The sequence below is a fragment of the Nicotiana tomentosiformis genome, chromosome 12, assembly GCF_000390325.3.
Source record: "Nicotiana tomentosiformis chromosome 12, ASM39032v3, whole genome shotgun sequence".
Taxonomy (NCBI): Eukaryota; Viridiplantae; Streptophyta; class Magnoliopsida; order Solanales; family Solanaceae; genus Nicotiana; species Nicotiana tomentosiformis.
Genome location: NC_090823.1, coordinates 2,015,276 through 2,136,392, shown reverse-complemented (window position 1 = coordinate 2,136,392; position 121,117 = coordinate 2,015,276). Strand labels below are relative to the sequence as shown.

General features: G+C 38.1%; 3 protein-coding genes and 1 long non-coding RNA gene across 9 annotated transcripts; 3 read left to right on the top strand and 1 right to left on the bottom strand.

The window, feature by feature from the left end:
• Positions 1-47,868: 47,868 nt before the first annotated feature.
• On the top strand, positions 47,869-55,275 carry LOC104112060 (ubiquitin-conjugating enzyme E2 10). The gene is made up of 5 exons (XM_033660228.2): positions 47,869-47,980; positions 48,118-48,203; positions 52,828-52,955; positions 54,231-54,335; positions 54,951-55,275. The coding sequence occupies exons 2-5, from the start codon at positions 48,134-48,136 to the stop codon at positions 55,092-55,094; spliced, it is 447 nt and encodes a 148-aa protein (XP_033516119.1). The 5' UTR covers positions 47,869-47,980; positions 48,118-48,133; the 3' UTR covers positions 55,095-55,275.
• A 1,209-nt stretch (positions 55,276-56,484) lies between these two features.
• Positions 56,485-60,563, bottom strand: LOC104112058 (uncharacterized). Its single transcript, XR_011412580.1, has 3 exons — positions 60,423-60,563; positions 57,679-57,789; positions 56,485-56,651 (listed from the first exon to the last, which is right to left on the bottom strand). It is a non-coding gene; the product is annotated as an uncharacterized lncRNA (long non-coding RNA).
• Positions 60,564-63,447: 2,884 nt separating this feature from the next.
• On the top strand, positions 63,448-68,179 carry LOC104112065 (uncharacterized). 4 transcript variants are annotated; one of them, XM_070191771.1, is made up of 4 exons: positions 63,448-63,627; positions 63,728-63,848; positions 64,638-67,411; positions 67,714-68,179. In XM_070191771.1, the coding sequence occupies exons 3-4, from the start codon at positions 64,678-64,680 to the stop codon at positions 67,980-67,982; spliced, it is 3,003 nt and encodes a 1,000-aa protein (XP_070047872.1). In that variant the 5' UTR covers positions 63,448-63,627; positions 63,728-63,848; positions 64,638-64,677; the 3' UTR covers positions 67,983-68,179. The 4 variants fall into 4 exon arrangements, with proteins under 4 accessions (XP_070047872.1, XP_070047870.1, XP_070047871.1 ...); XM_070191769.1 differs by having other exon boundaries at positions 63,728-63,894; XM_070191770.1 differs by having other exon boundaries at positions 63,448-63,848.
• A 3,067-nt stretch (positions 68,180-71,246) lies between these two features.
• LOC138903577 (COP1-interactive protein 1-like) lies at positions 71,247-76,820 on the top strand. 3 transcript variants are annotated; one of them, XM_070191948.1, is made up of 3 exons: positions 71,247-71,476; positions 72,597-72,919; positions 74,111-76,820. In XM_070191948.1, exons 2-3 carry the CDS (start codon positions 72,667-72,669, stop codon positions 76,360-76,362), a joined length of 2,505 nt encoding a protein of 834 aa, XP_070048049.1. In that variant the 5' UTR covers positions 71,247-71,476; positions 72,597-72,666; the 3' UTR covers positions 76,363-76,820. The 3 variants fall into 3 exon arrangements, with proteins under 3 accessions (XP_070048049.1, XP_070048051.1, XP_070048050.1); XM_070191950.1 differs by having other exon boundaries at positions 71,249-71,476; positions 72,597-72,757; XM_070191949.1 differs by lacking the exon at positions 71,247-71,476 and adding an exon at positions 71,640-72,379.
• The last annotated feature ends 44,297 nt before the right edge of the window (positions 76,821-121,117 follow it).

The window sequence follows — 121,117 nt, the reverse complement described above, 5'->3', positions numbered from 1 at the left end:
AAACTAAAAAAAATAAGTTATGCATTTTATCTAAACCATGGAAAAACTAAAAAAATAAATATTCAACACTATTGTCAATACTAGTACAATTGAATGGAATGTCTTTTGTTAATATTGATATTGATTTGACTTTGGTATGGAATTTATTTGAGTTACTAATATTATGGACTATAAAACTTATTGGAGCATTCCAATATTATAAGTCCAAGCTTGAAATAATACGTTAAAGATAAAATTATGAAAAAGTTTAAGAAATATTTATAAACTACACTACATTAAATATTTTTATGTATTCGATATATTTAAAACTTTTCGACATGTAATGTCAGGTTGGTTTTGTTTCGGTTTGACTTTTTAAAATTAAAACCAAACCAAACCAAACCAATTTTGGTCGGGTTTTTCTTCCCAACACCAAACCAAATCAAACCAAATCATACTCGGGGATTTTTCTCGGTTTGACTCGGATTATCGGTTTAGTACGGTTTGTCGGTTATATTTGTACACCCGTACTACGAAGGAAGTTTCAACAACAGCAATAAGACCTTTTAATGACAAGGCACAAGCGAAGAACCACTCTGGAGCGATTAGATAGTCTTTTGCATGATAGCAAAGTTCCTACCAGGCAAGCCACTAGGGGATTGTTAGATAATCTTTGGCTCGATAGTATAAATTCCTAAGGAGAAGTTAAGTTTGATATCGAACTGAAGGTTATCTAGCAATTCATTAGTCGGATCCTCGAATGTGTAAAACTTCCAGTGTTCAAATACTCATTCTTCGCATTCGAACACTAGGGGGAATGATATGAGGATACGGCAACACCGACCGCCGCTTCGATCGGAATACGAAACCCGGAAGCATAGTTGTATCATTGAGACCATGGACTGCGAGGCCAGTCCCGTAAAAATAAGTTGTACAAGTTAGCCACAAGAAATGACAATTTCTTTTTAGCACAACGAGTGCTTATGTACTTTTGAAAATGGAAGGAATTAAGTAAAGTCCTTTTATTTCTATCTTGGTTCTCGTCTGAACGATGAATTGATTTTATCATTTGAAAGTTAAACAAGTACTTCAAATGTTAGTTCTGTAATAAACATGAGACGTCCTCTTCAGAAGCACCGTAAACATAAGAGGGCCCTCTCTTATGAAAACTCTCACGATAAAGGGTTGATTTTGGAAGAATCTGTGCCCGAAATCCAAACGCTTTCGGGAGAAAATACACCCAAAACCTTACATGATCAGACGCAAACAATAAAACTTGCATAAACACTGAAACAAAAAAGGACGTAAAGATCAAACTTGCACAAATGTTTAAACGAAAGTACACATAAAGGAAAACTTATACGATACTTGAGCGAAAAAGTATTTTTATGTACAATGAATGTGCCAAACGATACAAGTACAAAAGTTGGAAAAGGAAATAAAAAATTAAGTTGCTGCATCTCCGGAACCCGGAGGAAGAGAAGCATTCGTGCCCCAAAAAAGTGGGTAGATCCATCGCCGGTTCAATATCTTGGCCTTCATCATTTTGACCGTCAGCATCGTCGCCTTCTGGTTCCTCTTCATTTCCCTAGAATTCAAAACCGGAACTAGAAGAATCGGTAGCATCGGGCATGACCGGAAGACCCCTTTTAGCAGTTGACTCCAACTCACAGGCTTTATCAATTTCGGCATCAAAGTCAATGACACACGCTTTAGCCTCTTCCAAGGTTTTTATCCTCATGTTGTTCATAACATATGTTTTTTCAACGAGGGAAGCTGCTCAACGCTTGAGTTCTTCTTTAAGTTAGTCAACCTCGGCAGAAAGATTTTCTCCAGTAGATCTAACAGACCGGAGGCTGACATCGAGCTCACGGACAGTAGAGCTCAAAAGTCTCTTATGCTCAAAGGTTTTCTTATGCTTATCCTCCAATTGGGCATACTTCACCCCAGCGGTAGCAAGCTCTTCAGTTTGGAGTTCAAGGCCACCTCCAAATTATTTAATCTTTCAGCGGAGGCAGCCTCGTGATTGGATGCAGCAAGAACGACACTATGGACTTCATCCCATTTGTCCCAAGCTTCTTCAAATTGAACCCTCAACATGGCGATGTGTTGGGAAAAGGTCTCTATTTCTTGCTCGCTTTGCTGCAACCGAGCCTCCAACACAACAACCTCAACAACTTTAGCTTCCAGTTCTGATAGGCAAGCATCGGTTTGGTCCCACTCGGCCAAAAGTTGATCCCTCTCAGAGGTAAGTTCCTCCTTATCTCGAATCAACCTTTGGAGGCCCTCGGAAGCAATAAAATTGGCCTACGAAAGGAAAAGTGCAAACTCAAAATACTACTATATCAAATATAGAAGAGATAATAAAGGAAACAAAGAATATACCATTGGGGCATTGTGTATAGCATTATTCAACAAACACTATTCCGAGAGAGCTTGTATATTTTCCCTGTCAGTTTTTGAAGCCAAAGGCTTCAGATGTTAGCAAGTTCCACATCCTGGGACAACAAGTTGCATCTGGTAGAGACTGAGAGAGTAACGCTCTTCCTCCTTTCGGATCTTCTGAGGGGGAGGCATAATTTTGCCTCAAAATTCCATGAACTGGGACTGGGGAAGAGGGACATCTTCTTCTCGGACAATTGCGGCCGATGGAGATGATGTAGAAGTTGTTGGTGGTAAAGGAAGAGTTAGTGAATAAGGATATGAAACTGATGGCGTTAGAGAATAAGAAGTAGTTACGGTAAACCCAGTGCTAGTTGGTGGTTGCTCTTCAACCGAAGATGGCAGTGACTCGGTACTCAGCCTCATGGAACCTGCACAATGACCAGGATCCGAAAGCGGGAGTTGGCTTTTTCCACCATCTCAAACTCCCCCAGAGCACCGATGCATCGTCCTCGGTTGGCATAACTAACTCAACAAATTGAGTAGTCTGTTGAGCTGAGGAAGGTCGTCGTCTTCTATATAGAGAATCCTCCTCCTCGCTAGCTTTCCCGTCATCATCAATCATCACGGTGTCTATGGCCGGCCCGGGCGGGGGGCTTGTCACCGCAACTTTCGGAGACGACTCAGGAGCGGCAATCTTCGCTCTCTTATTTTTTTCCCGGCGTAGAGAAACGTCTTCTCTTTGGTTATTTGTTCTCCGCCCGGGGACTCCGAGAAGAAGCACTCGCACCAGAAGCATGCCTAGAGACACATGTCTTTGTAAAATCCTCCTCCAGCCGCCTCGCTGCATCAGTAGGATTATCCAGAAGATCCTCCTCGGGGACGACAATTGAGCCCTGGGGTAGACCTGAATTCAATAGAAGAGAAGGGTCAAACATCTTCCTTATATGAAAAGGTAAAAACAAGATGATTTTGACTTACCATGATTTTTGGCATTCAACCCGTATTTAAGGGACAATTCTTTCCACGTACGGGTTTCGGGCGTAGTCACGTCCAAATATTTTTGGACCCATTGGTCCAAACCTTCGACCCTAGGTGGAACCCACTGAGTCGCTGAAATAAGTAAAAGAATGAGGGTCAATAACGATGTGGAATGATCTTTAATGGAAGAAAAAACAAATGGTAGACTTACGGGTGCGGTTCCATAATTTCGGAAAGGCTGGAGTCGTGGTGTTACAACCCATGTTTTCGTACGTACAAGTATGTCGTAAGTCAATTGATGTAAGCTCAGAAATGAAATCATATTTGAAATGTTTACAAAGTAAGTTAATCATGTTACCTCAGAAGTTACAAATATTGAAGATCATTAACAACAAGTACAAAGAGGGTTGGAAGGTTCAGAAGCTAAAAGAATTGAAGAAAATAATGTTTCGTCGAAAGTCGACAAGTTGGGAATGTTATAGCATGTACTTATGGGGTGAGACCAGGGTGTTTAACATGATAAGGAGGTTATGTTATGAGTTATGTTATTCGTATGATATTCGTGTTATGTTTTGAAGCCAAGCGAGTGGTGGAACAAAAGTCGATGAAAGTCATCACAAGTTACGTTCATAGGTTTTACTAAAACTTTGGGTCAAATGTAACTACGATTATCTCCCAATATACTTAGATTTATGGGGTGTTTCACCCATCAAACTAAATATCTATGAGTCTATTTTCCAACGCATTAAACCGTTTGTCAATACAATATCGGAGTAGAGAGATATGGGCATTTTTGCGAGACTGCACAGACTGTCACCTACTTGCTTAAACGAGAATTCAAAACTGGGTCAGTTCGGGTCGTTCAAAGAGTCATTTTAAAGGCCTATCCCCTTCATATATTAGGCTGATAATAGGGAAAAATCACCCGACTTAATCTCTGCAAAACTCCTCCCAAAAATTTTCCCCAAACCCCAATTGAATTTCTCACCCTTTCAAGTTCTAATTAGAGCTAAAGCCTAGAGTTTGAAGAACCAAGATAGGATCTGAGTTATCCAACAAATAAGGTAAGTTTACTGCTCTATTTCATCCATTTTTTCTGTTGTAGATGCATAGTAAGTCGTTCTATATTTGTAAGAACTCACGGGACGGTGATCGAAAATCGTGAGTTCGAGTTATTCACTTGTAGCGGACTGTTTTGTGGACTATTTTTTGGTGCTATTGGGCTGCGTGTTTTACTACTATTTTGTAGAGTTTTGGAGGAGGAAGGGTGTGGAGAAATACCACATAAATGCAGGATGTTGGACTGGTCGTTCGTCGGAACATTTTCGGGTTGTTGACACTACTACGGTGGTCGTTTTGTGTATGAAGAGATTGGGGTGTGTTGGGCTGTTTTGTAGTATTGTGTGGTGTACATAAGGTTGGAAAATAATGTATTTATGTTTTTATTGTTGTTTTTGGTGTTGTTGGTGTTATCTTGAATTTGGAGGAAGTAAGGATTATATGGGAGATGCTGTCCGTTTTAATACAAAATAAGTTTGTCGTTCGTTGTGCGATAGTTGTACCTTTCATAACTTAATGATAGTGTTATTATCATTGTTGTAGATTAAGGTGAGAAGAGGCGAGTTAAACTTGGTGATTGAAAAGGTATGTTAAGGTTAAGCCCTTCCTTCATTTTGGCATGATCTCGTAACTACATGTGTTTGATAATGAGACATAAAGAGAAGTTCGTATTCATGAATTTATTCACATTATCCTAGTCTCAGAAGTTATAGTATTCTCCCTTATCAGGACTTTATATTCAGTTAAGTATTGTTTTATTCCAGTCAAGAGAGCATAGGGTATATATAATTTTTATATATATATATATATATATATATATATACATTATCACAGTATTTTCACCACCATCGAGCAATAATCGATGGGCAGGCCCTTATTGGTCAACCTCTGATCATATGGTAAGTTATATACCAAGCCTACTGTGGCCGAGCACCTTTTAGCGAGCCCAGAATGGCCGAGATACAGAGCCTAGTATGGCCGAGCGCCTATGAGCGAGCCTACTACGGCAGGGCAGTTACACATACCGAGCCTTATAGGGCCGGACAACTATTTTACATACTATATGGCGAGAGTTGAGTCAGTATCAGCAGGTAAGCATATCTTCCGATTATTTTTGGCTCCTAGTTACATTCAGTTATTATATCATCAGTTCAGTTTTAGCTTTTAGTTACTCTATTGCCTTACAAACTCAGTACATTATTTTGTACTAACGTCCCTTTGCTAGGGACACTGCATTTCATGCCTGCAGGTCCTGATAGACAGATGGATAGACCTTCCCAGTAGACAGAGCCAAATATCAGCTTGGTTGGTAAGCTCCACTTCCCCAGAGTTACCAGGTCTAGACATTGGAGTCCGTTTTATATATACAAGACTGCCCCTTTGTATGTTGTCCCTTCATATCTGCCAGTGGAAGCCCCTATATCTATATATATGGGGGCATTTCATGAAGAAAAGGCATGAAGACTGAGGGAGTCTTGTATCAAGGATCAAGACTGTGAGAGTCTTAGATCAAAGACGAAAATCAAGACTGTAAGAGTCTTGAGCAGAAGGAGAGGGTCTTCAAATGAAGAAGAGGGTCTCCGAGACGAAGACGAAGATGAAGTGGTACTAAGGCTGGGCATGGGCAGGTCTTAGTGTGTCAAGATCGGCTTGTGATCTTGACTAAGTGGGCTATGAACAACTTGTGTTCATAGCAAAGAAACGGAAACAAGTTAGGAAGGTGATTCTTTCTAAGTGTTTCAAAACGGGGGCTAAGGCTAAGCTTTGGGCAGGTCTTAGTGTGCAAAGATCGACTTGTGATCTTTGCAAAGTGGGAAAACCAGAAAGAAACATGAGGGTTTCTAAGTGATTTCAAAAGTGGGCTAAGGATGGGCATGGGCAGGTCTTAGTGAGCAAAGATCGACTTGTGATCTTTGCAAAGTGGGAAAACAAGAGAGAAACGTGAGGGTTTCTAAGTGTTTTCAAAAGTGGGCTAGGGCTTGGCATGGGCAGGTCTTAGTAGTTATGAACGACTTGTGTTCATAGCAAATTGGGAACCAAGAGCGAAATGTGAGGGTTTCTAAGTGTTTCCGAAAGTGGGCTAAGGCTGGAGCGTTGGCAGGTCTTAGTATGACAATATCTATTTATGATCTTGGCCGGACGAAGTGGGTTGTGAACGTATTGTGTTCATGGCAAAGATGGGTCCTTTGTATATTTTGTGATTAATACAAAGGTTGGATTTTTCCCATAACTGTTGGTGTTCTCTTTATGTTGCTGCTAAATCTTGTGGGAAGCCAAACTTGATGAAAAGTTGGCCAAGTGTTGGAAAAGGCTGAGTAACTTGAGTGTCAGGTTGCTGCCCGCGGTGTCAAGTTGGGCGCGAAAAATTGGCCCAAAATGGCCCCGATGAGAGAGACGATATTTTTAGATGATTCAGAATATGGCCTCATCGGCCTAGGTTGAGGGTTACTCCTCTAGAGCTCACAGTTACAGAGTGGTACGCTCGGGCCGAGTATGGTACCGGGTGTCGGCCATGCCTCTTTAGGTTTGAGGCGTGACAAACTTGGTATCAGAGCAGTTCTATCCTAGAGAGTCTACAAGCCATGTCTACTAGAGTCTTATTTATGGGTATGTTGTGCACCACACTTATAAGCAGAAGGCTACAAGGCATTTAGGAGTCTGTTACCCTTCATTCAGATCCAAATCGTGCTATAGTGCTGAGTCATAAGAGTTCGAGACAAAGCTTATATTTGCTAATGATATAGAGATGCTTTCAATTAGAAAAATTATAGCTAGCTAGAGGGCTAATACAACAGCAGGTAAAAGCATTAGTAGAGAGAGAATTCTTGACTACGTGGCCCTGTTTGAGACCCTATTAGATCGTGCTTACCATATGTGCGAATTTCCCATTTACCCTAAGACGGGAATATCTAACATACCTCGTGAATATCATGTCGTGGGAGTATTAGAAGGTAAAAGTATAAGTTTCAACAGCTAACAGAAGCAAGGTAAAGTAGGGTACGAGATACCTTGTTAATGAAGATTGTCTGAATTTCCACGTCAGGCAGAGAAATAAAAGGATTCTAAGTTACCTTCAACAGAAATAGAGGTATGTACAATTGGCCACATTCATCTCAGTTATGCCCTATGGGAGCTAACATATATATAGTTTAAGAGAAGGATATGATATCAAGATCCAACTTGGGTTAAAGTAACCCAAAATGGTGGATTGAGCCAGGGGAGCTAAAAGTGAAACAATGTTTTGTTGAAGTTTTCAGAATAATGCGATAGACAGAAGTATTAGCAGGTGAATAAGAAGAGAGTAAATGAAATATTATGAGTAAGATGAGATAAATGGGTGATAAATCAAAATATGATATGATTACCGAGTCTATAGTCAAGTGAAGGAAAAGACAAGAGGTGAGAGGCCTTGAGACAATAAAAAAGTATAGGCTAAAAGTCATATCCTCATTTCGAGAAATGAGTTGGTGCGTCCAACGTGATTACCAAAAGAATTTTTTTTAGACCCCCAGAGTAATAGAAATCAGCATGGGCTAGTGAACAAGATAAACTGAATATCAATTAGGGATCGAATGAGGTGATGATAGTCGACATCAAGAGAATTTCAAAGATCGCATTCCAGCAATAATACAATCGACAACAGAAGAATGACCTTTAAAGGTCACTCAGGAAGACGCTTCCCTAAAGCAAGCACTTTGAGCAAAGTTAAGCTTAAGGGACTAAGTGTTCCAGTTACACTAGGTATCTGATACCATCGTGTGTAAGATATTCAATTATCCTTGGTACATAAGGTTTACTGCAAGGTGAGTAAGAGTCAATAAAGACGTGAAAAGACGTCGAAGATGAAGAGGTAAAATATTTATAAGTAAGTCTTCATAGCATTAAATGTTAATACTCCCCTAAATGGGGTAAGATGATGTAATATGGTATTAAGTCGGAGTTAAGCGGTTCAGGTAATTATGGAATAGTAAAGGAAGAACGCAGTAAATGGCGAAAGGAATGATATTGCATTTATTCAGATCCTACAGACATGATACGACTCTAGAACATTATGCAAACACGACTCAGGGGAGAGGCAGTAAGGGTTCCCACACCAGATGTTATTGATAAAAAAGTGTGAATGAACACTTGATACATTAGGACCAGTGCAAAAGTTTAGTTAATACGGAAGACATAACCCAAGAGAGGTTACCCAGAATGTAAATATGAGCATGGACTGACGAGTAGTTAGTAGTTCATTCAGGAAGAGCCTAGTCATGGCTAGACAAGAGGTCTCAGATAAATCAGTAGATCATACAAGATAAACGAAGTGAAACCCAGCATAGGAAATTCGGTCTCGTAGATACGACATCGTAATCCTTGAGAAATATTCTGATAGGAGTTGGGTAGTAAAAGGTACCGTATAAGTGTTATGGAAATAAAAGAGAGAGTTCCACTAAGGAGATAATAAAAAATTGAGTGCAGAAGTAACCCTACGAGCAAAAGGGCACATAGATAAGTAGCTAAGGATAATTATTGGCGCGACAGTACATCAAAAATTTTGTCGGGTATACGATGTAAAAAGCATCCAGCTTTACAAGAGTCAGAGGGTCTTCCCTAAGTGCTACAACGAAAGACTAGCCGAGGAAATAAGGAAGAAGGCTTCAACATAAGCATAGTGACCTAAAGAAGAAATGATCTTGTAACAACAGTCTCACTACAATATTGTATACACTCCATAAGAAAGTGGCACATATCGTGGCTAATGAACGGGAAGTAAAAATCAAAAGTAATATTTGATATCATATGAGTTGCACGAAATTCCAACTGGTGTAGGCACTAAGATAAGTCAAGTATTCATGCAACTAGTGGCAGAACGACCAGGAAAAGTAATTCCGCACTTTTAAAGAAAACTGAGAAGACGCGAAAGGAATTATTCAATTTTAATTACGTTATAACCGCACTTAATATTTCAGAGTATTATCCATGCAGCATATATGTTGACATTCCTACAGCTATAGGAGACTCTGGTATAAAGTTAAAAGAAAGAATTGAGTCCACCTCATAGACAAAGGCTTGAATTGTTAGAAGATTATATTATGGATGTTCCATGGCGTCCACCAAAGGCGAAAGTAATAGTACCCTGAGCAGCAGATCGAAAGATAGCTTAAGCATGCTTAAATGCTGGGAGATAAGAGGAAACTAACGAGTTACATCAGGTAAGTGAATCAGGAGTCTGATTATTAGACCAATATAATTATAGAAATCATGATTCTGAACATTCAAAATCACTCTTCACATTAGAGGTACAGGAAATATAGTACAACAGCCATATTCTATAATGGCTTTATAATAAAGCCAGATAAAAAAAAAGTATCAGCCTCATAAGGAGTAAGTATGAAGCTCTCGCCGGATTGTGTACGCACTAGAGGTGCAAGTTTATAATAGAGCTTCAAGTTGTGGATGTGAATTCTACCTATGTGGAAGGGAGGTTATGAAAGAGACAAAAGATACAATGCGATATTAAAAGCTAAGTAAGGTAAAGGTTAAGAAGGTACGAGATGCTCAAGTGTAGAAGGTTGTGAATAGTCCATATATCAGATAGAGGGCTAGAAGCGACGTGATTCAGTATCCACAAATGATAGTGGTGTTGTCAGTGACATATCTTCTAGCCTATAGTTTCCAAGTACCGAGAGGTCTAGTTAAGAGAGTAAAGAAGAGTTAGAGACGATTTGGTGTCTCGCTTGAAGTTCCAGAATAACATAAGGAAATGTATGGTCCTAGAAAGTTAAAGGAAGGTTATGAGTACTATAAATAGATATGTGTAGGTCGTAAGCTAAAGCGTGGTAAAGCAACAAGGTTTTAGGTGGACAGGAGTAAGGATAAACAGAGGTGATTGAGAAGGTGACGAGAATAGGTAAGGCCTCAGAATTAAGCCGATCAAAACAAGAGAGCTGATGGTTTCCGTAAGTTATAAAAAAACTCAGTATAGCCTGAATGAACTCAGAGGAGTCTAAGACTATGAGCAATTTGAAAAGATGAAACGTTGCCCTGGTAGTAGAATAAGGGTGTAATTGTGATAGATACGAGGATGACATTAAGGCCATTGATTGGTCAATGATTCAAAGAGAAGGGATTTCATGAATTGCATGAGATTAGAATACCCCTCATAAGATAAATCACATTGGGATGCGATGAAATACGGTTATTGAAGTATAGTATCGCCCCTAGGTGGATCGAGCAAATAACTTTAGATGTTCCTTGATGAGACGTGATCCCTAAGGAAAATGTATTACGTAAGAGGTTTCAATTTATCAGTGGTAAATTATAGATCAACATTAAAGTGAATCAACAATAGGCAGATAAAAGTTCCAAAGTATGAGATGATATTAGGCTGTCATTCTTAAGATGAACAGTAATGAGGAAGAACTAAAGGACTTAGATTTATACATATAGTATAAGCAACGAGAGGGTAATCTGGAGTTGGGTAGCAAACCTCGGCGATAATAAATCGAAGTAAGTGTGATGGTGTAGTATAACCTACCTAGATGTAGTAAAGCCATAAGGATATATTTGCAAGGCTACGAAACAAGAGATCGCAACAGTCGTAAGTTTGACAAAGTACCGAGCGAAGAACTTCACTACACCTAGATACACCGGGAGGAACAACTTGTCATAGTTCTATATATGTTCCCAAAGTGAGGCCTAGAGATTGGCTAGAAGCTGGAGGAAAAGGAACAGAAGAGTCGCATAGGCACACATACAAGGGGAAAGTCATACAGGATGCATGACAGAAGGTTGCAATAAGTACGAGATTGGAAGGATTCCGACCACAAGTCATGGTGTGAGAAAGAGGCCTAAAAGGGGGAATGCCCTAGCCTATGGATTTATTCATAGAACAGTTGCTTAGATGGAAAGGCCGGCAATAAAGTATTTATAAGTGCTATAGGTTATGAGACTCATAAGTGCATTAGTCAACATTCGAGGACGAATGCTCCAAAGGGGGGAATGATGTTACAACCCATATTTTCGTACGTACAAGTACATCGTAAGTCAATTGATGTAAGCTCAGAAATGAAATCATATTTGAAAAGTTTACAAAGTAAGTTAATCATATTACCTCAGAAGTTACAAATATTGAAGATCATGAACAACAAGTACAAAGAGGGTTGTAAGGTTCAGAAGCTAAAGGAATTGAAGAAAATAATGTTTCGTCGAAAGTCGACAAGTTGGGAATATTATAGCATGTACTTTTGGGGTGAGACCAGGGTATTTAATATGATAAGAAGGTTATGTTATGAGTTATGTTATTCGTATGATAGTCATGTTATGTTTTCAAGTCAAGCAAGTGGTGGAACAAAAGTCGATGAAAGTCATCACAGGTTACGTTCATAAGTTTTACTAAAACTTTGGGTCAAATGTAACTATGATTATCTCCCAATATACTTAGAGTTATAGGGTGTTTAACCCGTCAAACTAAATATCTATGAGTCTATTTTCCAACGCATTAAACCGTTTATCAATATGATATCGGAGTAGAGAGATATGGGCATTTTTGCGAGACTGCATAGACTGTCACCTACTTGCTTAAACGAGAATTCAAAACTGGGTCAGTTCGGGTCGTTCAAAAATGGGCCAGTTCGGGTCGTTCAAAGAGTCATTTTAAAGGCCTATCCCCTTCATATATTAGGCTGATAATAGGGAAAAATAACCCGACTTAATCTCTGCAAAACTCCTCCCAAATATTTTCCCCAAACCCCAATTGATTTTCTTACCCTTTCAAGTTCTTATTAGAGGTAAAGCCTAGAGTTTGAAGAACCAAGATAGGAGCTGAGTTATCCAAAAAATAAGGTAAGTTTACTGCTCTATTTCATCCATTTATTCTACTGTAGATGCATATTAAATCGTTCTATATTTGTAAGAACCCACGGGACGGTGATCGAAAACCATGAGTTGAGTTATTCACTTGTAGCAGACTGTTTTGTGGACTATTTTGTGGTGCTATTGGGCTGCGTGTTTTACTACTGTTTTGTAGAGTTTTGGAGGAGGAACTGTGTGTAGAAACACCACATAAATTCAGGATGTTGGACTGGTCATTCGTTGGAATATTTTTGGGTTGTTGACACTACTACGGTGGTTGTTTTGTGTATGAAGAGATTGGAGTGTGTTGGGCTGTTTTGTAGTATTGTGTGGTATACATAAGGTTGGAAAATAATGTATTTATGTTGTTATTGTTGTTTTTGGTTTTGTTGTTATCTTGAATTTGAAGGAAGTAAGGATTATATGGGAGATGTTGTCCGTTTTAATATAAAATAAGTTTGTCATTCGTTGTGCGATAGTTGTACCTTTTCTAACTTAATTATAGTATTATTATCATTGTTGTAGATTAAGGTGAGAAGAGGCGAGTTAAACTTGGTGATTGGAAAGGTATGTTAAGGTTAAGCCCTTTCTTCATTTTGGCATGATCTCGTAACTACATGTGTTTGATAATGAGACATAAAGAGAAGTTCATATTCATGAATTTATTCACATTATCCTAGTCTTAGAAGTTACAGTATTCTCCCTTATCGGACTTTATATTCAGTTAAGTATTGTTTTATTCCAGTCAAGAGAGCAGAGGGTATATATATACAGTATTATAGTATTTTCACCACCATCGAGCTATAATTGATGGGCAGTCCCCTATTGGGCAACCTCTGATTAGATGGTAAGTTATATACCGATTCTACTGTGGCCGAGCGCCTATTAGCGAGCCCAGAATGGCCGAGATACAAAGCCTAGTATGGTCGAGCGCCTATGAGCGAGCCTACTACGGCAGGGTAGTTACACATACCAAGCCTTATAGGGCCGGACAACTATTTTACATATTATATGGAGAGAGTTGAGTCAGTATCAGTAGGTAAGAATATCTTTAGATTATTTTTGACTCCTAGTTACATTCAGTTATTATATCATTAATTCAGTTTCAGCTTTCAGTTATTCTATTGCCTTACATACTCAGTACATTATTTTGTACTGATGTCCATTTGCTAGGGACACTGCATTTCATGCATGCAGGTCCTGATAGACAGATGGATAGACCTTCCCAGTAGACAGAGCCAAATATCAGCTTTGTTGGTAAGCTCCACTTCCCTGGAGTTACCAGGTCTAGACCTTGGAGTCCGTTTTATATATACATGTTTGATGGGTAGGTCGAGGCCCTGTCCCGACCATGATACAGTTCAACTATCTCTAGAGGCTTGTAGACAAGTCCTGTATAGTTTGTATATCAGTAGATGTTCATGGCGGCCTCTTCTGCCTGCACATTTATATATATATATATATATATATATATATATATATATATATATATATATATATATATATATATATGAGTTTTTGGGTATGTTTACCCCTCATATGAGAGAGACGATATTTTCAGATGATTCAGAATATGGCCTTATCGGCCTAGGTTGAGGGTTACTCCTCTAGATCTCACAGTTACAGAGTGGTACGCTCGGGCCGAGTATGGTACCAGGTGTCGGCCCCGCCTCTTCAGGTTTGGGGCGTGACACGCGGCCGGGATGATGTCACTGGTAGCGACTGAAATGAACTGTTCCATCCACCCACGATCATTATCATCATCCATGCTGGATAGCAGAGTATGGTGGCTGCGCTTGCTGTAATTTATCATTCCTCTGCAGAAGATGTTAGGGGAATAGAGGTTTATCACTCGATCTTAGGTTAGCTTTTCTCTCATGTCCCGGAACAGGCGCCGAAGACAAGAAATTGTCCTCCACATGGAAGGACTTACTTGTGTTAAACACACCTGGTAGCGGAGGCAGAACTCCACGATGATGGTGTCAAGCTCTCCACTCAAAGAGAACGCTCTCAAAGTGAAGGGATACGTGTAAAAATACGTAAAACCCTTCTTGGGTAAGGTTATCCGCTATGCCAGGTCGGGAGCGATAATGTCCAAATCTTGACAGTGGTAGTCTTCCTTCACAACAGGGATACTAGAAGAACGGATAGAAGAAGGGTATATGCTAACGACCCACGTACGAGGGTGAGCAGAGGATACTTCTCTTCAAAATCTTTGGTAATGACTTGACTCTTTGGGATGATGGTGCTCACCGTAGGAGGAGGAGCGTCATCATCTTTACCTTTGTTCTTTGAAGAACTAGTGTTTCTGGAAGAAAATGCCACTTTTTATAAGAAGGAAGGTTTTTCTCTCAAAGAAGAAAGTTAAAGAAGGGTTAAAGACAAAGCATGAGTTGACTAAAGAAAGTTAGAGAAAGTTTAGAGAATTATGAAGTGTAAATGAAGGAGGTTGATATGTATAAGTAAAGGTATAAGGGGATAAAATCGTGGCCATAATTATCTCGATAACCGGCAAAAGCGATGCTAAATCGTGGGATGACGCGTGTTCGGGTCATTAAATGCGGAGAGACGTGCGTCTAACCAACCGTCAAAAACTTTTCAGAGTGGGTTTGAGAATTTCCCGCCAAAAAAGGCGTTTCTACCAACTTTCCGTTGACACAAAGTTATGCACCGGAAAGCATGTAGGGTAAAAAATATATATTAAATGATCACATGAGAAAGTGACACGTGAAGCCTGAGACAGAAGGTAGTTGAAACGGAGGCAACGATCCCGTCTGCTACCAGAGAGAATGATATTCATAAAGATGAAATAAATGCCTGTCACCACATTCTTTAACGGACCTCATAATTATCAGTAAAAAAGGGCTTGATACTAGGAATATTCTACAGTATTAAGTACGCGGCTTGTTACGAGGAATATAATTTTCACTACCTATCGTTACACATTCTTCAATAGACCTCATAATTGTCATTAAAAGGGGGCTTGATCCTAGGAGCTTGTTCCCTAGGTGTAACTATAAATAGTGAGCTCTATTATCATTATAAAGGATACGCTTTTTTCTGGAAAACATACGATACACTCTATTCAAAGCTCAATATAATTTTATCTTCTTGTTTACTCATATCGTTGATGTTGTCCCCGAAAGCCTGCTATCGGAATTACAATTATGCTATTTTATTTTCATCTCAAGGCTAAGTATTACATTTTTGTCTAATTCATCTATTATTTTACGATCAAATTAATTCTCTTATCTATAAATCACATAAAAATTCAACTGTATAATTTTACGGGTAAACACTCATGTATATTAAAATTGGTACCCTTTGATTGTTCTATCATTTGTAAAAAATCACAAAAAAACATTGATTTTTTAAAAATAAAATATACGGAAAATGTTGAATCCTTTAGTTCTTCAATATGAGCTGCACACTAACGAGATTATTTGACTTTCGCCCAAAACAAAGCTCACTTTTTCCTAAAAAGATAAGTATGTATATATAATGGATTGACGTATTTAAATTAATAATGTAAAGTGAATCTTAATTTCAAATAGGAACTAAAAGTGTTAAAATCCAAATTAAACTTTTATATATATATATATATATATATATATATACACGTTGAATTGTGATAATGTATGAACATTGCTTATGCAAAATCTTGCGCACACTATTACATACATTATTCCACACGCCACAAGATTAAGATTCAATTAACTTATGATTGCAATGCAATATGTGTTGTCTACACAGAAAATATGAGCGTCAAACCTTAAGACGAAGTCTAAAGTAGTTTGATGTTTGGCCATAAGTTTATATTTTTATTGCATTATTTACTTTATATTTTGGGGCTTTAATGCTAAACTATACTATATTCGTACTTAATTGAGTTTATTTTATGTGTAGGTATGTTGAAGACGAAATTGAAAGTAAAGTAGAGATTTTATTAGTATTTTATACACTACAAGAATGGAGTCAAAATTATTTAATTAGTAGATATATTAAGGTTTAACTTTGTGTGGGAAGACAAAAGAGACAAATCAAAAAGAAGACAAAAAGAAAGAACAATGCAAAAAAAATTGAAAACTAAGGAAAAGAAGACGAAAAACGTGAAATGGAAAGTGATGTTAGGAATGTAGAACCGAAGAAAGAACAATGCAAAAATTGAAGCAACTCAAAAGCGAAGCAGCATCCCAGGCGACGCGAGGTTCACTGCTCGAGATAGAGCAGGCGGCGCGAGACTCATAGCGGGAATTTGAGCTCGCGAGGCAAGGCCTGAGGCGAGGTGGAGCACGCTATAGAGGTCGCGAGGAGGATAAATAGTCATTAAACACTATTTTTATGGGAATTTTTGCGACCAGAGGAAAGAACATCACGTGGAACCACTTTTGGAGAAGAAAATCATCGAGTTCTTCATTCCTTTATCTTTTTTTTTTATATAATTTGTTTATGCAAAATATTTGAAAAATTGTTACTGCGAACATGAGTGGCTAAGCACTCTATGTTCTAGGGTTGTGGTTGACATGATTATTAACGTTTATTAATTACATCTCTGTTAATTCAGATTATCATCTTGTGGTTGTTTCTTTGATTCTAGTTTTAACTTGTGAATTGTTGTAGCTACCAATTCACCCTACTATCTATGTTATGTTTGGGAAAGCCGTGTTTAGATTAGAGTAGAATTAGAGAAAGCTTGTTTCTGAACTCGTGGCTGGGGGGAAAGATTTTGCGGTTAGGATAGGAATATACCTAACAATCTTGCTTAATTGAATACCATATTATATTCGTTCATGATAGACTCAATATCATAGGAATATATGGTTGATGTATTGTGGATTGGCGAATAGTATTGTGGGAACATGCTATTCATATAAACGATCTGGTTAATTAGCAACCATAGATAATCTGGATTAACGAGTGTGATTATTTAACTTAATAGGATTGATAAACCAACCACAATCCTGGATTTTCACCTCCTCTGAAGTAAAATCTCGTCATACAAAATTGCATTCTTCATAATTTAGTTGTTATTTGTTTAATTTTCGCAATAGTAGATTAATAGAAAAAATATCACTCTTACATATCTTGGACAATTAATTAATTTTAGTTTACTTAGTTAACGATCAATCTAAGTCTCCGTGGATTCAACATCCGACTTTCGAGTCACTTTATTACTTGACGATCATGTATACTTGCGTGTACTTGGGGAACCAACATAGTTCCTGCTGACACATGAAGCACATTTGAAATTTCTTTCTTTTTGTTACATAATACAAAAACATATATGGAAGTCCAAAGTAGTTCCTGGCTGAAACATGAAGCATTCTTAAATTCTCCCCTATTTAATTTAAAGTATACAATGAATGGAAAAAACTATTTTGTCTTTCATAAAGGTTCTTGAGAGATTAGAGGGTATCTTCAAGTGACGAAATCCCTTTCATCGAAAATTACTCATGGTAGCAAGGTAAATGTTATGTATATATATTATATATTGACTCCCGTTGATTTTATTTGTGAGTTTAATTCTCTATATTTTGACCCCCTTAGTGAAAATTCTCCCCTTAATTGTTCTGGATTGTAAAATCGTCTACATTTTCTTTGTATGTTTGTTAATAATAACACAAATGAGTTGCTGAATATTATATTTTACTTTGAAAAAAATTGGGTGTATAGCATATAAAATTGCAATTTTCTTTTTTTGGAATGAACAACAACAACAAAAAACTCAGTGTAATATCATAAGTGGGGTGTGAAAAGGGTAGTGTGTATGCAAACTTCACCCCTAATTTATGAAAATAGAGAGGTTTGTCACGCCCCGACCTGGGAGCGAGACTGGCACCCGGTGCCTCAACTAACCTAGTGTACCAAATTGCGACTAAGGGACTTTGAACATATAATGTCATAATTTGGCCATGGGGCCACCTTGCAAGACAATTTGCGAAGAAAAATATAAAACATAATGGAAACTAGCGCTGAATAAACATCAATATAAAGTTGGGCCGACAAGGCCGTCATAACTACTACAACTGACAATCCACCAAAATATACATACCAGGCCTACAAGCCCAACATAGTGCACTAACTGACAGGATATGTCTACAAGCCTCTACTGATAGATATATTGTGATCGGAACAGGGCTCCGACCTACCATAATATATATACATACACACAGAAGATGTACACGAAAACCTAGACCCGATAACTCCGAAGGATGTGGAGCTTACCGATCACGCTGAACTCTGGAAACACCTACTGAGGAGGTATACCCGTCTGTCTATCTGAACCTGCATGCATGAAATGCAGCGTCCCCAGAAAAGGGATGTCAGTACAAAATAATGTACCGAGTATATAAGGCAATAACATGACTGAAAGTTGAAACTGAACTGATAATATAATAACTAAAAGTAATTGGGAGTCAAAGATGATCTGGAGATATACTTACCTGTTGATACTGACTCAACTCCTTCAATATAGTAAGTAAAATAATTGTCCGGCCTTATAAGGCTCGGTATATATAACTGTTTTGCCGTAGTAGGCTCGCTCATAGGTGCTCGAGCATACTAGGCTATGTATCTCGACCATGCTGGGCTCGCTCATAGGCGCTCGACCACAGTAGGCTCGGTATATAACTTTCCATCTGATTAGAGGTTGCCCAATAGGGGCCTGCCCATCGATTATAGCTCGAGGATAATGAAAATACTGTAATACTGTATATATAGGCTTGCTGATCTCTTGAATGGAAGAAGACAATACTAAATTGAATATAGAGTCTCGATAAGGAATAATATTATAACTTATGAGACTAGAATAGTGTGAATAAATTCATGAATATGAACTTCTCTTTTGTCTCATTACTAACACATGTAGCTACGAGATCATGCCAAAATGAAGGAAGGCTTAGCCTTAACATACCTTATCACACTCTTTTCAATCACCAAGTTGAACTCGCCTCTTCTCACCTTAATCTACAACAGCGATAATAATACTATCATTAAGTTATGAAACGTATAACTATCGCACAACGAACAACATGCTTATTTTGTATTAAAACGGACAGCATTTCCCCTATAATCCTTACTTCCTCCAAATTCAAGATAATACCAACAACACCAAAAACAACAATAACAACATATATACATTATTTTCCAATCTTATGTACACCACACAATTCTACAAAACAGCCCAACACACCCCAATATCTTCATACACAAAACGACCACCGTAGTAGTGTCAACAACCCCGAAAATATTACGAAGAACGAACATCCCACATCCTGCATTTATGTGGTGTTTCTCTACACCCTTCCTCCTCCAAAACTCCACAAAACAGTAGTAAATCACGCAGCCCAACAGCAACACCAAACAGTCCAAAAAATAACCCATAAAATAGTCCGCTACAAGTGAATAACTCGAACTCACGGCTTCCGATCACCGTCCCGTGAGTTCTTACAAATATAGAACAACTTACCATGCATCTACAACTGTAAAGAATGGATGAAAAAGAGCAGTAAACTTACCTTATTTGTGGGATAACTCAGCTCCTATCTTGGTTCTTCAAACTCTAGGCTTTACCTCTAATTAGAACTTGAAAGGGAGAGAAAATCAATTGGGGTTTGTGGGAAATTTTTGGGAGGATTTTTGCAGAGATTAAGTCTGGTTATTATGACCTATTATCATCCTAATATATGAAGGGGATAGGACTTTAAAAAGGCCTCTTTGATCGACCCGAACTGGCCTAGTTTTGGACGACCCGAACGGGCCCAGTTTTGGATTCTCGTTTAAGCAAGTAGGTGACAGTCTACGTAGTCTCGCAAAAATACCCATATCTCTCTACTCAGATATCGTATTGACAAACGGTTTTAATGAGTTGGAAAGTAGACTTATAGATCTTTAATTTTATGGCTGGAACACCCCATAACTCTAAGTATATTGGGAGAAAATCACAGTTATATTTGACCCAAAGTTTTAGTAAAATTTATGAACGTAACTTGAGATGACTTTCATCGACTTTTGTTCCACCACTCGCTTGACTTCTAAACATAACATACGACTATCATACGAATAACATAACCTCCTTATCATGTAAAATACCCTGGTCTCATCCCAAAAGTACATGCTATAACATTCCAATTTGTCGGCTTTCGACGAAACATTATTTTCTTCAATTCATTTAGCTTCTAAACCTTCCAACCCTCTTTGTACTTGTTGTTCATGATATTCAATATTTGTAACTTATGAGGTAACATGATTAACTTGCTTTATATATTTTCAAAGATGATCTCATTTTTGGGTCCTACATTAGTTTGCTCACGACGCAGTTTTACGTACAAAAAAATATAGGGTGTAACATCATTCCCCCCTTTGGAACATTTGTCCTCGAATGTTTACTTTTAGAGACTTTGGAAAAAATTTGCCAGAGTTTCCTCCGTACAATAGACTATAACCAACTTGCATGTAACCAGAAAACATACTATGCATGCCACACATGGCCAATGTCTATAAATAACAACACTTTGCCTCAAAGAGTCGTAAATCATAAATATTGAAAGTCAGAAAATAAGAGCTTACATGATGACCTACTAGCCTGAATAGAGTTGTGTTATAGCATCCCATCTCGAGCCATATCTTCAGTTTAAAATAGGTTGGGGTATTTATACTTCATTTCTTCCTCCGCTTCCCATGTCATCTCTTCCACATTATTGCTTCTCCATAAAACCTTCACGGAGGCTACCTCCTTATTTTGTAGCTTGCGAATTTGTCGGTCTAAGATGGCAACTGAAATTTCCTTGTATAAAAAGTCCTCCGTAATTTGTACATCATCTGTGGACACCACTCTAGTAGGATCGCCAATGCACTTCCGTAGCATAGATACGTGAAAAACCGGATGGACTGACTCCAATTCTGAGGGCAATTCTGACTCATACGCTACTTGGCCCACTCTCTGAATAATCTTGTAAGGCCCAATATACCGTGGGCTAAGCTTGCCTTTCTTGCCAAACCTCATCACGCCCTTCATAAGGTATACCTTTAAGAATATCCAGTCATTAATCTCAAACTCTAAGTCTCGTCGCCGCATGTTAGAATATGACTTCTGGCGACTCTGAGCTGTCAACAGTCGCTCCCGGATGAGCTTTACTTTCTCTACGGCCTGCTGAACTAGGTCTGGCCTATGTAACCCAGATTCTCCAATATCAAACCCTATAGGAGATATGCACTTACGCCCATACAAAGCCTCGTACGGAGCCATCCGAATACTGGAGTGGTAACTGTTATTATATGCAAACTCGACAAGAGGTAGATGTTCATCCCAACTTCTTTTAAAATCCAACACGCATGCTCGTAACATATCCTCGAGCGTCTGAATTGTGCGCTCAGCTTGTCCATCAGTTTGTGGATGAAATGTTATGCTGGGATTCACCTGAGTCCCTAGACCTCTCTGAAATGACCTCCAAAAATGTGCTGTAAATTGAGCCCCACGGTCAGATATAATAGATACTGGTACTCCGTGTAGCCGCACTATCTCCTTAATATATAACTTTGCATAATCTTCTGCTGTATATGTAGATCTGACAGGTAGAAAATGAGCTGATTTAGTGAGCCTATCGACTATCACCCATATAGAATCGAACTTACGATGAGAACGAGGTAAACCCGTAACAAAGTCCATGTTTATCGCCTCCCATTTTCCATGTCGGGATCTCTATAGTCTGCATTAGCCCTCCGGGCCTCTGATGCTCTATTTTCACATGCTGGCAACTAGGACACTGGGCGACAAACTCAGCAATGTTCTTCTTCATATCGTTCCACCAGTACACATCCTTAATGTCATGATACATCTTCGACGACCCATGATGAATGGAGTACCACGATTAATGTGCCTCTGACATAATCCTGTCTCATAGTCCTGCTACATCTGGAACACACAAACGACCCCTATATCTGAGAACCCCATCTCCCTTGAGCTCTAACAATGGATTCTTCTGCTGTGGAACTAGCTCTCTCAACTCGACCAACTCTGGGTCATCGTACTGCCTTTCCTTGACTTCAGCTATGAGAGATGATTTTGCAGTGTTTTGGAGTACAACTCCACGATCGTCAGAATCTACTAACCGAACCCCCAAACAAGCCAATTGATGAATCTATCTAGTTACTTATCTTTTCTAGGCCTTTACATGTGCTAAGCTACCCATAGATTGGCGACTTAAGGCGTCTGCTACAACATTAGCTTTCCCTGGATGGTAGAGAATATTAACATCATAATCTTTCAATAACTCAAGCCATCGCCTCTGTCGCAAATTCAACTCTTTTTGCTTGAATATATATTGCAGACTTTTATGATCGGTAAATACATCAACATGAACACCATATAAATAATACCGCCATATCTTAAGTGCATGGACAACCGCAGCTAACTCGAGATCGTGGGTTGGATAATTCTTCTCGTGCTTTCTTAATTGCATTGAAGTATAAGCAATTACCTTCCTATGTTGCATCAAGACACATCCTAACCCAACACCTGAGGCATCACAATACATGACATAACCCTCTGGACCCTCTGGAAGTGTTAGAACTGGCGCTGAGGTCAACCTGTTCTTAAGCTCTTGGAAACTCCGCTCGCAAGCCTCCGTCCACTGAAACTTAGTTGATTTCTGCGTCAACTTCGTCAATGGTGCCGAAAGGGAAGAAAAACCCTTTACGAACCTCCGGTAGTATCCTGCTAAGCCTAGAAAGCTACGAACCTCTGTCGGAGTGGTAGGTCTAGGCCAAGATTTCACGGCCTCAATCTTTTGAGTGTCTACCTTTATACCTTCATCGGATACAATATGCCCCAAGAATGCTACAGACTTCAACCAGAACTCACATTTAGAAAACTTAGCATACAACTTACGATCACGAAGGGTTTGGAGTACCGCTCGCAAGTGGTCCACATGCTCATCCTCTAAACTTGAATAGACCAGAATATCATTAATAAATACTATCACGAACAGATCTAAAAATGGCCAGAATAGGCTATTCATCAAGTCCATAAATACGGTGGGTGCATTCGTCAACCCGAAGGACATGACAATGAACTCGAAGTGGCTATATCGGTTCCTGAAGGCTGTCTTCGGAATATATTTCTCCCGAACTCTGACCTGGTGGTATCCCGATCTCAAATCTATCTTTGAAAAGAATCTAGCCCCCTGTAACTGATCAAACAAGTCATCAATCCTTGGAAGTGGATACTTATTCTTAATAGTTACCTTGTTCAACTGCCTATAATCGATACACATCCTCAACGAGCCGTCTTTCTTCCGCACAAAGAGTACCGGTGCTCCCCAAGGTGAGGTACTGGGCCTGATGAAACCTTTCTCCAGCAAATCTTTTAACTGCTCCTTCAACTACTTAATTTGGCAGGTGTCATTCTATACAGAGGGATGGATATTGGTTGAGTTCCTAGAAGCAAATCGATGCTAAAATCAATCTTTCACTTTGGAGGAATACCTGGAAGCTCATCTGGAAACACATCTGCATACTCATTAACTACGGGAATAGACTGAAGTGTAGATATCTCAGCATCTGCATCTCTAAATCGCACAATATGATAAATGCACCCTTTTGCAATCATTTTCGTCGCCTTCAGATAGGAAATAAACCTACCTCTGGGTGCCACTGTATTACCTACTCATTCAAGGACTACCTCACCTGGAAAATGAAATCTAGCTGCCTTTGCTCGACAATCAACTGTAGCATAGCATGCTGACAACCAGTCCATGCCCATGATAGCATCAAAATCCATCATCTCTAACTCAACTAGGTCGGCTGAGGTCTGATGACTACAAATTATCACCGTACAACCTCGGTAAAACCGTCTAGCAATAATCGATTCTCCGACCGGTGTAGATACCGCAAAAGGATCACTTAGTATTTCAGGCACTATACCAAATTTCCCCGCGACAAATGGGGTAATATATGAAAAAGTAGATCCTGGATCTATCAAGGCATAAGCATCGTGAGAGCAAATGGTCAATATACCTGTCACAACGTCTGGTGAAGACTCTTGGTCATGTCGACCCACTAAAGCATAAATATGGTTCTGATTAACACCTGAACTGGAACCTCTACCTCTACCTCGACCTCTACCAGCCGGAGATTGAGACTCGCGCCCAGAAGGATGCACAGACATAGATGATCCTGTCGCTGAACTTGCTGGTTGTGTCATACCCCCAGAATCTCTATTTGGGCAATTTCGCATCATATGCCCCGAACGCCCACATGTATAACAAGCATCAGAACCTGCTTGGCATTGTCCCAAGTGTCCTCTACCACAGATGTCACACCGCGGCAAAAATGACCATGTGTGCCTTGAACCTCGTTGTCATTGCAAAACTGACGCCCGTGAGCTCTCACCTGGTCCTGACTGAGTATAGCGGTCATACTTGTAACCCTATAACTGAGGTGGCGGAGGCCTAGGTGGCCGTCCAAAGTACTGGGGCCTATAACTACCCTGAGACTGCTTCTGAGACCTAGGAAATCGCATCCTCTTACGCTGCCCTTGCTCAGTCCTCTCTGTACCCTACTGTCGACGCCGACCCCTTTCTATATTCTGAGCGAATGCCTGAATCTGGGATATCCATATTATCATGCAATGCAGCGGTGGCATATGCCTCAGTCAACTCTGGGGCTAACCCTGCTATAAACCTGTGGATCCTGTCACGCATAGTAGCAACTATGGATGGTGCATATCTGGCTAATGAGTCAAAACAGAGACTATACTCTCGAACACTCATATTGCCCTGCTTAAGGGCTAGAAACTGATCGACCCGAGCCTGTCGGATCTCCTGCGGTAAGTACTGGTCAAGGAAAGCATCTGAAAAATTCTCCCAACTAGCTGGAGGTGCATCACGTGCCCTAGACCTCTCCCATCCCTCATACCAAAGGATGGCTATATCTCGTAGTCGAAAAGTTGCTAGCTCAACTGCTTCTTTCTCTGTGGCATGCATAACCCGAAAGATCCTGTGAAGCTTATCTATGAAATCCTGTGGGTCCTCCCTCTGATCTGACCCCGTAAACTCTGGGGGACTCAAAGCAATAAACTCTCGGACCCTTGAACTCCAAGACCCCTCAGAAGATCGTGCACTAGCTGATGCCCTAGCTTGTTGCTGGGTAGCTACCAATTGTGTCAACAAATGCACAGCACTCCTCAAGTCCTGATCTGGTAGAAGTGGATGGGGAACTGGATGTGCGGTATCCCTAGGAATCTCCTCATGTGGTGGAGGAGCCGGTAATGGCTGAGTAGGGGTCTCGTCTTGGGCCTCAGACTGGGACCTATCTACTGGGGGTACCCTGCTGGTCCCCTCACCTGTTGTTATATCTCCCCTCTGGCTAGCCGTAGTCTTCCTAGTCACCGTCATCTGTGTATGAAAACACAAACACGTAAGTTTAACTCAAATTTCCTATAACTCAGTTCTACAACACGATTTAGATTTGAAAGAAGGGTAACCAACTCCTAAATGCCCTGTAGCTCCCTGCTTATATAATGTGGTGCACAACACATCTATAAACAAGATCCTACTAGACACGGCTTGTAGACTCCCTAGGATAGAACTGCTCTGAAACCAAGTTTGTCACGCCCCGACCTGGGAGCGAGACTGGCACCCGGTGCCTCAACTAACCTAGTGTACCAAATTGCGACTAAGGGACTCTGAACATATAATGTCATAATTTGGCCATGGGTCCACCTTGCAAGACAATTTGCAAAGCAAAATATAAAACTGAATGGAAACTAGCGCTCACTAAACATCAATATAAAGTTGGGCCGACAAGTCCGTCATAACTACTACAACTGACAAACCACTAAAATATACATACCAGGCCTACAAGCCCAACATAGTGCACTAACTGACAGGATATGTCTACAAGCCTCTACTGATAGATATATTGTGATCGGAACAGGGCTCCGAACTACCATAATATATATACATACACATAGAAGATGTACATGAAAACCTAGACCCGATAACTCTGAAGGATGTGGAGCTTACCGATCACGCTTAACTATGGAAACACCTACTGAGGAGGTATACCCGTCTGTCTATCTGAACCTGCATGCATGAAATGCAGCGTCCCCAGAAAAGGGACGTCAGTACAAAATAATGTACCGAGTATATAAGGCAATAACATGACTGAAAGTTGAAACTGAACTGATAATATAATAACTAAAAGTAATTGGGAGTCAAAGATGATCTGGAGATATACTTACCTTTTGATACTGACTCAACTCCTTCAATATAGTAAGTAAAATAATTGTCCGGCCTTATAAGGCTCGGTATATATAACTGCTTTGCCGTAGTAGGCTCACTCATAGGTGCTCGAGCATACTAGGCTATGTATCTCGACCATGCCGGGCTCGCTCATAGGCGCTCGACCATAGTAGGCTCGGTATATAACTTTCCATCTGATTAGAGGTTGCCCAATAGGGGCCTGCCCATCGATTATAGCTCGATGGTAATGAAAATACTGTAATACTGTATATATAGGCTTGCTGATCTCTTGAATAGAAGAAGACAATACTAAATTGAATATAGAGTCTCGATAAGGAATAATATTATAACTTATGAGACTAGAATAGTGTGAATAAATTCATGAATATGAACTTCTCTTTTTGTCTCATTACTAACACATGTAGCTACGAGATCATGCCAAAATGAAGGAAGGCTTAGCCTTAACATACCTTATCACACTCTTTTCAATCACCAAGTTGAACTCGCCTCTTCTCACCTTAATCTACAACAACGATAATAATACTATCATTAAGTTATGAAACGTATAACTATCGCACAACGAACAACATGCTTATTTTGTATTAAAACAGACAGCATTTCCCCTATAATCCTTACTTCCTCCAAATTCAAGATAACACCAACAACACCAAAAACAACAATAACTATATACATTATTTTCCAATATTATGTACACCACACAATTCTACAAAACAGTCCAACACACCCCAATCTCTTCATACACAAAACGACCACCGTAGTAGTGTCAACAACCCCGAAAATATTACGACGAACGAACAGCCCAACATCCTGAATTTATGTGGTGTTTCTCCACACACTCCCTCCTCCAAAACTCCACAAAACAGTAGTAAATCACGCAGACCAATAGCAACACCAAACAGTCCATAACACAATCCATAAAACAGTCTGCTACAAGTGAATAACTCGAACTCACGGCTTCCGATCACCGTCCCGTGAGTTCTTACAAATATAGAACAACTTACCATGCATATACAACTGTAAAGAATGGATGAAAGAGAGCAGTAAACTTACCTTATTTGTGGGATAACTCAGCTCCTATCTTGGTTCTTCAAACTCTAGGCTTTACCTCCAATTAGAACTTGAAAGGGAGAGAAAATCAATTGGGGTTTGTGGGAAATTTTTGGGAGGATTTTTGCAGAGATTAAGTATGATTATTATGACCTATTATCATCCTAATATATGAAAGAGATAGGCCTTTAAAAAGGCCTCTTTGATCGACCCGAACTGGCCCAGTTTTGGATGACTCGAACTGGCCCAGTTTTGGATTCTCGTTTAAGCAAGTAGGTGACAGTCTGCGCAGTCTCGCAAAAATGCCCATATCTCTCTACTTAGATATCGTATTGACAAACGGTTTAATGGGTTGGAAAGTAGACTCATAGATCTTTAATTTGATAGTTGGAAAACTTCATAAATCTAAGCATATTGGGAGAAAATTGCAATTACATTTGACCCAAAGTTTCAGTAAAATTTATGAACGTAACTTGAGATGACTTTCATCGACTTTTGTTCCACCACTCGCTTGACTTCAAAACATAACATACGACTATCATACGAATAACATAACTCGTAATATAACCTCCTTATCATGTAAAACACTCTGGTCTCATCCCAAAAGTACATGCTATAACATTCCCAATTTGTCGACTTTCGACAAAACATTATTTTCTTCAATTCATTTAGCTTCTAAACCTTCCAACCCTCTTTGTACTTGTTGTTCATGATATTTAATATTTGTAACTTCCGAGGTAACATGATTAACTTGCTTTATATATTTTCAAAGATGATCTCATTTTGGGGTCCTACATTAGTTTGCTCACGACGCAGTTTTACGTACAAAAAAATATATGGTGTAACAGGTTGTATCTGATGACCCAAATTCACAACAATGTTGAAAAGAAATACAACAATGGAGACAATGTAAAAGTAAGAAGTAATAACATCAAGGTAATAAGATAGTTAGAGCAAATAAAATAAAGTGTTATAAATAAAGTTTTATTTAAGGTGAATGCCTATATTTTAGAGAGATTCTAGGGTTTGTTACTTTGTGGTTAAGTCACTTTTCTCTATAAATAGAGAGGGTTCTATTCCATTGTAATTAATCCCAAATCAATAAGAATTCTCTCTCCCTACTTTTCTCTCCAATTTTCTTCTTCTTTTATTGTTTTCTAACATGTGATCGGCACGAGAGTCTAACCAATTGAGTAGAGGATATTTGTTTTAATTTGTAGATATACTATTAATTAGTTGTCTAGCATTTGAGAAATTAAACCCCGTGGTGAGAAGATATAGGAATTTGTGTTAGACTCTAGGGTGAATACATTGATATTCCTATACTAGGAATCTTCTTCGGTCACCAGGCTTTGGGATACGTGCATGGTTCTCAACCCATACATAATATTGAGCATAATGATTATCGATTGTTCCATGAACTTCCTTCAGGAATAAATTCTCGACTTAAGTGTAATGACCCGACCAATCGTTTTGAGCTCTAGCGTGTTGTTCAGCAGTTTGAGGCCCTGAACAGCTTCACTTCAGGTATTGCGACTTGTACGCATGGTCGAAATTTAATTTCGGGAAGTTCGGAGTTGATTTGGAAATAAATTCTTATTTCGGAAGCTTTAAGTTGGAAATAGTGACTAAGGTGTGATTTGTGAGTAAATGACCTCAGAATCGGGATTTGAAGGTTCCAACAGGTTTGTATGATGATTTTAGACTTGGGCATATGTTCGGATCGAGTTTTGGATGACCCGGGAGCGTTTCGGCGCCTATTATGGAAGTTGCTATTTTGGAAGCATTTCATTAATTTGAGTTGAAGTGCATTTCAATATTATCAATGTCCGTTTGGTATTCTGAGTCTGGGAATAGCTCCGTATGGTGATTCTGATATTAGGAGCGCGCCCGGAAGTGGATTTGGAAGTCTGTAGGTCATTTCGGGGTCATTTGGTGAAAGTTAGAAATTTGAAAGTTTTTGGAGAGTTTAACCGGGAGTGGACTTTTGATATCAGGGTTGGATTACGATTCAGGAAGTTGGAATAGGTCTGTAATGCTAATTATGACTTGTGTGCAAAATTTGAGGTCAATCGGACGTGATTTGGTAGGTTTCGGCATCAATTGTAGGAGTTTGAAATTCTAAAGTTCATTGAGTTTGAATTGGAGGGTGATTCGTAGTATCAATATTGTTGGATGTGATTTAAAGTCTCGACAAAGTTCGTAATGTGTTTTGGGACGTGTTAGTATATTGGTTGAGGTCCTGAGGGCCTCGGGTGGATTCCGGATGGTTAACAGATCGAGTTTGGACTTGGAAGAAAAGATGAGGTAGCTGATATCAGGTGTGATCGCACCTGCGCAAAAGGGCCGCATGTGCGAGCCAATGGTTGCAGGTGCGGTTTGGCCGAAGCTGGGCAGTGACCGCAGGTGCGAAGGGTTGTCCGCACCTGCGAGGTCACAGATACGGAGGTACGTCGCAGGTGCGAGAGTGAGAGAAGAGTCTGGGAGCGCAGGTGCGAGGGTATGTCCACACCTGCGAAGGCGCAAATGCGGAAGGAAAGGCGCATGTGCGGAGTCGTGCTAGGCAGAGGGAATGCCCAGGTGCGAGGTTTTGGCCGCACCTATGAGACCGTAGATGCGACGAAGAAGCCGCAAGTGTGAAAGTCGGGCTGGGCAGAATGATTTTAAGCGGGGTTTGGGTTCATTTCACCTATTTTTTATTTTGGTTGGGTGATTTTTGGAGCTTTTGAAGAGGGGATTTCATCATCTATTATGAGGTAAGTAACTCCCACCTATTTTGAATCAAATACATGGTTTTTATGTGGATTCAAGCATGGAAATTTGGTAGAAATTTGGGATTTTGAAGAAAAACCTAAAAATTGGTATTTTTAGATTTTGACCACAAATTTGGGCATGGAATTAGAAATAAATTATATATTTGAGTTCGTGAGGTGATGGGTAATAGTTATCTTCAAAAACTTTCAGAGTCCGGGCACGTGGGCCCGAAGGTGATGTTTATCGACTTTTCGAGCGGAGTTGAAAATTGTAGTAAATTGATTAATTATGAGTATTAGAGCATATTTTGATGGAGCTGCATCTTATTTGACTAGTTTTGAAGCGTTGGGCATCAGTTTGAGTTGTCAGAAAGGCTTTGGAGCCGGTTATGGAATTTTGGACCGAGGTAAGTCTCCTTTCTAATCTTGTAATAGGGAATTAACCCGATAGGTGAACTAAATTATTATGTGCTTCTATTTGTGGGGGCTACGTACGCACGAGATGACGAGAGTTCGTACGTAGCTACTAGATATGCCTATGTTCAGGTAGTTTTAGGCTCAAATCATGCCTTGTTGATATTGTTATTGATTTATGTTTATTATTTGCCTTGAGAAGGAGCGAGATTGAGTTTGCTTATTAAATATTTTTGAAAGGAGTTGAAATTGAGGAAGAATTGGGATCTTAAAAGTTTTTATTGGAATTTCGTATTTTGAAAAGAATGGAAGAATACTATAATAACTTAAGAAATCTCTGTGTAACCGCGTCGCAAGTATGATTCGCGAGCGAAGTAATCCCTTAAATTTATAATTGACCCCGTCGCATGGATGATTCGCGAGTGGGGTAATTAAGAAAAAGGTTATGATTTATTGATAAATTTATATTTGACCGCGTCGCATGGATGATTCGTGAGCGGGGTAATAGATGCATCTATGGTTCGCGTCGTTCGACCCTCGGCAATGCACAATTTATATTTATGTTGGATCGGGTCGAACTCCCTCGATGGTATTCTTGTGTGATAATAGAACTGGAAGTTCCTTTCATAATTGGCATAAATTTATTGTATGTGTGATCATATATTTTAAAGAAAGGAAGTGATTTAAGCTATGTACCAATTGCGATGATGTTCATGAGTTGTTATCGCACAATATTAAAGTAATGGTAGGATGCTTGTCTATGCGCGAAGGCAGTGAATGAATTGAAAGGAGGTTTTTCTCAATGCGTGATTCAGAGGTTCAATGTTTTATTTCCTACAGAGGGAAAGGCAATCGGATTAAGAAGGTTCAGGTGGGATTGATGGAGTAACGAGACTTGGTAATTTCAAGTGTGGTTAAATCTTCATTCGAGATGTGGTGTCGTTGTCCTTGATTAAATGTGTTAAGTTCGCCGGTGTTATGGCCTTCTTCAAATCGCTTTTGGGGCAGAGTATTGTGAATAGTGACGAGGAAGCGGATGTCAGATGTCGTAGTGTGTTGTGGTTCAGAATTGAATCGGTAATCCTAATGTTGATGGCTCAAGGAGGATGATCTTCGGGGAGGTTTAGAGTTGGCGGCGATCCGGTGGTTCGGGTGCTACATAGATGAATTTTGAGGTTAAGGCAATAACTGGGTAGTGGAGGATGAGGAAGGACATGTGAAAGGTGTCTGGCGGTGGTTAAACTTCTAGAAGGCCAAGTGTAAGGAAATAGAAGTCGAGTAGTCACTTAGAATAAAGGGTTTGACCAAAGTGGGAGAGTGGCAGAGTATCATACGGATTCTGTGGTAGGATAGCTACACGCCTTGAGGAACGATTAGAGTGAATTGGGATACATGGTGGATAATGACTAGGTCTACGTGCTTAATTTGGAATATTGGTTGATATACGGAGGAAGGTTGGATATGACAGGAATGAGTTTGCTTGATATGAAGAGGAATGCAATATGACTTCGGGTTGGAATGTACTGTCGCAATCTTTGGGAGGTCAATGGGGAGTGAACGAACTTGTACAGCTGGTAAATAAGCAAGGGCTCAAGATGGGATACTGACTTCGTAGTTATTATACCAGTGCAACAATGTTGGAAGATGTCGGCATGTAATTTCCACCAGTGGGTTATCTCCTGTGAGCAGGTTAGCGGTCGTGTGGTGCTGACGAAGCTTCTACAAAGAATTCTACTTGCTAACCAGTAAGAGGTCGAATCTGTAAAGGTGGCTGGTGATTCAGAGTGTTCATGAAGTGTTAATAGAAGGATTTCGATGAATTTTGCGGGTTGATTGTGCAAGATCATGTCAGTGAGGAAGAAGGAATCTTGGTAGGTTCCATGGGTATGTAATGGTAGCTTCAAGCTAAGTGGGATAGCCCCACCACCTACGATTATATTGTATGGTTATCTACTTGTGAGGTTTCTAGTTGTCAGCATATTGGTAGGTCATTATGACTAAGGAAAGGAAATATCACTGGTAATTTGAGCAGAGGATTTGGGGAATATGTGCTATATTTGGCCTTATCGATTCATGTTCAGGCTTTGGGAAGACTCGGAGTTTATGCTTCATGTTGATGTGATGTACAAGGAAAAAGAATTCAGTCGGTTGCTTCTTTGAGAGGGTGTACACGTGCTAGCAGAGCCTTGGAGTTGATTATATTCGGGACCAAGTCAGAGTGGGTGACTCGCAACAATGGTTATAGTGGGTTCAAAAATTCAAAGTGTGGTACCTAAGGATTTCGAGTCAGTAGTATGGTTAAGTATTTGTACTTTTGAAGTGAATTATGAAAAGTGGCTTGGAGTGTTCTACGTTATCTTCGGTCTGCGGTGTGGCATTGGAGGAATGGGAGAAAATAACTTCGTATTTATAGAGGGATTTGCAGAACGGGTGTACCAGTTGACAATACTATTGTGTGCTTAAGGAGAATATGAAACAGTTCATGGGTATTGAGACAATGTGGTCTCGTGAAATGGGATCACTCAGGATGAGTGCGGATTTAGTTCGTTACATTTGAATGGAGTTATTATTATTATTTCTAAGGCAAGTAGAGAATAAATTGGAAGAAGTGAGGTCAGTTAGTAATGGTTGAATCAACATGATTGTGGCAGTGATCAGTTTCTTTAGCGTGAAGTTTTACAGGTGGTTGTGGTTGTACATGTGAGGCTTGACGGCCGCCGTAATTTGATTTATTCGGAGGTATTCGATTATTATGGCCTGTTATGTATAGATGGATCTCGGGAGGGACATGGTGGTTTAGACCGCTACGTGGGGGTTGTATTTTCTGCGATTATGGGAATTCAGTCACGTGTGGCAAGGGTTCTCTTGAATGAGTTAAATGAAATGTTTCTATATGATGAAATGTGTACCCTATTGGTAGTTTGGGAGTTATGATGAAATTCTTGTACTCTTGCGTACTGGTATGTTAGGTGCAGTGAGCGGCATGGGAATTGGAGGTTGAGGATCAAGGTTTCAGTTGAGGTCGACAAAAAAGCCAAGGGCTCAGATGAGCATGGAAGAATTCAGATGTTTAGAGTAAGGCGGTATTGTTTTTAGCGCCACCTGAGATCAGTGTCCTGTGTAAGAGGCTCTGTGTACTGAGTTACGGATTCTTGATTTGCTTTACAGCATTAGAGTGACCGGCAGTATGGAGGTGCAGATTTTTTACCTGGTGCGAAAAGTCATGGGAGTGCGTCCCACGGGAAGATTTTATAGATGTGACATATAGTCACCTGATTCATTAAAGATTTAAAATCAAGTATGAAGATTGTGGTACTATCGCTAATGTGAGAATTTATGCCTGAAGGGCGCTTGGTTCATTTGATTGTGGACTGTGGAAGTTTGTTTCGGATTGACAGTTGTTGTTGTGTGTAATGGGAAAAAGGGTTATTGTGGATCCTTGAAAGGTTATTAGCCCATTACGGTACGATCTGAATCGGTTTGAGGTCCGTGGATGGATCTAAGTGTGAATGTGGGCTCTATATCAGGCCGGATGTGTTCATTTCAGCATAGTATAGTTTTCGGAGGGGTCTTCGGGCCTTGGATGTTATTTCAGTCATCAGCTATTTCATGTAATACTCTATTGTGCCATGTGGGTTGTGCGACGGTTTGAATATTCGCACTCTTATTGTGATCCCGTAGTTTGTGGTATTATATGAGCAGGATGGCTCTCGAGATGCAGATCATATATCGCACCTTAGTTGTGCTTGAGTTTTATAGCATATGACGCTACCTGTCTCCCCAGGATTTGTATTATGCATTTGGCATGCTTATGGTTGATATTCTGGAATTTCGTGAGTATAAGCGTTACGACTCGATGTGTGTTTTCTTTAGATTATTATGTGTGGATCGGGTGGCATGCCGCCACACGTATATGGTTGGATTGGGTGGCATGCCGCCACGGATATGTTGTTTGGATCAGGTGGCACGCTGCCACGGGTATCATGTGTGGATCGGGTTACACGCCGCAACAATATGATGTTGAGTACAGTTCCCCACATCTATCCGTATGTGTTTTGTTTCTCATTTTCTGGGAAAAGTTCATAACATCTTTTCGGTTATTTAGCACTTGTGATACCGGGGTTTGGGATGATTATGGGTTGTCATGTATTGGAATTGTTAAAAATACTATTATTTACTCTGTAAATTCCATCTTTTATTATTTAAATGAAGGAAATACGATTTCAGAAATATTAAAAATGAGAACCAAATTAAGTATTTATTTTGGCTTGCCTGACAGCGGTGTCCGGCGCCATCACGACTTTAATGGATTTTGGGTCATGACATTAAGGGAAGTATTTTGCCTTATTTTTTTCTTTTAAATTCTTGAAATTCTATAATTTGATTTTAAATACAAGCAAAGACAATATTGTTTTCTTATAACTCTAGTAAAGTTTGTAAGAAATTATAACCACCTGAAGGGGTAAAATTTCTATGTCGTGCCATGATCAAATTCATGTATGATTGTGGCAAAGAAATGGAAACTCATCCCATTGAATTTGTTTCATTCTCATTCCCTCAAGAGAATGTGGTAGCAATATGTAATAAGTCTGAAAGAAGACAAAAATATTACCGTGAAGGTATCAATATAGACGTGGCAATAGACGAAATTATAATCGTCATCGTTGTGGTAATGAAAAAAAATAAGAATTATCAAAATAATCTTTCACTGTGTGAAAGTAATGTTTGTCATCGATTTGATATGAGATTTTGTAAAACACATATAGATGATTATGGTCCATTCAAAATGTGAATGTGACAACATGTGATTTATGAATACATATTCATTCTTGGAAAAATATGAACGTGTTAGTGGTAGTGAATATGCCACACTCACCTCTAGAAGAAGGTTTGAGATGATATAAGAAAATAATGTAATTATTATGGCATGAATGGTCATTGGTCACGTACCTATTGTACGCCAAAATATTTTGGCAATGTGATTATTAAGGGATATTTGTAATCCAAGAAATAAATCTTCCATATAATTTTAATCATGACCATAATGGTCTAACTTTCTTTTTAAAAGAGATATTTACCATACGGATGTTGATGAATATGTAGTAGTACCAAATTAATCGAGAGCTCTGGAATAGCTAATTATTACTATTTTGGAGGAATAAAATTGATTATCAATAAGGTATTGTGTTGTAGTAAGTCTCAAAGAAACTTAATTGAGTTTCTAAAGTATTCGCGGAAGCTATTGGTTAAATTGAGACTATAAATAAAGGAAAGATTTAATATCTTTTACTACTACAACTTGTAACAGGGTAATATGTATGTGAAAAGCTACCCGCTTTATTCTCCAGTTTGTACTATACAAATAAAAGAATATGTCACGATCCAAAATCAAACTAGCTGTGATGACACTTAAACTCACCCGCTAGGTAAGCCAAATAACAATAATCCGATTCAATTAATATTTAACTCACTCTAATACACTCCCCAATGAGTGGTAGTACAAATTACGAGTTTCTAAGATTAGAATTTACAAAGCTGGTAAGAACAAATACATCATCTCTTCAAAATGTACATAAACAGATTTTTATAAATCTAAGGCTACCGTGAACAAAAGGCAGCTACAACCGGAACACATGTGCGTCTTCAAATCCAACTCCCATCGATCACAGCAACATCAACATCCAATATCTGCACGCAAGGTGCAGAAGTATAGTATGAGCACAACCGACCCCATGTACTCAATAAGTAACAAACCTAACCTTAGGTTGAAAGTAGTGACGAGCTGGAACACAGGTCAGGGGTCCAACACCAATAGCCAACAACAGTTCATAACAACATAATGGAAGTAATAAAAGAAATAGCTTAGAGATAAAATGCTCAGCTCGTTCACAGTTCCAAAAGAATAAGCCTGCTTTTGAAGTATATCAATGAAAACCCAACTCTTTTACCGAAATCACCAAAATATGAGTACGTTTTGTAAAACTATATTTTTTCCCAATAACTTTTCAACAATAGATAAGATGTTTCATTTTCAAATGGCATGACGAAAATACAACTCTATACCTACGTGGCAATGAGTATGTAAAGTCATGAATGGCATAATATCGTACAACATGAGGAAAATGCATCTTTATGCCTGTATGTCAAATGTCCATGTCAATGTGATGCATCTCAGTGATAAAACCATATGCATACTCTCAGAGTATCAATTCACTCAGTCCTCCCGGTCACCCAGTCCTCACAACTACTCAATCCTTCCAATCCCTTGGCACTCGCACTCAGTAGGTACCTGCGCTCACTGTGGTGTGTACAAACTCCGGAGGAGCTCCTTCAACCCAAGTGTTATAACAAGCCAATCATGGCATAAATCAGTCAACCATGTTGCGTCGTGCAGCCCGATCCCATAAATAATAAAATATATAAAGCCAATATGGCATGTTGCGGCGTGCATACCGATCCCATAATTATCCTCACAATCAGGCCCTCGACCTCACTCAGTCATCAGTCTCTCGAGCTCACAGTGTTATGAAACTTTCCCCAAAATGATGATATGTTGTATCAATATATAACAACAGAGACTGAGATATGATATGCAATGAATGAATATGATTGAGTATGATATTACAGTTTAAACATATAATTCGACAGTAGAATTGACCTTAGTGGGTCCCAATAATATCAACATTTGCCTAAGCATGATTTCTAACATGAGTCACAACTCAGTTTCTCTAACACATGAAAACTACATGGAAAAATACAAGTTAATTAACTATACAACTCTACGGAATCGACTAAGTCTCAATTTCTACAGTGCATGCCCACACGCCCGTTACCTAGCATGTGTCACCTCCCAAACAATTCACATAACACGTATAATCAGGGTTCATACCCTCAACTCCAAGTTTAGAAGTGTTACTTACCTTGAACAAGCTGAATCCAATACCGAGCAAGCTAAACAATGCACCAGAAATTTCACTATGCGCATATCAACCTCCAAACACCTTCCTATCTCCTCAATTTAAGCCAAACGATCTGTATCTATTCAAACAACGTGCAAATAAATCACAATTTTCTCCAATGCTTACAATTTAACAATTTACAAAAAAATTTAACTCCGCTAGAAAAATTCACAGTGGGTCCCACGTCTCGAAATCCGATGAAACTCACAAAATTCGACAACCCATTCAATTACGAGTTCAACCTACTAATTTCACTCTAATCCGACTCCGAAACGATATTCGAAACTCAAATATTTATTTTATGAAATTATAGAAATTTCCTTCAATTTCTCTTGAAAATTCGATAATCATACGCCAAAATGAAGATTAATCCATGAAATATAATCACAGGTGAGTCAAGAACACTTACCCCAAGTTGTGTGGTGAAACTGCTCTCAAAATCGCCCAATCTGAGCTCCAAAATCCGAAAATGGGTGAAAATATCGAACCCTCGAACTTAATGAGTTCTGCCCAACGTTTCCACATTTGCGGTCACATTGTCGCATCTGCGACCACCGCTTCTGCGGTATAAATCTCTCTTCTGCGAGAACCACTTGACCATCAATGACCGCATCTGCGATGCCTGGGACCGCATCTGCGGTCATGCTTTTGCGCAAGGTGCTCCGCACCTGCGAAGTGCTTCGCTCATGCGTTTTCCAGTGAGCAACTTACCTCCCCACTTCGCTTCTGCGAGGAGCTGCTCGCATCTGCGAAGTCTCTTCTACAATGGCACATGCACCAACACCATAATTCTTCAGCATTTTCCTAAGTCCAAAATTCAATCTGTTAGCCATCCGAAATCCACCAGAGGCCCCGGGGACCTCAACCAAATATACAAACAAGTCCTAAAACAATATACGAACTTAGTCGAAGCCTCAAATCACATCAAACAACAATAAAGCCGAGAATCGCACCCCAATTCAAGCTTTATGAAAACTAACAATTTTAACTTTTACATTCGATGCTGAAACCTATCAAATCAAGTCCGATTGATCTCAAATTTTGCACACAAGTCATAAATGACATAACAGACCTATTCCCATTTCCAGAATCGAATGCCGACCCCGATATCAAAAAGTCAACCCCCTGGTCAAACTTTCAACTTTCAATTTTCTATTTTCTCAATTTCAAGCCTAATTTAACTACGGAATTCCAAATAATTATCCGGACATACTCTTAAGTCCAAAATCACCATACGGAGCTATTGGAACCATCAAAACTCCATTCCGGAGTCGTTTGTACAAAAGTCAAACTACGGTCAACTCTTTTTATTTAAGCTTCCAACATAAAATTCATTCTTCCGAACTAATCCAGAAACACCTGAAAATCAAAACCGACGATTCACACACGTCATAATACATCATATGAAGCTATTCAAGATTTCAAATAGTAGAAAGGAGCGTAAATACTCAAAATGATAAGTTGGGTCGTTACATTCTCCCCCACTTAAACATACGTTCGTCCTCGAACGTGCCAAGAGTTATTTCCAAGCCATTAAATCACTATTCCACCTTACCACGCACATACCCGGGGGTGATCCCATGCCACCCTATTCTATATAGGCATGACAACACATCATAATTGAAGATAATTACTTTAACCTTAGTTCGTAAAACTTAGAACCCAATTTTCCAACATCCAGCATTTTTTACAAGACCCGAATCTCACATCTACACACTGTATAAGTCTGAACAAGTTGTATCAAGCCATAACTATAACCCTAGATATAATCGCATAACATACTACACAACTCACATACTCGCAATATCATTCTCGATCACAATAACTACTTATCAAATCAACAAGTCAGGGAGCTCTCTCGCCCCGACCAGAACCATAATCACTTTCTAAGCCGACTTTTGATATTATCCTCCAAATATATCGTAATTAAATCTGATAGTACCCATTCTAGGTCCAATGAACTTATATTATCAAACACAACTATTCCACATACACGGCACACCAATATACTCATGCCACAAATTGCGCAATCTATGTACCCAAAAATGGAAAATATCTCAAAGAAGAGAATCGTTTCGCAAGTTCAACAAGCACCACCACAACCGTAATGTTATGAGCTCATCATATATATTAGAACTAAGACACACGAATCTAATAACGTTAACCAGCTCTCCTAGAGTTCATATTAACATCACCCACATGGAAAACTCATATGTTATAGTATCAATATCTGGACACACACGGACAACTCATGTGCCAATAATATCAGTATATGGATCTGCACCGACAACTCACGTGCCAATAACATAATTCGCATGGCATGGTCACTGGCCTTCGGTCCAAGCATATCATACATGAGCAATCAAATAAGTACACATTTATATGATAAATGAAATAAGATTCACATGCTCTTGCACTGGTATAAATAATACGCCTTAAAGTAGGCATGTGCAAAGTGTGCTATCACAGCTCAATCGACAAGTTATCGCAGAAATAGTAACTATCTAGTTTATTTAGGGAATTAGCCTCTTTGTAACCTCGAGTATGACTCATATAGTTGTCAACAAAGGTATAAATACAAGAATGTTATAACTTTATACTTAATAGTCAACTCTAGGCATATCATAGCCTAAGCATTCTTTCGAGTATGATTGCTGGCCCCGATGCTCGCACATGGCTCAAACCTTATACATATACGCACGCGTAGCACGTAGCTATCACAAATAATTAATGTAACTAGTGCCTCCACTGAGTTTAAATAAAATATTCACCACAAACAGGTCGCAACCCTCAAACAATATGCTTCTGAGAACTCCTAGTCTCCAACTTCTGAGTCTAGTTTCTAACTCTTCAAACCGTTTATCATTTGGACATTTCTACAATAAGTTATGACCAAATTACCAAAGGCTGGCAGAGGAGTCTGCGGATGCGAAGCATCCGAGGCCGCGTCCGAAAGAATGACTGGCAGTGACGTGCTGCCATAGCATCCAAGGCCGCGTTCGAAACCCAGAAATTTGGGCCTATAAATACCAAGTCGGGGGAGAGAGTATTTTGAGTACTCGGGGTTAGGGTTCTTGAGGTGAATGGACGATTTTAAGCTCAAATCAAGTCCAATCAACCAAGGTAAGTTGTTAATGTTGTTTTGGGTTGATTATTACTCAATATACATGAGTTATAACATCATTATTGCATCCAAATGGTAAATTTCATCATCAAATCCTCAAGAACACTAAAATCACCAAAGTTGTGATTTTTCAAGATTGAGCTACTAGAGGTAATTTCAATGCTTCAAACTCGTTTATTATGAGTAGTTAGAAGTATTTGAAGCATTTGTTACAAGTTTTAATGGTTGAACGATTGGATTATAAAACTCTAGTCCATGACATGAATAGTACTTTTGAGAAAATAAGAGAGAAGATGAATGGTAATCTTGGCGATGAAATTTATGAATATAATGAATCTATGCAATTATTTATTAGCAAAAGATGGAAGTGATCAACTAATTAATCACCTGATTTGTATATTTTTCAAGTGTTGATTATATAAGACGATGAATAGTAACTTGGTGGCAATGGACAATTGATGTAGTATCATTAATGACTTCAAATGGGTATTAAAACATAAGAATGAAGTTGAATGGTCTAGCATGTAAAACTAATTGGCGATTTGAGTTGTTGGAGGCTTGTAGCCAACTTATTAGCCATATATGGATGTTGATCGATATCTTAGGTCATATTTTGATTTAATTAGGATATCTAATTGTAGATATCAACTTGTTGGTGATGTTGAGCATTTTAATCAACATTGGAATGATGGAGGGGGATTGAAAGCTTGTGAATGTAAATAAAGAGAAAGCGATGTAAGTTGATTAAAACTTACTATTCTTGAGGGACTTTCTCTAAAAGCATGTTTCGAGTTAATTAAGTTGTTTGCAAATGTGCTTTCGTGCTTGTGGGGACAAACAGTATGGATGTCTCTGTGTATTAAAATATTATTTTACATATGTAGTGTCATACTGGATTATAAAATTTCATTTTAAATCTTGTTGGCAAAATGACACTCAAGGTAAATGTTATAAGTTTTTATCAAAACTTACGTATTGACAAGAGTATACATATTTGAGTGCTAAAGATAAGTTTTCATGAAAAGTATTTCTTTTGAAAATTGATGAGCAAAATAACACTTGTGGTGCCTTTTAAAGATTGATGTTAAATTGCTAAAGGCTTTAGCATGTAAAACGTTATTTATTTAAATTTTATTCATATGATTTAGATTTTCTGTAAATGCTATGATTTGATAAAAATAGATCCTTCGAGGCTACTATGCTATGGATATATTTTTAAAGTATCAAATATTTTAAGAGTTACTTGTGTTCACCGAGATTGGCTTTGGATATATCGTATTCGTTGTCATGAAACTACACGTGCCGATGTAGGCATAGATGGCCACTTTGTGGTATAGACTATGACAGAATGCTCCCTTGAGAGGGTACTATTTTGTGCTATTATTAGCACGACTGAGTCAATTCGTACGACACTACGATGAGACGACCTGAGCAAGTAGGGTATATGATACTTGCCGCTAGGTACATAACCTAGTTGACCTTCTTATGTTGGTGATGGTACAGTACTCCCGGTGAAAGGTAATGATGATTTTATTATGTTTAGGCCTAAGGAGCCGAAAGTGATTTCGATAACTTAAAGCAAATGGAATGATTTTGCATGATTTTATCCAAAATCTTGGATTGATGTAAATATTTTAAAAGTTTATATTGTGGGTTATATTTCACTTGATTGTTATTTAAAATAACAAGAGTCATGAATTGATAATTTTTTTATCATTTTATATCAAATATTGATGCATTTTTTTAATAAAGTTTGTTCCAAGAACTTAAGTTAGAGAGAGTCTATGACACTTATTGAGTACCGTTGTGGTGTACTCATCCCTTAGGCCCCCCCTCTAGGGCCCTACCTACTTTACATGTTTAAGGATGATGTATGATACGTGGCATGCAGTCAGGCTAGGATGACTCTCTTTCTGAGGTATTATGAATCACCACTTTTATCTCGTGATAGCTATCATGTTCTTTCTTATTTTATTTTGTTAGAATTACTCCAACTGTTGGTTCTATTCTTGGTATAGAGGCTCCATAAATAGTTGTGAAAGGTTGTAATAGCGGAGTTGTACACGACATACATGAAAGTATATTTATTTTACTTAGTCTCATTGTTATTATCACAAAAGACGTCATGTGTGATTTTGAATTTCTAAATATTTTATCATTTAACTTGAAAATATATATGATTTTCAAGGAGCTTCCGTAGTTAAATTGGTTTTCATGCATATGATTTAGGTGCATCACATGGTTTGGTTTGCTCGAGTCGGGTAGTGTGACTGGTGCCGGTCACGTGATTTTGGGTCGTGACATTATGAGAACAAATAATCTATATTAGTTGATAGACGTTATATACGAAAGTATATTACATTCTTCCCTCACAAGTGGTTCAGGGTCATGAACCAAATAATGTCATCTTATTATTATTCATGTGCGTGTATATTTTAATTAACACCATAACACACAAAGGTGGATTTTCAAAGTTGTGGAAGCAAGTTAGTTTTTCTAACATGAGGGGAGACAAGATAAACAATTGAGAAAAAATAATGTGGAATGAATTATCATTTGTACATCAAGATCCTCGAATAAGATAATATGAATTTGAAATTCATAAAAAAGATAATTCATTTGTAATATATTGCAAAGCATGCCAGACGTGTTTACTGACCCAAAAAAAGTAATTATATTCTCACTGCAAATGCTCTTATTAGAATAAGTCATAGAAGGACAAAATCTATGGTATGCTTAAGGCTGTCACGACCCGAAATTCCCACATTCGGGACCGTGATTGCCTAACATTTCACTTGCTAGGCAAGCCAATGTTAGAATATAATTAGCCATTTTAACACATTTTTGAATTAATTAATAACAAAGAAATAAATGCGGAAATAAAGTGAATAATCCATAATAATCGCGATGTCTAAATATCATCCCAGAATTGGAGTCACAAGTGCACGAGCTTCTAGAATAATACAAATAAGGATTTGAATAAAATAAAGTTGTCTGAAAGAAAATACACATCTAAAATAAAGTAGAAGGGGACTTCAGAACTGCAGACGCTGTGCAGTTATATCTCAAGTCTCCTCCGGGTAGCTGAAATCCGAGCAAGTCTATGGTACACCGTTGGGACCAACTCCAAAATCTGCACAAGAAGTGCAAAGTATAGTATTAGTATGAGTACAACCGACCCCATGTACTCTGTAAGTGTCGAGCCTAACTTCGACGAAGTAGTGACGAGGCTAAGGTAGGTCACTTACATTAACTTGTACGCAATAATAGTAATACCAACAATAATAGAAATAAAACACGTAACTCATTTCAACAATTGAAGCCAACCCGGCAGTCATAACCAATTATTAGTTCAATCAATTTCCATTGCGGCGTGCAACCCGCTCCAACAATATAATTCTTCAATAAATTTTCGTTGCGGCGTGCAACCCACTCCAACAATATAAACTTAAAATATAATCCGTTGCGGCGTGCAACCCGATCCCCCAATATATTCCTTTTTATTTCTGTTGCAGCGTGCAACCCGCTCCAACAATATAATTTAACAACTCTTAAATATAATAAAAATACTCTCATAAATACCACATTCAGTAAAATATTATCATGCAACAAGGCACACAATATTTATAAATTATTTAGGAAACAAGTAAAGACAAGTAGCGATTAATTGTGAAAATCAGGGAGAGAATATGCAATTTCATATTTAATATGCTAAATGTCAAGTAGTAATTAAGACACATAAATCAAATAAGTATGTAACAATTATTGCACGAATTCAAGAATTAATATTGACAAGGGATATGAGAGAAACAATTATTATAACAATTAATTCATGTCTTAAAACAATTTATGATTTTTAAATAATTATGCAAATAATTAATTTGACGACGTGTAGACACTCGTCACCTCGCATACACGTCGTCCACATGAATTTCACATAACAAATAATTCAAGAGTTCTATTCTCTTAAGTCAAGGTTAACTACGACACTTACCTTGTTTTATAATTTCAAATGATCACTCGACCACAACATTTCCTTTTGAATTATTCTCCAAACCAATCAAACCTAGCAAATTATTTACCAACAATTCGAATTGAGCTTTAGAAATTATTCACAATTCGAAAGAGACTTAATTTAAGTCATTTTCGGAAAAGTCAACCAAAAGTCAACGTGGGACCCACTTTTCGGGGCCCGTAAAAAAATCACGAAATCCGAACACCCATTCCGATACGAGTTCAACCATATAAAAATTATCGAATTCCGACATCGGATTGCCATTCGAATCCTAAAATTATAGTTTATGAAGTTCAAAATGCAAATTGAATGATGAAAACAATGATATATTCATGTATATTAACCAAATCCGAGTTAGAATCACTTACCCCGATGAATTTCTTGCAAAACCCACGAAACATCGTCACAAATAGAGCTTCCAAAGTCCAAATATAAAATAATACCCTAAACCTCGGTTATATAGTACATAATCTGACCTCTCATTGTGCTGACCGCACATTTTCTTGTGCGGTCGCACATACCGGGTTCTGCGGCCGCGATCCAAATTATGTGGCTGCACTTCAATAGTGGCCACACTATCAGGCTTCAAATGTCCAAATGATTAATGGTATACTTTTCTGGAAACTAGATTCAAAGGGCTATAACTTCCGTTTTTGAATCATTTCCAAATTTCTTATAGATTAAAAGATATAAGCTTCCGAAGTCAGACCATCGAACCTGCAGAACCCCCTGAAGTGCGACCGCGAGAAGAATTGTGCGGTCCGCATTTTTCCTTTGCCTCAGCACTCAAAAATGTGCCCACTTCCAAAAGTTCCAGAACAACATCAGAGTGCCGAAATGCCCAGACTCGCTCAAAACTCACTCTGAAACTCACCGAGCTACTCGGGATCCCGTACAAATATACCAACAAGTCCTCTAACATAATACAGACGTACTCGGGGTTTCAAATTACGTCAAACAATATCGAAATTATAATTCACACCTCGATTCAGATTTATGAGTTTATGAAATTTTCAATTCTATAACTCACGCCAAAACATGTCAACTCAATCCGGAATAATCTCAAATTTTGCAGGTAAGTCCCAAATGACCTAACGGAACTATTCCAACTCTCTGAATCTCTATCCGAGTCTTATATCTATAAAGTCAAATTCACGGTCAAACTTTGGAAATCTTTAGCCTTTAGATTTCTAGTTTCCATTAAATGGCGATAATTTGAGCTAGGGACATGCGAATTCGATTCTGGGCATATGTCCAAGTTTCAAATCACGATAGGGACCTACCAGAACTTTTAAAATACTGATCCGGGTCCATTTGCTCAAAACGTTGACCGAAGTCAACTCAGTTGAGCTTTAAAGCTCTATTTCACATTTTAATCATTTTTTCACATAAAATCTTTTCGAAAAAATTTATGGACTACGCACAAAAGTCGAGGAATACTCAAAGGTTCCTATTTGAAGTTTTAGAATAAAGAAATAATTATTAAATTTAAAGATGACCTATCGGGTCATCATAAAAGCGTATAGACAAATCAGTTTCAAATAATATTCTTGATAAAGAAGAGGAGCAAATAATCAAAATGATTATAATAATGAGGCAAATGATCTAGAAGATCATATGACATAATACTTCATAAAATCTCAGGAGAGGTTCATGTACCTGAAATATAAATGAAGAGATCTCTATGTTATGTCTTTATGAATAAATATTGGAACCGATATAAAATGTTCGTCGACGACATCTATCATAACACTAAGTATAGATGAGGATCTTAAGTCTATCGAATAGAGACACAAAAATATTGGCCAAATGGAAGAGACACAATTCGAATAGAATTGGTTTCATATGAAAGACATGTAGTTTTGGACATGTAGTTCAAACACTTGAAAGTATAAAGTCAACAGAGTGTGCAATCACTTTTATCTATCTTGTATGTTTATCATGACATGATAACTTGATATGCATCTAAAGTCTATTTATATGGCTTATATGACTTAACTTATAGGACAATCCCTGAAGGATTTAAATCGCTTAAAACATATACAATTCTTGGTCCTGATGTACCACATCCTAAGTGCAATTTGTGCACATAGGTATCTTGCCATAAATATAAGCATGATAATACGATAGTAAGAGTCTTTACCCCTATGCAAAGATATTGAAATGATGATTCATACGAAGACAATACATCTTTATCGGGAATGATGATTTCAAGGTGCAACATATTCATTCAAGTAATATGGATGATTTGTTTATCAAATCTATACCAACGATCTTTTGAAGATGGTGCACAAGATTGGAATACAAAGGCTCAAAGATGTCAATTGATTGTCTCATTAGGGAGAGTTAATACACGTTGGACTCTTTTTTCCTTACAAGGTTTTGTCCCACTGAATTTTCCTTGCAAAGTTTTTAACGAGGCAACCGAAAAGCGTATTTCTAAACACGTGTGCTCTTTTTCCTTCACTAGAGTTTTTTTTCATTGGGTTTTATTTTAGTTAAAATTTTAATGAGACACATTATCTGATGAATAGACATTCAAGGGGGAGTGTTATAAATAGAGTTTTATTTAAGGTGAATGTCTATATGTTAGAGAAATTCTATGGTTTGTTACTTTGTGGTTAAGTCACTTTCCCCCTATAAATAGAGGGGTTCTATTCCATTGTAATTAATCCCAAATCAATAAGAATTCTCTCTCCCTACTTTTCTCTACAATTTTCTTCTTCTTCTTCTTTTATAACATAAAGGTAGTAATAAAAGTCTAAAAATAAGCAAAATACGAGAATAAGGATTCAAATAGAAAAAGGAAGAAAAAAATTATCTAAAAAAGACGAGCAAAAAGGGAGTTTCGCTCTCCTTGCATATATCAAAGCCAGGTTTCGATCCTGGGACCTGTGGGTTATGGGCCCACCACGCTTCCGCTGCGCCACTTTGATTTTATTGTTGTACCAGCACAAAATATTATAGAAGTTAAAGAAACGTTGAAGGGATCAAAGTGTCACATTTACAAAATAACGGGGGTCGTAGAATAAAACTACCCAGTAAATTTACGAAACGGTTCACTGCTACAAAAAAAATCTCTTCTTCTGTCTATAAAGACCGTCTCTTATTTCACTGTTTGAACTCTCCCTTTTTTGCAGAAATCGAGTAGGAGGATTTCTGAGGTAAAACAAATTGTCTTATCCTCTTTCAATTCTAGTATTTGTAAATTTGTATCCATATATCTCATAGTACATGTAAACTGTTCGTAAAGCTCGAGCTGATTTAGGGTTTTTTTGTTTTATTTATTTTGTGTAATTAGGGATTTGGTAACGAATATGGCATCCAAGCGAATTCTGAAAGAGCTCAAGGATCTCCAGAAAGATCCTCCTACCTCTTGCAGCGCTGGTACCATCTCCAACTCTTTCTGTTCGTTTATTTTCTTCTGTATATTTTTTTTCTTATGTTTATTTTTTGGTGATTTTTCAAAATTGGCTGGTGCTTTGACGAGTAAGGTTTGCTTGAGAATACTGTTGATGAAAAGTGTGCAAGTTTTTGCACTAACAAGTTAATTTAACTTTCAAAAGAAGAAGCAATAGTGACAAATTGATGTATTAAGTAGCTGGTTAAGTGGCACAAGGGCGGGCTTGGCCTAGTGGGAGGAGAACCCTGAGGTCTTAGGTTCAAAAAAGCACTAAGTGATTTCTTTCTATCTGCCTAAGCCTAGACCGTTGTGGGCAGAGTTAATGGGTACCTGTGTTGGTTGGAAGTAGCAGGTATCCGATGGAATAGCGCGCAGGCTGGCTCGAAAACTGCCGTCAGGAAAAAAGAAGTAACTATGGTTAAAGTGATAATTTTTTTTTTAATCATGTTAAAGAAATGTACATTGGGCCTAACTTAACTCCAACAGCTAGCTCAAGAGGTGAGTATTGCCCGAGCCATATTAAATAAACCACCTATCCCTTAAAGCACCAATTTAGGGCTCGTCACAATGCGTTTGTTCTTGCTGCAAAACACACGTGTGGATTAGAATTTTTTTCTGTCTAGTGATCCTCCTGTGAGGGCTGAGGTTACAAGAATTAATAAAATGAAACTGGCTGATCTTTTTTTGAAGATTATCCTTTTTAGTTTCCAGACTACATGATTCCTTAGTTATGGTGTGGGAAGTGTGAAGAATTCAGGTTGTTCTTTTGGGGCATGATTGGACATTTTTGCTGTTTTTTTCTTTTCTTTTCACCTTTTTCTATTATCCAGGTTTTAGTGAGGGGATACTGAATGATGAAAAAAGGTCAGTGAGTCTGGTTCACTATAAATTTGCTTAGTCTGCAAAAGGTAGGCTGGTAGAACTCAGGTTATCTGGACTTGGACCTTAGATGAACAAATTTTTGATGAAAGGAGCAATCTTGAGCTTGTTAGAGGTCAAAATGAAACGACTTTTAAATCTAGCTGGAAATTTGAAACAACTTGGAATGCTTTTTGTTTTAGATTAATCTTAATTTTTTTGCAGCCTTTTTCGGGAATAGTAGTAGGGATGTGAACGCTTCTTCTGATATTTAGTTTTGCCTATGAAATATCTGGAAAGAAGTATCTCCTCTCCACTGTAGAAAGATGAATAATTAAAGAATCTTTATTTGAAGAAAAAGGTAAGAAATAATATCAAATGCTGTGCTTACTAAAGAGAGCAAAAGCACGAAAGTAATTGTATATATAGTCAGGTTAAACTCATCAGATTCAAGAATAACATCATAAAGCAAAGAAAAGATTGGACCTGCGGTGTTGAGAGAAGAAAAACGATGGTAACTGCTATGTCCATTATTTTTCTTTCATGAAGTTTTTTTGTAGGGATGAGATTTGAGCATACCACTTACTTCCATGTACATGATTTTGCTTGCTGTGATATTTGGAAGGAGCAGACAGTTGAAGGGGCTATCAGAGTTTAGCGTTCAGTTCAAAGATAGAGAAAGAAAGGTGTACAGGGGAGAAGAGTAACAGCTAGGATGTTACTGTTTGATTTTGGATCCTATGGTAATGGGAAAAAGAGTCATTGGGAAGACGGTAGAGTTAAAACTGAAGGGCGTACAAAAAGGAAAGGATGATAACATCTTGGTAACAATTAGAGACTAGAGTTAAATGCTAGGACTTTCCATTTTTCTCTTTGAGCTGGTTATATTTTCATTTAAACTAGGTTTATTGATTCAGCTTGAGGAATTAAGTACCTACCAGTTCTCTTGGCTTCTTTTGTAGCCTGAAACTTTTATTACTGCCACGTTTTTTCATTGTGTTGCGATCACAATGATGTCAAGTAACTTAGTTACCTGGTGCAGAGTCCATTACAACATCATTCAAGGTGTCTCATTCGATGGACAACAAAGAACGTGATGTTTTATTAATTTCTCTTTCAGCTAATTATTCAGCTCATGTGAGTGTGTTGAAAAGACAGTCCTCCTCCCCCCAAGAAAGAAAATGGCAAAATAACCATGAGGGAAAAAGAACATAATGAAACGAGAAGGAAAAAGTTCTCATATTTTCTCGAAGTTTGCTTGAAATGTAGAATCTTCCATTTAGTCTGTCAATATGATTTCCTGTCGCCAGTGACTTTGTGCCTCTTGTATGAGGATAAGATGGCTAGGTTTCTGGTTGCTTTTAAGATAATAGAAAATTTTAACGAGCCTCATTGAAGAAAACATTCTTTAGTCTTCTGAACTATGGAAGGACTCACCAAAATGTTGGAGAGGGCTAAGCAACTACAATGGATACAAGGTTTTCAGGTGGGAAGGAACCCTAGTAGCGCAGTCCTAGTATCTCACCTGCTCTTTGCAGATGATACTGTTATCTTCTACGGCAACGAGAGATCACTAGTTCTGAACCTTAACTCGACGCTGATAATATTTGAGGCACTCTATGGACTGCACATTAACATGATAAAAAGCATTATGTACCTCGTGAATTATGTTCCCAAGTCCTAACATCGAGGAGTTGGCAGACATTCTATGTTGCAATATAGGTACCTTGCCTACCACATATCTAGGACTACCATTGGGGGCCAAGTTCAAATCTAACGAAATTTGGAGTGGTGTGCTGGAAAAGTTTGAGAAAAGGCTTGCAACATGGTAGATGCAATACCTCTCCATGGGCGGCAGATTAACCCCCATCAACAGTGTCCTAGATAGTCTCCCCACTTACCACTTGTCATTGTTCCCAATACCAAGCTCAGTCCTAAAACAGATGGATAAACTTAGGAGAAAATTTTTATGGGAGGGATGCAACACCACACTTAAATTCCCACTCGTAAAATGGTCTAAAATAATTCGGCCAAGATATCAAGGAGGCTTGGGTGTTTTAGATTTATATTTGGATAGCAAAGCAATGTTATTGAAGTGGCTGTGGAGATATGGGCAAGATAGACCTGGACTATGGAAGAACATCATTGATGCTAAGTATGGGCAACATAATCACTGGTGTACAAAGAAAATAAACACTCCTTATGGCATTGGCCTATGGAAGAATATCAGCAAGCACTGGGATGAGTTCTTTCAAAATATAACCTTCAAGGTTGGGAAAGGAGGAGATCATGTTAAATTCTGGAAAGACAAGTGGCATGGAGATAATGCACTGATGGATATATATTCTAATCTATACCAGATTGCACTCAACAAGGAATCTACTGTTGCTCAGAACAAAGAAAATGGTACATGGTGCCCCCTGTTTAGACGAAATCTACAGGACTGGGAGATTAGTTACCCACTAACTATGTTCAACTCTTTAGAAGGCCATATCAGTGATGATCAACAGCCAGACAAACTCAGATGGGAACACTCTAAGGGGGGCAAATACACAGTCCAAGATGGTTACAAACACTTTTGTTCCCAGAATGGTATGATAGATAACTGGTCTTGAAACATATCTGGAGAACTAAGGTGCCTGCAAAGGTGAATGGATAGCTATAAAGGGGCTATGTCTCACTCAAGACAACTTAAGCAAGAGGAACATTACACTTGTTAACAGATGTTACATGTGTCAACAAAATTCAGTAAGTGTCATAATCATCTTTTCCTCCATTGCGCAGTTGCAAGTGAAATCTGGAATCTCTTCTTCTCTATTTTTGGTCTGAAATGGGTTATGCCTCAGACAATAAAGCAAGCATATGAAAGTTGGTGTTTTTGGAGAGTTGACAAAGCCATCAAGAAGATCTGGAGAATGGTTCCAACTTCCAACGGTAATTTTTTGGTGTATCTGGACAGAAAGAAGTCAGAGGTGTTTTGATGGCATCGCAACTCCAACCTACTCCCTCAAGACTATTTGCTTAGTTAATCTATTTAGCTGGATTTATCTTTCCCCTGTAACTAGTGCAGATCACCTTGTGGATTTCCTTAGCTCCCTGTTCTTAGCATAGATTTTTGCACTGGAGCTAGTTATCTACCTTTTTGTACCTTTTGCATCTTCTTGATGCCTATTAATGAATCACCCTTCATCAAAAAAAAGAATCAGGAGGAATTAGGTTGTGGCATTTAGAAGAGACTCTTATGTTTCTAGTTCGTCTGTTTTTTCTTTTGTGGTAGTATTGCAGCTTCTTATTTGTGGAGGTCATGTATTAGCATTCTTGGTTCAGTGATGTTATTTGTGGAGGTTATATCCTGGCGTTCTTAGTTTAATACAAATCCGAGGAGCTTTGCTCCCTTCATTCCTAATGAAACTAAACGCAGGAGGAACAATAAATAAGAAAAGGCTAGATGATTGATTTTCTGGTGATTAGTAAAATGATTAAATGATACATTGTAAGGTTCCAAATTGCACATGATACAAAACTTTGAAAGATCTGCATAAGGTAAAGGTGGATTGTGCATCTGAACCAGCCTACCATGTCTGTGTTTATTCTTGAGATGTGTTTGCTATCTGCATGCGGAAAGTTATCTGATTCTTTCTGCTTTATCTTTTGCTATTTTATTAGCAGTAGCTTTGTGAAACTTGTTAAGGTCTATAATTCTACATGTGGAACATTGTTCTCTGATCATTATGCTGTTTCTTGTATCAGGCCCAGTTGCTGAAGATATGTTTCATTGGCAAGCAACACTTATGGGTCCATCTGACAGTCCTTATGCTGGCGGAGTGTTTCTTGTTACCATTCATTTTCCGCCTGATTATCCATTTAAGCCTCCAAAGGTATCCTATCTATGACATGGGGTTATATTTCATCTTGATGACTTACGTGATAAGTTGCTTGTTTGCTTATCAATGTACTATTCCTAAATCGTGCTGGGATTCTTTTTTCAGGATCAAATGTATTGCCTTTTTTTTTTTTTTTTTTTTTTGCTTGCAATTATTTATCAATGGTTCCAAATGTCTCTGTTCACAACAATATGTTAAGCCAAGTATGTTACAGCTCATTTGCTAGGGAGAGCTGCTTTCTTCCCCTTTATGAATTCAAACTAGTGTGAATAGGCATTCTGTAAAGCTCAATTTTGTTGGTGTTAGTCATGCCTTAAAAGTTAAGTGAATTGACTGTAATATTTATGTAGATTGGTCAATTAAACCTGCATCAAGAAAGCTCAACCATTTTCTGAGTATCTGCATTTTGTTAGCGCGGTAATGATGGTAATTCCTGTGAGTTTGTCTTGTGTGCTTATTTGTTTACTCAAAAGCATCTCAAGTTTGCTCTTCATTCCTGTATTACAAGAAAGAGTACTATTGTTCCCCAAGTGGTTTTCGAGAGTCGTCTTTGCTCGAGCTTTGCTTGTGTGGAATCCACTGAAGCCATGAACTGGGGAGGACGATTACAGCATGTTGTGCAATTGTAAGAAGAATGACTTGGATTTGGACCAAGGAGATTGGTAAGTGTTTGAGGTACAAGAATAAAACTTGGAGATCCTAGGTTTAAATCCTAGCTACACCACTCAGAGTGAGGCACTCTGCTCCAGCCTTAATAGGCTGGTTTACCTGGAACCTGTGTTTGTGTGCTAGTTGCGGTTTGCTTGGTGGATCAGTGGAAGTGTGTGTTCAAGTTGGTCCCGACACCACCTTCATCCAAAAAAAACTAAGCAGGATAGCTTGGATTTCCCTTTAGGTTCATGTTGCATTGAGCCATATCACGAGATCTTGGAATTCTCTACGCTCTTCGGTATTGGTCTACGAATCAAGAACATGCATCTTGTTAATTTCATCAAGAACATTCCCTCGTGAGTACTATGTTGAACTCTCAACTAGAGGGGGATCTGAAAGTCTGTTTTTCTTGTTGGTATCCTAGTTAACAATTTTGCTTTATTCCATACAGAATCCTTTATTGGGCTGAGTTTTTTATGTAATTTTTTAAGAATTGGACTTGGTGTGCTCTTACATTCATTTGCCAAAGTACATAGTTTTTGGCTGTCTCGCTCCTTTCTTTTCTTTACTCTTTTAACCCTGGGATATTTCAGAACTTATAAATGGAACAATGTGCAGGTAGCTTTTAGGACAAAGGTTTTTCACCCAAACATCAACAGCAATGGTAGCATTTGCCTCGACATTTTGAAGGAACAGTGGAGCCCCGCACTCACAATATCCAAGGTTTTGTCTTGATATGGGTTCAAACACATTTGACTTTTCGATTAATTACATCACAAGAATTTCAAGGACTAATACTGTGCACAATTGAATAAAGTGAACTAACAATGTGAATGTATTTTGGATCAGTATAACTTTCACATGCATACATCTATTCATCTAGTTGTCCTCTCATTCAACCAACTGAAAGAAGTGTGCAATAATATTTTCCTTTTGCTGAGAGTGTAAATATTAGAAACTGAGTGAGTACCAGCAGGATTTTCCGTGTTCCCAGTTAGACTCTTATCAGTTGAAGTTGATCTCTAGAAAGCTAAATTTGTGGGTTAGGCCCCATGCCACTAACCTTGCCGCGGACTGAAAACCTGGTATTTAGATAGTTTAAGGTAAAGGGTAGTTACATTAATCAGCGAGTTTCGAACATTGTCCGGTTGGTCCTCAGAGATTTTTTTTGTTATAAAAACAGAAAAGCTAAAAGAGGGAAATTTGTAGGTCAAACCGTGCCTTGTTTATTTCAATTGCATTAACCATAATCGATCTATCAAAGTGCAGATAACATGTCAGGACACCAGATTGTGGCTGGTATACGGTGGTGGCTTATTTTGTATCTGTTCCTTGCAGGTGCTGCTGTCTATCTGTTCTCTGCTAACGGACCCTAATCCTGATGATCCTTTGGTGCCTGAGATTGCTCATATGTACAAGACCGATAAAAGCAAGTATGAAGCCACTGCTCGGAGCTGGACTCAAAAGTATGCCATGGGTTAGTTGCTGAAACACAAGTATTTGGAGGTGCTCCTTTTCCTCTGATCTTTTTGTTTTTTTTATCTATGATGTATTAAGTAATTGTGTTTCTTATGCATAATTAACTCAAGGGGAAAGGTTGAATTGTGACCCTCTGTGAAACACTTAATTTGCCTTATGTGTGTAAGATTAAATGGTTTTGAAATTCTGCTGGATGGGTTCTAAGTGGTAAGCATTTTAACCATTGGTATCTGCTACGTGATCTCTCATATATGTGAAGCAGTCCAAAGCCTTAAAACTTGAGTATTTTTTTGGTTAATCTCCAAAAGAAAAATGCAATTTTTCCAATTGGAAGTAACATGTGATACATGCAGGCAGGCAACAATCTTCTTTTTCTTCTCCACTTCTCTTCCCATTAAAAATAATAACGACTAACTAATGTCGGTAGTTGAGAGAAGTAGAACTGTCTATAAAGCAACAATGTTCTTTAAATTTGTCCACATAATTTTGTGCTTGTTCAATTGCACATCGAGTTTTATCAGATTTGCATGATTTTGTATTATTTACAAACAGCCTATTTGTTAAATTGTTTATTTAAAGTCCACCCCATTGGCCTAATTTTATGTGTTGTTCAACAAAGTATTCTTCCACTTTGTAATTTCAATCGATCAAACTGTTCCAAATCTGTTCTGAATGATCTTAAATTTGAAACAGATCCTCCAGATGCCAACACAAATGATTACCAATTTAATCAAATAATATCATCTTAAATACTTTTTAAGGTCCAACAATAAAGTTTTAAATTTTTTTAAAGCAAATCACCAAATCAATATATGAACTAAATTTTTTAGCACAAATTAATAACACTCAAACAATTTTAATAATAATCAATCATTAACTTTCAATTTTCACCCCCAAATAATTTCAAGCTTCAAATATTGAAGAACTATGGTGATCTTGACGAAAGAAATCTATTTTTGCAATAAAGTCATAAAAGGGACGATATTAAAGACCAGTCTCTTAGTGCGACAACCGGTGCAATTTTGTCAATATTATTCCCTATGTCTTTATTAGAATAGGTCCACAATTAGATTTTTTTTTTTAAATTGTAGAAAATAATTTGTTTCAGTTCTTTTGGTGCAAGAAATCAACAAAGACGTACTTATAATGAGTAGCTAAACCAAGAATACATAAAACGTGTACCAATTTCTGGAAGATCACATATCACATTTTAGTTTCCTCTTAATCTCCACAGTATAAGAATAAGACAATATGCAGAATAATGAGTAGCAAAACCAAGAATATGTAAATATTGTCGGATTCTCAAAATAGATAGCTTCTCAAAAGTTAGAATCCTAAACAAAGATGACTAAATTTCATGTGTCCTAGGTATAATACAAATTACAAGAAAAACCTTGTACAAATCCCATAACCTAGGCACTCTCAATACGAATGATCTTCAATAAATCCATTGTTCTTTTAGAAGTTAATTATATTGAACATCAGCTGCATGAACAAGATATGTCACTGCCAAAGCCAACAACATTAATACACATGCAATCCCCTGGTCAATTGTTGTACCTACAATACAATTACCACAAATCAATTAAAACACTTCCATGCTTACTGTTTTTTTAAATAACCATGATGTCCTGGCCAACACGCACGAGAAAACACAGATTTATGTTTCAAGGCAGCTACACATTCGTTAAGAAAGACATTTAAAAGTCTTCGCAACAACATACCAAGTGTAATCCCACAAGTGAAGTCTGATGAGAGTAAAGTATACGCAAACCTTATCCCTATGTTGTGCAGGTAAAAAGATTGTTATCGAATAGACCCCCGAGTCAAGATAATCATAATCACAATAGTATACAACATCAACATACCCAGTATTATCTCACATCGTGGGGTCTGGGGAGGGTAGTGTGTACGCAGATCTTACCCTTACCTTTGTGAAGGTAGAGAGGTGGTTTTCAATAGACCCTCGGCTCAGGAAAACATAAGCACCACATTAATTAAGAGATAGACAAGAAGCGACAACACCAAAAAGCCATGTAAAAGCAACATAAAAACAACACGATAATAAGATGATCAAAATGAAAGAAAACGACGGGTGGTCAAAGAAACGTACTACCAACAGAATGCGAGAGTGCGTACTAATACCACCGGTATGAACAATCTAGACCACCTACCCTAATCCTCGACCTCCACACCTTCCTATCAAGGGTCATATCCTCGGTTAGCTGAAGCTGCGCCATTTCTTGCCTAATCACCTCTCCCCATTTCTTCTTCGGCCTACCTTTACCTCGCCGTAGGCCCTCCAATGTCAACCTCTCACATCTCCTCACCGGGACATCTATACTCCTCATCCTCACATGTCCAAACCACCTAAGCCTCGCTTCCCGCATCTTGTCTTCAATAGGGGCCACACCCACATTGTCGCGAATAACCTTATTCCTAATCCTATCTAACCTGGTGTGCCCGCACATCCATCTCAACATCCCCATCTTTGTTACGTTCATCTTTTGAACATGGGCGATCTTCACAGGCCAACACCCAGCCTCATACAATGTAACCAGCATGACCACTATTCTGTAGAACTTACCTTTAAGTTTTGGTGGCACCTTCTTGTCACACAAAACACCAGAAGCGAGTCTCCATTTCATCTATCATGCTCCAACATGATGTGTGACATCTTCATCAATCTCCCCATCCCCTGAATAATAAATCCAAGGTACTTAAAACTTTCTCTCGTAGGAATAATCCGACAATATATAGTCACAATAGTATATAAAAGAAATATGATATCGAAGAAGCAGTAACAACCAGAAGATATTGAATAGTCTTTGCCTAAGCTAAAATACCCCTTATTTTTCGCTTAAATGTATCACGTGATTACTCTACTAATTGAAGCGTAAGGAGAAATTTGAAGGAATAAATGCAAGAAATTTTGGAACAAATAAAGTTTGTCGAGGAGAGAGCAACAAGGAAGAGTACGATAAATAAGTATTGGCACTGAAATTTGGAAAATATATGCTACTCCCTCAGTTTATTTTAGTTGTCCACTTTAGATTTTTTACGTCCTTGAGAAACAATGATTGACATGAGTATTTTACCACAATAACCCTACTAATTGATATTTGTTCTCAATAATTGAAACCAATTCTCATACGTAATTATTATAGCCAATATGAAGTTCCAATATTTTTTTTTATAGATATCAATATTTTACAACTCATCCATCTCTTTAGTTTAAAAGCTTGATCTTCATATCTCTTTTCTGAATCTTTAACTTCAATATTCTTTGAATCTTCGATCATTTTAAGTAAGTTCTCTGCTTCGATATTTATGAAAATTTCAAGTGTTTCCTTCAATATGTTTTTCACATCTTCGTCCATTCCTTAAAGAAGATTCTCACAATTTTTTTGACTAACTGGAGAGTTAAAAAAAACTTTTGAAGAAAAGAAAATATTCTAAAGTAGAGAACAAAAGATGACTTTAAGTGGAGTTTTGTATTAACGATGAGGGTTAATGGAAAGTTTTGTGCCAATCCCAATATTAAGCATTGATGAGCTAAAATTGACCATTAATTTTTGAAGAAGTCTTGGTAAATGAATTAAGGATAAAACAAGGGAAAAAATTGTCTCTTAATATACTAAAAGTGACAACTAAAAATAAAAATATATTTTTAGAATACTAGACAACGGCTTAATGGTCAATTTTAGCTAGCCAATGCTTAATATTGGGATTGACAAAGAACTCTTCGTTAACCCTCTTAATTAACACAAAATTCTACTTAATCTTTGTTCTCTTCTTTGGAATATTTTTTTCTTCAAAAGTTTTTTCTTTAACTCTCGGTTAGTCAAAAATATTTGTGAGCATCACATTTAAGAAATGGACAAAGATGTGAAAAACATATTGAAAGAAACACTTGAAATTTCCACAAATATTGAAGTAGAGGACTTACTTAAAATGGTTGAAGATTCAAAGAATATTAAAATTAAAAATTCAAAACAGAGAGATGAAGATCAAGCTTTTAAACTAAAGAGATGGATGCGTTGTAAAGTGCTAATTTCTATAAAAAATTAATGTTAAACATTGATTCTTCATATTGGCTACTATAATTATGTATGGGAATTTGGTTTCAATTATTGAGACTAAGTATCAATTAATAGGGTTAACAACAACAAACCCAACGAATCAATTAACAAGGTTATTGTGGTAAAATACTTATGTCGATCATTGTTTGTTAAGGGGCGTGAAAAGTCCAAAATGAACGATTAAAAGTGAACGGAAGGAGTACTATTGAAATACACTTATCATTTTCATCAAAGGCTCGGTCAAACACGATAAGATCTCTAAACATAAGTGTTTGTTTTGAATAAGCACTTTTGGTCTTTCAAAAGCGTGACCAAACAAGTTATAAATCACCAACAAGGATTGTGGTGAAGTGGTAAGTACTCCTTCATCCTTAACCAGAAGTCTCAGATTCGAGCTCTGTGTATGAAGTCAACTTTGTTAGAGAGCGCTTTATCCCAATGTGGGACTTCCCGGCGTGAATCCGAATTTAGTCGGGTCGCAAACTGAACATCAGGTGGGAAAACAAAAATAAAACATAGATCTGAATATTGGCACGGGAGATCTGGAAAATCAACAAGCCAATTTTCTTTGCTTAATTCATTTTATCATTTCAACCAAACACAATCAGCAGTTCAGCACTATACATAAATAGAACATCCATATCCAACCAAAAGTTGTCTTTAACTCGAATTATATATTAATTGATAGATTGAGTATGCAATCAATGCGTTCAACCGAACTCAGAAAACTAACTCAACTTTTGAAAGGAAGATGATATTACGTTTGAAACCATAATTTCAATTATATGTAATAAGTTCAATAGTAAGAGGTTGAATCCATCAGATAAAATCCTAAATACCTCTCACTAAAAATATCTAAATCATGGTCAAACTAGTTTGAAGGGATCTTTAGAGCAACGGTAAACTTGTATCCGTATAACCTATAAGTCATCAGTTCAAGCCGTAAAAATAGTCACTAATGCTTGCACTAGGTTAGACGTATCTACGTGAACGCGAGATACTTTATACAATATACTTTATACAATATGCTGTCTTTTTTCATGTTCGAACTACTATATATTAATTGGCGGGAACTGAATCCAATATTTTCGACACATACATTAAAAATCACCAATTTTTTTAAAAATATACTCCTTACATCAGTAATAAAAAGTTGAACCTGTCAAATAAAATCCTAGATCCTATATTTAAATCATGAATTACCATTGAAAGCAAAAGAGAAAATAAAATATAAAAAAGAAAAACTAACCGTCGCTGGTCGGAGCCGGTGCCGGTGCCGGAGCAAAACCTTCTTGTCCCTGAACAGCAGGCAAAATGATCGAGAGAACAAATACTAAAACGAAACCAAACATCAATTTATCAGATCCCATACCCATTTTTTTGTTCTCTTTTTAAATTATTAAATCTCTCTTTTCAATTAATTCTTAATTTTTTCTTACTCTCTCTGCGAACAGCCTCAAACGAAAAGATCTCTCGAAAGAGAGCCGTGCGCAGAGAGAGAAAATTAAACAAGACGATTTCCTTTTAAAAAAATCACAATTAATACAAATTTTTATGAAAATAATGTGAATATTTGAAGGATGAAAGGTTGTAATAACGGAGAGTATTTTGTTTATATGGTTTTTATTTACGGCTTTTCGTTGGATTCAGTGAGTGGTAAACCGGGAGAATCGGTAATCGGTATTCTTGTCGACGGGAAAAATGTGGGGTCCACGACACATGTCTCGGAAATGGCATGTGATTATTGTTTCCCACCGTCATCGGCGGTCCATATATTTCCACGTGTCAGGATCTTATTTACCCAATTTTGGGTTGCCAGAGTTTTGGGCTCACGAGGAGTTCGAAATTCAAAAATAGCCAGATTTATACGTGATAATTGAAAAATAGCCATAATTTTAAAAGTAATCGAAATTTAGTCACTTTTTATATAAAGATAAATTTAAACGAAAACACGGTTCAAAATCCGAAAAAAATTCCAGTATAATATACTGGAGTTCAAATTTTTTACATATGAACTTCTATCATAATATATTGGAGTTCCAGCATAATATATTGGTCCAACATAATATAATATACTGAAAGTTCATAAACATGTGCTCCAATCTCTAGTATATTATGCTGGAACTTTTTGTGTGCTGGAATTCCTGCATAATATGCTGGAAGTTCATATACAGGTGCACCAATCTCTAGTATATTATGCCGCAACTTTCAGTGTTGCAGCAAAATAATGGTTATTTTTCAATGACTTTGCAAACGCTGACTATTTTTCAATTACCAGTCCAAAAATCGGCTAGCCCGTGCTGTTTTTACGAGCTCCTTTGCAGGCCAAGTTTAATTAAATGGGATCTTTTCGCAAATAGCCGTTCATATTCATTTTTTACTTTTTCTAGTCATATACAAAGTTTATATACATAATTATACATATATGATGCAGAAATGAAGTATATATTATACTTTTACTGACTATTTTTAGTTTAAGCGGTTGGGTGAGCGGCTATTTGGGTTAATTCTTCTAATTAAATTTGGGTAGGTTTATAGTAAGGTTCTCTTTTATTGGTCACTAAAAGCACAAATCAAGGGACAACCTGGTATATAAAGTATTTTGCGTTCAAGTAGGGTTTGGAAAAATACCGCACCACAAGGGGTGTGACGTGGACATCTATCCTAATACAAGTATTAGCGACTGTTTCCACAGCTTGAATCCGTAATTTACGTGCATTTCCTTTTTATAATACTTCCTCTGTCTCAAAATATGTACTAATACTTTTCCTTTGTTAGGTTGTCCCAAGATTATGATATCTTTCTATAACAATTAACATACATTTACTATTTATCCTTAATAGAAAATTTATAGCTAAATAAAAATTTATATTTTAATTTAGACCACAAATTTTAAAAGTCTTTTTATTATTATTATTATTATTATTATTATTATTATTATTATTTAAACACCTGTTAAAGTGCATCAGCAATAAGTTGTGGCTCTATGCGATATATCTGTTTGCGGATCAAACTTTTTAACAAACTTTTATTTGTGCATTAGTTTTATCTATGCTTTTCTGAAAAAATATGAAAATTTCAACAGAAAATAAAAAGGAATTTTTAAAGTAGGTCTAAAATAAGTCGCTTGTTGTATCGGCGACGTGCTGGAATTTTAAAAAATAATAATTTCTGAAATTCTCTTCTCTATATACTTCTTCCTTTATCTTCTCTTCCCATTCTTGGCCTTGCAGAATGGTCAATTTTAACAAATCCTAAGTCGATCTCACAAATTCACCTCAAATACTAAGGGAATTAAGATATGCATTAAGAAGATTTAAGTTATATACGTTAACAACACAATAATTTTTCTTACATCATCAATATAATATAACATGTTATAACAGAACAAGTGATTGTGCAAATATCTTTTACACTGGTATTCATATAACTTAAACTCTTATAAGTTACTTATAAAAGATTTATTGCGTGGATAATTTTTACTTTATCAATGCAAATTAACCTATTGGGAAAATTAAACACTTATGATTTACGAAGTTGGTACGAAGCTTTAATTACAAAATTAACCTATTCGATCGTCTAACATTTTAAGAATAATGTAAGATAATAGATATCAATTTGAAACAAAAGTAAAACTTTAGAATTTGTAGTCTTGTATAAACACAAGCGACAGATAATCTTACACACCTGCCGAGTTGTGATAATAAATTAACACTGCTAATTATGCAAAATTCCTGCATACACTCAGGGGCAGACCTAGAAGTCGGATTATGAGTTTGGTCGATTCCAGTAGCTTTTGTTCAAATAATGTATTTGTGTTAAAAATATTCATTAAATATGCACAAATATTAAATTTAGAACTCAATTATTAGCACTTGAAATCTTCGTTTTAAAATTCTGAACCCGTAAAGTTGAAATCCTAGCTCCACCCTACGTACACTACTACTAAATACCATGCATGTAAGGTAAAACTCTATTCAACACGTTCTATTTGCTTGATTAAAAGAACTTGTTGATGGTAATTTTTGTCACATTTGAATTTGTTTCCTTTACTTGGAATAAATAATACTATCCTTGTATATAAGTTAATCTAATATCTTATTTTGTTCCATTTGAAAAAAGAAATTATTGAGAAATATTCGAGAAGACTTTTCCAAAAATTGTGGGAAGATATATAATTCAACCCCAAAAGAAACGGAAGTCTTCAATGGCCATGACTAATGTAGAATTCAAAAAGAATCAGCCATTTCCAAAGATTCTTCAGGTTGGTCAAAAACGCTTGCAAAATCCTTAAAACAGATAAATTAAAATATTATTCCAAAAAATTCCTTTTTTTTTTTCCCACTTCTATTACCAACCTCATACTTTTCAACTTTGATCTTTACGTTTTCCAAAGTTTGATCAGTTTCTGAATTAATTACCTAAAAACGATCATCATTTTACAACATGATGGGGTTGGTATTTTTCTAGCCTTATCTTGATTTTTCCAACTTTTGGGTACGTTACATTTTGATGATAATTTTATATATTTTTGTATTTCAACGTTAATTTCAGCAAGTCAATTTGGTTGAAGGTGGTGTCTTGATCTGATCAAAAAAGGATATTTGCTGAATTTTTATTGGGTTTATCCTAAGAAACCTAATAGAAATTCAGCATTTCTCTTGTAGAAAAAAAGGTGCAAACCCCACTTTGTAAAAGCTCAAAGTTTGCAATATTATTTGGTATGTGTTCATTTCATGATCTATATATATAGATTGATATCATGGAGCTTCATATGATGCAAGTTTTTTCCCTTTTTTCCTTTTTTCCTTGCATGGTATTATTTGGTATATGTAACGAAACTGTGAACATTCGCGATTATGCAAGATTATACACAAAATATTCTTTTTTGGCTCTCTTTAGCCCTATGTTACATGCTTTAATGTTCAACTAGATTGATAATTTGATATCATGTTTGATAAACTGATTTTAATCGCCTTGGAAAACTTATATTTTGATCAAAATATTTGACGTTTTAGAAATCCATCGTTACTGTTCCAATTAGTGGAGCATTAATTAAGTAAAACATTTAAGGAGAGATATAATGTAATTTAGATAAATATTCTTATGATCAAGGCTATTAATTTGTCAGGTTCATACAAGAACTTTAAAAGGCATATAATATTGATCGGACTAAGTAACAATTATGGGGAGAAACACAATATTTTTTCTTCTTGTGATCTATAGGTCACGAGTTCGAACCGTGGAAGCAGCCACTAATGTTTGCATTAGGGTAGACTGTCTACATTACACCCCTTGGGATGCGACCCTTCCCCAGACCCTGCGTGAATACGGGATGGTTTGTGCACCGGACTGCCCTTTCTTTCTTGGATGTTCAAATCTTTCATGTTGTGCAACTTAAGATTTCTATTGCATATTTTCATATTCTTCCTTTTAAAATTTGTGTTGTTTTTTTCTATTGTAGGTCCTTATTTTGTTGAAGTTTTTGTAACTCATAAAGATAAATGGATCAATTCAGGCAGATTGGTGAGGTAGTAGGGAGTTTGAAGGCTCTAATGGTGTTGAAACATGATATTCAAATCAATCATAAGCAATGTTGTTTCCTATTAGATATGTATATTCAGGCTTTTGATACCATTTCTGAAGAAATCAAACATAATTTAAGGTTAAATGAGAGGAATACAAAGTGGAAAGCTCTTGAGCAACCAATGAAAGAGTTACATAGGATCTTTAAAGAAGGCGAATCGTATATAAAATATTGTTTGGATGTGAAAGATTGGTGGGGAAAAGCGATAAGTCTTCATATGAACAAAGATTGTGTTGAGTTTCACATACATAACTTGCTTTGTTGTTTTCCTGTTGTTATTGAGGCGATTGAGACGGCTGCAGAAATCTCAGGATTCGACGAGGAGGAAATGCAGAAGAGAAGAGCTGCAGTTATGAAGAAATATGATAGGGAATTGATCGATCCGAGGTTTTTTCAGTGGATGTTTGGGAAGCAGTATTTAGTTACGCGAGAAATATGTAGCCGGTTGGAGAGTTCTTGGAAAGAAGATAGATGGTTGCTTCTTGAAAACATAAGGCAAAAGAAAAATGCAATTGCACCAGATACTTTGTTGAAGCACGAGCAAAGGATCGCAGAATTCTTGCTAAGGAAATTAGATGGTGTTGAACAAAGTAACAAGATATTGTTACCTAGTTCAATCTTAGTTGGATCAAACGATTATCATGTGAAGAGGCGTTTAGGGTCGTGGGGCGGACATGTTAAGGAGATACAATGGTTAGGTGAAAATTTTGCTCTGAGGAACTTTTTTGGAGATGTTGAACCATTGCATAGTGAGATTTCTTTAGTGTTTTCACTTTCACATCCAAACATATTGCAATATCATTGTGGTTTTTATGATGAAGAAAGGAAAGAAGGGTACCTTGTTATGGAGCTGATGAACGATACTCTTGCGACGTATATAAAGGAGCATTCTGGCCAAAGGAAGAGACTGCCATTTTCTACGTCTGCTGCAGTTGATATTATGCTTCAGATTGCTCGAGGGATGGAGTATATGCACGCGAGAAAGATCTATCACGGAGAATTGAACCCGTCTCATGTCCTTCTTAAAGCGAGGAATTCCTCAGCAGAGAGCTATTTTCACGCGAAAATCAAAGGCTTTGGCTTAACTTCGATTAAAAGTACTTACAAGACTGTCAACCACAGCGCGGCTGACTCCATTATATGGTATGCCCCGGAAGTTCTAGCTGAAAATGAAAAGCCGGGAACCAAATGCACATCCAAGTATACGGAGAAAGCTGATGTCTATAGCTTCGGAATGATTTGCTTTCAAATTTTAACGGGCAAAGTTCCATTCGATGAAGGACATTTGCAAGGCGAGAAAGTGGTCCGAAATATCAGAGCAGGGGAAAGGCCTCTCTTTCCATATCCTTCACCTAAATACCTTGTGAACTTAACCAGAAGATGCTGGCATACGAACCCAAATCTTCGCCCACGTTTCTCATCTCTATGCAGGATTTTACATTATATCAAGAAAGTTCTTGTCATAAATCCAGAACATGGCCAGCCTGAAACTGCTCCTCCACTTGTAGACTATTGTGATATCGAGGGTGGCTACTCGAAGAAATTTTCTGAAGAGGAGAGCACGTGTTTGACACCGGTATCACAGATTCCTTTCCAGATGTTTGCTTACCGGCTGATTGAGAAAGAGAAAATTTCTGGAAAGAACTGGGATTCATCAAATGATGGATTTTCAGTCCATAGGCGAGCATCGATTCTGAGTGATGACGGGCATTTGGCTGCGATGGATGATCTCTTTCTTGCACCGAGCGATGGAAGGTCAGTTTGCTCAGAGATAATTGACAGGAAAGATTCAAGATTGTTTGATCAGAGATCAGCTATCTCAGAAATACCACATAGAAAGCTTTACTTATTCGATCAAGCATCAGTTGGCTCTGAGAGTCCAGACAGGAGATTCTCGTCTGTAGCAGCAGACGAGAAGTTTTTCTTTGCTGATAGTCCAGATAGGAAAGTACTATCAACCCCAATAGTTGATAGGTCACCACGTATCGACACACTAGAGAAAAAGATCATCTCATCAATGAGCAAGAACCAAAGACTGAAATTTTCGGACAACCAGGAGAAGGTAATGTCTCCAAAAGCAGGCGATGAAAAACCTACAGCAAATGTTGCAGCTGAACAAAATTTAGTATCTCCTCGGACTACAGAGAAAATAAAATCAGCTGAGCAAAACTTAGTATCTCCTCGGAATTTAGAGAAGAAAATTTCATCTGATGATCAGAAACTAACTAGTCCTGAGAGTCAAGAAAAGAAACATGCATCAGACGATCAGAAACTAACTAGTCCTGAGAGTCAAGAAAAGAAACATGCATCAGACGATCAGAAACTAATCAGTTCCGAGGCTCCTGAGAAGAAACATTCATCTGATGATAGGAAATTACTACATTCCAAGACTCCAGAAAGGATGAAGTCGTCAACTGTCAATGACAAGCCACTTCAAGGTGAGCACGCGCAAAGGAGAAGTGTAAGGACTAGGAAAACAAACGAAAAGTTATCGAAGATTATAGAGAAGAAAGTTCTGGAAACTAATCAAATTTCAATATCATCCGAGAACACCGAGACAACTGCATCCAAGACCAGAAATCAAAAGATAACAGTGAAGAAAGATTCATCGCGCGGCAAACTGCAGGATACAAAGACTAGCTCTCTAACAGGTAATTTTTTCTAACGCCCCCCAAAAAATAATTTGCTCCCTCCGTCCCAACACTCTTTCCTTTTTAGTCAGTCCCAAAAAGAATGTCACCTTTAAACAATTTATCTTTAGAACTCATGTTTTACCCTTAATGAGATGATTTATAGCCGCACAAATGTCAATCTTTCTTTCTTTCTTTCTTAAACTCCGTGCCCAGTCAAACAACACCGATTGGGACAGAGGGAGTAGATGTTTTTTTCTCAGTCGATTAGTTAGTGTTTGAGGATTTCCAAACATGAGTATAATATTGAATGGCTTGTGCAGAGAAACTGAATGATGACTCACCAAGATCTTCACCAGCTAGAGCTAAGAGAATACATTCATCACCGATGTCTTCACCAACACGAACACCAAAGGCATCTTCAAGATCATCACCAGCGATCGCCACAAAGGGATATGCATATCAATCTCCAAGTTCGTCACCATTAAATCCATGTTCTCGATGTGCTAGAGTCAATCGAGAGTGTCAACCTTCAGGTATGAGCCCACATATACAACGGAAAGCTCATCCGTCTCATTCAGAGATCGCGTAGCTCTTCATCTGTCACTTAATGCATATACAGCAGTATTTGCACTGAATAGATTCATACAATGTACTCACTCAAGGCTAAGATTTCTCTAGTCCCAGGTTAGAGCTACAAAACCTCCCCGGATTTTCATGGGGGCCTTTGTAACAAGAGAAATATGCACTATTACTACATATATATACAGTTTTCCACCTTACAAGTTAGTTAAGCGATTTCGTATTTAAATATATTGAAGCAAAATATGAATGAAGTGTGATTCTTATACGCGCCTATTGAACTCTCTGATTCTAAGACGACAAATGTCACATTATCTACTTTCATTCCCTGACTACAAGAGGATGCTACTTTCAAAATTTCATGGTTCTTGTAATCAGGAGCGAAGCCAGAAAATTCAATAAGGGTGTTCAAATTTTGAATACCGTTTGCTAGTGGTTGTAAAGGGTTTTCAAAGTCTATTTCTTTTATCAATAACAAATAATATTTTACCCTATATACAGTATAATTTTTCGGCGAAGGGTGTTCAGTTAACCATAATGGCCACACATAGCTTCACCCCTGCCTGTAATACTCTTCATCAGCTAAAAGTTGCTAAATTTCAGGAACAAAATCTCCGATTTGTATTTGCACTCGAAAGTTGGCATTTCTGGCTCACATGAAATTGGTTTAAAGGCAGTTTACACCAGCATATGGGATAAATGCCAATTTGGAGCTTCCTCTTGTTTGAGTTGGCATTGATTAATACAGATCGGGAATTTAGTACTAGGCGGCATCCCCTCTTAGTTTTAAGTAGGCAAAACCGTTCTGTTTTAGTTCTTTTCCATGAGTAATCCAGGAATTTTCCTATTATTTTTTCAACCGAGAGACTTCGATATAGACGGATCTCTTTATTTCTTCTTCATTGAGACAGGAGATGACCAAGTAAAAAAAATTCATTCACAGACAATGTAGAACTTTTTCATATATCAATATATAAGGGGAAGAGAATCATGACAAGTACAAGTACTACAAGACCTCATCATCAACAAAACTGTTTCCTATAGACCAAGTTTTTACACTAGTCGCGGACCTATGTTTGGAATAGAGGGGTCACCGGACCTTGTTAACTTGGCAAAAATTCTAGATATATGTGTATATACGTTAAAAACGATTATATATTTTACTTGGAACCCTTAGATTAAAATTAAGATAAGGGCACTGGTTGAGCAGTTCGTTCGCCACCTTCAAATTCTTGGTCCAGCTCTGACCGTATATACCTGGGTGTACAAATGATCATTTCACATGTAGAAAAAAAAAAACCACTACATTATGTCAACTGCAATTTCATTGATTGTTCGCTAAGCTCCTCTACACCATGTGACCATATGAGCCTTCTAAAATCTGGACTCTATGTGCATGCGTCCTTTTTAAAAAATGAATTTATAACAGGTGGTGTTTAGGTCAACTTGTATGTATCTCGACTATTTCATGAGTATATGTTACCTTCCACGGGAGCCTTTACCGTTGCTCCGTGTGACTTATAGGTCACGTGTTCGAGCCGTGAAATTAACCTGCCACTGATACTTACATTAGGGTAGACCGCCTACATCACACCCCCTTAGCTAGGGTGCGGCCCTTCTCCAGACCCTACATGAACGCGGGATGTTTCGTGTACCGGATTGCCATATGCTACCTTCCACGAACAAAGACAGTAGCTCTTGTCACCAAAGTTTAGGCTGTTTGGAAAATAATCACCTAGCGTTTTTGTCCCTAGTGAGATTTGAACCTTGATCTACCAAGATATTCGCTCGCTTCATGAATCGCAAGGCCACACCAGTGGGTACGTGGACGAGTACATTTAAAGGAGTCATTGCTGCAACATGATCTATTCCTTGATTTGTTCGTGGCACTAAAAAAAAAAATAGCACGGATTTGAATTGGTAAAACAAAAATTTAGAAAGAAAAAAAGAACTGGTAAAACGAATGGATCAATTGAACAGGTGCATTGTAAAGAGTCTTAATGTGATAAGCCGCCTTATTTAAAAATATTATTTTTACAAGTCACCCTAATTAATTTTATTTATAGCTCGTAGGGCTTTGGTCTAGTGGGTGAGAGTGCAACACGTAATATGTGGGTTATGCTCACGTCACAGATTCGAATCTTATCGCAGAAAAAAGCCTTGTATTTAAGTTGAGAATGGTAAAGAGGCGTGCTCATTATCAACCAAGTTTTGAATCGTGCACCACTGACCTTTTCTTCGTTAGGTTCCTGTAAGGACCGATCAAGCTGTGGCAAGTCAGGGATGCATAATGAATTTTCCAAGGTGTGTGAATTACCTTATATATTCAGCCACATGTGCGGGTGTGCAATGGCGTATGTAGTGTTATAGTACCGGATTCATCTGAACCCAATACTTTCGATACAAAGTATAAATTTAATGTAAAAATTCACTAAAATTGCAATATATAGTGGGTCTGAACCCATAACTTTAAAAATATAATAGGTTCAATACTAAAACCGTAAAGCCTGAACCCATAGAATTAAAATCCTGAAACTGCCTCTGCGAGTGTAAAATGATTTTATGGTCTCAGTCATTCTTCAATATAAAAGTCAATTTCCATTCTTCCTGTTCCCGCAACAGACGTACACTCGGTTGAAGTTGGATTTAGAAACGACGGTGCATATATGATATTTTAAGGACAAAAAATATTGGACTAGACTATTAATCCTTATGTAAATGTCAGGGATAAGCTTTCCGTGTCGGGGTAGGCGTTCGGATTTCGACAGCGATTCTATGAGCTTAAACTTAAAAGTTCTTTGCTAGTGTGCTGGATGAAGAACAAGGCCAGGCTCAAGCGATAAAATAAAGAAGGCAGAATTTGTATAGCCAGCCCTGTTTTCTTTCACTTATTCCATAAATAACTTCCTAAGTCTAATTTAATAACATAAAAAATTTAATAATTAATCTATCATAATCAATTAAAATACATAAATAATATGGGAATTCTGAACTCCTTAGCAATAAAAAAAAAATACATTTCTGACTTAAACTAATTGATCGTTCGATAAAAGGAAACTGAAAAGAAAAAAAAAAACAAATACATTACTGGTGGATATGTAATTCTCCAACAAAACTTTGATTAAAAAGTAAAATAAAAGCAACACCACAATTTAACGTAATTTTCTAGATGATTGATAAATCAAGGGAGACTTTCATTTTTTTTAATTTTTTTTTTACACTTCCAGAATCATATTTTATTGCTTTTATATTTACAAAACAATATGTGAAATTAAAATCACACCATATGTCAAAATAAAATAAATGTTTGTGTTTTGTGATCCCCATTTTGTTCTTCCTCCTCTTTAACCCTTTTAAAGCTCTTTTTTTTTTTTCTTGATTCAGATGAAACATCCTCATCTTTTTGCTCCCAAATTTAGGTAATATTTTGAGGGAAAAAAACAAATCAAAGGATAAAAAACCAGAAAATGGAAGCTTCCCAATAAAAAAAGTGAATTTTGCATGGTAATATATTTCTCTTGGTTGAAGTATCATGCTAATTATATCTGCTTTTCTGTTTGATATTTCTTTTAATTTCATATATTCAACATTTTCATCACCTTTCTTGAATCTTTACCTTCAAAAAAACATTTCTTTTATTTAAATGTATGTATCTATATATATATATATTCCTGAATGTTCATTAATGTTTCTTTTATCTGTTTTTTAATTTTTTTTGCATGTTGTCTCCATGTTTATTATATACATGAAACTAAATCAACAAATTCCAGAAAAAAAAATGAACCTCAAATGAGAAGGCATTTGTATCTAATTAAAGCATCCGATTTAGGTGAAGTTTCTCAAACATCATATGCTATAAATTTTTGGATGAATCTTGACAAATGTTTGGGCCTGTTCCAGATGTTTATTTTTCTGTTCTCCTTGTGTTTTTTAAAGAGATTTAACATGTCATAATTCAACATGCACAACCGGGACAGTGGCGTATGTCGGATTTTTACTAAGAGGATTCAAAAATAAAGAAAATAAACATGCAAAGGAGCTATGAGGATTTCTTTCTACTATATGTTAAAAAAAGGGCAGCCCGGTACACTAAGCGATCTCGTTATGCGCGGAGTCCGGGGAAGGGCCGCACCACAAGGGTCTATTGTACGCAACCTTACCCTACATTTCTGCAAGAGGCTGTTTTCACGGCTTGAACCCGAGACCTTCTGGTCACATGACATAACTTTACCAGTTACGTCAAGGCTCCCCTTCTCCTTTCTAATATATGTATATGAAAAAAATTGACCTAATAGACAGTGTAATTTTCGGGCGAATCCGTCCACCTAGCTCCACCCCAAGGAAGAGTTAGATGTTCCAAAAGAGGTTTAATTGAAGCCTCTTCGTCTCAAAATTAAAGCAAATAAGGTAAAACCAACTTTTTTTTTATGTATATATATAAATTGTTGAATCTCTTTGACATAACGGAATCTTGTAGTGCATGTAGTAAATGTGGATCAGAAGTTGCTTTATGTCACAGGTTAAAATCCGAGATGTAATATCCTTGCATTGTTTTAGAATTCTTGGTTGGCGACTTTTATTAAAATTGTAACTAGTTATTTACCATTTCTGCTCTTTAATGCAGTTGAGGAAACAATTTTGATGCCAGCAGCCAATTTCGAGCATTAATTTCCATTGAAAATTTGGGAACAGACATGACGAAGCGTAGTTGGAAGGAATCAATGAAGGCATTTGGGAGTCATATTGATCTTGAAAAAGAAGAAGAATTGAAATGGATAAAAATAGGTAATTATTCAATTCCAGAACAACCTCGACCCTTTGAATGTTATTGGAGGTTGTGGGATAACGCGTTAGAGGCAAAAAGAAGGCAATTTAAAGCACATCTTCGCGCACAAATTTACCCTGAACGTGGATTTATGTGGTATACAGAATGGCAACTAGTTCGCAGTAAGTTGCTGATCATCCTGTCAAGAAAATTGGCAAAACTTAATGTAACTAGGTGTATAATTAATGGCGGATCTAGAATAAGTTCTATGAGTTCAATTGAACACATTGCATTCAGCTCGAACTATATAAACATGTGCAAAAATGAATATAGAGTGTAATACACATAATAAGATTACCCTCATTTTGAACGCATTGACTCTAAATCCTGGATTTGCCTTGTGTATAATGGTGTCAAACCTTAAAAGCCTGTTTGGTTTTGCTTTTTTCGTCATTTCATAATGTATTGTTTTCTACCTTACTCTGTGATTTTGTTGTTTTTCGTCGTCTCATAATGTATCGTTTTGTACGGTGTTGTATTGTGTCGTAATGTATTGTTGAAACAATGTGCGGTTAGATTGTATACAGAATGGCAACTAGTTCACAGAAAGTTGCTGATCATCCTGTCAAGAAAGTGCATAATGGTGGCAAAACTTAATGTCACTTGAAAATTTCTAATTACCCCCTAATGAAATCCAAGTTTTGTGTCATATCTTTATACAAATAAAGTGCACCTACGAGATTATGTGACCTTAACTAGGTGTATAAGTAGTAGAGGTAGATCTAGAATAGGTTCTATGAGTTCAACTGAACACCGATACATTTAGGCTGAACTATCTAGACATATGCAAAGAGAATATAAATCATATGCACATAATAAGATCATATTCATTCAGAACCCACTGACTCAATATCTTTGATTCACCTCTGTGTATAATGGTGGCAAATTGTAATAGCCTATTTAGGTTGTTGTTTTCCATCGTTTCATAATATATCGTTTTATATCATATTATATTGTACTGTATTGTCTCATTATGTAAGTACTGCGTACACACTATCCTCCCCAGACACCACATGGGATTTCACTAGGCTTCTTGTTGTATTGTCTCATTGAAACAATGTTTTAGATAAACTGTATTGCTTGTTGTCGTTTAATTGCATTTTCTTGTTTGGTATATTGCATTGTAGAATAACTTATAAGCACTGAGATCCCTAAATACATCCAAGTTTGTATCATGTACTCATACCAATACAATGCACATTGAGTTTATGTGGATTCTATATATTTTTTTGATGTTAAGCATTATGTTTTCTGTTATTTTTGGTTCATAAAATAAGAGAATCCTAATCTGAAGAGTTTTATTCTTATTGCAGAGATTGAGAATAAAGTAAAGAGAATAGCAAAGCTAATTAAGAGACTAAACCAAGGGAGTAGAGAAGGGAATTTGAAGAGAAGATCAGAACTACTTCAACTTGTTGATGAATTCCATAAACAGTACCAATCCGTTTATTCTATGTATGATAATCTCAAAGGGGAAGTAAGGAAAAAACTTAATGAAGAACACGAGGGCGATTCGTCTTCTCAATCTTCTTTGTGTTCTAATTCAGAATTATATTATACCCCTGAGGAAATGGCTACCAAAAGTAACTCATCTTGTTCCAATTGTGAGACTTTAGATGTAGAGGATGCTATTTTGAAGGACAAAATAACCTCAAAAAGTGAAGTTAAGGTTGAAACTATGGACTTTGATGTGCCGATGCCTTTTGGCCGAGTGTCTGAGCCAGAGGAATTCTTCAAAGACCTTAGGATTCAAGGCGAAGAGAAGTTGATAAATGAATCTACATTGTTAAAGGAGAAAGTGAAAGAAAAAGAAGACGAGATCTTGTCTCTCACCGATAAATTTGAACTTCGCGAGAAGGAGAGATTGTCTAAAATGAAAGAGTTAGAAGATCAAGTTGCTACAATGAAGCTTGAATTAGAAAACTTATGTGTTCAAAAGAGAGAACTCGAAGAGCAAACCGTGTACAAGTCAAATGAAGTTAAACGAATGGAAGAAAGTAATTCAGGATTGCAAGCTCGCGTCTTAGAACTACAAGCAACATTCAAAAAGAAAGATGATCAATTTTCTCAACTTCTTAAAAAATTCAAGGAGAATCAGCAGAAGTCAAAGTCTAGAATCGACGATCTGATGGCAAAATCAACCGGTCTGCAGAAAGAAGTGAACCGTTTACGTGCTGAAAGGAATGAATTGGAAGAAAAATTGTTACATGAAACCAAGAAAGGATCAGATCAAGTCAAGGACTTAACAGAAAGAACACATTTTCTTGATTTAACAGAAAGGACTGATTATCTGCAGCAGGAGTTGGAAGCCTTAAGAAATCAGAAATATGAACTAGAGTTGTCACTAAAAGAAAAAACTCAAGAAGTATCAGAATGTCAACTTCAGATAGAGAACATGAAAGTGAAATTAACATGCACGACGTTGTCGGAGGAAGGGATAACAAAAGAGAAGGAAGGGCTAAACTCGGAGGTGAAATCACTCGCGAAAGAAAAAAGTGACTTGAAAGAGAAGATAATGGATATGAATCAAGAAGCTTATCATTTAGAATTACAAAAAGAAAAGCTGAATGATAAGATTATGGAGTTGGAAACAAAACTTTTAGGAAAAGAAGCAGAGGTGGGAATTCTTCAAAAGAAACTTGAGGCTTATATGAATGATATGTCCACTCAGAATTCAACATTGACAGCGCGAATTTCAACAGCGGAAACTGAAAAGTCTAGATTGAAATCTCAGCTTGAGAAAGAGAAACATGAATTTTCACAAAGGCTTAAGCAGATGGAAAAGAAAAACACTGAATTGACTATCAAGATCGCGGAGCTGGAGAAAAATATAAGAGGAATGGAAATTATCGTAAACAAGTCAAAGGAGGAACATAAGCAAATGCAAATCAGGTTAGAAGATTCCAAATCAAATTTTCACAATGCTGAAAGAAAACTAGAAGAAATGACTGAGGAACTACGCAAGACGTTTGAGGACAGTTTACGAATCTTGAGCAGAAGGATTCGCGTAGCAGAACAATTGCATATCGAGAACAAGGAGTGGTACCAAAAAACCAGGAACTCGTACGAGAAAGAAAATAAAGACCTAAAAGAGAAAAATGCAAGACATGAAATGGGGCTAAGGGGAATTAAGGATATATCATTGACAGCAAGTGATATGTTAGGTTCACTAGATGCAGTGGCACTAAAATTTGAGGAATGCACTGCTCATTTCTTGAATCGAATATCCAAGGTTTCGTGTGAGTTGAAGTTCGTTAAAGATTGGGTGATGAGGAAAAACAAAGCAATGGCACATGTTAAAGATGATTTTGATTGTTTACTTACACAATGTGATGATAAGGAAGCTGAGATATTGAAATATAGAGAGAAAGTTTGGAAGTTAGAGAACAAAGTTAGAGAACTAGAGAAAATGATCAAGGACCAAGAGGAATCAATGTTGGTTTTAAAGGAGGAAAAGCGAGAGGCAATTAGACAATTATGTGTATGGATTGATTATCATCGTAGTCGCTCTGATTATTATAAAAGGATTCTGTTAGCTGAATTTGGCCGAAGGAGCGCTCCATAGGATTGATTTCCTTCAACCATCAGTAACTACATTCTTTAGCGGGGCCACTAAAAGGGGAAAACGCTTCTTACCAGGAGTTTCTCCGATTAGATTTTATCCTTTTGACTATATATGCAATTGATGAGATGTAATAGTTTTTATCCTTTTTGTTTCCTTTATCAAGATTCGTGCTGCATAGGGCCTATTACAGGGGAAAGTGCTTCTTACCAGGAGTTTCTCCATTCCAACTAAACTTAAGAAGATTGTAACCGCCATTTGAAGCTCTTACCAGGAGTTTTTCCATTCCGACTAAACTTGAGAAGGTTGGCAAAATCTTGTCCTGGAGGTTGTTCACCATTTTTTTTTTTGGTTCATCAATAGGTTTGTTCTTGTTAGAAGATTGTATAATGAATAAAGAGTATTAGGTACCTGAAAAACATTAGTGACACACTCAAATAATTTTGGTGTTAAGCCTTTTACACACTCCGGGTTCTATCGGAAACAACCTCTCTACCTCATCAGAGTAGAGGTGAGGTCTACGTACATTCTACACCCCACTATGTGAGATTACACTTGGTTTATTGTTGTTGTTGTTGTTGCCTTTTACACACTGGCAAAAGCTAGATTTAGCATTGTACGTCTGCATTTGGGATGTAATAGTTTACTCTCTTGTGCATCTGGATTTGGGATTAAACCAAATCTCTTGTTGCTGAAAAGAGATTATGTTATGGAATTCTACTTGCTAACATCCTTTTGATATTAAATTTTCTGGACAATATTAAGCTCTTCAATTTTCTAACCATGTTTGACCTTTGATTCGTCATGGTAGAGAAGAAAAACGCGCACGGACAGGGAAGGACGACGTACTATGATACTTTCTGTTTAGCAGGTCTACTATTTCCTGATAAAACAGCTATGTTTCCAATCCGTTTCAGTAAAATCTTGAAAAACACGAGATGAAATCATATCCAAGAATTGGTAACTATTTCCAAGGTGTCTGAATATAGCGTCTTCGGTTTCTTTTTCCAAGAACTGCTATTCTTCTTGTTTTGTTTTTTCTTGGCAATTTTTTTTTTAATAAACTCCAAACTTCCGGTCATGAGTACACATGTTAGGGAGCTATGGTCGTAGCGGTTTGCATCCTAGTCGACCAAAATCGCCTTCAAGACAGTGGCTTGCCACGAATACAATATTTATTTTGATAAGTTATTACTATTTTTATTTCTGTTCAATATCAATATTATAGTAATTTTTTCCAACAATATCTGCTGCAAAATTCGAACTCGCGACAGAGAGTAATTATTTAACACTGTTTGATGCTTCATAAGACAGTCCAACACCACCATGTTTAAATTGCGGATATCATAGGCTCAGTTATAAAATTTCAAAAGCATTATATTTCCCAAGTGAAAGCTATCCTCAGCAAATTAAATTCAAGAACTATTTGAAATGAAAAGGAACTTAAAATTTTGTCACACCCCTTAACATGAAAAATTAAACTTAAATAACATCTAAAATCTGATCAATTTTCATTTACCATATAATCCAATTTCATGCTAAAGCAAAGGTAGTTCAAAAGCTACTCTTCATCCACCACAACACTGATCTCATCTTTATCAAGAACACGGGAAACGGTCAATTGTCACGAAAAAATTTAAAAGTATGAGAATTTTTTTCCTATATAAATGAAATAATTACTAGCATAACGGTAATATGGTAGAAATTCCCGATGCTTATTAGTGAAGTCAGCAATCTCAAATTCTCAAATAGCATACAAGTAAATAATTCAGATAGTTTCATTTTCAAGATTTAAAAACTAAACCAGAGAAGGGCATGTTAACAATATAAATCCGGGAAGCATATAACAAAGAAATGCTCAAATGCCTTAAAATCAGCTGGACGGTTTCATTAGCTTAGTCATGTCTTTTTTTCTTTTTCTTTCTATGGTCAATATAGCACAAATTTATCTTAATATAAAGACAAACTTAGGCCTGACTTGTAACGACCCGACTTGTCGTTTTAAGAATTAATGTCCCGTTCAGTGACTTAAGGTCTCGAACAGCTTCGTAATATGTATTATGACCCGCGAGTGTGGTCGAGTTTGATTTTTGGAATATTAAGAATTTAATTAAAAGAACAATTCTCACTTTTGAAGTTTAAATGAAAAAAAAGTTGACCGGATATTGACTTATGTGTAAACGACCTCGGAATTTAATTTTGATGATTCCAATAGCTCCGTATGGTAATTTTGGACTTAGGAGAATGTCCGAAAAATTATTTGGAGGCCCGTAGTAGAATAAGGTTTGAAATGCCGAAAGTTGAATTTTTGGGAAGTTTGACCGGGAGGGGGGAGGGGGGGAGGGAGTTGACTTTTTGATATCGAGGTCGGAATTCGATTCTGGAAATTGTGTGCAAAATTTGAAGTCATTCCGGATTGATTTGATGTATTTCGGCACAAGATATAGAATTTAAAATTTTAAAGTTCATTAGGCTTGAATTGAGGTGTGATTCGTGGTTTTAGCATTATTTGATGTGATTCGAGGCTTCGACTAAGTTCGTATGATATTTTAGGACTTGTTGGTATATTTGGTTGAGGTCCCGAGGGGCTCGGGTGAATTTCGGGGTGGTTTCGGACCATTTCTAGGCCATTTTAATTGCTGGTTTCTGCCTACAGAGGTGTGCATCGCGGTCACGAACTTTTGGTCGCGTTCGCGAAGAGCAAACAACAGTTTGGGGCCTTGTGAATCGCGATCGCGGAAGCTCTTTCGCGATCGCGTATAACAAATCTCTGTTGCACTGACCCGACTTTGGAAGCTTATATCTCGCAATCTATAAGGAATTTGGAGATGATCCAAAAATAAAAGTTATATCTATTGGTGTCTAGTTTTCAGAAAATTAAACCATTTTTAGTTTGGAATTTTGTACAAAAAGTTATAACTATTATACTAGAGGCTGTCTGGAAGAGTTGGGGGAGTTTGTTCTTCGCGATTGCGATTGGTTTTCCGCGATTGCGAAGAGCAATTTTGGGGCTGAAAATTTTTGTACTTCGCGATCGCAAAGCATTTTCCGCGATCGCAAAGAGTAAATACCTGGGCAGTAGCTATATTTCGAGGTTTCAACCATTTTTAACATATTTGGAGCTATGGAGCTCGGATTGAAGCGATTTTTGAGGCGATTTTCACCATATGGATTATGGTAATTTTTCTATATCCTAAAGTGTTTATATTTCATGAATCTATGATTATATTTATCGTTTAATTCGGATTTTAATGGAAGAAATTAAGATTTTTGTAAAAGCTTCCAAATACGAAAATTTAAGATTTGGAGGTCGAGTTGTTATTGGAATTCAATAAAATTGGTATGGTTGAACTCGTATCGGAATGGGTGTTCGAATTTCATAAAAATTATGTCGGGTTCCGAGGAGCGGGTCCCTTGTTGACTTATGTTTACTTTTTGGAATAAATTTTTAAGTCGACGTATTATTATCCGGAATTATTTCCGACGAATTTTAATGAAGTTATACAATTAATTTGGATAGATTTGAGCTGTTCGGAGGTCAATTCAAGCAAGAAGGCTATTTTAGAATATCGGCCTAACTTCAAAAAGGTAAGTGTCTTGCTTAACCCCGAGCGAGGGAATTACCCCTTAAGAATTGAGTCTTATGTGCCATTTGTGAAATGTGAAAAGCCGTGTACGCGAGGTGACGAGTACGTACTCGGGCTTATACGTGCACAATTCATTGAATTAAAGTCTTAGGCATTATTGTGTAGTAAATTGGAAAATTATGGAAAATTATTAAATCATCTGTTTGCCATGCCTAAATCCTTATTGTTGAATTTATTTTTATATGATAATTTGATGTGATTGTTACTTGAATTATTTATAAAATTTCTTGAGTATTGCTGGTTTAATATTTCTTGAAAATTAATTCCAATATAAATTTTCTTATGCAAATAATTAATTTAAGCGAGCTTAAGAATAAGTGTTAATATAATATCTAAATTTGCATTAATGAAGGTTTTGCTTTATGCTGAGTAATTTTTATCTCTATTGATTATTTTTGGGTGTTATATACATTGTGTGAAGCCTTGGGCTATTTATTGTGAAATTAATTAATTTTTGTTATATCTTTGGAATTTGGTTATGGCCATTGGGCAAATTGTAATATGAATTGATTTTATTATGTTGCCGTGTTAATTTTTTGTGTAAATTATTGTGTTGTGTGAGTTATTATTTTGGGAAGATAAGGGTGACATTTCACCGTTGATATTATGTGGGCATAAGGGTGGCATTTCACTGTTGTTGTGTTTGTTGGAATATTATTTGGGCGGAGCGATAAGGGTGGCTATAAGAGTGATAAGGGTGGCAATAGGAGCGATAAGGGTGGCTATTGATACTGTCTGGGCGGAGCGATAAGGGTGGCTATAGGAGTGATAAGGGTGGCAATATGAGCGATAATGGTGGCTATTGATACTGTCTGGGCGGAGCGATAAGGGTGGCTATAGGAGTGATAAGGGTGGCAATATGAGCGATAAAGGTGGCTATTGTCAGGGACGATATGTGATGATGTGGGGTTGTGGTGTTGATAATGTTCATGTGATGTTGTGATTTTCTTGTGTTTACTTTTATAACTTGTGCAATTTGTCTTGTTGTTGGTAAATTGATAACAATTTAATTTATGTTGAAATTGAAAGCTTGTGGCTATTGCCAGGCGGATTATTAATTAAAATGTTGGCACGAGGTGCCGTGAGTAAATAATAAGGATAATTGGCACGTGAATTGTCCGTGCAGTTGTGATATGATTTAATTATGGGCACGAGGTGCCGTGAAAATATAAAAATGGGCCGAGACCCGTATTTACGAAAAATATAAAAATGGGCTGAGACCCGTATTTTTTTTATGATTATGAAATGAGGTATCACATCAGTAACTACATTATTTACTCATAATTATATGATGATATGTAATAGCTTGTGTCTTGTTTTATGCATGCATGGGGCCCACTAAAAGGGAAAACACTTCTTATCAGGAGTTTCTCCGACTAGATTTTATCCTTTTGACTATATATGCAATTGATGAGATGTAATAGTTTTTATCCTTTTTGTTTCTTTTATCAAGATTCGTGCTGCATAGGGCCCACTACAGAGGAAAGTGCTTCTTACAAGGATTTTCTCCATTCCAACTAAACTTAAGAAGGTTGTAACCGCCATTTGAAGCTCTTACCAGGAGTTTTTCCATTCCGACTAAACTTGAGAAGGTTGGCAAAATCTTGTCCTGGAGGTTGTTCACCATTTTTTTTTTTGGTTCATCAATAGGTTTGTTCTTGTTAGAAGATTGTATAATGAATAAAGAGTATTAGGTACCTGAAAAACATTAGTGACACACTCAAATAATTTTGGTGTTAAGCCTTTTACACACTCCGGGGTTCTATCGGAAACAACCTCTCTACCTCATCAGAGTAGAGGTGAGGTCTACATACATTCTACACCCCACTATGTGAGATTACACTTGGTTTATTATTGTTGTTGTTGTTGCCTTTTACACACTGGCAAAAGCTAGATTTAGCATTGTACGTCTGCATTTTGGGATGTAATAGTTTACTCTCTTGTGCATCTGGATTTGGGATTAAACCAAATCTCTTGTTGCTGAAAAGAGATTATGTTATGGAATTCTACTTGCTAACATCCTTTTGGTATTAAATTTTCCGAACAATATTAAGCTCTTCAATTTTCTAACCACGTTTGACCTTTGATTCGTCATGGTAGAGAAGAAAAACGCGCACGGACAGGGAAGGACGACGTACTATGATACTTTCTGTTTAGCAGGTCTACTATTTCCTGATAAAACAGCTATGTTTCCAATCTGTTTCAGTAAAATCTTGAAAAACATGAGTAGAAATCATATCCAAGAATTGGTAACTATTTCCAAGGTGTCTGAGTATAGCGTCTTCGGTTTCTCTTTCCAAGATCTGCTATTCTTCTTGTTTTATTTTTTTCTTGGCAAATTTTTTTAATAAACTCCAAACTTCCAGTCATGAGTATTGTCATGGGCTTCTTTCCAGTCATGCCCCATGACCCCTTGGATGCTCCCCGTGGAGTCCTAGCAAGCCTCTCAACGCCCAGCGCCACGGTTGGACCCGAGGTCTCGGCAGTGCCAAGTGATAAGGGTGCATGTGCCTATGTCGCCCCACCAATAGTCCTCGCCAGTGCCCAGCGGCTGGCAATGCCAACAGTGCCGCGCACACAGACAATGAAGCACGCACATACCATCATGATGCCAATAGTGCCGCGCGCGCAGATCTTGATGCCTCGCCAGTGCCCAACCGCAAGCAGATTCCAACAGCGTCGCGCGCACAGACCCTAATGCCAAGTGCCAGCGCCGAGCCGCAGGCAGATTCAAATAGTGTAGCATGCGCCGACAGCACCCCGCGTGCAGACCCTAATGCTCAAGACAAAATTGCTACCAAAAGACCTGTTTCTACCTTATAGAATACTAAGTCCTTTTTTCATTGTAAATATATAGTAGTTTTACTTCATTTACTTTCAGTGTGCTTCTCCGGCTTAGATAGGTCAAGTTATGTATCTTTGGTTTAATTTTTTAAAGATTTATTATGGGGCATCAAACATTCAAATATTCAAGAAAGCAAACATTTCTCTCTAATAGTGTCTCTCCCCCTTGACACCGCGTAGCCTTTTGTAATCGCTTTCATTCATCAATGCAATCAACTTTCATTCTCAATTGTTCATTTCAGTTCTCTCAATTGCTTATGACATTGGTTTTCCTGTACGGTACTGACAATGTCGTCTAGCGTACGAAGAGGACCTCAGTTGGCAGACAACAACTGCACTGACATCGGTTGCTTAGCCTTACGTCGCCCTTCCAAGGAATCTCAGGAAAGCGCCGCGTAACATTTGGTATCAGAGCCTAGGCTCGACATCGGACGAGGGAACACTTTGCCATTACCACCATTTTTTGACCATGGTGAATCATGGGGATCGCATCGCGACCCTTGAAGAGACGGTTGACGTATTACAGCCCATCGTGGATACAGTGCCTGATCTGAGAACCAGCCTAGTGTAAAGGTTGGACGACCTGGACCGCAGAATGCTCTGGGACAAAGTTGACATAGAAAACATCAGCCGCGACTCTGAAGGAGACCGGCAAACGGCAGCCACAGAGGCAACATAAATTTATGGCAAATTCGAGGACCTCCAACAGGAGCGTGCCAAGTATTTAGCCCATAGCGAACTAGAGGCAGACAGGGTGACTGCCATGCAGCAAGCCATAGACAACTTGACAGGCCAGCTCAATGTTGTCAATGCTGACCTACAAGGCCTTCTCAGAGGAGGCGAAAATCAAATCAAGGGTGCTGTGAACCTCACTCCTATACCACAAAAGATGAAAATTCTTGAGCCAAAGCCATACAACGGAGCTCGGGATGCTAAATAAGTGGAGAAATTCATCTTCGACATCGAACAGTACTTCGATGTCATGGGGGAGTTGGAAGAAGCCAAAAAGGTAGCAAATACTGCCATGTATTTTCAGTGTGATGCTAAACTATAGTGGCGAGTGAGATACGAAGCCATCAGGGCCGTGGAAGATACTCTCAAGACATGGGCAGAACTGAAGGCAACCATACACCTGCAGTTCTTCCCTGAAAATGTGGAATACAATGCACGGAGAAAGCTTCAGAAACTCCGCCAGACCAGGTCAGTGCGGGATTACATGCGAAAATTCTCTGCGCTCATGCAAACATACGGGATATGGGGGATAACCACAAGCTCTTTGTATTCACAGAAGGTTTGAAACCTCATGCTCGTATGAAGCTACAAAGACAAAGGGTAGATACCCTGGCCAAGGCGATCCAAGCTGCAGAATGCCTTGGGGATTATCAGATGGAAACTCAGAAGGATAGGTCTCAGCCGCCTATCCGAGGGGGATACGGTGGGAGCCAACCTAGCAATGGTGGCCCTAGCAGAAATGAAGGAGATCGAAATGCAACAAAATCTAAGACTCCTTCCTCAAGAAGCAACATCGCTGCATCCGTTAACAACAATCAGGGGAGGAAGCCCCCTTCAGAATGTCGTCATTGCGGCGGACAACATTGGAACAATGAATGCCCATATACACAGATCAACGCTCATCGGACTGTTGAAGATGGGCCAGATGATGATTCAGATGGGACATAACAAGTAGGTGCCTTCAATGCAATTGTTGGCTGCATCCCTGATACCTTAGTGGGAACTAGTGCTGGTAACCCTAAGAAGGACGCATGCCCAATCGCCAAGAAAGGGAAAAAGAAAGTGGGTGAGAGGCCTCCTCCCACACAAGAGAGGACCTTAATATTTGTCGAAATGAAAGTAAACGGCAGACCCATTCGGGCAATGATAGACACGGGTGCTACCCACGACTACTTAGCCTCGACAGCGCCTCGGTCTAGTTGTGCAAAAGAGTAGGGGCCGTGTCAAGGCTATCAAATCACCACCCCAGCTAGTGAGTGGAATCACCAAAGAAGTGCCAATGAAGCTTGGCCCATACGAAGGAAGATTTAACCTACGCGTGGCAATCATAGATGACTTCGAACTGATAGTGGGATTGGAATTCCTGAGGCAAACCAACACTATACCGGTACCTTATGCCAACATGCTCCTGATGATGGGAGAAAATGGGGCCAAACCCCTTATTATACCTTGCATACCCATCTCTTTAGGTGCCTCGGGTCAAAATTGAGTCACAATTCAAGCTTTCATCAACCATCAGATGGCCAGACAGAACAGTTCAATGACATGCTGGAGTAATATGACATGCTGGAGTAATATCTCCGCCACTTTGCAACCGGATCACAGAAGAATTGGGTGAAGCTTCTGGATACTGCTCAATTGTGTTTCAATTCCCAAAAGAGCTATAGTTCAAACAAAAGCGCTTTTGAAATTATTACCAGTCAACAACCGCTATTCCTACAAACTGTGAATGCACCAAACATGCCAAAATCACATGGATCTGCCAACTTCTCGATGGAATGGGAGCGAAATTTGGAGATAGTGCGGAGCTATCTTGTCAAAGCCCAAGAGCGGGCAAAGAGGTATGCCGAGCAAAACCTTCGCTTTGTCCAACATCAAACAGGAGACAAAGGGATACTAAGAACCCCAAAGCGGTACTTATTTGCACAGGACCTATGACCCTCGCCTATTGCAAAAATACATTGGACCCTTGTCCATTGAAAAACGCACTAGGAAAGCCACATACCAGGTGAATATCCCAGCCTGGTGGAAAATCCATCCAGTCTTCCATGTCAGCCGTCTGAAATCATTCCGGAAAGACATGGAGCATCATTCACAAAGCCACCTCACAAGACCGAGGGGAACAAACCTCCAAGCCTAAAAGAGCCTGATCAATCATCACCTTGTAGATAAGACTCCGAGGACGTCGCCAACTCAAGTAGGGGACAATGTCATGGGCTGATTTCTAGCCATGCCCCATGACCCCTTGAACGTGCCCCGTGGAGTCCTGTCAAGCCTCTCAAAGCCCAGCGCCACGGTCAGCCATGTGGTCTCGGCAGCGCCTAGTGACAAGCACTCATGTGCCTCTATCGCCCCACCGATAGTCCTTTCCAGTGCCCAGAGGCTGGAAAATGCCAATCGTGTTGCGCACACACACAATGCCGCATGCACAGACAGTTCCGCGCACGCAAATCCTGATGCCTCTCCAGTGCCCAACCGCAGGCAGATTCCAACAGCTCCGCGCGCACAGACAGTGCCACGCGCGCAGACACTGATGCCAAGTGCTAGCGCCCAGCCGCATGCCGATGCAAATAGTGTCGCGCGTGTCGACAGCACCACGCGCGCAAACCCTGATGCTCAAGACAAAGTTGATGCCAACAGACCTGTTTCAACCTTGTAGAAAACTAAGTCCTTCTTCATCGTAAATATAGAGTAGTTTTACTTCATTTACTTTCAGTGTGCTTCTCCAGCTTAGATAGGTCAAGTTATGTAACTTTGGTTTATTTTTTTAAGCATTATTAGGGGGATCAAGCATTCAAACATTCAAGAAAGCAAACATTTCTTGGTGTCTCTTACCCTCGACACCGCGTAGCCTTTTGTAATAGCTTTCATTCATCAATGCAATCAACTTTCATTCTTAATTGTTCATTTCACTTCTCTCAATTGCTCATGATATTGGTTTTCCCGTACGACACTGACAATTTCGTCTAGCGTACGGAGGGAACCTCAGTTGGCAGACAACAACCTGTCACAACCCGAAATTTCCACCTTCGAGACCGTGATGATGCCTAACATTTTACTTGCTAGGCAAGCCAATGTTAGAATAATATTATCCATTTTAAAACAATTTTTTAAATTTATTAATAACAAAGAATTAAATGCGGAAGTAAAATCTGAAATGTAGTGAATAATCCATAAAATAACAGTGTTGAAATACCATTCCAGAATTGGTATCACAAGTGCACGAGTTTCTAAAATAATAGAAATAAAAGTCTGAATAAAATAAAGCTGTCTGAGAACAAACACACAGCTAAAGTAAAGTAGACGGGGACATCAGAACTGCGGACGCCATGCAGTTATACCTCAAGTCTCCTATGGGTAGCTAAAATCTGAGCAAGTCTATGGTACGCCGCTGGGACCAACTCCGAAATTTGCACAAAAAGTGCAGAGTGTAGTATCAGTATAACCGACCCCATGTACTGGTAAGTGCTGAGCCTAACCTCGACGAAGTTGTGACGAGGCTAAGGCAGGTCACTTACAATAACTTGTACGCAATAATAGTAATAACAACAATAATAAAAATAAATCAGGTAACTCATTTTAATAGTTGAAGCCAATTCAGCAGTCATAACCAATTATTATTTCCATCAATTTCCGTTGCAGCGTGCAACCCCACTCCCACAACATATTCATTTTTAATCCTCCCATATATTTATTTTAATCAAGTATATATACACTTTTTAATTAGTCTGTTGCGGCGAGCAACCCGATCCCCCAATATGGACTATAAACTTTTAAATAAGTCTGTTGCGGCGTGCAATCTGATCCCCCAATATAGACTTTTAAATAAGTCTGTTGCGGCGTGCAATCCGATCCCCCAATATAGACTTTTAAATAAGTCTGTTGCGGCGTGCAATCCGATCCCCCAATATATATATATATATATATATATACATTCATTTCCGTTGTGACGTGCAACCCGTTCCCCCAATATATTTCAAAAACTCATAAATATAATAAAAATTACTCCAATAAATACCACGTCCAATGAGAAACTATTAAGCATCAAGGCACACAATAATTATAATTTATTTATGAACAAACAATGGCAATTAGCAATTAATTGTGAAAATTATGGAAAAAATAGGCAGTTTAATATTTAATATGCTAAATGTCAAGTAACAATTAAGACACATAAATCAAATAGCATGTAACAATTACTGCAGGAATTTCATAATTAATATTTGACAAAGAATAGGAGAGAAACGATTATTATAACAATTAATTCGTGTCTTAGAACAATTTATGATTTTCAAATAATTATGCAAATAATTAATTTGACGACGTATAGACACTCGTCACCTCGCCTATACGTCGTTCACATGCATTTCACATAACAAATAATTTAAGGGTTCTATTCCCTCAAGTCAAGGTTAACCACGACACTTACCTCGCTTCGCAACCAAATTTCAAGTTTCCAATACACCCTTGCCTCGCGAATTAGTGTCCGAAATCCTCAAATATAGTCATAAACAATTCAATATATTCAATACAAATTGTAGGAATTAATTCTATATGAATTTACTAATTTTCCGGATTAAAATCCGAAATTCATCTTAAAAATTGACAGTGGGACCCACGTATCGAATTCTGGAAAAACTTGCGAAATTCGAACACCCTGTCCGATACGAGTTCAACCATACAAATATTATCCAATTTCGATGTCAAATGGACCTTCAAATCTAAATTTTCCGTTTTTGGAAAGTTTTACAAAAGTTCCAATTTCTTCCATCTAAATCCGAAATAAAGGATGAATATAGACATGGATTCATGAAATATAATCACTTTTGGTTATAGAACACTTACCCAATTCAAAGTCGTGAAAATTCCCTTTGAAATCGCCCAAATCCGAGATTTAAAACTCAAAAATGAGTAAAAATGGCGACTTCCGAATTTATGGGCTCTGCCTAGTCTTTTCCGCATCTGCGGACCATATTTTCGCACCTGCGAGCCCGCATTTGCGAGAAAAATCTCGCATTTGCGAAGTGGGGCTTCCAGGCGAGGCCTCGCATCTGCGGAGGAAAAATGCGCACCTGCGCTGCCTTCCGCTTCTGCGATCGTTGAGTCCGCTTCTGCGGACGCGCGAGTGCGTTCAAGTTTCCGCATCTGCGGACTTTTGCCCAGCTTGCCCAGGCCGCTTCTGCGAGCTCGCACTTGTGATGGAATTTCCGCATGTGCGATTACATCAGATGGCAGAAACCTTCAGATTTCGTTCTAAGTCCAAATTCGATCCGTTAACCCTCCGAAACTCACCCGAGGCCCCCAGGACCTCAACCAAATATACCAACAAGTTCTAAAACATAACACCGACTTACTCGGGCTCTCAAATCACATCAAATAACATCGAAATTACAATTCACACCTCGATTCAAACTTTTGAGTTTCAAACTTTTCAATTTACAAAACTTGTGCGGAAACATGTTAAATGAATCCGGAATGACTTCAAATTTGGCACACAAGTCATAAATAATATAACGGAGCTATTCAAATTTTCAGAATTGAATTCCGGCCCCGATATAAAAAAAGACAACTCCGTGGTCAAACTTTTGGAAATCTTTAGCCTTTAAATTACTAGTTTCCGTTTAATGACCATAACTTGAGCTAGGGACCTCCAAATTAAATTTCGGGCATACACCCAAGTCTCAAATCACGATACGGACCTATTGGAACTTTCAAAACACTGATCTGGATCTGTTTGCCCAAAATGTTGACCAAGGTCAACTTAGTTGAGTTTTAAGGCTCTATTTCACATTTTAATACATTTTTCACATAAAAATTTTTCGGAAAATTATACGGACTACGCACACGAGTCGAGGAATGATAAATAGTGCTTTTAGAGGTCTTAGAACACAAAATTATTTAACAAATTTAAAGATGACACTTTGGGTCATCACATTCTCCACCTCTAAAACAAACGTTTGTCCTCAAACGGAGTTAGAAAAAGTACCTGAGCTGGAGAAAAGGTGGGGATATTTACTCCGCATGTCTGACTCGGACTCCCAGGTAGATGCCTCTACCGGCTGACCTCTCCATTTCACCCGAACTGAAGGATAACTTTTAGACCTCAACTGCCGGACCTGCCGGGCTAGAATAGCCACCGACTCCTCCTCCTAAGTCAAATCTTTATCCAATTGGATTGAGCTGAAATCTAAAACATGGGACAGATCACCATGATATTTTTGGAGCATAGACACATGGAACACCGGATGAACCGCTGATAAACTAGGTGGTAATGCAAGCCTGTAGGCTACTTCACCCACCCTTTCAAGAATTTCAAAGGGTCCAATATACCTAGGGCTCAACTTGCCCTTCTTTCCGAACCTCATTACACCTTTCATAGGTGAAACCTGGAGTAATATTCTTTCTCCAACCATGAATGCAATATCACAAACTTTACGGTCGGCATAACTCTTTTGCCTAGACTAAGCTGTGCGAAGTCGATCCTGAATAACCTTGACCTTATCCAAGGCATCCTGTACCAAATCGGTACCCAACAACCGAGCCTCTCCCGGTTCAAACTAGCCAACTGGCGAATGGCATCGCCTTCCGTATAATGCCTCATATGGAGCCATCTGAATGCTCGACTGGTAGCTATTATTATAAGCAAACTCCGCAAGTGGCAAGAACTGATCCCAAGAACCTCCAAAGTCTATAACACAAGCGCGAAGCATATCTTCCAATATATGAATAGTGCGCTCTGACTGTCTGCCTGTCTGCGAATGAAATGATGTACTCAACTCAACTCGTGTGCCTAATTCACACTCTACAGCCCTCCAGAAGTGTGAGGTAAATTTCGTACCTTGATCTGAAATAATAGACACGGGCATACCGTGTAGGCGGACAATCTCACGAATGTAAATTTCAGCTAACTTCTCTGAAGAATAGGTAACTTCCACTAGAATGAAATGTGCTGACTTGGTCAACCTATCCACAATAACCCAAACTGCGTCAGATTTTCTCTGGGTCCGTGGGAGCCCAACAACAAAATCCATAGTGATACGCTCCCACTTCCACACAGGAATTTCTAACTTCTGAAACAAACCACCAGGTCTCTGATGCTCGAACTTGACTTGCTGACAATTTAGACACCGAGCTACATATGCAACTATATCTTTATTCATTCTCTTCCACCAGTAATGTTGTCGTAAATCTTGATACATTTTGGCGGCTTTTGGATGAATAGAATACCTGGAACTATGTGCTTCTTCAAGAATTAATTCACAAAGCCCGTCAACATTAGGCACACAAATATGACCCTGCATTCGCAGAACTCCATCTTTCCCCACAACAACCTGTTTGGCATCACCGTGCCGCACCGTGTCCTTAAGGACAAGCAAATGAGGATCATCATATTTCCGCTCTCTGATGCGCTCATATAAAGAAGATCGAGTGATTGTGCAAGCTAGAAACTGATTGGGTTCCGAAACATCTAACCTCGCGAACTGATTAGCCAACGTCTGAATATCTGTAGCTAACGTCCTCTCACCAACCGGAATATACACAAGACTGCCCATACTCCCAGCCTTTCTACTCAAAGCATCGGCCACCACATTGGCTTTTCCGAGGTGATACAAAATGGTGATATCATAGTCTTTCAACAACTCCAACCATCTTATCTGCCTCAACTTAAGATCTTTTTGTTTGAACAGATACTGAAGGCTATGATGATCAGTAAATACCTCACACGAGACACCGTAGAGGTAGTGTCTCCAAATCTTCTACGCATGGACAATGGCTGCCAATTCTAAGTCATGAACATGATAATTCTTCTCGTGAACTTTCAACTGCCACAGCGCATATGCAATCACCCTGCCATCTTGCATTAATACTGCACCAAGCACAATGTGAGATGCGTCACAATATACCGTATACGATCCTGAACCTTTGGGTAATACCAATACTAGCGCCGTAGTCAAAGCGGTCTTGAGCTTCTGAAAGCTCAACTCACACTCGTCTGACCATCTGAATGGGACACCTTTCTGGGTCAGTCTGGTCAATGGGCTTGCTATAGATGAAAACCCTTCCACGAACCGACGATAGTAACCTGCTAAACCCAGGAAACTCTGGATCTCTGTAACTGAGGTAGGTCTAGGCCAATTCTAAGCAGTCTCAATCTTCTTGGGGTCCCTCTTTATGCCTTTTGCCGATACAACATGCCCCAAAAAGGCAACTGAGCTAAACCAAAACTCGCATTTTGAAAATTTAGCATATAACTGATTATTTTTCAAAGTCTGAAGCACACTCCGAAGATGTTGCTCATGCTCCTCTCGATTGCTGGAGTAAATCAAGATATCATCAATGAATACACCACAAAAGAATCCAAATAGGGTTTGAACATACGATTCATCAAATCCATAAATGCTGCTGGGGCATTTGTCAATCCAAATGACATCACTAGGAATTCGTAATGCCCATATCGAGTCCGAAAAGTTGTCTTAGGGACATCAGATGCCATAATCTTCAACTGATGGTAACCAGACCTCAAATCGATCTTCGAAAATACCTTGGCACCCTGAAGCTGATCGAATAGGTCATCAATTCTTGGCAGCGGATATTTGTTTTTTTATAGTGGCCTTGTTCAACTGTTGATAATCTATACACATCCTCAGAGAGCCATCTTTCTTCTTTACAAATAGTACTGGTGCACCCAAGGGCGAGATACTGGGTCTAATGAATCCCTGATCAAGCAAGTCTTGTAACTGCTCCTTCAATTCTATCAACTCTGGCGGGGCCATACAATATGGTTGAATAGAAATGGGCTGAGTGCCCGGAGCCAAATCAATACAGAAGTCAATATCTCTATCGGGTGGCATCACCGACAAATCTGCAGGAAATACTTCTGGAAATTCATGAACAACTGGTACTGAGTCCATAGAAGCGATATCCGCACTGGGATCGCGAATATAAGCCAAATAGGCTAGACACCCTTTCTCTACCATACACCGAGCTTTCATATAAGAAATAACCCTGCTGGCAGAATGACCAGGAGTTCCTTTCCACTCTAACTGAGGTAACCCCGGCATGGCTAGGGTCACTGTCTTGGCATGACAATCCAATACAGCATGATAAGGTGACAACCAATCTATATCCAAGATGACATCAAAATTTACCATATCAAGAAGTAGAAGATCCACACTAGTCTCAAGACTATCAATAGTAACCACACACGAACGATAGACATGATCTACTACAACAGAGTCTCCCACCGGTGTAGATACACACACAGAAGCACTCAGAGAATCACAAGGCACAACCAAATATGAAGCAAAATAGGAGGACACATAGGAATAAGTAGATCTTGGATCAAATAGAACTGAAGCATCTCTATGGAAAACTGGAATAATACCTGTAATCACAGCATCAGAAGACTCGGCCTCAGGCCTAGCTGGAAAAGCATAAAATCGAGGCTAGGCCCCACCACTCTGAACTGCGTCTCTGGGACGGCCTCTAACTGGTTGGCCTCCACCTCTAACGGTCTAACCTCCACCTCTAATGGCCTGACCTCCACCTCTAATGGCCTGACCTCCACCTCTAGCTGCCTGACCCCCGCCTCTAGTTGGCTGAGCAGGTGGTGAAGCAACTAGTGCCGGTATGATGGCACGAGAATCCTGCTGAGATCTGTTACTCGCCAACCTAGGGCAATACCTCCTGATGTGACCAATGTTCCCACACTCATAACACCCATCCTGATGCCGTGGCTGCTGAAGATGAAGCTGACCCGAATAGGCCGGATAACCACTGTAGTAACTCTGGAGTGGTGGTGCATTGATAGGAGCTGAATGTGCACCAAATGTTGGCTGCCCAGAGTAAGGCATAATAGGACCATGACTCCCTGAAGCACCGGAGATGCATGAAGTGCTGAATGAAACGGTCTGGGAGGATGACCCCTACCAAAATTACCCCTGCCTCCAGGCGAGGCACCACTAAAACCACCAAACTGACGAGACCTCTTATCAGACCTCTGCCCTCTCTCCTATGCAAGAACCATCTCGATCCTCCTCGCGACATTAGCAGCTACATGAAAAGAAATCTCGCTTCTGGTCTCCTTGGCCATCTGAAGCCTGATAGGGTGAGTGAGTCCCTCAATAAACCTCCTCACTCTCTCTCCTTTAGTAGGTAGTAAAAGGAGAGCATGACAAGCCAAATCCACAAAACGGGACTCATACTAAGTAATAGTCATACTTGTCACGACCCAAACCGATGGGCCACGACGGGCACCCGGTACTTTACTCAACCGAGTACCAACATAACGTATCTTTCTTATTACATCATCATAGGTAAGTGGGCCATAAGGAGCGTCATGAGATAAACAGAGTATACATGAGGGAATACCCGACATAGAACGACCCAACCTGATATAGAAACTCATACTTGTGACATACAGGCCTATAAGGCCAATGTGATCCATTATTTACTTAAAACATAGGCCGATAAGGCCATACAAGTATCTGTATACATGACATCTGTCTACAAGCCTCTAAGAGTACATATATATCACAAAGGTCAGGACAGAGCCCCGCCATACCAATCAACACATGTCCTAATCACACTGACCAAATAGCAACTCCGGAGCAAATGGAGCACACCAACACCTTCTGCTGAGCTGATAGCCTACTTGGAGGACTCTCGACCTGTCTATCGGGACCTGCGGGCATGAAACGCAGCGTCCCCAGGAAAAATGGACGTTAGTACAAATAATGTACCGAGTATGTAAGGAATGAAAATCAGTAAATAATAGACATGAGAGAAACATGGACTAAAAGACTCAACATGTAAGTCTGAACAACTCTGCGAATCATTAATATTTACAATGTCATGCATATGCGTATAAATGTCATACCATGCTTAGGTATATGCGTTCATAACATCATCAAGCCTCTGAGGGAATCCCATCATATCATCTCGGCTACTGTGGGTAAATCATCAACGTATACCAGCTGATTAGGTGGTGGTGCGTATATAACGCTGTAACCATTTTCCATATCCCATATACATATAATATACACGTATATAACGCCATCTGTCATGGGTAAGTGTACATGTATAAATGCATAAAATGCATAAGAAATACGTTAATAAGATTTCTTGGAATATCATAAAATCAATATGCTTTTCGGATAAACTTTATCAAATACGTATTTTTCTGAGACCCATGAACAGAAGATATAATAATAATTCACATGGGGAATCAAGAATATAGATACCCCTAGTACTTCTATGAATAGAGTCATTTATGAAAATTGTGCGTTTACTCATTTCGTTTGTATCATATGGATCATGCCAAAAAGAAAGAAGGGATAACCTTAACATACCTGAACCGATTCTCTTGACAATTCCTCTAACATACGTCTTTTGCGAAAAAACGTAACGGCGGATCGAAGTAAGAAAAAATTCGTATGATATCTTTGAGAAAGATGTACCGTACTCGCTAGACACGGCTTGTAGACTCCCTAGGACAAAACTGATCTGATACCACTTTTGTCACGACCCAAACCGATGGGCCGCGACGGGCACCCGGTACTTTACTCAACCGAGTACCAACATAACGTATCTTTCTTATTACATCATCATAGGTAAGTGGGACAGAAGGAGCGTCATGAGATAAACAGACTATACATGAGGGAATACCCGACATAGAATGACCCAACCTGATATAGAAACTCATACCTGTGACATACGGGCCTATGAGGCCAATGTGATCCATTATTTACTTAAAACATAGGCCGACAAGGCCATTCAAGTATCTGTATACATGACATCTGTCTACAAGCCTTTAAGAGTATATAAATATCATAAAGGTCGGGATAGAGCCTCGCCATACCAATAAACGCATGTCCTAATCATACTGAACAAATAGCAACTCCGAAGAAAATGGAGCGCACCAACACCTTCCGCTGAGCTAATAGCCTACTTGGAGGACTCTCGACCTATCTATCGGGACGTGCGGGCATGAAACGCAGCGTCCCCAGGCAAAAGGGATGTCAATACAAATAATGTACCGAGTATGTAAGGAATGAAAATCAGTAAATAATAGACATGAGAGAAACATGGAGTAAAAGACTCAACATGTAAGTCTGAACAACTCTGTGAATCATTAATATTTACAATGCCATGCATATGCATATAAATGCTATACCATGCTTAGGTATATGCGTTCATAACATCATCAAGCCTCTGAGGGCATCCCATCATATCATCTCGGCCACTGTGGGCAAATCATCAACGTATACCAGCTGATCAGGTGGTGGTGCGTATATAACGCCGTAACCTTTTCCCGTATCCCATATACATATAATATACGTGTATATAACGCCATCTGGTCATGTGCCAATGTACATGTATAAATGCAAGAAATGCATAAGAAATACGTTAATAAGATTTCTTGGAATGTCATAAAATCAATATGCCTTTCGGATAAACTTTATCAAATACGTATTTTTCTGAGACCCATGAACAGAAGATATAATAATAATTCACATGGGGAATCAAGAATATAGACACCCCTAGTACTTCTATGAATAGAGTCATTTATGAAAATTGTGCTTTTACTCATTTCGTTTGTATCGTATGGATCATGCCAAAAAGAAAGAAGGGATAGCCTTAACATACCTGAGCCGATTTTCTTGACAATTCCTCTAACACACGTCTTTTGCGAAAAAACGTAACGGTGGATCAAAATAGGGAAAAATCCATATGATATCCTTGAGAAAGATTATACCGTACTCGCTTAGAATCGCGATTCCACGCTGCTATTGTATCATGAAGTTTCAAACAAATTGCTTGAACTCCATCCGTAAGCTTAGCAAATCTTAGCATCTTACTTTAAGACTTATGAACAATATTACTAATTAGGGATGGGACTTTGCTTACGGTAAGGAAAGGAGTCCATAAATGCCGTTAAATCTTTTGCCTTTTTAATAACCTTCTTCAATAAAAATGAGATAAGTTGGTGCATATATCCTTAAATATTGCTACCTAAATAAACTTCAATGCTTAGCAAGCATGCTTATCCCCAAAATGTGACACCACCGAATCCTTCATACACATTAGTCATACTTTACTTTAATTGCCATTGTCCCACGTGGACAAAATAGCTCTTACACTTATCCACTTAAATAAATAATTAATTATTTACCCACATAATGAGAATTATCCTAAATTACTTAAAATACTCACTTTTTACATACCTCATATACCTTACTTTCATAGTCATGTGGTACCTTGTATGGCACTAGTCCATAAATACCAGGTATTATAGCTCGGACCATATTTTATCCCAAATTGACAACCTTCAACGAAACTTATTTTCTTTGATTCGATTACCCTTTAACCTTCACGACACTTACTTATCGCCTGTTATAAATAGTATACATGCTTATAACCTCAAAAATAATCTCATTCCCGAGTCTACGTCGATTAACTTACGATGAAACATTAACGTACGAAAATGCGGGATGTAACATCTCATTTCCGAGCTTTTATTAATTTACTTATGGTGTACTTCCACGTATGAAAATATGGGGTGTAACATCATTCCCCCCTTTGGAACATTCGTCCTCGAATGTTGACTGATGCACTTATCATTTTCATAACCTATGTCTTCCGAATACTTTAATACTCTCCTTGCCATCTAGGCAACTGTTTTGTAAATAAATCCAAAGGACAGGGCATTCCCCCCTTTAGGCCTCTTTCTCACACCATGACTTATTGTCGGAATTCTTTTAATCTCGTAACTGTTGCTACCTTCTATCATGCAGCTTGTACGACTCTGACTTTGTATGTGCGCCTATGCGACTCTTTCCTCCTCTTTTCTCCATCTTTTAGCCAATCTCTAGGCCTTACTTTGTGAACATATATAGAATTATGACAAGTTGTACCTCTGGGCATCTATGGCTTTACTACATCTAAGTAGGTCATACTATACCATAACTCTTACTTCGGTTTACTGTTACTGAGGTCTGTTACCAAACTCTAGGTTACTCTCATTGCTCATCCTATATGCATAAAGCTAAGTCTTTTAATGCTTCTTCATTACTGTTTATCTTAATACTTATGACCTAATCTCATCTCATACTTTGTAACTTTTACCCATCCATTGTTGATTCACCTTAATGTTGATCCATAATCTACCACTGATAACTTGACCTCTTGCATAATCACTAGGGCTCACGTTGCATCGAGGAACATTTGAAGTGATTTTCCACCATATTTTCATTACCGTATTTCATAGCATCCCAACGTGATTCACCTTACGTGGGTATTTTAATCCTGTACAATTCATGAGATCCCCCTTTTTATTTTCAAATCATTACTTAATCGAAGGCCCAAACGTCATCCTTTATCTATCACAATTACACCCTTATTCTATTAACACGGAATCATTCTATCTCCTCTAAATGCTATTAGTCTTACAATCCTTTGAGTTCATTCAGGCTATACTGAACTTTCCATAACTTAGAGAAACCATTAGCTCTCTTGTTTTCATGGGTTTAATCCCGAGGACTTATCCATTCTCGTCACCTTCTCACTTGCCTTTCTTTGTCCTTACTCATGTCTTCCTAAAACATTATCTCTATACCATACTTTAGCTTGCGATCTACACATATCTATTTATACTACTCGCAACCTTCCTTCAACTTGCTTGCATCATAGATTTCCTTATGTCATCCTGGAACATCAAGCGAGACATCACATCGTCGCTAACTCTTATTTAATCTTTTAACTAGACCTCTCGATACATAAAATCCATAGGCTAGAAAATATGCCACTGACGACGCCGCTATAATTCGTGGATACTGAATCCAGCTCTTCTAGTCTTCTATCCGAAGTATGACTATTCACCACCTTCTGTATTTGAGTATCTCGTACGTTGTTCACCTTTACCTTACTTACCTTAAAGTCTCGCATCACATCTTCTATCTCTTTCATGACCTCCCTTCCATATAAGTATAATTTACATCCACAACTTGAAGCTCTATTATAATACTTGCACCTCTGGTGCATACACAATCCAGTGAGAGCTTCATACTGATTTCTTATGAGGCTGGTACTCTTCTAACTGGATTTATCGTAGAGCCGTTATAGAATATGGCTACTGTATTATCTCTCTTGTACCTCTGATATTTAAGAGTGATCCTACAATGTTCTCAATCACGAGGTCTATAATTTTTCTTGGTCCAATAATCAGACTCCTGATTTACTTAGTTGATGTAACTCTTTAGTTTCCTCTTCCTTCTGATCAGCCTTTATGTAGGCTTAAGCTATCTTCTGATCTGCGGCTCATGGTATTAGTTATTACTTTAGCCTTTCATAAACGCTATGGAATATCCATGTTCTAACAATTCAACCCTTTGTCTATTAACCGGTTTCAATTCTTTCCTTTAACTTATACCGGAGTCTTCTACAGCTGTATGATTGTCAACATATATGCTGCATGGATAATACTCCAAAATCTTATGAGCGTTCATAACGTAACTAACTCTGGATCATTGATCGCATAATTCCTTTCATTCCTTCTCATCTTTCTTTAAACGTAAGCTATTACTTTTCCTAGTCTTTCTGCCCCTTGTTGTGTGCATACTTAGCTTATCTTAGTTTCCACACATGCCGGAATTTCGTGCAACTTATACGATTTCGAATATTACTTTTGATTTTACTTCCCGTTCATTAGCCACGGTAGGTGCCACTTTCTTATGGAGTGCATACACTGTTGTAGTGAGACTATTGTTATAAGACCATTTCCTCTTTAGGTCAATATGCTTAGGTTGAATCCTTCCTCCTTATTTCCTCGGCTAGTCTTTCATTGTAGTACTTAGGGAGGACCCTCTGACTCTTGTAAAGCTGTGAGCTCATTACATCGTATACTCGACAGAATTTTTGATGTCCTTTCCTCGCCTATAATTATCCGTAGTTACTTACCTCCATGCCCTTGCGCTTGTAGGGTTTTTGAACTGATATTTTGACTGTCTTTTTAGTGGCACTCTCTTTTATTTACGTAACACTCATATGGTACCATTAACTATCCCAACTCCTATCTAAATATTTCTCAAGGGTCATGATGTCATAATCTTTCTTAGGTTATTTCCTTTATCATAACTTACGTATCGCACTGGCTCCTCATTTATCAATAACATTTCGGACATGAACCCTTACTTCCTCTCCTTGATGTCGTGTTTGCATAATATTCTGGAATCGTAGCATATCTATAGGATTTGGATAAATGTAATCTCATTCTTTTCTCATGTTTATCGCATTCTTCTTTTATCATTCCGTAGTTACTAGAACCACTCAATTTTGAATTAATGTCACATCCCCCCATATCCCCCCTTTAGGGGAGTACTAAGATTTAATACTACGATGATCTACGTATAGATGTTTTACCTCTTCATCTTTGGCGTCTTTTCACATCATCGATGATCCTTACTCGCCTCGTGGTAATCCTTCTGTACCAAGGATAATAAATTTCTTTACTCGCGAGGGTGACACTTAGTATAACTGGCACATACAGTCCCTTAAGCTTAACTTTGCTCACATTGCTTGCTTTAGGGAAGCATATTCCTGAATGACCATTCTTTGAATTTCTCATGAATCTTCTTCTGTTGTCCATTCTATTATCGCCGGAATGAAGTCTGAAATTCTCATGATGTCGACCATTATTAAATCACTCAGTCCCTAATTCATGTTTAGTTTATCTTGTTCACCAGCCCATACTGATTTCTATTACTCTGGGGTCTAACATTTCCTTCTGGTAGTCGCGTTGGAGTCACAAACTTATTTCTCGAAACAAGGATATGACTTTATGGCCTATACTCTTTTGTTGTCTTAAGGCCCGTCACCTCTTGTCTCTTCCTTCACTTGACTATAGATTCTGTAATACTCTACCGTTGTCATCCATGTATCACATCTTACTCATAATGCTTCATTATCTCTCTTCTTATTTCCCTGCTAATATTTCTATCTATCACTTTAATCTGAAAACTTTAACAAGACACTCTTTTGCTTTTAGCTCTCCTTGCTCCATCTACTGGCTCTTCGGGTTGCCTAACATTCTTTCTCTACTAGGGACGGGAGTCACACTAAGATAATATTTATCCCTTCCAGACTTCGAGTGCCTATCTTTGTAGTACTCATATCTAGTTGTACTATTTTAGAGTGCACCATCTGGGCGTCTCACAAGGAGATCTATTAGCACATTTGCAATATCCTTCAGAAATGTCAGCTAACGCTAACAATCCATCCACCATTTTGGGTTACCCTAACCCCAGCTAGATCCTGATATCCTGCCTTCTCTTATATTACTTCTGTTAGCCCCCATAGGGCATAAATGAGATGGGTGTGGCCAATTGTACATACCTCTGTTATTGTTGAAGGTAACTCAAAAGGCTTATATTCCTCTGCGTAAATCTTCATTAGCTGGGTAGCTCGTACCCTTTTTCATCTTGCTTCTTTTACTTGCTGAAACTTGTATCTACCTTATGATTCTCTTATTCCTTTTTACCGTAAAAGTGGATAGACATTCTTGCCTTAGGGATCCTTATCAATAAGTTTACACATCTTAGTACACATATGATCTGCTGAATACCTCATATTTATCCATCATAAGCATCATGAAAAATCGAGTTCCTCTAACTCAACTCTTCCATAGCCACATTCAATCTCTTACCAACTGTCTTTCTGGATGTAGGCATCGTCGTATTATGAATAAAATAGAATTTAGGAGTTTAAATTCTTACAAATGAGCTCTACCACACGATCTAGAGTAAGAACAAAGAGTGACAGTCCTAAATATCCTATAGCCTCCTGCTTATAAGTGTGGTGCACAACACACCCATAAACAAGACTCTACTAGACACGGCTTGTAGACTCCCTAGGACAAAACTGATCTGATACCACTTTTGTCACGACCCAAACCGATGGGCCGCGACGGGCACCCGGTACTTTACTCAACCGAGTACCAACATAACGTATCTTTCTTATTACATCATCATAGGTAAGTGGGACAGAAGGAGCGTCATGAGATAAACAGACTATACATGAGGGAATACCCGACATAGAATGACCCAACCTGATATAGAAACTCATACCTGTGACATACGGGCCTATGAGGCCAATGTGATCCATTATTTACTTAAAACATAGGCCGACAAGGCCATTCAAGTATCTGTATACATGACATCTGTCTACAAGCCTTTAAGAGTATATAAATATCATAAAGGTCGGGATAGAGCCTCGCCATACCAATAAACGCATGTCCTAATCATACTGAACAAATAGCAACTCCGAAGAAAATGGAGCGCACCAACACCTTCCGCTGAGCTAATAGCCTACTTGGAGGACTCTCGACCTATCTATCGGGACGTGCGGGCATGAAACGCAGCGTCCCCAGGCAAAAGGGATGTCAATACAAATAATGTACCGAGTATGTAAGGAATGAAAATCAGTAAATAATAGACATGAGAGAAACATGGAGTAAAAGACTCAACATGTAAGTCTGAACAACTCTGTGAATCATTAATATTTACAATGCCATGCATATGCATATAAATGCTATACCATGCTTAGGTATATGCGTTCATAACATCATCAAGCCTCTGAGGGCATCCCATCATATCATCTCGGCCACTGTGGGCAAATCATCAACGTATACCAGCTGATCAGGTGGTGGTGCGTATATAACGCCGTAACCTTTTCCCGTATCCCATATACATATAATATACGTGTATATAACGCCATCTGGTCATGTGCCAATGTACATGTATAAATGCAAGAAATGCATAAGAAATACGTTAATAAGATTTCTTGGAATGTCATAAAATCAATATGCCTTTCGGATAAACTTTATCAAATACGTATTTTTCTGAGACCCATGAACAGAAGATATAATAATAATTCACATGGGGAATCAAGAATATAGACACCCCTAGTACTTCTATGAATAGAGTCATTTATGAAAATTGTGCTTTTACTCATTTCGTTTGTATCGTATGGATCATGCCAAAAAGAAAGAAGGGATAGCCTTAACATACCTGAGCCGATTTTCTTGACAATTCCTCTAACACACGTCTTTTGCGAAAAAACGTAACGGTGGATCAAAATAGGGAAAAATCCATATGATATCCTTGAGAAAGATTATACCGTACTCGCTTAGAATCGCGATTCCACGCTGCTATTGTATCATGAAGTTTCAAACAAATTGCTTGAACTCCATCCGTAAGCTTAGCAAATCTTAGCATCTCACTTTAAGACTTATGAACAATATTACTAATTAGGGATGGGACTTTGCTTACGGTAAGGAAAGGAGTCCATAAATGTCGTTCAATCTTTTGCCTTTTTAATAACCTTCTTCAATAAAAATGAGATAAGTTGGTGCATATATCCTTAAATCTTGCCACCTAAATAAACTTCAATACTTAGCAAGCATGCTTATCCCCAAAATGTGACACCACCGAATCCTTCATACACATTAGTCATACTTTACTTTAATTGTCATTGTCCCACATGGACATAATAAATCTTATACTTATCCACTTAAATCAATAATTAATTATTTACCCACATAATGAGAATTATCCTAAATTACTTAAAATACTCACTTTTAACATACCTCATACACCTTACTATCATAGTCATGCGGTGCCTTGAATGGTACTAGTCTATAAATATCGGGTATTATAGCTCGGACCGTATTTTTTTCCAAATTGACAACCTTCAACGAAACTCATTTTCTTTGATTCGATTACCCTTTAACCTTCACGACACTTACTTATCGCCTGTTATAAATAGCATACATGCTTATAACCTCAAAAATAATCTCATTCCCGAGTCTACGTCGATTAACTTACGATGAAACTTTAACGTACGAAAATGCGGGATGTAACATCTCATTTTCGAGCTTTTATCAATTTACTTATGGTGTACTTCCACGTATGAAAATATGAGGTGTAACAATACTGCCCTGCTGTAGACGCTCAAATTGCTTGCGGAAATCCTCTCTCAGTGTGATAGGAAGGAACTTCTCCAGAAATAGCTGAGAGAACTGCTCCCAGGTAAGTACAAGCGATCCAACTGATCTGGTCAATGTATAATCTCTCCACCACCTCTTGACAGAACCCGTCATCTGAAATACAGCAAAATCAACCCCATTGGTCTCAACTATACCCATGTTCCGCAGCACCTCATGGCAGCGATCAAGATAATCCTGTGGGTCCTCAGAAGGGGTACCACTGAAGTGAACTGGGAAGAGCTTAGTGAACTTATCCAGTCTTGATAAGGCCTCAAAAGACATGGCGGGCCTATCAGCGGTCTGTGCAACAACAACTAGCTGAACTACCCCAACTGGCGGGGCTGCTTGAGCCTAGTTCTGGGTAGCCATCTTCTCCGGAGCGGGACTAGTGGGAGTTTGTGCTCCTCCCCCATCCTGTGAGACGGCTGGTGCCACTGGAAATATGCCATTCTGGGCCACGCCCTCCATAAGACTCACCAAACGGACTAGAGCATCCTGAAGCACTGGAGTAGCTATGAATCCTTCCGGAACCTGAACTGGTTCAACTGGTACATTCTGAACTGGAACCTCCTCCTGAATATCCACCTGAGGTTCTACAACAAGTGCAGCTGCTCGAGCTCTAGACTGAACTCTACCTCTGCCTCTGCCTCTGCCTCTAGCACGAGCTCGGCCTCGACCTCTACCCCTGGCCATAGTTGCCACCGGGGGCTTTGGTGCCTGTCCATCGGTAGATGTATTATGTGTTCTCACCATCTGCGAGAGAATAAGAGTAGAATGGTACAATCATCGATGATAGAATAAAATCGCATGACAGAATAAGAAAGAAGTGATATTGTTCCTAAACTTCATAGCCTCTGAGATATAAGTACATACGTCTCCGTACCGATCCTTCAGACTCTACTAAGCTTGCTCGTGACTCGTGAGACCTATGTAATCTAGTGCTCTGATACCAACTGTCACGACTCGAAATTCCCACCTTCGGGACCGTAATGACGCCTAACATTTCACTTGCTAGGCAAGCCAACGTTAGAATAATATTATCCATTTTAAAATAATTTTTAAATTTATTAATAACAAAGAATTAAATACGGAAGTAAAGTCTGAAATGTAGTGAATAATCCATAAAATAACGGTGTCTAAATACCATCCCAGAATTGGTGTCACAAGTGCATGAGCTTCTAGAATAATACAAATAAAAGTCTGAATAAAATAAAGCTATCTGAGAACAAACACATAGCAAAAGTAAAGTAGACGGGAACTTCAGAACTGCGGACGCCGTGCAGTTATACCTCAAGTCTCCTATGGGTAGCTGAAATCTGAGCAAGTCTATGGTACGCCGCTGGGACCAACTCCAAAATCTGCACAAGAAGTGCAGAGTGTAGTATCAGTACAACCGACCCCATGTATTGGTAAGTGCCGAGCCTAACCTCGACGAAGTAGTGACGAGGCTAAGGCAGGTCACTTACAATAAACTGTACGCAATAATAGTAATAACAACAATAATAGAAATAAATCAGATAACTCATTTTAACAGTTGAAGCCAATTCAGCAATCATAACCAATTATTATTTCCATCAATTTTCATTGCAGCGTGCAACCCCACTTCCACAACATATTCATTTTTAATCCTCCCATATATTTATTTTAATCAAGTATATATAGACTTTTTAATAAGTCTGTTGCGGCAAGCAACCCGATCCTCCAATATGGACTTTTAAACAAGTCTGTTGCGGCGTGCAATCCGATCCCCCAATATAAACTTTTAAATAAGTCTGTTGCGGCGTGCAATCTGATCCCCCAATATAGACTTTTAAATAAGTCTGTTGCGGCGTGCAATCCGATCCCCCAATATAGACTTTTAAATAAGTCTGTTGCGGCGTGCAATCCGATCCCCCAATATATATATATATATATATATATATATATATATATATATATATATATATATATATATATATACACATTCATTTCCGTTGTGACGTGCAATCCGTTCCCCCAATATATTTCAAAAACTCATAAATATAATAAAAATTACTCCAATAAATACCACGTCCAATGAGAAACTATTAAGTATCAAGGCACACAATAATATTTAATATGTTAAATGTCAAGTAACAATTAAGACACATAAATCAAATAGCATGTAACAATTACTGCAGGAATTCTAGAATTAATATTTGACAAAGAATAGGAGAGAAACGATTATTATAACAATTAATTCGTGTCTTAGAACAATTTATGATTTTCAAATAATTATGCAAATAATTAATTTGACGACGTATAGACACTCGTCACCTCACCTATACGTCGTTCACATGCATTTCACATAACAAATAATTTAAGGGTTCTATTCCCTCAAGTCAAGGTTAACCATGATACTTACCTCGCTTCGCAACTAAATTTCAAGTTTCCAGTATACCCTTGCCTCGCGAATTAGTGTCCGAAATCCTCAAATCTAGTCATAAATAATTCAATATATTCAATACAAATTGTAGGAATTAATTCCATATGAATTTACTAATTTTTCGGATTAAAATCCGAAATTCATCTTAAAATTCGACAGTGAGACCCACGTCTCGAATCCCGGAAAAGCTCATGAAATCCGAACACTCGTTCCGATACGAGTTCAACCATATAAAAATTATCCAATTCCGATATCAAATGGACCTTCAAATCTAAATTTTCCGTTTTTGGAAAGTTTTACAAAAGTTTCAATTTCTTCCATCTAAATCCGAAATAAAGGATGAATATAGACATGGATTCATGAAATATAATCACTTTTGGTTATAGAATACTTACCCAATTCAAAGTCGTGAAAATTCCCTTTGAAATCGCCCAAATCCGAGACTTAAAACTCAAAAATGAGTAAAAATGGCGACTTCCGAATTTATGGGCTCTGCCTAGTCTTTTCCGCATATGCGGACCATATTTTTGCATCTGCGAGCCCACATTTGCGAGAAAAATATCGCATTTGCGAAGTGGGGCTGCCAGGCGAGGCCTCGCATCTGCGGAGGAAAAATGCGCACCTGCGCTGCCTTCCACTTCTGCGATCGTTGAGTCTGCTTTTGCGGACGCGCGGGTGCGTTCAAGTTTCCGCACTTGCAGACTTTTGCCCAGCTTGCCCAGGCCGCTTCTACGAGGGATGGCTCGCTTCTGCGAGCTCGCACCTGCGATGGAATTTCCGCATGTGCGATTACATCAAATGGCAGAAACCTTCAGATTTCGTTCTAAGTCCAAATTCGATCCATTAACCCTCTGAAACTCACCCGAGGCCCCTAGGACCTCAACCAAATATACCAACAAGTCCTAAAATATAACACGGACTTACTCGGGCTCTCAAATCATATCAAATAACATCGAAATTACAATTCACACCTTGATTCGAACTTTTGAGTTTCAAACTTTTCAGTTTACAAAACTTGTGCGGAAACATATTAAATGAATCCGGAATGACTTCAAATTTGGCACACAAGTCATAAATGACATAACAGAGTTATTCAAATTTTCAGAATAGGATTTCGGCTCCGATATCAAAAAGTCAACTCCGTGGTCAAACTTTTGGAAATCTTTAGCTTTTAAATTACTAGTTTCCGTTAAATGTCCATAACTTGAGCTAGGGACCTCCAAATTAAATTTCGGGCATACGCCCAAGTCTCAAATCACGATACGGACCTACTAGAACTATCAAAACACTAATCCGGATCCGTTTGCTCAAAATATTGACCAAAGTCAACTCAATTGAGTTTTAAGGCTCTATTTCACATTTTAATCTATTTTTCACATAAAAACTTTTCGAAAAATTATACAATCTGCGCACGCGAGCCGAGGAATGATAAATAGTACTTTTCGAGGTTTTAGAACACATAATTAATTATCAAATTTAAAGATGACACTTTGGTTCATCACACAACCGCACTGACATCAGTTGCTTAGCCTTACGTCGCCCTTCCAAGGAATCTCAGGAAGGTGCCGCGTAACAGTACATATGTTAGGGAGCTATGGTCCTAGCGGTTTGCATCCTAGTCGGACCAAAATCGCTTTCAAGACAGTGGCTTGATACGAATACAATATTTATTTTGATAAGTTATTACTGTTTTTATTTCTGTTCAATATCAATATTGTAGTAAGTTTTTCCAACAGTATCTGCGGCAAAATTCGAACTCGTGCCAGAGAGACTAATTATTTAACACTATTTGATGCTTCATAAGACAATCCAACACCACTATGTCTAAACTGCAGATATCATAGGCTCAGTTATAAAATTTCAAAAGCATTATATTTCCCAAGTGAAAGCCATCCGCAGCAAATTAAATTCAAGAACTATTTGAAATGAAAAGAAACTTAAAATTTTGTCACATCCCTTAACATGAAAAATTAAACTTAAATAACATAAAAATCTGATCAATTGTCATCTACCATATAAGCCATATTCATGCTAAAGCAAAGATAGTTCAAAACATACTCTTCATCCACCAAAACACTGATCTCATCTTTCTCAAGAACACCGAAAACGGTCAACTGTCACGAAAATAATTACAAGTATGAGAATTGTTTTCCTATATAAAGAAATAAATACTAGCATAATGATAATGTGGTAGAAATTCCCGATCCTTATTAATGTCAGCAATCTCAAATTCTCAAATAGCATCCAAGTAAATCATTCTTATAATTTCACTTTCAAGATTTAAAAACTAAACCAGAGAAGGACATGTTAACAATATAAATCTGGGAAGCTATCTAATAAAGAAATGCTCAAATGCCTTAAAATCAATTGGACGATTTTATTATTATTTTTTTCTATGGTCAATATAGCACAAATTTATCTTAATACAACACAAACTTATTCACTAGAGGCATGACTTCTAAGAATTTCCATCGGGGTGGTTCCATAGGCTCCAAAATTTTGAGACCATAAAAGTATTTAATAATGACTTTTTTTTTTGCTTAGATAATATTGAACTTTGTAGAAAATAGAAAGAAAATTTGAAATTTGAATTAATTAAACTACTTAAATTTACATATTAGTAAATAATATTTTTTACAATAATATCTAAGATAATATATTGTAAATATATGTCTAACATCTTATTAACCTGAATTAATCTTTACCAATATAATAATAGTATTACTATTAAAGTTAAAGCCTTAAGTCTTTTAAGACTACTATCATATAAACAAAAAGTGAAAAAATGAATGCAACATTAACTTTTTTTATATTTGTATTCAATTAAAAAGTTTAAGGTCTCTTATTAAATTTGGGTTAACCTCAAGTCGGGAAAAAAATCAGAGAAACAATTTGAGAAGGCCCCTCCTTCCTCCATCTCTCATAAAATTATCATTATGAGCTTTTGCTGGATAGGAATCGCTCTTTGAACCGTCTTGAGAAGGCTTCGCGTTTAGTCATATACTTGGCATGAAACCTTCACATCAATGTGAAGCAATGCAAAAAAGGAATCTTAAGTAGATCCAGACCTTCAATAAAATAAATTTTCTTATGTAACTCCATAAAGCACATTGGTAAAGTTCAAACTGAATATAAGAGTAGCATTAAAGAGGATACAGTGGAACTAAATTTGCAAAGGGGTCCTTCTTAATTCGTCCAAAGAGAAGCACACTACAAGGACACCTAGCGGCTAAAGCAACATTATTACCAACGACACAAAGTGATGTGGTGCACTGCCCTGGCACTAACGTATACAAGATCGTTGGCCCCTTACAACCTTCACGCGATATAACTAAGGTGGTTTTATATAATTTGCCGGTGCCTGATGTTTTTTCTTTCTATCAAGAGAGTCGGTGTCTAATGTTGCCTGAATCATTCAGAAAATAAATGAAATACGCATCTATATATCTATAAAGTGAGAAGCCACAAAGTTAAAAAGTAAAAATGAAAATGCCCATCAAAACTTGATGGACTTTATTACCCTTCAAACTCAATTCAATTCCTAGAAAAATCATGTATTGTAAGTTATTTTAGTGAAAAAAGAGTACAAAATAGTAAAATGACCCCTTAGAACATAAGAAGGTAGTTACATTGTATATGTTAGGAACAACTTAAAGTCAAAGGTAACATTGATGCTTAAAATCTCGACCCATGTATAATTATCTTTTAGAGCTAACATTAATTTATAATTTAGATTACAATGTTTAACTTGCAAATTCAGAATTTGCCTTGAGATTTCTGAAAAATGTTTTGGTGGGTATTTTAAAGTCTTCACATTTTTTCTAGAACTATGTTTATAATATTCTCAGTGCATATAACTTTTGGAGTCTAATCTTCCAACGCTAACTTTCAATTTTTTCAAACTTTATCCTTTTATTATCATTTTTTAAACTTGAATTTAGAGAAGCATCTTTTTACTCATAAATACAGGTGTTCCATAATCATTTTGATAGATCTTAGTAGAGCTGCCATACCTTAATTTTCCTATGTCTCAAGCGATGTCATTTTTATATTTATACCTATTATTTTTATTTTGTATACTGTCTATATATATTGGTGTCACGTGACACCACTTGCTGCAAGGTGTATCCGCCTCTGGGTGCTGCCATATATTAATCTTCTCCTGTCTCCCATTTTTAACTCGCACAATCCCCCATAACGTGCACACAATCCCCTGAAGGTGTTATGCTTTTGATGTTTTGTATCGCGCACCATCATGCAATAAAAGAATAATTTGGACTATTTGACAATGTTGTACGTGCAAAACTTATGATATATCATCCTGCTAGATATATGTGTTTATTTCAAGAATGCAAATTTCACCTGGAAAATAAAAGTTTTTAATATATTTATGTTCTGTAATAAAGATGAAAGCATAGCCGCATAGGACCTTAAATTTTCCATGTTTATAGTACCGCAATAAATTTTCTCACATGGACAACTTTACATTGCCTTGTCAAAGTTAACGACAACAAAAACTTATGGTCATAATGGAGCAACCGAAATAGCTAGAAGGAATATAAACAAGAACATTAAAAAAGAAAAAACAGAGTGTTAGTGATATACGCTATATAACATGTTTGTACCTCATAAATCAAAAAGAGTTTAATTACAAACCATATATAACAAACTAAATTTGATTTTTCAGCTTCATGATATCCGATAATTTTAAACTCAACTGTTAGGTCAATAATCAAAGATGACATCCATCATTTTTAGGAACATATTTTTTTAATTTAATTATGTGTAACGACCCGACTTGTCGTTTCAAGAATTTAAGTCTTGTTCGACGGTATAAGTCCCTGAGCAGCTTCGTATTACGTGTATTGACTTGCGTGCGTGGTTAAATTTAGTTACCGGATGATTCGGAGTGATTTGGGACACTTGGTCCCTTAAACGGAAGCTTAAGTCTTAGGATTTTGACCGTAGTCGAAACTGTATGAAGACGACTCTAGAATGGAGTTCCGTCAGTTCCGTTAGCTCCGTTGTTTTAGACTTAGGAGCGTGTCCGAACTGTGAATCTGAGGTATGTAGCTGATTTAGGCTTGAAATAGCGAAAGTCGAATTTTTGGAGATTTGGACCGGAAGTGGACTTTTTGATATCGGGGTCGGAATCCGATTTCGGAAGTTGGAATAGCTCCGTAATATCAATTATGACTTGTGTGCAAAATTCAAGGACAATCGGACGTGATTTGATAGGTTTCGGCATCGATTATAGAAGTTGAAGTTTCAAAGTTCATTAAGTTTGAATTGGGGTACGATTCATGATTTCGATATTGTTTGATGTGATTTGAGGTCTCGAGCGAGTTTGTGTTTATGTTATGGGATTGGTTGGTATGATTGGACGGGGTCCCGGAGGCCTCGGGTGTGTTTCGGGGTGATTTCGGATCATTTCGGGCTGTTTCGGAACTGCTGTATCTGGTATCTGGTTTCCTTCTTCGCGAACGCGAAGAGAGTCCTGCGTTCGCGAAGAGGAGTTTTGAGGCCGCTGAATTTCTTTCGCGAACGTGAAGGAGTGTCTGAAGAACTTACGCGAACGCGAGGGGCCAGTCGCGAACACGTAGAAGGAAGGAGCAGACTGGGCCTGGGGTCATTAGCCTTCACGAACGCGAAGTGTCAATCGCGAACGCGAAACAGTAGGGCTTGAGGGCATCGCGAATGCGAGGGCTTGAATGCGAACACGATGCTATGCATGGGCAGACCTTCGCGAACGCGACGCTTGTCACGCGAACGCGAAGAAAAATTTGAGGCAGCTGGGTTTTTGACCTTCGCGAATGCGAGACAGAGGTCGCGAACGCGAAGAAGGCGTATTTGGGCAGAATTAAAAGTCCCAAAAATGGGGTTTTGAGTTCATAACACAAAATTCAAATTGGGAGCTCGGTAGAAGGCGATTTTTGGAGAGATTCTTGCGTGGGTGTTTGGGGTAAGTGATTCTTATCCAGTTTTGATTAATTTTCATGATTATGCCTTTGAATCCATCATTTAATTCGGATTTAAATGGAGGAAAAATCAAGTTTTTTGTAAAATCTTCCAAAAACGAAAATTTAAGATTTGGAGGTCGAATTGTTATTGGAATTCGATAAAATTGGTATGGTTGAACTCGTATCGGAATGGGTATTCGAATTTCATGAAAATTATGTCGGGTTCCGAGGGGCGAGCCCCGCATTGACTTTTGTTGACCTTTTAGAATAAATTTTTAAGTCGACGTTTTATTATCCGGAATTGTTTCCGATGAATTTTAATGAAGTTATACAATTGAATTGGATAGATTTGAGCTGTCCGGAAGTCAATTCAAGCAAGAAGGCGATTTTGGAATATCGGCATAACTTCAATAAGGTAAGTGTCTTGCCTAACCTCGAGTGGAGGAATTACCCCTTAGGCATCGAGTCTTATGTGATGTTTGTGAAATGTGAAAAGCCGTGTACGCGAGGTGACGAGTACGTACTCGGGCTTGTATGTGCAAAATATATTGGGTTTAAGTCTTAGGCATATTGTGTAGTAAATTGGATAATTGTTGGCATTTATTTAATCATCTATTTGCCATGCCTAAATCCTTGTTGGTTGAACTTGTTTTTATTCGACAATTTGATGTGATTGTTATTTGAATATTTATGTAATTCTGTGAGTTCGTTGATTTGATATTTCTTCGAATTTAATCTCATTATGGGATTTTCCTCTGCAAATAATTAATTAAGCAAGCTTAAGAAGATGTGTTAATATAATTATCTAAATTTGGATTAATGAATGCTTTGCTTTATGTTGAGTAATTTCTATCTCTGTTGATTATTTTTGTGGTGATATACACATTGTGTGGAGCCTTCGGCTATTTGTTGTGAAATTAATTGATTTGGTTGTATCTTTGGAATTTGGTTTTGGCCATTGGACAAATTATGATATGAATTGATTTTGTTATGTTGCCGTGATAATTTTTCGTGTAAATTGTTGTGTTGTGTGAGTTGTTATTTTGAGGATATAAGGTTGGCATTTCATTGTTGATATTATATGGGTATAAGGGTGGAATTTCACTGTTGTTGTGTTTGTTGGAATATTGTCTGGGCGGAGCGATAAGGGTGGCTATAAGATCGATAAGGGTGGCAATAGGATCGATAAGGGTGGCTATTGATATTGTCAGGGCGGAGGGATAATGGTGGCTATTATAGGAGTGATAATGGTGGCTATAGGAGAGATAAGGGTGGCAATAGGATCGATAAGGGTAGCTATTGATATTGTCAGGGCGGAGGGATAAGGGTGACTATTATAGGAGTGATAAGGGTGGCTATATGAGAGATAAGGGTGGCTATTGTCAGAGATGATATGTGATGATATGGAGTGGCTGCATTGATGATTTTATATGATGTTGTGATTTTCCTTGTGTTTATTTTTATACCTTGTACAATTTATCTTGTTGTTGGTGAATTGATAACAATTTGATTTATGTTGAAATTGAGAGCTTGTGGCTATTGCCAGACGTGAGTAAATAATGAGAATATTGGCATGTGAATTGTCCGTACAGTTATGATATGAAATGTGGGCAGGAGGTGCTGTGATTAAATGATAATGATATTTGGAACGTGAATTGTTCGTGCAGTTGTGATATGAAATGAGGGCACGAGGTGCCGGAAAAATATGATGATTTAATTTTGGGCACGAGGTGTCGTGGAAATATGCAAAATGGACTGAGACCCGTGTTTACGAAAAATATGAAAATGGGTTGAGACCCGTATTTTTATGATTATGAAATGAGGTGTCACATGGTGTGACTTTTTAATTGAAAGAAATATATTCAAAATATTTATTTGAAAGAATTTTTAATTAGAAAGTATTATATGAAAGAATTATATTTGAAAGATATTTATTTGAGGAAATTATATTTGAAGAGATTTATTTAATGAGTTATATTTGAAAGATAATTATTTGAGAAAAAATATATTTGAAAGAGAGTTATTTGGAAGAATTATATGTGAAAGACATTTATTTGAAGGACTTTATTTAATTGGGTGTAATTGTATTTATTAATGGTGTTCTTGTTGTCTTGCTGTGCATATCACTGGTTGTTTTATGTTGCCCTTATTGTTATTTGTTTCCTATTATTTTGTATATTATATTGCACAGGCTATTAGACTAGTGAGTGTCTTGACTGTACCTCATCTCTACTCCACTGAGGTTAGTCTTGATACTTACTGGGTACCGACCGTGGTGTACTCATACTACACTTCTGCACATTTTTGTGCAGAGCCAGGTATTGGAGATATCAGACTTGAGCAGAGTTAAAGCGGGATCGTAAGGATTCAAGGTAGAGCTACTTGGTTGTCGCAGTCCCTTGGAGTCTTTTCATTTCATTATACTATTAATTTTTAATCAAACAGTATTGTATATTCGGTCCTCGTGATCATTTCCTGTATTCAGTTAGAGTTCGTGACTCAGTACTATCAGTCTTGGGAGGTTGGATATTCATATTTGTTCCGCTGTTAGTTTTGATTACTTATTAAACTAAAAAAAAAATGGCTTCAAAATGTAATTGAAATTGACTTACCTAGTCTTAGAGACTAGGTGCCACCACGATGCCTGTGGTGGGATTTTGGGTCGTGACAAGTTGGTATCAAAGCTCTAGGTTCATAGGTTCTACGAGTCACGAACGAGTCTAGTAGAGTCTTGCAGATCGGTACGGAGACGTCTGTACTTATCTTCGAGAGGCTACAGAACTGTTAGGAAATTTTTACTTCTTTCATTCCTGTCGTGCGGATTTGTTGATTGTAGAATTTGAGCCTTTGTATCTCTATTCTCTCACAGATGGTGAGAACACGTGCTACTGGGTTAGCTGAGCAGGCATCCGCACAAACTGCTAGGGCTGCAAGAGGCTGGGGCCGAGGTAGAGGCCAAGGTAGAGGCCGAGGCAGAGTTCGAGGAAGGGCAAGTGCCGCGACTGGAGTACCTATCAGGGCAACATTTGAGAAGCCGACAGTAGCTCCAGTTGGGGGACAGGTACCAGAAGCACCTGTTGTTACCCCCGGACTTCAAGAGACTTTGGCACAGTTCCTGAGTATGTTTGGTACATTAACCCAGGCAGAATTGATCTCTGTTGCACCAAATATTCCGCAGATTGGGGGAGTAGCTCCGACTCCTACCATAACTCCAGAGCAGCAGGTTCACATTGGTCAGGTTCCGGGTGTAGTACCGATACAACCTGTTATTCCGGTTCGGCCTGAGGTCAGGCCAGAGGCATCAGAAGAAGAACAAAAGAGACTTGAAAGGTTTAAGAGGTATAGTCCACCTACTTTCAGTGTCACATCTATAGAGGATGCCCAAGGATTTCTAGAAAATTGTCACCCTATTTTTCGCACCATGGGTATTGTGAAAGTGAGCGGAGTTGCCTTTACTACATTTCAACTGTCAGACGCAGCGTATCGGTGGTGGAAAATCTTTGAAGAAGGTAGACCAGCCGATGCAGCAACACCAACTTGGGCTCAATTTTCGAAAATGTTCTTGAAAGAGTTTGTTCCCCAGACTCTCCGAGATGCGTGGCGCACAAAGTTTGAACGGTTGCGTCAGGGCATTATGACAGTGTCAGAATATGCTATCAGGTTCAGTGAGTTAGCCCGTCATGCACCTATCTTGGTTCCTACAGTTAGAGAACGGGTCCGCAGATTCATTGAGGGGCTCGATTATGATATTAAAATATGCATGGCTCGAGAGTTGAAAACTGATACTCCATTTCAACAAGTAGTGGAGATTGAAAGGAAGATTGAGGGTGTTTTAGGCGAGGAAAGGGAGTCTAAGGAGGCCAAAAGGTCTCGAAGATCTGGAGGGTTAAGTGGATTTTACTCTTCAGCTAGGACCCATTATAGCGGAGGCTCGAGCAGTCGGCCAGCTCAGTCCGCACATCAGATTACTCGGAGTGCTCCAGTAAGTTCTTACGATGCACCACCGATACGGTATTCCTATAATGGTTATTCCAGTTATCCGGCACAGACTCAGTACGAGCAACCGCGAGCTCAGAGGGGTTATTATGAATGTGGTGATACTAGGCACATCATGAGAGATTGTCCCAGACTTGGGAGGGGTGGATTTCATTAGAACACTCAAGCTACAAACTTTATTCCAGTTAATACTCCACGTACACAGTCAGTTAGAGGTGGAGGACAGGCTGGTAGAGGGCGCCTAAAAGGTGGAGGCCCGACCCGTTGATATGATCGCTATGATTTGGCTGAGGCCAATACACCAGATGGTGTCGTTACAGGTATGATCCTGATTTTGTTATAAAATTATATTTTCCCTTAGTTTGATTCGGATCTGAATATTGAGGTGAGTCCTCCTATTATGCTCCGCATATGGGTGAGCTTCGTAAATTTGTGACCCACTTATATGTTTTTCCCTGCTGGGAGATTTAAAGATGTGAGCCCGTGTCTGTCATTTTATTTTTGGTACACCATTAAGGGCTATAAGTCCAAAAGTAATTTTTATTATTCATTACAGTGGGTTTAATGTGTTTCAGAATAATTGATTATATTTTTTTTTATGAATTATATGCCCTACCGGTATGAGGGTTCATTATGTGTTGTGAAAAATATTTATGAAATATATTGAAAAGAAGAAAGAAAGGAAATTGAAAATTTCAGTTGGCACAATGTACAAAATACTTGTGATTCGGAGTTGAGGACGAGATCCTTGTATTTTTATATGATGTGAAATATTTAAACCGGGCTACAAGCCGCGATGGAAGTTATATAAGGACGAGGTCCTTATGGTAAAATATTTATGAGTTTAAAATTCTCCCTTTGTAAAATTTATTTTGTACAATAATATTAATAGGGAGTCAAGCCTGTTAGGCTTATTTGATAATTGTTGTATATTTTCTGTACATATGCAGCTATTTTTGTGCTGTAAACATTGAGTTTTAGCCTATGAGATGAGTGCCCAGGTGGCGTTAAATGTGACTCATTAATCCGAGTAAGTAATCATGAGGTCTTCATGCCTCATATTTTGTTGTCAGTGTTGTGAAAATTTGAAATGAGGTAGTGGTTAATATGAGATTAATTGATGATGCTGGAATTAATTATGAACGGCTTTTAAGACCAGAGATGTGGTGATAAGCATACATATGATGTGCTTCATGTCCTGATATCATTGTGATAATGCAGTGCTTGTAATGCTGAGATTAGTGTTATTGATATATACATTATGGTGTTTTGTTGGGTTGTGGATGTGTTGTTAAGAGTTGTTTTGGTGTTACTCTGGCAGGTGGATAGGCCCAATTACAGGGGAGACTCTGCCGAAATTTCTGAAAATTTTGGTAGTTAGTAAAATTTGGGGGATTGAGATTTGCAAAAGAAGAGATAAGTTAGGTTATTGTGATGACCCAAAGTGTCATCTTTAAATTTAATAAGTAATTATATATTCTAAGACCTCGAAAAGCACTATTTATCATTCCTCGTGCGCAATCCGTATAATTTTTCGAAAAACGTTTATGTGAAAAATGAATTAAAATGTGAAATAGAGCTTTAAAACTCAACTGAGTTGACTTTGGTCAACATTTTGAGCAAACAGACTCGGATCAGTGTTTTGACAGTTTTGATAGATCCGTATCGTGATTTGGGACTTGAGTGTATGCCCAGACTCAAATTCCGAGGTCCCTAACCCGAGATATGGAATTTTGATAAAAAATTAAAAGTTTGAAAGCTTAATAATTTTTAAGAATTTACTGATGTTGGATTTATTGACACCGGGTATGTATTTTGGTTTCGGAGCCCGGTATAGGTCCACTAAAATATTTATAACTTGTCTGCCGAATTTGGTGAGAAACGGAGTTGATTTGACGTGATTCAGACGTCCGGTTGTGAAAATTTAAGTTTTAAAGTTTTATTGAAAATTTCATTCGATTAGGTATTCAATTCGTAGTTCTAGGTGTTATTTTGGCGATTTGATCGTGCGAGTAAGTTCGTATGATGTTTTAGGACTTGTGTGCATGTTTGGTTTGGAGTCCCGAGGGCTCGGATGAGTTTCGGATAGGCTGCGGGTGTTTTGAAACTTTGAAAAAATCTGGTATTTCCAAGTCTGGTTTCCTTAATCGCGACCGCGTGGCTTCATCCGCGATCGCGAAGGCTAGTTGAGCATTGATGGAAATTTGTACTATGCGATCGCATAGTATTGTCGCGATCGCACAGTTGGAGAAGCTAAGGCATCACGAATGCGTGGGTAAAACTGCGATCGCGAAGAAGGAATGAGGCAGAAGCTGAAGCACCAAACTTGTGCTACGTGATCGCATAAGTCGGTACGCGATCGCGTAAGGTTGGGAAAATGTTCTCTGTGATCGCATGGCCATTTACACGATCGTGTAGAATTAATAAAATGGGCAGCCAAAATGTGCTTTGCGATCACAAACAATTATCCGCGATCGCGAAGAGTAAAATGGACCTGGCAGAAGTTGTTCTACGCGATCGCGAACAAATTTCCGCGATCGCAATGAATAAAAATCTGAAAAACAGAATTTAAGTTTTGAAAATGGAATTTCGATCCATTTTCAACCATTTCCGATTCTTGGGTGATTTTCACGGGAAAACATTGGGGTAAGTATTCCTTATCCTATATTGGTTATATTTCATGATTCCATACTCATTTATATCATGAATCCGTAAAATTTGGGGAGAAAAATAAGATTTTTTATAAATCTTCCAAAAACAAAAATTTAAGATTTGAAGCTCTATTTGACATCGGAATTTAATAATTTTTTTATGGCTGGACTCGTCTCAGAATGCGTCTTCGGATTTCGTAAGTTTTTCTGAGATTCGAGACGTGGGCCCAACTATCAATTTTTTAAGTGAATTTCGGATTTTATCCGAAAAATTAGCAAATTCATATGGAATTAATTCCTATGATTCGTATTAAGTATATCGAATTGTTTGTGAATAGATTTGACGTTTTTGGAGACAAATTCAAAAGGAAAAGCTGTGGTCGACTAGTTGATTGAAATTGTAAAGCGAGGTAAGTGTCGTGATTAACCTTGACTTGAGGGAATAGAACCCTTAAATTATTTGTTATGTGAAATGCATGTGAACGACATATAGACGAGGTGACGAGTGTCTATACGTCGTCAAATTAATTGTTTGCATAATTATTTGAAAATGCTAAATTTATTTTAAAACACGAATTAATTGTTATGATAATTGTTTCTCTCATATTCTTTATCAAATATTAATTCTTGAATTCCTGCAATAATTGCTACATACTGATTTGATTTATGTGCATTAATTGCTACTTGATATTTAGCATATTAAATAGTAAATTGCCTATTTTCTCCCTGATTTCCATAATAAATTACTATTTGTCATTGTTTGTTTCATAATTAAATCATAATTATTGTATGCTTGTTGTCTTAAATTTTTTTATATTAATTGTTGCATTTATTGGGGCAATTTCTTCTATAAGAATTGGTAAATGGATACATTGGGGGATCGGGTTGCACGCCGCGATAGACTTATTAAAAGTCCATATTGGGGGATCGGGTTGCTCGCCGCAACAGACTTATTTAAAAGTCTATATATACTTGATTATAATAAATATATGGGAGGATTGAAAATGAATATGTTGTGGGGTCAGGTTGCACGCTGCAACGGAAATTGATTGAAATAATAATTGGTTATGACTGCTGAGTTGGCTTTAACTATTAGAAATGAGTTACCTGATTTAATTCTATTATTGTGGTTATTACTTCTTGTGCAGATTTCGAAGTTGGTCCCAGCGGCGTACCATAGACTTTCTCGGATTTCAGCTACTAGAGGAGACTTGAGGTATAACTGTACGGCATCCGCAGTTCTGAAGTCCATGTCTATTTTACTTTAGCTGTGTGTTTGTTTTCAGATAGCTTTATTTTATTCAGACCTTTATTTGTATTATTCTAGAAGCTCGTGCACTTGTGACACTAATTCTGGGATGGTAATTAGACACCACTATTTTTATGAATTATTCACTACATTTCAGACTTTACTTCCGCATTTATTTTTTTGTTATTAATATTTAAATTTTTTTTTAAAATGGATAATATTATTCTAACATTGGCTTGCCTAGCAAGTAAAATGTTAGGCGCCATCACGGTCCGAAGGTGGGAATTTCGGGTCGTGACAGTTGGTATCAGAGCACTAGGTTACATAGGTCTCACGAGTCACAAGCAATCTTAGTAGATTCTGAAGGATCGGTTCGGAGACGTCTGTACTTATCTCTCAGAGGCTATGAAGTTTAGGAACAATATCACTTCTTTCTTATTCTATCGTGCAATTTTATTCTATCATCGATGATTGTACCATTCTACTCTTATTCTCTCGCAGATGGTGAGAACACGTAATACATCTACCGATGGACAGGGACCAGAGCCCCCGGTCGCAACTATGGCTAGGGGTAGAGGTCGAGGTCGTGCTGGAGGCCGAGGTAGAGCTCAGTCTAAAGCTCGAGCAGCTGTACCTGTTGTAGAACCTCAAGTGGATCTTCAGGAGGAGGTTCCAGTTCAGAATGTACCAGTTGGACCAGTTCAGGTCCCGGAAGGATTTATAGCTACTCTAGTGCTTCAGGATGCTTTAGTCTGTTTGGTGAGTCTTATGGAGGGCGTGTCCCAGAATGGTACATTTCCAGTGGCACCGGCCATCTCACAGGCTGGGGGAGGATCACAAACTCCCACTACTCCCGCTCCGGAGCAGATGGCTCCCCAGAATCAGGCTCCAACAACCCCGCCATTTGGGGTAGTTCAGCCAGTTGTTGCAGCACAGACCGGTGATAGGCCCGCCATGTCTTTTGAGGCCTTATTGAGACTGGATAAGTTCACTAAGCTCTTTCCAGTTCACTTCAGTGGTACCCTTTCTGAGGACCCACAGGATTATCTTGACCGCTGCCATGAGGTGCTGCAGAACATGGGTATAATTGAGATCAATGGGGTTGATTTTGCTGTATTTCAGATGACAGATTCTGCTAAGAGGTGGTGGAGAGATTATACATTGACCAGACCAGTTGGATCGCCTGCACTTACCTGGGAGCAGTTCTCTCAGCTATTTCTGGAGAAGTTCCTTT

What these genes read in the sequence shown, in the direction of transcription:
- LOC104112060 (XM_033660228.2), top strand. Translation starts at nt 48,134, where the DNA reads ATGGCATCCAAGCGAATTCTGAAAGAGCTCAAGGATCTCCAGAAAGAT. An exon ending in TCCTACCTCTTGCAGCGCTG is followed by an intron (nt 48,204 to 52,827) that starts GTACCATCTCCA and finishes TTCTTGTATCAG; the next exon opens with GCCCAGTTGCTGAAGATATG. An exon ending in ATCCATTTAAGCCTCCAAAG is followed by an intron (nt 52,956 to 54,230) that starts GTATCCTATCTA and finishes AACAATGTGCAG; the next exon opens with GTAGCTTTTAGGACAAAGGT.
- LOC104112065 (XM_070191771.1), top strand. Translation starts at nt 64,678, where the DNA reads ATGGATCAATTCAGGCAGATTGGTGAGGTAGTAGGGAGTTTGAAGGCT. An exon ending in AAAGACTAGCTCTCTAACAG is followed by an intron (nt 67,412 to 67,713) that starts GTAATTTTTTCT and finishes TGGCTTGTGCAG; the next exon opens with AGAAACTGAATGATGACTCA.
- LOC138903577 (XM_070191948.1), top strand. Translation starts at nt 72,667, where the DNA reads ATGACGAAGCGTAGTTGGAAGGAATCAATGAAGGCATTTGGGAGTCAT. An exon ending in AGAATGGCAACTAGTTCGCA is followed by an intron (nt 72,920 to 74,110) that starts GTAAGTTGCTGA and finishes TTCTTATTGCAG; the next exon opens with AGATTGAGAATAAAGTAAAG.